Source organism: Odontesthes bonariensis, chromosome 5 (assembly GCF_027942865.1).
Source record: "Odontesthes bonariensis isolate fOdoBon6 chromosome 5, fOdoBon6.hap1, whole genome shotgun sequence".
Classification (NCBI taxonomy): Eukaryota; Metazoa; Chordata; class Actinopteri; order Atheriniformes; family Atherinopsidae; genus Odontesthes; species Odontesthes bonariensis.
This window is the reverse complement of record NC_134510.1, coordinates 23,334,992-23,460,179: the sequence shown is the minus strand read 5'-3', so window position 1 is coordinate 23,460,179 and position 125,188 is coordinate 23,334,992. Positions and strand designations below refer to the sequence as shown.

The 125,188-nt window shown below is 42.3% G+C and overlaps 4 protein-coding genes across 6 annotated transcripts; 3 read left to right on the top strand and 1 right to left on the bottom strand.

Annotated features, from left to right (window-relative positions):
• Positions 1 to 5,540: 5,540 nt before the first annotated feature.
• Positions 5,541 to 11,725, top strand: frrs1l (ferric-chelate reductase 1-like). Its single transcript, XM_075466667.1, has 5 exons — positions 5,541 to 6,108; positions 6,445 to 6,529; positions 6,825 to 6,963; positions 10,214 to 10,460; positions 10,541 to 11,725. Exons 1-5 carry the CDS (start codon positions 5,904 to 5,906, stop codon positions 10,711 to 10,713), a joined length of 849 nt encoding a protein of 282 aa, XP_075322782.1. The 5' UTR covers positions 5,541 to 5,903; the 3' UTR covers positions 10,714 to 11,725.
• Positions 11,726 to 12,366: 641 nt separating this feature from the next.
• tmem245 (transmembrane protein 245) lies at positions 12,367 to 26,802 on the top strand. 2 transcript variants are annotated; one of them, XM_075465425.1, is made up of 18 exons: positions 12,367 to 12,996; positions 14,611 to 14,728; positions 15,325 to 15,420; positions 16,030 to 16,137; positions 16,429 to 16,635; positions 16,742 to 16,911; positions 18,551 to 18,574; positions 22,138 to 22,242; positions 22,372 to 22,454; positions 22,582 to 22,672; positions 22,760 to 22,858; positions 22,951 to 23,079; positions 23,270 to 23,392; positions 23,818 to 23,963; positions 24,049 to 24,149; positions 24,256 to 24,430; positions 24,754 to 24,948; positions 25,438 to 26,802. In XM_075465425.1, exons 1-18 carry the CDS (start codon positions 12,397 to 12,399, stop codon positions 25,478 to 25,480), a joined length of 2,613 nt encoding a protein of 870 aa, XP_075321540.1. In that variant the 5' UTR covers positions 12,367 to 12,396; the 3' UTR covers positions 25,481 to 26,802. The 2 variants fall into 2 exon arrangements, with proteins under 2 accessions (XP_075321540.1, XP_075321541.1); XM_075465426.1 differs by lacking the exon at positions 18,551 to 18,574.
• A 3,614-nt stretch (positions 26,803 to 30,416) lies between these two features.
• galnt1 (UDP-N-acetyl-alpha-D-galactosamine:polypeptide N-acetylgalactosaminyltransferase 1) lies at positions 30,417 to 74,922 on the bottom strand. 2 transcript variants are annotated; one of them, XM_075465424.1, is made up of 15 exons: positions 74,476 to 74,922; positions 57,417 to 57,514; positions 56,343 to 56,455; positions 47,627 to 47,766; positions 47,371 to 47,539; positions 40,724 to 40,890; positions 40,062 to 40,189; positions 39,873 to 39,952; positions 39,400 to 39,570; positions 36,463 to 36,580; positions 35,995 to 36,175; positions 34,328 to 34,467; positions 34,135 to 34,233; positions 32,623 to 32,757; positions 30,417 to 32,486 (listed from the first exon to the last, which is right to left on the bottom strand). In XM_075465424.1, exons 4-15 carry the CDS (start codon positions 47,763 to 47,765, stop codon positions 32,340 to 32,342), a joined length of 1,674 nt encoding a protein of 557 aa, XP_075321539.1. In that variant the 5' UTR covers position 47,766; positions 56,343 to 56,455; positions 57,417 to 57,514; positions 74,476 to 74,922; the 3' UTR covers positions 30,417 to 32,339. The 2 variants fall into 2 exon arrangements, with proteins under 2 accessions (XP_075321539.1, XP_075321538.1); XM_075465423.1 differs by lacking the exon at positions 57,417 to 57,514.
• Positions 74,923 to 81,553: 6,631 nt separating this feature from the next.
• ino80c (INO80 complex subunit C) lies at positions 81,554 to 84,475 on the top strand. The gene is made up of 5 exons (XM_075466666.1): positions 81,554 to 81,844; positions 82,879 to 82,992; positions 83,088 to 83,199; positions 83,533 to 83,600; positions 83,693 to 84,475. Exons 1-5 carry the CDS (start codon positions 81,665 to 81,667, stop codon positions 83,822 to 83,824), a joined length of 606 nt encoding a protein of 201 aa, XP_075322781.1. The 5' UTR covers positions 81,554 to 81,664; the 3' UTR covers positions 83,825 to 84,475.
• The last annotated feature ends 40,713 nt before the right edge of the window (positions 84,476 to 125,188 follow it).

The window sequence follows — 125,188 nt, the reverse complement described above, 5'->3', positions numbered from 1 at the left end:
GCTCCATGGACAGGGTAGTTAAACATTTAGATGTCAAATCACAGCAGTTATCAGAACAAGGTCACTTCTGCCTCTTGATGCTGCTCTCGGAAGCTGAAACTCAAAACTCAGTGGTGATCGCTAACATTGTATCAGTGGTGAGTGTGGGTGTGTGAGAACAGGTGTGTGTGTCATTCTGTGTGTGTCTCATTACCATGCATCATGTGTCAGTGTCGTCCAGGAGGCTGAGCTTCCTCGCTTTGCTCCAGGAGAGAGTTATAGATTACTGGCTGGAGCAGGCAGGGGCCAGGAGAGACGCTGGAGCTCAGACCCAAGAACTAGGCTGGGCATGGCTCTCAGCTCATCAGCCTTTCTCTTGAGGCTGCGGAGCTTAACCTGGAGCAAGGCTCTGATTAACCAGACTAATGACAGGACGGCCCCCAGCTCCCACAGCCCAACACCATAATCACTGCTTAAGGCCCCAGCCAGTCGGCATGTCTATATGGACAGAGAGCCGTGTTACAGCTTAATGGATAAGTCTACTGACAACAAGCATTTTAAGTCAGCTGTCAATACGAGCTTTGAAAGTCACTCACACGGGAGGGCACTAATGCACGAGGGGCTGCAATGAGCTCAAATAAATTCAAAGCAGAAATACATTTTTTTGTGTTTGTCAGCTGTGCCAGTGTGTGAATATGAATGTGTGTCATCGCAGTTGGGGTTGTTTAATGAACGCTGATCGATGCCTCATCTGTGCCTCCTTATTGCCAAAGCAAACATTTCATCAGCACAACGGATCCCTTCAGCCACTGGTACACACAAGGCAAGGCAAGTTTATTTGTAGAGCACAATTTGTACACAAGGCAATTCAAAGGGCTTTACAGCTATATAAAATCACAAGAAGGCAAATAAAATCATTCCAAAAAACATAATCATTCATTAATTAATTAATTAAATTAAAAGCCAAGAGTGCAGATAAAATACTTTCAGTTGTCATATGCACAGCTAAATAGAACCGTTTTCAGCCTGGATTTAAACATAGTCAGAGTTGAGGCCTGTCTCACATCTTCTGGAAGACTGTTCCAGATTTTAGGAGCATAAAACTGAAACGCAGCCTCACCTTGTTTAGTCCTGACTCTGGGCACCAGCAGGAGACCCCTCCCTGAGGCACTCAGAGCCTGAGTCGGTTCATATGGCTCTAACATGTCAGAGATGCACTTTGGAGCTAGACCACAAAGAGACTTGTACACAAGCAGACCTGTTTTAAAATCTATTCACAGAGACCCCAACAGACAAACAGCAGAAACCAAACCATGTATGCAAATAAGACAAAGACGGCCATGCTTTCAGCTCATATCCCCACAGGTGAGAATGACCCTGTGAGAGCAGAGAGCAGTAACTGGTGGAGAAGTGTTTGAATGTGGTGAGATGCGGAGGGGTGCATTTGCTCTGCAGAGAGAAGTCCATGCCAATAGTGCTTACTGTGAGTAAAGTGATTTCTGACAACTCCTAAATGAATCCCTGTGGTTGGGGAGGCCTGCTGCTAGATCACAGACTTGCTTTATGACTGTCTGCGTGTATGTGTGTGTGTGAGAGAGAGAGAGAGAGTTAGAGACAGAGGTAATAGCTTGCAGTTATAAGCAGGTTGAGTCGATAAGTGATCTCGTTTCTGTCCCTACAGAGAATAAGAGAATGATGTTGAACTTGGATAGCGAAATAAGAAAAATCTGCAGTTTTTCCTCTGCTACGATATCAGGGAAAATGAAGATACTTTTGTATTTCTACTACACAAACAGATTAAGCCACCAAAAAATTTAAGAAACCAGGGGAACAAGGATCAGACAGATGTTTTTAACTGAAGAGAAGTAAACTATTCCCAGTGAAAGACCAGGGTAGAAAATTTTGTGTTATCTTTTAATACAGTGACTTTATCAAGGATGAAATTTGCCGAAACTGATGTTGTAAAATTCGAATAAATTCAATTCAACTCAATTAAATTCAGTTCAATTCAACCCATACTCTGTCAGCAGCCTACCTGTAAAGTGTTTCTTTCAACCCTTTTTACGTGGAAGTCCATGTGTCAGCCAATCATATCACAAGACTGATCAAGTCTCTTTGGTCACTGATGGTGAACACATTAAAACTTGCATAATTTGTGAACTGTCTAAGCTCTGTATCCAGAAAGTGACAATGTCCGCAAATAAAATTTAAACCTAAATGTTGAAAAGAGTTTAAACACAAGATATCAAATGTTGCCATGGAGATAAACATATATGCTATTTGATAACGGTTACACTTCTTAGAAACGTTTGGACAGAGGCGTGTTTACCACTGCGTTACATGACCACTTCCTGTTACACTCTATAACCTGTAACTCTTGTTTCTTGCATGATATGACAGATATGGTTTATTTATCGTTGTCGGTGCAGGGGATCACAGCTCTTGACTGGTAGTACGCCCGGACTCCTGTACTACAGAGCTATGTTGTTTTAAGATATGCAGAATGTGGTTTAGCATATACTTGCAGAAAATATGGATGACTTTCCCTTAAAAAAGAAAACCAACATTATCTGCAAAGCAGCATAAAAAAAGCTGTAAATCTGATCCAGTTGTAATGGTGCCCTCACAGAGGTGCATTTTAACCATATGATGTGCCCTATGGTCCCTCACCTGTTTGGCCAAAAGAAGCTAAAGAGAAAAAACCTGATTTTTACTTTATGTTGCTAATCACTGAAATGTCTAATGATTTTCTGTACCCCAAATCCTCTACAAGTTCTTCGCAATTTTATATCTGGAAACGTCATTGTTGAACTATTTGCCCACATAATCTTTCACAGAGGAGTGAATCCAAAGCCTCTCTGGAACGTTTATTTCATATCTGACCCGTCGCATGTGCAGTTTATATATTTAATTTTATAAATTATTTATCTCAAATCCAGGCTGGGAAAGTCAAATAAGCTCGCCTGTTTTTTGTTTTTTTTACAGCACAACTGAAATCTTTAGGTAGTAGTTGTTTTAAAACCACCCTGGATTTATTCTGGAAAATATTTTGATTAAAACAGATGCTTAGTTCTATAGACAGTAAAACGTAAGTGGGAAATGCTTCGAGGAGACTGTGAAGAAATGTGCGACTCTGACACATAACAATTTTTTTTGTCTGTGGAATGAGCTTTACATTATTTTAGGTGACAGAAACATTTGTCAGCTCAGCTTTTTTCTTGTTTTGATTCATTGATTTGTGCCATAAGAGAATAAGGCATGGCAGACCACAGTCAAATGCTCAGTAGCCCACTCTTTGGCCAGTTTTCAGCCTACAGGGGCTCTTACTGACTGACAGCCCCGACTAAGCCATCCACATTGCAGATGAACCCCCATAATATCCGAGGCTTACTTTGTGTGTCCGCAGAGTATGACAGCGTGAGGCACCAACCATGCATTTTTTCATGGGTGTGCGTGTGCATATGTGTTAAGCTGTGACTTTACATGTGCTGGCTGATGGCTAAACGGCAGACAGATCCAAGCATGCACTCGCAGCAGCTGTGTTTCTCAATGGTTCCAGCTGCCATTGTTCTGCTGTCACTAACCCGTCTCTCAGGCCCAGGAGACACACCGCTGACATTTACCAGAGCACCCCCTCCCCTCCCCAACACACACACACACTAACACACATCGGCTTCCTCGCTCTCCTGTCTCATTCTTTATTTCTTTCTTACTTTCTTTCTTTCTGTCACTCCATCTTTCCCTCTCCATGGCATGATGTACGGGGACAGACGTGTGTGAATATATGTGTGTGTGTGTGTGAGACAGAATGAGTGTTTGTGCTAATGAGTGGCCCTTTAAGGCTATTAAGCTAAGATTGGTATGCCCAGAGTCCCTCATTACCCAGCAAGCATTGCCCCCTACACAGAATGGTAATTGGTATGGAGGGAGGGAGGGCCGGTGGAAATAATAGGAGGATAAACACGGATAATTGGGCGGATCGAGACCAAGAGAGGTGATTGATCAGGTTGATTTGTGTCTGCACGGAGATGCTGTGTGAAGAGCAGGAAGGTTAAAGGTGACACACTCTTGTATGTGCACACACGTGTGTTGACTCGCATACTTTACATGCATGAGCATCGCTCTTTAGACCTGCACCCGAAATTAACTTGAAAGTAGGAATGCGTGCATGAATCCATGCACAAAGACATAATGGAACACCCAATGTGATTAATAGGTTCCTAACCGTATCAGTGTTTAAATTACGTATCAAACTGACCACAGTTTGTGTAGCTATTCCACAGACTTTACATTTTTGCTGTTACACCTCCTGACTGTGTGTTTGTATGCGTGCGTTTATGAATGTCAGTCAGACTTTGATCCCTCTGACAGGTCTGTTTTTACTTCTCACAGTGGAACATCAGCATCACCTGCTGGATGCATACAAGAACAGCATAGTTTCACTGCCTTATTTGTGTGAACCTCACCTGTTGTTCCTACTAAAAGATGCTTCATTTTTGTCCAAATACAGAACTACAATAAGTTGTTAACTAACCTGTATATTTTATCAGTCTGTAGTCCTAATTTGCTTTAATTTGTCAATAAAATAGTGTGATTTATTTTAAAACCATTTTAGTAATATGGACTACATTTCTTTCTAATTCCAAAACATAAAGGAAATAGTTTATTTTCTTTTTAAAATTAAGAGAGTGTAGAACAATCACACTCCATCATGATGTACCACAAAAATCAAAAAGTATCTGGAGAGGAATGATCACCAGACACTGACACAGAACCAACATCCTTTTTGAACATTTGCACTTCTTTTATATTCAGCTTAACAAAAGCGCTCCAATAATTCACTAGATACCTATGGATGCTACAGATTCTCAAGATTTTTTCAACCTTTGGATATGAATAAATATATATAAGTGCTTTACGAGAATTTATTTTGTGGCTGTCTGATAATTTAATCGTGGATTAATGTCGCCATCCAGTGGTCGAATAATATATTACAACCAAGGAGAAAAAAGGGCATCTCCTTAAGGAGATGCATTCAAAAATCCGATTTTAAGATAATTTGTGACATCACAAATAAGTCGCAGTCCAATTTTTGTCAACTTTTCAGTACTTTAAATGTGATTCAGAAAGAAGTTTGAATATCAAATGAAGAACCACAGAGGATGGACTTTACTGTGAAGTTTGAGAGACTTTGTGTAGAGCAAATAAATGTGTAATGTCAAAAGTATTCTTACGTCCCTTTTCTTGAAATTAAGGTAAAAGTATTTTACCCGTGCATTGTATTCTACTCTTTTTATTGGAAAACCCATACAGGACACACACTATAGTGTCTGTTGTCATAAATGCGTATTACAAGGGATGCACAAATATGTAATGCGCTATTACTAAGCAGGTGTATGCAGGTCTCCCCTTGCATCTATAAGCAGGCTACTTTTTATGTCACAGCAGTCTGAGTTACATCTCTGAAAGGACTGCTGCGAAAACAAGTCACCAATTGATCGGTTCTGATAACAGCACGTTGCGACTGCTCATTGGATGCTACAGTGACTGACTGAGGACGGAGAGGAGAGAGTGGCTGGACGAAACCATTCATCCAGCTGATGAATATGTAAAGATTAACGACCGCCAGAAGAAATCCGGCTTCGGGTTTCACGGAGGATTATGGACGTATGTTTGTATTAGATGGTGCGACAACAAATCGGGGTAATTTAGGGTTAGATTAGCCTCTGTATCACGAGGTGAGCGGCGCAGCATCCCCTCATATTCCCGCTAATAAACAGGCAAACGGGATGCGGAGATGATTTCACGATGGATACCTGCGAAGACACAGAAATGAAAACAGTGACGAGGATCCAGTTCAGTTATCTCTCTGTTTAGTCGTTTTTTTAAATGTTAATCTATCGCTGCTTGCTTCGTTATTTGCCATGATTCTCGTGCGAATGCTCGTACAGCTGTCCGTGCTGCTCATCCAAAGCAGATGGTGGGGGGTCGAGCCGAGCCCCACCGACGAGGGAGCTCTCCGGACCGGCCACGGAGAGCACGGGGAGCCGGGCCATCAGGAGCCTCACAAGGACTCCTACAGCACCTTCGCCTCCGAGTTTCTGGAGTCCAAATATCTGTCTGACGACGGTAAGGATCTGGTTCACTTAACAGAAGATTCTGAGCAAATGGACTTTGTTTACATGAAGAAAATGACACTACATGTGAGCACATAAGGCCCAGCAGAGAGGAAATCCAACCGAGTGTTGGCTGAAACTGCACATACTGTTGATGTTGTTGTATCCAACCTGACTCGTCCGTAGAAGGCCTTTCAGCACCCAGGCCAGCTCCCTGCTGGTAGCTGCCCACCCCCACTTCCTCACTGCACACACAGATGGCTTCTCCTGAGTTGGCCCTTTTGACTGAAAACAGGCTTCAGCTGTTCTATGTGGAAGCAAAATAAATACTGATTTTTGCATCTTGCAGGTTATCCATTCCCCACCGCCCCACCAGTCGATCCTTTTGCCAAGATCAAAGTCATCGACTGCGGCGTGACCAAAGGCTGCATCAGGTTAGAAGCAGTATCTGCAGTGACACATCTGTCTTTCTGAAAAAACACAGCTCAGGTTAACATTCCCAGGAGCTTCTTCATCCTCCAGGCTGTGGCCTAACTTCAGAGAGCTGCACAGCTAAACTTGGGAACTCTCCAGTCCAGTATTTGTTCCCTGGAACGGGAATAAATTAATTTAGACAGTGCCCTAGTTTGGGCCCTATTATTTAATTAATCACATACTGGCATCTTCTAATGAGATCTATGTGTCTGCAAAGCCTTTGAGGTGAATGATACTATATGTGTGTGTGTCCAGGTATGGGAAGCCGGGGTGTGATGCAGAGACGTGCGAGTACTTTCTGAGTTATCGTCGCATCGGGACAGATGTGGAGTACGAAATGAGTGCAGACACAGACGGCTGGGTGGCTGTAGGTTTTTCCTCTGACAAGAAAATGGTGAGTATCTGAACAACTTCTCCGATTGTTGACACCGCGAGAACAGGCCTGCGGCTTGTACAGGACGACACATATTTGTGCGTTTCTGTTTCCAAATAATCCTACTTTTTCTTTGCGGTGTCGATACCAATGATTTGAAAATTCAACCCATCATCGAACACACAGAGGATTCAAAAGATTTCACTCAATGTTGAAACCTAATAACCGACGAGGCTTTCAAAATCCATTTTTACTAGATTATTGACAATTTTAAAACAAATTTTAATGAAGCAAAGAAAAATGTATAGACAGTTGAATGACTTTCTCATGTGCCTGTGAATCCTACAAATAAAACTGCGTGAGATGGATGAATTACTCTTTGGTTGTCCTGCTCACCGTTCATATCCACACTGAAGACATATCTTGTTTTGACAAATCAGAGGTGAAGAAGAGCTACATTTTAGGGGGCCAAAAACATCAGGTTGTGAGTTTGGAATGATTTCAGACAGAGATGAAAAGCTGTTCTGCTGTGTCTCATATCAATGTATCATTATGTTCAATATCCCCAGCCACATAATGATGACTGAGAACCATTATTCACATATTGCCGTTAGCTGCATCATACTAAGAGATTTTGATACACTTCTTTAACTTTAAAGTGTCACTACAAACCTCTGCGGTAATTACTTAATGTGTACGTGTGTCAACCAAAACATGGAGTACCCTCACAAAGCGATCATGTGCCTTATGAGTGCACCTGAGTGATGTTTGACAGTTTAATTGTGTGGGGCTTCGATCACAAAAGCCACATTTTGGTCAAAAGTACCTGCTTCTTCTTTTTTTAAAGAAATTTAAAATGACCCATCAGACTATAGCCCGTCCGTATTTTCTCTTTGGTCTGATGTGCCTCAAAGTTTAAAAAAACCTGTGAAATGCTGATGTTTCTCTCTTGATGAGTCCTCAGTGAAACGAGGAAGTACACTTCGGCTCTGTGCTCTTTGCACAGGAACACGGGTATTTTGATAACTGCAGGTTTTTGTCTTCACGCATTTACACCAGTCGTGCAAACAGAATTTTGGGCACTGAAAGCAAACTTGTTGGAAAACACCTTCCGGGTGAAGATTTTCACCTACTCTGACTGTAGCGTTTATGCTTGGACTGAGCTTTTGGCCTGCAACCTCAGATTGTGCGCCATATTCTGACAAACGTCAGAATGTGCACCAAATTCTTCTTTGGAGACGCCAGCAAGATACTACCTGCACTAATTTCTTTCACGCTTTGTACTTCTGTGTACATAAATGTGCGAAGAAGGCAGCATAGAGGTCACTGCCGCATAGTCCTACACGGAACCAGCCACCAAGTCCCCGGTTTTTGACGAGACTCAGAAAACGATTGGGAATAAAGCGTTTGTAGTGAGCTGCTTGGGTTGCACATTGAGGGGAAGACAAGTATGAGGAGGGTGACCTGTCAGTGCTGTTAGAAACTAATTAGCAGGTGTGGGGAGATAACGTATGGCAGCAAACGCCTTCAGATAGTCATTAAAAGTGGTTGGACAATAATAATGTAAGTATTTCCACTTGTAAACGGTGTATTAGGAGTTAGTTGTCACCGTGGAACCCTTGTTGTTCTGGCTGTGTTTTGCGTTTCAATATGGAAATAGTGTGGTCTTAATTTTTTCCACGTTTTAAAAATACCAGTGTTAGTGTGGTTGCCCACAGAGCTGTGCTTAGGTGTGGGTGTTTTTATTTCTACCATTGAATGTGGCCACTGTAGTGAATCAAACGAGGCTTTAACTTTCTGATTCTCACAACTCCAATGTTGCCTTTACAAATGATAACAGTGAGTCATACGGTGCATCGTAAACACATTTTCGAAAGTAAATACGAGAAGGCAGAGAAAAGATGCTAGACATACTGGCCCAATCAGAAATGTTAAGTACTGCAAGCCCTACTCTGAAAGTACATCACACACTCTAAAGCCCTATTCGGACGGGACTAGTTCAATGGGGGGACCTGGGGTAAAGTAATAATAACCGGGAAATCTAGTCCCGTCCGAACGCGCCATGTCAGTAAAGATAGCGGAGTATGTCGGTAAACTTTGCCGAGAATTCTACCTCCTGTGAAACGGTCCGGAGTATCTACCATAGGTAATACTAATCCCGTGCGAATGCGACCTTCGGTAATAAGTACGGAATATATCGTCACATCCTTTTAAAGAGAGAAACAATTAGGTGTAAAATAGAAAATGACACTTAAGTTTCGTTGTGCAATCCTTTTTTTAAACTATACTTTACATTCAGGTAAAATAAGTATCCTGAGCAAAACTTTTGGTGAACAGTACTTTACATTAAGGTCAAAAATGAAAAAATCTTCTGTTCTGTTATACTGTACAATACGTTTTAGTAATACTTATCATTCAGGTAAACAAACAAAAAAGTCTTCTGCGTTTGTATACAATAATTTTGGAGCAGAATGCTTTATATTCAAGAAAACTCCTCCCATGTTAGATGAATATTACAGGGATTTCTTGTCCCGTCCGAATTGGTCATTTCTTCTCCCTGGCGTCGTCTGGTTAACCAACATTACCACACGTCCCCCCATTGAACTAGTCCCGTCCGAATAGGGCTTAAGTCAGGGCCATGTTAGGTGGAAATGTCTCCTTTCTACTTTCTAGTTCCTGACTACAAAACTCAGCTAAAGACTGCTCAACTGGACTGAGTTTAAATCCAACTTAAGGGTCATCTGCTTCCCTATGAACGAGACATGAGTACAGTATGGAAGAGGCGGGCGCACACTTGATGACCATAGCGCTCATTCTTCAGTGCCTTATCAAAGGAAAAATGTTGTTAGATTGAATAGATCATTAACAGTGCATTACAAACCTTCCTGCTGAAATGTTCCACTTCCTCATTGTGAGCACTGTGTCTTTTGAAGGAGTTGCTTAGATAAACAGATGATAGCGGCGCATAGAAAGAAGGGGTGAGAGGACCTAAAGAACAGCACTGCTGGTCAGAAATATTAGAAATACTCTGAATAGAAAATAAGATTTATGTAGGGATTTAAGAGTTGTTGGTTTTTCCTTTACATTTTCCTTTTCTCCCATCAAAATGTCTCATCATTGTTAGACAGCTCTAAGGCAGAAATTGTTTGTGTTTTGCCTGAATAATCATAGTGATTATTACTGTATTTATATTTGTATCAACAGTATCAGAATGTACGAATTATTTTAAAAGAATAAACTCTTCATTCATTGATAATTCCCGCTGTTTCAGGGAGGAGATGATGTCATGGGGTGCGTGCACGATGACAATGGACGTGTGCGGATTCATCACTTCTACAACGTCGGCCAGTGGGCCAAGGAGATCAAGAGGAACCCGGCTCGAGATGAAGAGGGCATTTTTGAGAACAACCGGGTGACCTGCCGTTTCAAGCGGCCGTTATACGTCCCAAGGGAGGAAACGCTGGTGGACTTACACCTGTCGTGGTATTACCTGTTTGCATGGGGGCCAGCCATTCAAGGTGAGTGAGCAAGCTTCAGCATCAGGTCAGCCGTCTTTGCTTTTTGTCCTACGTGACGTCTTCCTACTGTTTGCCAACAGGTTCCATCACGAGGCACGACATCGACAGTCCTCCAGTTAGCGACCACATGATCAGCATCTATAAGTACGAGGACGTTTTCATGCCTTGCACAGCCTATCAGACCTTCAATTCTCCCCTCTGCTTGCTGTTCATAGTAGCTCTCACCTTCTATCTTCTCATGGGAACGCCATAATGAAGCACAGCTGTCCACAGAAGGGAGACAAGACAGCGAAGACAGGATGACTCAGCAATAAAAAAAATGTTGTCGTTTCCATTTGATGCCACATCCAACTGTGCACTTTGCACAGAGAAACCGAATTAGATATAATAAACATCATGTGATGAAAATGTAATTACTCACACAGACGATCTTGATTATTCAACGAATAACATATAGGAATTATGTACTGGAGAGGTCCTAGAAAAGAGTAGTGTTAGATTTTAAATGAGCCAGGTATTTTCTGTTTAGATGACAGCTTCCACTTATTTAAAATACAGTGTTTGCACATGCCAATAAATTAATCTCGCAAGCCTTTGAATCTCTGCATGCACCAGAAAATCTGGGAATGATTTCAGATATCTGCTGTTCACTGGTGTCTCATGTTGAACTTGGCTGAAACACAAAGGTTTTCTGAAGACAACAAAAGAGCTCACAAGCACACTTCCTGTCCCTGTACCCTGCTATGTTTATGTGGATATCTGCCATTCTATCTTGCTCAACTGCACTGACTGCCTATTTATCAGTAGCCTACTGTGGGACTGTGACAGAGAAAGACTGATAACACAAGTTACTGTTGCCAACACAAGCAAAAAAAAAAAAAAAAAAAAAAAAAAACACCAAACAGGAGCAAACTGTGGACTGAAAATGACTTTGCTGGGACATGAACTAATTTTTTCCCGGATTGTTATTGTAGCATTTTAATCTGTATTAAAAATGGCTAAATATGTTCAAGTGTCTTGAAACAGTCTGTCACGAACAACACATGTATATGCAGTATGCAACTTCCTGTAGATGGGCAAACTTCCCTGCCACTCAACCAGCACACAGCCACAGAATGTGAGCTTAGAAGAGTTAGAAAGACTTTGCCCTTATCTATGACTGCCGTTACCACTGACGACAGAGAAATTAGGTCCTCGATATGATCAGTGTTGCATGTTTTCACAGGCCTCTGTGCAGTTTAAATAAAAGTCAAATGACCTATAAACATGTTGAGTATTTCCTCATATGAAAGAGCAGTGACATTCATCCTAAGAAAATATTATGGCCAGTATGCTTATTTGCACAGAAGGAAATGGAAATGTTAATTTTACCACCAGCAGAAGTCAGCTTTGGTGTAATTGACTTCTATGAACTCTTTGATGTCCTATAAAACTGCTTTCTTGCTTCCATACACACCGTCTTTAAAAATCTTGACTAAAATAGTGGCTTTGATCACATCCAACGGTTCATTATTCTGATCAACCCAAATAAAGGGAAATGCATATAAAAGGCTCTTTATCATAAAGATAACCTCAACAAAGCTGTTTTTTTCTTACGGGCAAATTAATGATAACGACAGCAACGTAACAATAAATCAAAATGATTCAATAGCCGGATAAAACTGAATTCAATTTTCAATTTAAATTTTCAAAGAGAGACACACTGACAGAACAAAACAAAAAAACTCAAGAAGAGGTTGTACCACAGATTCTATAATAGTATAATATATATATATATATATATATTATAATATATAATATATTAGTTATAATGGCTGTGGTTGTACTTTTATCTGCACTGCATTACCCATGGTGCCTTTGGGCAGGTCGCTTCTGCTACGTCATGTGTTTTCCTCCCTCACGCGGTGGAGCAGTTGGAAGGAGCCCAAGCTGGAACATGGCAGACGAGGAGGACTCAGCACCGGAGCCAGCCGCTGTCTCTCCGCCGCAGAGCCCTCGTATGGAGCGGCCTCACTTTGTTTCTTTCTCCGACAGTGTCCAGCCGGCCGTCGGGATGATGAGCCAACTACTTACCCACCCGTCCTCCCTAAAGTTTGACAAAAACATCAAACAGGCCTTCTACAACACCGGGGCGATGATCTTCGTGGCTATCTGCTGCGGGGCCACCGTCCTGGTGTACTTCATCCTGGAGGCCTTCCTCCGCCCGCTGCTCTGGGCAGTGCTCTGCGGCACATTCCTCCACCCGTTCAAATACTCCCTGGCTCGTCTCGGCCGCTCGTGGCTCAGCGGCCTGCAGGACACCGGGACGCCCATCGTGGTGGGTACCCTGCTGGTTCCGGTGTGGTGCGTCAACCACGGGGTAGAGACGATGGGCCGGCTGGTGCTGCAGAGGCTCACGGTGCTTCTGGTGATCGGGGCCGGGGCGCCGCTGGTGTATTTTCTCTACCTTTTCTGGAGTGTCATCGGCATGCAGGTGATCATCGGGTACGTCTGTTGGGTCATCGGGGTCGCGCTGGACTGCTTCCACGTTGCGTGGGTGAGTGAATAGACATGTGTCAGCAGGGCACACCTCCCTGTCACGATAACAACAAAAGACCCTCTGTGTCAGTCAGGCCCGCTCTGTCAGTTGGCTCAAATCGGTCCAGAAACATGTCCCCCCCCCCCACAAACACAACCAACACTGGCTATGTTGCTGTGTGGGAATTCAATACAAAACCCTGGGGACGAATTCCCAAAGGTTAGCTGTCATGTAAAGGCAAAAGCATGAATACTTGTTCAGTTTGTTTGATGGGGACTTCATGTCCTCTTTGACTTTTGCTGAACATCGTTCAGCTGAGAAGACGGGCTTTTTTTTTTTGGAAGTGTCATCAGCATTTTTCACTCGTTTCTAATATTCTACAGACCAGACGGTTAATGACCAAATAAAGTAATCAGTTGTTAAAAAAAAAGAAAGATACTACTTAAAAAAAACGTTGAATAAACACAGTTCAGAGTCATGATTGTGGACAATAATTCCAGCAGTGTGTTTGGATAATACAATCATGATTTAAGTTTATAGCCTGTAAACAATAGTTGATTAAAGATGTCAGATTAAAAGCACCGCAGATTGACTTGGAGCTGCAAACTGCATTATTTTACCATGTACGTCTCTAATAAAGCTTTATTCAATTACCCTCAACACTTAAAGCATGTTCCTTGAACTATGCGGCTGAACTTGCGTGTCAGTTGATTTCATTTCCGGCTTTTCCAGTGTCTGATCGATTAATATCTTATTATTCCCACACAGCTCCAGGGCTCTGAACCCCTTCTTTTTCTATGGCCAAATCTAAATTGCATTATATGTCCCTCATCAAAAACCGCATGTGCTTTCTCTAAAGGCAGCATTAGTCTCTCAAGTAGCCCGAATGTATAAATAGGAGAACAGCATATTAAATTACATCCAAAGATGTCTTTGTGTGAAGTGAAACCTGGCTGAGATCTTTGTGACCAGTCGCTCACTGACTGCAACGTCACATCTCAGATTTTTCTTATTTTTAAAAAATGACGAGCTTGTAACTCCATTCGAGGATGTTTGAGATGAAAAGCAGGTTTAGTAATCATCAGGGATACGTGGAGCTACAATACTGACGTTTTGACACGCCAGCAGACGCTCCTGAGAAGGAAGACGTAGCGATATGTGTTGCTAAACTGTTAACTCATGCCAGTAATAACTTGTCTACGTTGGGAAATGTGCTCAAGATCACATCAACTAAGGTGCTGCACGTTCTGTATTGTGTACGTACACGTTGCAGATCTCCATTTCTGTTTAAACACCGTTTGTGTCTTGAATAAATGCCAGAAAATGCTCGAAATCAGCCTTGTGTGATCATTTTTAATGGAACCAATTTGAAAAGCGATACAAAACTCCCCGAAGTCTTCAGCTTGCAGCGAGACATAAGAATCCCATACAAACATAGATCATTAAAATGTTAAAAATAAGATCAGAGAGGTTTTGATCTCTCCCTAAACTCTTACAGATTATGAATTGGTAATTAAGAGGCTGTCTCTACTTCTTTCTAAGGGTTGGGAGGTGCTGAGTTTCCCCTGATAACGTCCCCTCTGTTTTCTATCTATCTGACCCTCTAGCTGACATTTTCTTGTGCTTCCTCAGGTGTGCACCGTTGTGTTCGGCTACCTGCTGGCAGTTTGTCTCAAGTGGAGCCCTCAAACTGAGCGGTACCTGAGGGTTCTGGCTCTTCCTGTCTGGGGTGTCCTGCTATTCTACATAGGTGAGAGTGGAGGACTGAAAACAAAAAAACCCTGTTCAGGCACGTTTTCTTACACGTTGTCATGCAAGCGGCCTCTTTGCCCCCCCCCACCCCCCACCACCACCACCACCACTACCACCCCCCCGGGGGGTAGACTTCATCTCACTTTTGAAAAGTTAGTGCGGCCGGTTTCAGAAAAATGAGCCTCCGGCAGCGGAAAAGTGAAACGCGCTTTGAGGCAGCGAAGAGACGTTTCTGTTTCGACAAGTCGACTGGACGGAGCACGTGGATGAGTAAGATGAGGAAGTCGCCGGTATTTTTAGCTCGCCGCGGGGCAGCTGAAAAGAGGTGTTGACCTTCAGGCGTGAAATGCAGAGAGCGACTGGAGGCTTTTCAAGAAGTTCTTCTCAAACGAGGAACTGCTCTCTGTTCTCAAAGCGACGCAGACCCACATTTTGCGGTGAAAACGATTGTCGGAAACCTGTCTAAACTGGTCCAGCGAAGCAAAGGGCCGCCCCCCCCCGAGGCTAGCACGTCTGCCGCGAAGGCGGCCGGAGCCGACGGGTTTGCGTGCATCTCACGACCATAACATGTCCATTTTCTCAATCTGCTTTCAGTGTCTCTGACTGGCTCGTGGAGAGTGCCCATATTTGTGATGGTGGTGACGCTCCTCATCGTGGGCTCCCAAGAGAAACCGCCCATCCCCGGCAAAGGTGAAGCTTAATGGGCGCATGCATGTCAACATTTATTGACACCAGAGAAACTGTGAACTGCCCTTTCCCAACTGTGTGTTGCTACACACAATAAAAACAGCTCGACTCTTGCACTGCACACGAGAGATTACAAAGACAGAAAATGCGTCTCTAAGTGTTAGTTTGTCCGTTTGAGTTCTTCCTCCATATCCTGTCTTCTCAGCTCCACTGGAACGGGATGTAATTTCACTGTTTAAATAAACTAAATGATTCAAAGGACTGTTGAACTACCTTCTGATCCTAGTCCAGAGGATCAGATCAGCGTTGAAATGATTTCGAGGAATGTCCGTAGGAAAGAATCTTGTGACAGTGGAAAAGGGCCCGTCCTTAAATAGCCTTTATCACAATTTGTCTTCCTCCTTTCTCAAGCTCAGCCAGCACTTAGATTGAGTTACATGCAGGCTCGGTGGTCTTAGGCCAGCTTTACCGAAAATATCGGTGACCTCAGATGGGCGCTTTGACTCTGGTTTATGGTGAAAAACGAGCACACGAATGCGCCGAAAACACGTTTGGCATTTTGTTTTCTCCGTCCTCTGTGTGTTACCCTGACTTTGTGTCTGGCCTCACCAGGAGAGCTGTCGGGGCAGATGCTGTCATTCGCTGCAAATACCATCTTCATGGCTATTTCCTGTAGCAACGTTAAGCCGAAAGCTGAGCCCAGTGAGAACGCCACCACAGGTAAGGTAGCTGTCTCTATTCGGTTAATGTGATGTCTCACAGGTGTGGACGTGGCTGTAATTTCTCTTGTATCGGAGCGTGACAATTGTCAGATTTCAGGTGGGCTTCTTGTATTTTAACCCCAAATTATTGTAGAGGAAGCGCCTTCACTCAGTCAACATTATCTTGACAAGCAGCCATCTTCAACTCCGGACACTTCTGCTTTGGCTGCACCATTTAGCCACAGAGGTTTGAACTCTTCTTACTTCCTCTTCCTCCTTCATGCCTCTTCTGTCTGCTGTCTTTTCCAAGATGGCGTGCGCTCAGTAGGTCCTCTTCCCGCCACCCCCGGGTTCCCTCGAGGTTCTCGCTCCCTACCACCGGCCGCCCTCTTCCAGAGAGAGAAGAGCTCCCGCAGAGCCAGCGACATTTACTTTATTCTGCTGGTCTGGGCCATCGTGCTGGTTCAGGTGTGGCTCAACTTTTGGATCCTACAGCTGCTGCCTATCCCTGTGGCCGGTAACGCACAGACGCACGCACACACGCACGCACGCGAACGCACACACACACGCACGGTTTCATTCAGGTCCACTGGACTTTTAGCTATGTTGCCTTGATGATTTAGTGTGGGTGCTGAAGAAGCTGGTGGTCCACTTTGGTCTGAAGAGCTTTGCAGAGCGGACTTTAAGCTCGTGGTGGACGGTGTTGGAGAAGTTCGGACGTGAGCGGGAGGAGGCCTTCCTGCCTGGACCAATCAAAGGCCTGGCTCTGTTCCTGCTGCGTATCGACACTAAGGTAACACCTGCGACCAGTCCACGGGGGCTGCAGGTGCACACTGCAGCCACGCATCCACACCTTGACAATCGCTTTGATTATTCACACGTATAATCAGAACCGTCCGCACTAAAGGCGCTCGGTGGCCGTCAGGGCTGTCTGCTCAGCGAATGGTGTTTGCACTGCGGGCACATGCCGTATTAATCTATTAAACCCTGTTTCCCGAAGAAATGTTAAAAGACAACATATTATTTGTTGAAATGGTTTCAGAGGGATAGGCTCATTTTGAATTTGATGCTGGTGACCTTTATTACTGCTGTACCAGCTTCTCTTTTAGCATCTCTGAGGATTTTGGAGGTGAGGAGACCAGCTGCCACGGCACAACTTTCAGTCCATTTCTGATGAGATTGGACGCAGAGAAGGGGGCGGCAGCTCCGGTCCTTGTTTGTGTGTCATTTTTCTTTGTGTTGGAGAGTTTTAACCCGAATTGTGGATGCACAGCGATGAACTGTGTTCGTTGACTGTGGTTTTCAGAGGTGCGCTTGCACCCAGGCGGGGATTTCTTGTCTTGTGCGTTTAGATTTGTCCGGGTTCTCTAAATCTAATAATCACTGTTGGTGATGAACTCTTTGGAATTTCAGGCGTAACAAAGTTTAACCCTAAAGATTGTTGAACTATTTGTCAAAGCAGTGGAGGACATGCTGTCCAGGACTATATAGATACTATTTCCATCACTGCACAATGTTTCATTTTCTGTTTTATCCCAGCTCTTGTAGATCTGGTTTTAATTCTGTGCCCGGATCGGACAGATTTGGGTCCGATTTTGTCAGATCAACATACAACTGAAACGTTGACCACTCTTATTCTGCTAAAATGTTGTCAGGTTCATATCAAGGCCGCGCTGGTCATTGTACTCGTCTTGAAAATGGATCAAACCACCACTTTACCGCCTTACACTCAAAGCATTATCACTTTACTCTGGAGTCTCCTGGAGCTCTGTGGAGTATCGCAGCTGTTGTTCAGTTTTTTTCCGTCCACTTTCAAACTCTAATCGAGGTCATTTTCAGCAGCAGTTGGCAGGTGTTTCTCTCTTTTTCTTTTGATCACGATAGACCATCTGAGGACTAAACACCCGGTGCCAAACAGTAGAAAGATCTTTTTATGCTAGTTAGCGTGGAGAAACTTGAGCTAAAAAGTGTCTGAAAGGAGAGTGAGCATTCGACTAATGCGGATCAGGTGACCCACAGGAAGGTTGATGTCTCCTCATGTCTGCTGGACGTTTAAACGGGTGCATCTTTTGTTAGATTAATACTTCATGTCTGTGTTTTTTTGCCAAACTGGAGATCAGTCTTATGAGTGAGGATCACTGCAGCCTAGATTACATTTAGCGGGCTTTATGGTCTTAATTGTTGACACTTTTTACACTTTCCTCTGAGGAGGGATGTGTTTACACCGCCTTTGTTATCCCCCTTAGAGGCCCGTCCACACCCCATGTTTGACCTATAATACGATCCTGCCTGCCACCGTCTGACCCCTCACTGCTTGTGCCCAGGTCGCCTTCTTGTCGCACGGGTACATGTGATGACTGCTGCACAGATCTTTCCAACAATAATCTTCCTAATGTCTCTTTGTCTCCCCCCCCGCCCCCGCCCCTCCAAAGCTCTGGCATTGGCTTAACAAGCAGGTAATGACTGTTTGTGTATGAGAGAAAGCGATACCACGAGGATTAAGAGATAACCTCCATTTACGTGTGGGAGTGTGTGAAGGCGTGAGCAGACCTTGTAGTTGCTTGGACTGGCGTTTTTCCTACCCATCCACTGTCATCTCCCTCTTATATTGTCGTAACATCTGTACCGTGTCCCCCCGCCCCCCCCCCGCTCACGCCCTCGCCGCTTTCCTGCTTCTTGCTTTTTGCTTTTAAAGGAAGCTACAGTCGGGAGGGGAGGGATCCGTCGATCCCTCATCCTCGTCTGTACCTTCCCTGCTTCGAGCTTAGCTGCCAGGTTTGTTTTGGGAGTGTGCGCTGCATGGAGAGATGGCTGATGTAAAAGAAAAAAAAAAAAAACAGAAAGAAGAGAGCGGAGCGAAGCGGGCATGAAAGGAGTGTTTTGGGAAGATTTGTTTTTCCGGTTCACAAAACCCAAAATAAAGAATGTTGAGGTCACATGTTGATGTGTGTGTCAAGGACTCGGTGTGGACAAAACAATGGAAACACAGTTTTTAGGCACAGAGCACGGTGATGACACGGGCCGCCTCCTAAATTTGACTTCATTATCTTATCGTTTCAATAAGGTGAACCTGAACATTTCCTCAAAAAGCTGTTTTAGTGGCAGGTGTTCAAAACTAATAAGAAGCCTCATCAGTATATCCATAAATGTTTGGAGTCATTCACATCAGCCTGTGTGAACGGGCCTGGAACTGATGACTGATCCGTCTTGCTTATTTACAGTGCCTTGCGAAAGTATTCGGCCCCCCTGAACTTTTCAACCTTTTGCCACATTTCAGGCTTCAAACATAAAGATATAAAATTTTAATTTTTTGTTAAGAATCAACAACAAGTGGGACACAATTGTGAAGTAGAATGAAATTTATTCGATGTGTCAAACTTTTTTAACAAATAAAAAAACTGAAAAGTGGGGCGTGCAATATTATTCGGCCCCTTTACTTTCAGTGCAGCAAACTCACTCCAGAAGTTCAGTGAGGATCTCCGAATGATCCAGTGTTGTCCCAAATGACTGATGATGATAAATAGAACCCACCTGTGTGTAATCAAGTCTCCGTATAAATGCACCTGCTCTGTGATAGTCTCAGGGTTCTGTTCAAAGTGCAGAGAGCATCATGAAGACCAAGGAACACACCAGGCAGGTCCGAGATACTGTTGTGGAGAAGTTTAAAGCCGGATTTGGATACAAAAAGATTTCCCAAGCTTTAAACATCCCAAGGAGCACTGTGCAAGCAATCATATTGAAATGGAAGGAGTATCAGACCACTGCATATCTACCAAGGCCCGGCCGTCCCTCTAAACTTTCATCTGGAACAAGGAGAAGACTGATCAGAGATGCAGCCAAGAGGCCCATGATCACTCTGGGTGAACTGCAGAGATCTACAGCTGAGGTGGGAGAGTCTGTCCATAGGACAACAATCAGTCGTACACTGCACAAATCTGGCCTTTATGGAAGAGTGGCAAGAAGAAAGCCATTTCTCAAAGATATCCATAAAAAGTCTCGTTTAAAGTTTGCCACAAACCACCTGGGAGACGCACCAAACATGTGGAAGAAGGTGCTCTGGTCAGATGAAACCAAAATCGAACTGTTTGGCCACAATGCAAAACGATATGTTTGGCGTAAAAGCATCACAGCTCATCACCCTGAACACACCATCCCCACTGTCAAACATGGTGGTGGCAGCATCATGGTTTGGGCCTGCTTTTCGTCAGCATGGACGGGGAAGATGGTCAGAATTGATGGGACGATGGATGGGGCCAAATACAGGACCATTCGGGAAGAAAACCTGTTGGAGCCTGCAAGAGACCTGAGACTGGGACAGAGATTTATCTTCCAACAAGACAATGATCCAAAACATAAAGCCAAATCTACAATGGAATGGTTCAGAAATAAACGTATCCAGGTGTTGGAATGGCCAAATCAAAGTCCAGACCTGAATCCAATCGAGAATCTGTGGAAAGAGCTGAAGACTGCTGTTCACAAACGCTCTCCATCCAACCTCACTGAGCTCGAGCTCTTTTGCAAGGAAGAATGGGCAAGAATTTCAGTCTCTCGATGTGCAAAACTGATAGACATACCCCAAGCGACTTGCAGCAGTAATTGCAGCAAAAGGCGGCGCTACAAAGTATTAACTCAATGGGGCCGAATAATATTGCACGCCCCACTTTTCAGTTTTTTTATTTGTTAAAAGTTTGACACATCAAATATATGTCATTCCACTTCACAATTGTGTCCCACTTGTTGTTGATTCTTCACAAAAAATTAAAATTTTATATCTTTATGTTTGAAGCCTGAAATGTGGCAAAAGGTTGAAAAGTTCAAGGGGGGTGAATACTTTCACAAAGCACTGTATGTGCAGTCGGTTTGTCATTTTTCCCTTTTGTGTATTCAGTAATAGTTCATATTCGATCACACTGATGCTATTGAGGAACGGCCTGTTTTGGCGGGGAGCATCTCAGGTGTTTGGAGACTTCGGAGATGATTTCTGACGGCGTGGTTAAAGTTTATTGCCTTCAAAATGCAGTGTTCCAAACCTCAGTGACAGGATCAGTCAGACTAAAGTGGACTCTATGCTCATAATGTCCTGTTTTCCAGTAATTTGATTCACAATCAGAACTGAAATGTGGGGTGTTTCCATTTTTTTGTCGACCAACTTTTTCGCTGCACCGGGTTTAAATCCACATCAGTCGGGCCCGCTCATCAAAGGTAAGGGGACGTTATTGAAGTGGGAAGAAAAACGAATGAGTTTAGCTTTATGATGCACTCATTAAGGACCGCATGGCAGTGTGTAGCTGTGCCTCCGCTGGGCCCCGCACTGCCAATCATATCACACCGCCGCTCATGTAATAACGCATTGCGGCGTGGCCTTATGACCAAGTGACATCACCTAACACGGCTTCTTCCGATCACTTGTCATGGGTAACAGAACTTTAACGCTTTTATGACGTTAACACATGAGCACACGTGGAGAGCGAATCCGTCTACAGACTGTTGGATAAACCTTTGGAGCATTGAGAAACCTGAGTTAAGAACCACAGCGTCTTCTAAAAGAACGGACACGGGATTATTCGGCTCCGATTGTTGAGTGAATTCGTCAAGACTTGGGATGTTCTCAGAGATTAAAAGGGGTCAATTAGAGGAAATGCACAAATTTATGATGAAAAAGATTTTAAAAAGATGTGAATGTTGTAGAAAAAAAAGTCCTCTGAGGCCAAAGTTACAAATTCCAGTAATGAGGTGCGGCTGAGCAGGTGTGCTGTTGGAAGCACACATTCCGAGTTTTGCACTGTCATGCCTTAATGCTTCAAGTGCGTGTGTGTACAGACATGCCAACCGGTGCCTCATTCACCTCCTTGTCCTCGAGGGCGTAAGACAGCGTCTTTTAAATCCGAAAAGCACATCTTCACATGGGAAGGACACAGGTTTCTCCATGTGTCTGATCGCTGTGTGTTTTTAAGTCCTTCAGTGTGGTATTGATACGTCTTCTCTGCTTTTTGTCCCCCTCCTCTCCCACTGTTCACAGATGGTCGTGTGGTTGGAGCGGTCGCTGGACAAAATCATCAGCATCTTCATCATCTTCCTCCTGGTCACGGGGACCCTGCTTATGGGTCTGCTGCTCACTGTGATGGCAAGTTTTTTTTGTTTTTGTCTTGTAAAACACAAAACACTTTTTTTTGTTTTTGTCCTGTCGGTGGTACAACAGTTACATCAGCCTGGATTAAAAGGTAAAAAAAACAAAAACCTTCTATCTCGGTAGGTCCATCACGAAAGCGTTCACATCATCGAGGTAACCAGTAACCTCATCAATGAGACCGTATCCAACCACCCTGAATGGGCCAAGTAAGGACACTTTGTTCCTATTTCTCTTTTATTTCTTTTTCTTTTGTTTATTTATTGTTAAACACTCAAGTGTTTCTTCCTCTTCCTGGTTAAATGTGGCCGTTCCTCTTGCGTTGTCCTCTGCTAGTTGGCTTCCAGAAGCTCGCGTCGTACAGAAAGCTCTGAATTCAGCTGCGACCAATGTTTATCAGCACGGGAGAGAATGGATAACGCTGAAGGTCAGAGTGCCAATTTGAAGCAATGACGTTCACGTCGGATAAGAGGAAGAGTTCGTGCGACAAATCTCTTGTTTGTTCTGCTTACAGCTTCATAAGATGTTGGGAGATAAGGTGAACAACACTGCGGTGATCGAGAAGCAGGTTTTGGAGCTTTGGGACCGACTGTACCATTCCTGGTTTGTGAAGGTAACGTGAAGGGGGGGGGTGTTACCCGTCTCCTACATTTAGGTTCACAGTCATATGCACTTGTACATTAAACATCATGTCCGCATTTCCAGAATGTGACTTATTCTGGGCGTCACCGTGGGCACAAGATGGTTCAGAAACAAAACAGCTGGCTCGGAGACATTCTGGACTGGAATGACATCGCCTCCTTCCTACAGGAAAATATCGAGACTCTGCTCTCTGTAAGTATCGGGCTGCTGCATCATGGGGATGATCTGTCGGCACGTCATCACACACGGGATTGCGGGCGCAAATTGGGTTTTTGATTAAAAACTTGGAGGTCATAAATCGCAGAGATTTTTAAAACCTTGGGCCACAGAGGGGGATGGCAGGGTTTGTGTGAGTGGCATGTTTACTGTTGTTGTTTTGCAGATCCTGGAGTCTCTGTGGGTGGTGATGAGCAGGAATGTTGGCCTCCTCATCTCCACGACCACCACCCTCCTCACCGTCTTGTTCCACAGCGGCACGGCGCTGCTCAACTTTGCACTGAGTCTGGTACGAAAAACACTGAATAAACAAGCTCAAATCGTACCGGAGGGGAGGGGAGGGAAGGAGGGGGGGTGTTTCCTTTGATTTATTGCCAGCATTATGTAGAACAAACACGTCACGTTGGATCATTGTTCTTTTGTTGTGCACAGACGGTTCACAGCTCGTGGCTTTCCTGAATGTGCAGGCTTTTGTTGGCCATATTTGTGATAAATACAGACTTTTATCTGGAATGAACTCAAACCTCGACGCTTGATACAATCATTCCTGGAAGTTTTCAGACACTCATTCGGGGTTTTATTACTCTTTGCACCTGCTTTAGTGGCGATGCTGATTTATTTATAAAAAAATAAATAAAAAAAGGGGCTTTTGTTGCTTGTTACATTGTTTGAAGTATGCATTGTTCCCCCTGTTCTGTGCCGCTTCCCGCGCAGGTGATTTTCCTCACCACTCTCTTCTACCTGCTGAGCTCCAGCGGTGAATACTACAAACCTGTGAAGTGGGTGATCAGCCTGACGCCTCTGTCCCAGCCCGGGCCCTCCTCCAACATCATAGGCCAGTCTGTGGAAGAGGCCATCAGGTGATCACGTGCACCCAAGCTGCAGAGTCTAAAAATATACCCACATGTGGAGGGGATTATGTTTGACCCTGTGTTTGTTTTCAAGAGGAGTGTTTGACGCCTCTCTGAAAATGGCCGGCTTCTATGGCCTCTACACTTGGCTCACTCACACCATCTTTGGCATCAACATCGTCTTCATTCCTTCCGGTGAGTCCACGTGTTCGCAGCGGATCGTGCTGTCATTAAATGTGCACCTGCCAAGACAGAGTCATGGGTTGCGTTCCTATTTTAATGCCTCCTTCTTGGCCCGAAGCTCTGGCTGCCATCCTGGGTGCCGTGCCGTTCTTAGGGACCTACTGGGCAGCGGTGCCGGCTATGTGTGACCTGTGGCTGGCGCAGGGCGAAGGTGTCAAGGCCCTCCTGCTGCTCGTCTGCCATCTGCTTCCGACGTATTTCGTGGATACGGCCATCTACTCGGACATATCGGGGTGAGAACAGCACTGGCACAGTGGAGAAACAAACTCCAGCAAGCGCCTGCGACCGTTTACGTAACGCATCCGAGGCCCGGTTGCCGTTTAATAACCTTTGCTGCTCGAGACAGTCGTAAAAACAGTCCCAGCGTCCACAGAGCTGGTGCCACAGTTAAATCTAACCTATAACATGAGTAATGATTTGATGTTGCCAGTGTTTCAGCGTTCTTCTGTTATCTTGTTTTGTAGCTTATGATTAAAACACTTGTGCTGTAGTGATGCTCTACATTGATGAGTGTGAATACTGAGCTATTCTTCTACCGTCTCATCGTCTGTCTCAGGGGAGGACACCCGTACCTGACGGGTCTGGCTGTAGCAGGCGGAGCGTACTATCTGGGTCTGGAGGGGGCGATCATTGGGCCCATCCTTCTCTGCATCCTGGTGGTGGCGGCCAACATCTACAGTGCCATGCTGATGAGCCCCAGCTCGGCTTTACCCACACCAGTGCAGCCCAACTGGTCTGCCCACCCAATGAGGTAAACCCTACACCTGAAATCTGGGGAATTATGGGGAATTATGGGGAAGGGGAAAGCTGGACTGTTATCTGTGTGTTTGAATGTGTGATAAGCGTAAGAGAGAGTATGTGCTGTTGATCCCTATTGTGCACTTCATGATTTTGGCGCCCCTATTTCCTGTTTTCCTTTCTCTTTTTTGTCAGTGTATATTGTCTATTTTAAAATATTATGGTCTGCATATTATTTTTATCTGTCATATTTTACAATCTTAATCTGTTGTTACCTTATGTGCCCAGGGACTACAGGTGGAAATTAGCAAATGTTGCTACAACCTGGCACAAGGCATCGTTTCCCTCACGATTAATGCTTTTGTGCATTGTCCCCATTTAAAATAAAATAAATAAATAAAAATACCCGAAACACAGGAAGACGTCTGATTAATTCTGTAAAACAATGCAAGCGAAGGCGTGTTACAGCTTTTTAAATGGATTGTCCTCTTTCTGTATTCAGCGGGACCTTCGCAGAGTCTGTCCTGAAGAAGACCAGTGAGTGACAGTGAGAGAGTGTGTCCCTGTGGAACGTCATCTGGCCTCCAATTGGCTGATCCTTCAGGGAAAGGGCTCCCCCTCCCTGAGGCTCCTCCAAATGCTGCCGGGCTCCGCAGGGTCGACCTGGACCAAGAAGTGAAGACGACGCGGCAACTCGCGATGCCGTCCGCTACCCGGAGCGAGCGGTCCGTCTGAGCGTGCACCGTGCCGGGTCCTTTCATTCAACGAGGACACGTCCCGATCCCAAACCTGGACCAATGACAGCGCGTTGGGTTTCCCATTATGTACGGCAGAGACATGGATGCTCATCACATCATCTCTCTGGAATCAGTGCCTAAATTCATTTTGTAATACTGAGAAAAGCCTAAAATTCCTGTGTGGTTACTGTGAGGCGCTCCTGCTGTTAATGCCTCTGCTCCCCGGCTGTGGTTCACTAGTATTTGCACTCCCTACCTCTCTCCTCACGGAGGCTCCAGTAGAGCTTTTGGTAACGACTCGTTTCTGTGAAGATGAACTGAAGTTTTTTTTTTTTTTTTGCTAAAGAGGTCAAATCTGTCTCGAGGGGAGTTATTCCTAATTTAACACGTTACAGCTGCTGAGACTGAAACACTAGATCTTTGCCGGTTTGAATGCGTACGCTCCCGTTATCCAGGCTTCGTCACCACCGCGTCATCTTTTCACTCCCTAACGGTTGAATCCAGGTTCAGACTGACGATGGCTACTTCATTGGATCAGATCAGACGTCCTGCCTTCAGGGAGTTTAATCTGAGCCAGAGCATTTATTTATTTATTTATTTATTTTTAAATGCATTTGAAGCCTAAAGTGATTATTATTTTTATTTTTTAAACGCACACTTTCACAAGCCAAGCTTTTACGTTCTCGACACGCTGATCTGTCTGAAGCACGTTTACAAGTTTTTGGGGTTTTATGTCGATGCATTTAGCAGACGCTTTTATCCTTAAGCGACTTACAAATGAGGATAGGAAACGGTTTGACAAACGTGTGACGGTCAACCGTTTCACACACACGATTCCGCTAACAAGCTAGAGATGTCATCTCGTTTCACTCTTGCTTTTCAAATGTTCCGCTTTAACAAGGGACAGAGCACTTTTCTGAAAGGAGTTTACATCACTTTAATGAACAAGCAGAACAGATGTGCATGTGCACAAATGCTGCACGTTGATCCTACAGCTACCATGTTGGCTCTCTGAGGGTGGTGACGTGTTGGACTGGGTGCAGTTTAACTCGCATATTGTAGTTTTTCTTTAGAACAGATGTTGTTTTCTAATACTGGACATGCTCTAAATAAACAGAATTTAAATTGTATTGGCTTCCTTTGTAATATGTTCTCTTACGCTTTAACCCCTTTGTTTCGAGGAGTAGAAATGAGAACTTCACTGCATTTTTTTTGAGAGCTGAGTCAGACTCTGTCATCTGTTCTGCAAAGGCTTAACAGACTGTCAGCAAAGCTCTGGCCAGATGGAAGAGAATAAATGTCAAACCTATTAAGTGCAGCAGCGTGGCTGCTGGTGAAGTCGGGGGGGGGTGTCTTGGACTAATTTTGTTTCTGGAAAGTTCTTGTTGAACTGAAAACGACCCCGTTTCATCACAGCTCTAAAGTGACAAGATAGGATCTTCTGACCTGAGAGCGATCCTGAGTAAAACCACAGAACCAGGTCAGGCCACAGAGAGGAACTTAAATCATTCACAGAAGGAGGAAGTGGGGCAGAAAATATTATCATCTCTTTAGAGAGTTTAAAGGGATAGTTGGCCTCTTTTGACATGAAGCTGTATGACATCCCATATTAGCAATATCATTTATGAACATTGACTTACCCCCTGCTGCTTCCTGTGAGTGGAGTTCCAGCTGAGTTTTGGCGTTGACGAAGCTAGTCCGGCTAGTTGGCTGGGGCCACAAAAATAAAGCGTTTTGCTTCTCAAAACAATATGCGTTCAAAAGAGTAATACATTTGTATCACAAAATCGTTCATCCAGAAAAAGTCAGACCTCACAATTGCTTGGCGCTATTTTTAGCATATCAATGCGTTCAGCCACCTACCGATAACTGCTCGGTCTGCACTTCGGTCTGCACAGTTTACACAGCCCGTAGTGATACGAAGGGAGAGAAAATAGTGCCAAGCGATTGTGAGGTCTGACTTTTTCTGGATGAACGATTTTGTGATGCAAATGTATTACTCTTTTGAACACATATTGTTTTGAGAAGCAAAACGCTTTATTTTTTAAGCCCCAGCCAACTAGCCGGACTACCTTCGTCAACGCCAAAACTCAGCTGGAACTCCTCTCACAGGACGCAGCAGGGGGTAAGTCAATGTTCATAAATGATATTGCTAATATGGGATGTCAAAAGAGGCCAACTATCCCTTTAAGCTCTCTGTGGATTCTGTTTGACACTCATAAAAACAGGTGATTGTGAAGCTAACAGCTAAAAATGCTCTGATTACAAGGGGTGCACGGCCCCATTTCCTTCATTTTTGGTGATCGGCGATCGGCCGATACTTGCATGTGAAACCGATCTTATCTACCTCTGAAAATCAGCCACTGTCCCTTTTTCTCTGCCATGAGATACTGACTGACCACCAGGTCACGTCTGCACGTGCACGGTCAACCAGCCATGTCGTCAGTTTGGAAGTATTATGCGCAATTTTTAATTCATGTCAGGCCAAAATAAGTCTGGTGGAGCCGCAAACAAAACCTTCAATACAACACACTTCAATTTTTTTTCAATAAAATAATTTGGGGACATTGAAGGTGTATGCTGTCAGACTGACCTTATAACACCTGACAGAGTCAATTATAAAAAATAAAACTAAAAAATTCGGTATCGGCCAAAATCGGGAATTGGCAGGTCAAGCTCCCCTACTGATTACACTCCAAAAGTGATTAACTCTTAAATTATTCTCGTCATCTCACGTTCACAAAGGATATCACTCCGTTCCTCTACGTCAGCAACTAAAATACCTTCCTTTCAAATTCACAAAAATCTAAATTCAGATGCAAAACATGTTTTAACAAAATTCCAGTGGAAAACGAGCAACTGTTGATGCTGAGAAAGAATCACAGAACCGATGAAACTTGGCTCAAAGAGCCAAACTTAACCTCACAATTGAAGGATTTGAGGCGACTTTCATTTAGACTTTTTTTTTTTTTTTTTTTTAAGTGCTTCTGATCAGAACACATTCAAAATAGACGGGTGGGTGGGTGGGTGGGTCCAAACTTCTGACTGGTGCCGTCTATAAATACTTTAGAAGTTGACACTTTGTGTCATTCATCCCAATCAGAAAAAAAAGCTACTGGATCAAACATTATGAATCATGACACTTTGAATTCAGCATAAGAGAATACTCAACAGGTATTCCCCGACATGCAACACAGCACCGAGATTAAAGTGTTAAACTGTCTCACAGACGAGGAAGGAATGAAAGAATGTGTCAAATGAATTAGACTGACACACTTCTAACTTAATGAATTCACTCTGTTGCTCGCAGCACACTCAGATATTCTGTTTTTTCTTCGAGTTCCCCTCTGGGCCGCTGTCCGCTGCAGCTTTGATCCATTTCCTCAAACCCTTCCTACATTTCTTCTGAAGTCTCCTTGAGGACTTTTTTTTCCAGGTCTAACACAGAAGATTTACACCTTCCCACCTGAGTCCTCAGGTTTACCCCAGCAGTCCTCTAACTGGGAGAGCCTGATGATGCCTTTGGCCCCAGTGAAGAGAGAATTTCATTAAAATGACTGTGGTGAGAAGCCTTGTTAGTATAAACACATGCTAATGCTGCATCTACTGAACAGATGCTTTCAGGAAATAAACACAGAGGCATCAACATGTTTTGCATGTAAATGCAAAAACAGCTGTCTGATATGTCACCCTGATGGCTCCTGTTGGACCTAATCCTCATAAATGAATAATTCAGCGGATCAAGAGGAGTTTGAATAATCCACTCCGCACTAAACACTTCCTCAGTCTGCAGCCCGACTCCATTACCTCCACACTGGACTGTCATGTTTATTAATAGGACAGAGAAGAGTCCCAGGAGCCTTACCTCGTGTCAGTGCTGGCTCATCTCTCCTGAAGCAGTGCATTTCTCACTGCGGGGATATGAGAGAGGTTTGTACGCAGCAGTGGCCACAGTTTACACCCGGTGAGCGTGTGGTTTCCAGGCTGTTGCAGGACCGCTCTCTCAGTCAAGACGCTCAGCTTCCTCGAGGTCTCAGGAAGCTGTTCTTCACGCTTTGCGTCTGCTCCGAAGCTTCTGTCTTCACCCCCACATAAAAGTCCTCGGTTGTAGTTGAACTTTCAGGACATCTTGCAAACGACCTTCAGAACAGCGCTGGAGGTAAAATAACACCCAGTCGATGTCCATTCACCGGAATGTGAAGCTGTGACGCTTTTAGATTCTTTTGGACGAGGATGCACATTGATCTTTACAAGCATGCAGAGGTCTCAGACTGAAGTTCAAGTTGGTCAACAACACACTACTTTAGATATCTTAATCGTGTGTTCCTTTCTTTATTACGTTTAATACGTTTAGTGACAGAACCAGAAAACTGCGAGTTAACTCGTGAACTACAATTGAGGTTATGGAGGTTTCGTATCGTATCTTGCTAAGGCCTGAAATCGCTGCTAAAATGACGAGTTAGAAAGCTGCTCACATTCACATTAAAATCCCTGAGGAGAGGACATGCCTCATCCATATCTGATACAGACAGGTAATCTTCCGGTGCGGAGCGTTTTTGTTTGTATCTCAGAATGAAGGATTTAGCGAAAGATGACCTTGAAGAAGTGAAATGTACTTGCAAAGCCGCTAAAGCCTCCAGAGTCTGACCCATTCCCACAGCACTCTGGTCCCCGTTGATGGGGATATGGAAGGTGTGGGGTGTGTCTCAGATTCAAAGAGGAAGAAATCAACACACTCCTCCAGTTGTTTTGTAAACCTTTTCACCTTTATTTTCTACATTTGGATCAGCTCAGTGTGGAAGCCTGGACATGTCAGTTCCTTTCGAACCCTCGGCCCTCGATAGAAGAACAGTCGACACACGCCTCTGTCTCTCAGTCAAAAAGATCACCGCTAGTCATTCGCTCAGACATGAAAAACTCAGCCTCCTCTCACCGCCTCGTTCCCTACAAAGATGAGCCCTCGTCGTGGCCCGTGTGTAAACCCTTCCTCCACTGGAGGAAGACGAAATGTTTCAAACCTTTGTGAAACCGCCTCTCGTGCCCTGCATGGCAGCGGAAGGAGTGACGCGAAACACAAATAATAAAGGAAGCATGATGATTGAAATGAGAACGAGAGAACTGTTTTGTTGTCTGTCTATCTCTCATTGATACATGAATGTTGAACTCCTGCAGGTAGGCTTGCCAAAGTGAGATATGTAGCCGTGGATTAAGATATGTTACCTGCTACCCCCCCCGCCCTCTGGCTCTCTAAAGTTTTATCTCCTAAAACACCTCAGCAATGTTGCTTTGATTCCCGTAACAACCGCCCTCCTGCGGCAGATATGTCCACAGGAGAGAGCGGACTCGTTTTTTGCTCTCGTTGCTCGGAGGAGGAAGCAGGAACGCGCTAATCCTCCACCTTCAGGCTCTTTGTTGTCTGAAAGCGAAGAATCAGAGCGCCGTTTGTTCCAGGAAGCAGAGAGCTGATGAACTGGGATAAGCTCAAACCTGCAGATGCACACATCCGCACACTCCGCTGGAGGAAAGAAGCCCTTGGAGTGTTTTTTTTCCTCTCTTCTTAAAGAGAGCATTGAGAGGGCGACATGAGAAAATGAACTGCCTTAAGCCTATGTGTATACAAAATGAGTGTGAATATGTAGTATGCAGGATGGGTCGAACACTACAGGAGGCAGTGAACATCAGTTACATATGCATGTAGCCTCTGCGTATGCGCGAGTGTGTGTGTGTGGGCTCTATGTTAAACATCTTTAAAGACCACAGAGACAGACGGACGGACAAACTAAGGTTACTGAAACAGTAGAAACAGACAAGCCATGTAAAAACTGGACATAGAAATCTCAAGATATCACAAACAACGTATTTCTCTATCTCTAGTTCTCTGCTGATGGCAGACGTCGGGTCCGTTTATTTATTTATTTTTCTCCTTTTCTTTTTAATCCAATGCGCCGTCACTGGGAAATCCGACAGCGTGGAGGCCTCAGTTTGTACGATGAGATGCCGAGGACTAACACCAGAGGGAGACATACTCTGTTGCAAGACTAGAGGAGGGGCTCTGACTCACACACACGCACATACATGACATGACGCTTCCTTGCACACGCGCTCACTTTAACATGCATCCTTCTTCATAGGAGTTTATTTTCAAAATCCATTACAAAATTAAATTAAAAAAAAGAAAGATTAACTCAACAAGGAATTGAGCCCCCCTTCTCAAAGCATACGTTCACCACACACACACATAAGTGCACACACACTCTGATCAGAGGCAGTCAGTAAACGTTTAAGTGATGAGCTGAGGGGCAGACTGCTTCGTCCAGGGAAGCTGAGTGCAGAACTTCGACTCGTATCCACGCACAGGAGTCAGTCACTCTCCGTGGTTAATATCGCTTAAAAAAAAATAAAATAAAAATAAGTAAAACAACAGCCATTGTCTGTTAGAGGGAGTCTTTCCGCTCTGTTCGCTCCGAGGAGGCTTGAACAAACTCCTCCCTCTGATCTCTGGCAGAGGTAGTACCATCCCAACCATCCTCCTCTCCTCCCGAATCCCATCATGGGAAGTCTCTCTTTTCCTGGTGCCCAAATTCAATAAACATGTCCGCTCCTCTGACCGTTTACGCCGGGCTGCTGTGTGTGTGAGTGTGTGCATTTGTGAGTGTGCGGAGTGCGGTCAGAAGACCTCTGGTAGTGTGACGTTGCGGAGCAGCCACTGTTGGGAGCGTGTGTGCGCGCAGTCTCTGACGCTGGGCACCTGGCTGTCCTCCTCGCTGGCCTTGTCCAGGCACTGGTTACTGTTGACGTGGACCAGAGTCAGCTTCTGCACGGCGGGGGGGGTACGGAGGGGAAACGTGTGTGAGGGATACAGACCAGGCGTTAGAAGGATTGTTTCTTATAGCTGAGCATGCTGGTGTTTTTGGTCGTTTAAATGTGTCGACAAAATTCCTCCAACCTACCACAGGATCGTAGTCCCAGAGCTGGTTGCCTTTAAGGTGGTGGCACTTGAGCATCATGACGGGTCCGTTTAGCTTGGACACGTCGAGACACAAGTCGTCCGTCCTGATCTCTTTGTTGGCCGTGTAGGAGAAAACCTGCACATCGCACAAACACATCAGTTTTTAAAGAGCCCTTATGATGCTCATTTGCGAGACTAGAACAGGTTTACATACTTAAATGTTCAAAAAGCCACATTATTTACTGCAGCATCTCACCAGCTTATGTTTGAAATGCTCCGTTTTAGCTACCGTCCCTTTAAGACCTCATCTCCACAGAGCAGGCTTTTGGTGGGTACTGAGCAAATATGTTTAATGGGTCTGTCTTTAAGTTACAGAAGAAAAGCCTGAACTACAGTTCAGGAGCACTGTCTTAAAGCTGCCGTCGGCAGGTTTTCAAAATTCTGAGTCTAAAGTCGGAAAATTCGAACTGATACAACTTTCAGGTCCCTCCCCCAACCTCTAACAAGCTCCGAATCGCCCCCCAAACCCCTCCCCCTCTGTGGACGAGGTTGTGCACGTGAGTTCACACTAGTGTGCGCGCACACAAGCAGGGGGCAGACTCACGCTCAGCATGGAAGACGTGGTTGGTGACTGTTCTGCTCAGATAATAGATAAATAATAAACCTAACGTGATTGGTTAAAAACAGCCGGGAGCGCTCGGTTTTTGCGAGCACGATTACAGGCTTCAGAGGGAGCTACAGAATTTGGGATTTTTCCTAAACAGCCTATTTAATATTCTCCTTCCAGAATCCCATGACAGTTCTAGCTAATATGACTAAAAAAAAAGTTGCCGACGGCAGCTTTAATAGAACTCGCTTCGCTGTACCTTTTTTACACCACACATAGAAAAATGACGTTTTGAAATACCCAAAAAGAGTAATATGAGCTCTTTGAAACAAATATTTACCATCAATATTGAATGACTGAAGAATAACAGCATTCCTAGCATCAGGGCTCGGAGGAATATGAGTTTGATTAAAACGGAAACCATTTGCTCATCTATTCCTTTAAAGGAATACTATGTAACATTTCTACCTTAAAAAAACAGTTTGAAAAAAATTGTGCAGCTAGAATGAGTTTTAATATTACGATTGGCCTGTCTCCTATGCCATTTGGGGGTCTGAGTTGGAATAACTGCATTATGTAACTTTGCTGGACCGGCCCGGGAGCTGAGCGGAAGTACTTCGACTTGCTTTCTGGCACACCTACTGCAAAAACAAATAGACCCCTCTCACGCTCCCAGGTATAAGGCTAAGCTAGCGCAACATTGTCAGTACGATCATCATGGCAGAGGCACCGAAGAAACAGAAGAAGACGTTGACTGATGAAGCAAGGAAGAGAAAGAGATTTACGACAGTGTCTTAACCGTACATTACCTCCAAGCCTGTAGGGGGAGCTCCATAATGGGCTTTTTGAGAAGTTACATAGTATTGCTTTAACCTTTTTCTTTCTTTCATGTTTGTGTCCAGTTACCTGGTTGCCTCCCATGCCGTGGCAGTTGAAAATGCCAACCTTCTCATTTTCCTTTCGGGCCATGTTGTCCAGGCACTGGTTGGTCTCCACGTTACGAATCTGAGCCAAGTCGACACAAATCGCAGTGAGCAACAGTCACTCAATGAAAGTGGACGGTGTGTGTGTGTGTGTGTGTCGGGGTGAGTGAACTCACCTCTCCCAGAGAGAAATAGTGCCTCGGGATTTGGGAGTCGGGGTAGACGTTCTCCAAGTACCAGCTGAAGGGTTTACATTGCAGCTTGTGTCTCAGAGCGGAGCGAGACGTGATGTCACCATAGTCCACCTTGGTCACACCTGAGCAAAGGCACGGACATTAAAACGATTCACACAGCTGCGCTTGTTGAGAAGATTCCCTTTCCATACAAGCTTTATTTACAAGGCGTGACGGTTGAGGAACACATGGATCCGAGTCTAAAACCCACACATTTCAAACTTCCTTTGTCTGACAGTGAAGTCCAGACAAATCGTGCCAAATAATTGTTGTTCGTTGCTAGTAATGTGGTGGTCAGATAAAAGACATTTTTCACCACAAAGCAGTGCATTAAATGCATTTACATATTTTTAGACATGCTGCGGGTACCTTTAATGCTTTCACTTGTCAGACTTTAATGTTCGCCGACGACAAACAACAGTGACGGAGAGTCATGGTGCGTGTGGGGAAATTGGACAGTTCATCATGTGGGGTGAGTTTCCTTTCCACGACGCGACATGCTGCTGGGACAGTATATATGAGCCTGACAAGCATGCTGTGCCAAACTTACAGGTGGTTTAAAGTATCGCCTTCAAACGTGTGAAAAATGACTTTGATTGGGTTCTTCTTGTGTTCACACGAACGAACACAGAGGGGAAGCTGCAGTTTTATATCCCCATTCCTTTAAAAACACACACACACGGAAGAGCCGCATCGCGGGATGTGTGCTCTTAAGGGGGGCAAATTAATGAAATCTCTTGTTGTATCTCGTGGTTTCCCACAACTCATCTCCACGAAATGTTTGCCAGACAAAAACAATGTTTACTCTTGTTTTCTGGGCTCTTGGATTCTCCGGGAGTGTTACAGAGCGTGGAGTTAGTTGCTGGTGAGGTGTTCACTTTGCAGCGTCTGCATGCAGCCACTGGAAAGTCGGGCTGATCACTAAGTGCCGGGGTCCTGGCACATGTCTTTAATGTTATTATGCACTCAGTATGCCCTGCTGAGAGATTAGCTCGGTAAGAGCCTCACTCTCTGAGGGGGGGAGCAGTAATTAAGGTCCTTCAGGAAGAGGCACAGAGGGCCTTCATCTCAGCTTTTTGTGCAATAAAAGCACAAACTTTATCTTATGTGCATGAATAGAAGGCAGCGGTATGGCTTCCCTTGGCTCTTTAAGACATTTTGAATGTTCAAAAACCCTAAGAAGCCACTGGAGATGTTTTTCTTCCCATCCGAAAGGCTTAAGCAGTTCCTCCTGATTTTATGCTTCTCAGTGGTGAAATACTGGAAGTGTTCCAGCGGTCAGAACAATCGGCAGCTGCTAAACCGAAGCACGACGATCAGTTAGTGACGGTGCGATGACAGGGTTTTAGTTTTTTTCTTTTCATTACCAACTTGTGTGTGTTTGTGCACACGCAGCTATGCGTGTAAGTGCTCACGTGTGGGGGTTAATCTCTGTGGCAGATGTGATCTATCCATTAACCTGGTGACAGCGTATTATTGCATTGGTGGCCCAACAGTGCAGGACGAAGGGGCCGCGAGTAATTTCACGCTACAGAGCATCTATTAACCTGCACGAGCACACGCAGAAATGCACCCCTCTCTTTAACGCACACATACACGGCCCAACTCACCGGGAGAGATGATGTAGAAAAAGTTTTTAAATTCATCCATCCAGACTTCTGCCAGGCGTCGGTTGTTTTTGTTGATGATCTGTCCCGTTCCTCCGGGAAATGTGTAGGGCGTGGCCTTTCTGAACACGTGACCCACGTGGGAACACGTGACGATCTCCAGAGTCCCTCCGCACTGCCAGATCTGTGAAGAACAAGACCGAGACGCAGTATTGTACGACGTGTTGTGAGTAGAGTGCGCATGGGCTGAACTCTGCTGCGTGAGTGCTGAGTTGCAAAAGTCTGAGTAAGTTTGGTTGTAATCCAGTCGGCGCTGGTTACGACCCGACCGAGTACTCGTCAAGACAACAATTTACTCGACCTCAGAACGTAACATCCGTGCCTGTGTGTATGTGAACCCTAGCAGACACTCCTGAACGCCTGCCAGTACACGGAAGAATACAGTCATGCCAATTGGCTGCGTTCACTCACTCTGAAAGAGATTTCCAGGTTCTCTCCGCCCCAGATGTCCATGCCTGCGTCATACGTGCCGATCTCCTGGAAATAATCTCGGTCTATGGAGAACAGGCCTCCTGCCATGGTGGGAGTCCTGGAGAGACGAGTAAATTAAGAGCCGGTTAGTGTCACTTTATTCACAAGCGACTTGTTTTCTGCAGGTCACTCCGTATCTCGCCAGTTTTTTTTTTTTTTTTACATGTCACCCCCCGTTCTTTTCCGTCTTCCTGTTTTCTCCCCAATTCAATCTTAATTTTCCTGCTCACTTCTCTGTTGTTGTCATGTCGGTGTTTAATGGCCTCAATTCTCTTCCCCTTTTCACCCCCCTCACAGAAGGGTTTCCTCCTTTGTAGAGTGGCCTATTTTTCCAACTGCCTGTTTTTGCTTTCATTTGACATCCAAGTTTCACTTATAAAAACACACAACCGTGCATACAAACACAGATGAAACATATCCTGAAAACACAAAGGGCCGATGGCGTGTTGCGCCGCATTTGGCCGGCAAATAATAAACAACACAGAAACGGGATGAAAACAAAACCTGGCTTGTTGAGCAACACACACAAAAAAAAGTGGCTGTTGTTAAAGACGATAACTGTGCATCGAAAACAAAGAGATTGATACATGTGAAAGATGCAGGGTTTTTTTTGTTTGTTTTACCGTCAACATATCAAAGGTCTCCAAACGCCGACGCGTACAATTAAATCACTGTTTTGATGCGATTCAAACATGTCGCAGTGAAACAAACAACACCCACTAATTAAAAAGTGAAGCTTTGATCCTGATTAAAGCCCCTCATCCAAACAGAGATGGTCACAGCCATCGAAGCGGTGTTTCATAAGTTCAGTGTTTACAGCGACACTGTGCACACAAACAGAAAGCGTAAATAAGAACAGAGATTAAATGAAAAACTTCAGCGCTTCTCTGAAACCTTCGAGCTGAAGGATTTAAAGCATCTAATTGCCACTTATCGATTTCAAAGCCCTTTCCCGAGTGTAAACGTAAACGAGCTCATAATGGTCACGTTGGCTGATGAGGTTTCCTCCTGCGCCAAAGTGCCAGGCTCCTCCCCTTGCGACAGCGAAAGCTCCCGCTTCTCTGCACATTAGCCAAAGAAGGGCAATGCCAAGAACTTGGCATACACCGAGTTCACAACAAGGATTTTTCCCAAGGAAACAAGACACATTTATACCCCTGAGATGTCCTGAAATTGTTGCAAAATCCAAAAAGCTTTACCTGAATCGACACCCTTTTTGACAAAAACTGAAGCTGTAGAAGCCTCGTGAAAGTAGTATTTATGGCTGGGCTGTTGTATCGGCTCAGTTGAGCTGGTTCTAATCTCATCTAAAAATGAGGTGATAAGTGAGGGTAGGTATAAGTCAGCATAGGACAAATGCAGGCCTATGCAATATGAATACATCAGAGCCAGTGGAAATTGGAAAAATGATCAAATAAAGAAGTTTTATTGCATCTTTGTACCTTTAAAAAAAAAAATCTGCAATGAATAGCGCTCACAAATAAAAGCATTTCCACAAATTCGATACACTCCTTCTTCGTGGGGCTAGAACATCAAATAAATGAGCTTCTTAAGCTACAGCTGGAGGGATCAAAGGCAGCTAAATAACTTCTACATACAGTACGATGGACAAAAACTATGGTTATTCATCTAGTAACTATAGAACACTTGGAAACAACCTCTAATCCAATGATAAACGTGATAACTAACACTTTGACACGGTCACAAAAATGATAAAAGTTTCCCTTAAATGTGTACAGGTGTGCTGGGGTATTTTCTGTAGGTTGCACACAAGTTTTTAAATCGGTCCATTCACTCGTTCAGCAACAAATCACCATTTTCCTTTTAAGGCCACTTGCAAGACATCCTTCGGAAAATGTCGTGCTGAAGCGTGAAAAACAACCAGAAACACGGGTGCAGGGTGTTACATAAGATATATTATACGTGTGACCTCGAATAGTGCCGCTGAGTGGCTTTAGACACAAGAACAGGAAGAATGGATGATGGACAGGCAGAAATAAACTCTTGATTTTTGTTCCCAAGGTCTGAGCCATGACGAACAATACAATGAGCAAAAAAACAAAAAAAACCAACTCAGAATCTTACAAAAATATCTTGACTTCGACTCAGAGGAAGGTTCACTGCATTCTGTCATGTGTTGCTGCCCTGGGAACATTTTACGATTAAGTGTGGCTGTTATTGTGAAATTGAGTTCATTTTGCTGTCCGTGTGCCTTTAAGGGCCTCTGCACCAGTAACAGAAAGCAGTCACAGCAGGTTCAGAGTCTGTGTCAACATGTGAACATGTATGACAGGCACTAAGCCAGTAAATGGTAACTAATACACGTCCTTTTGAGCGGGACGCCAGCAAGTCGCCAACACGAGGGAAAATAAGCAATTTCAATGTCTGGTCAGCATTTTTTCTGTCAAGAAGTCAGGAAGAACCCTTAACCATATATGAAAGCCATGTGATTAATTTCCAACCCTGTATAATCACTGGACCGATGTTTGTATAGCGTTGGATACGGATAAATGCATGTCACACATATGTAGCCCAAGAACAAGAATAAACCATTCAACGGTCCAACTGTGTCTCCTCGTATCCTGTGAAGCGAGCGGAACTCTAATGAATCGTCCTTTCAGTGTAAATTTAACTGTATGATTACCCCGAAGACACATACCGTGAATGCTCATCAACAACAGTAAAGCTCCCGGGACGTTATTCTCAACAGTCTGATCATGTGTTCGGTCACACTACTAACATTAGTCAGTATCATACTTTCGGCGCATTTCCTTTTCCACACCAGCCAACATGGAAGTTGGCGTCAAGACTGAAAAATCTCGCTGATAAATACGAGTTAAAGTCGGGCTGAAGGTTCCTGTGGTGGGTGTCACAGACCTGACGGGTAGCGTGCGGTCTCCTTTGCGGCGGTCCATCTCTCTCTGAGGTACAGGGTACCAGCGGAAGTTGAGCTTCCAGTTGAAGCCTCCGTACGTCATGTCAGATCCCGCCATGTACTCAAACGTATCGTCGCTGATGACGTCGATAATGGGGCACACCACTGTTCTCCTGAGGCAGACACAGACACAAAAGCCGTCAATATGGATCGATGCGATCAACACTCACAAATCAAACTGCTGCCCAAAGGACTTGGTGGTCATCAAAGACGAGTGTTAAAGTGTTAAACTGCAACCAAACCCTTAAAAACAACAATAGATCATGGCGCGACCTCTACTCACACCTTCATGAACTTCAGTGTTTGTGTGCTTATGTAAAGCAGTACACAGAGAACGAGTAATTGAGCATCAGGTAAACACAAGGGCAAGCCCCCCCCGCCGCAGGCTCAACAGTGTTGTGTACGTGTGCCTTACTTGTCTTGTTTGATGCGGGCGAGCAGAGGCTCCAGCCACCCTGTGGTGCATTCACAATGAGCATCCAGAAAGGTTATAACCTGGGAGCATGGAGAGAAACATCAGACAAGTCCAGCAGTGCTCAGCAGCAGATGGAGCGCAGGTCACAGGGTGGTGTATGTCACATATGCGCACGTGCAAAACACGCACCTGGCCGGTGGAGAGGGACGCTCCCTTGAGGCGAGCGCGAATGAGTCCGGACCGCTGGTCCATCCTCACCACCCTGACAGGCACTTCTAACCTTCGGACGTACTGCTCCAATGGCCTTTTAAGAAAATCTAAAGCATACACAACACGCATGTGAAAGAAATACAGAGGTGGAACACATGCCCTCCTCATTTTGCAGCAACAGCGATTAAAGTTAGGGTAGCGTTTATGTTTTTGCTTGCTTTTGTGTGTCTTGGCATGCCTGCCGACACACCTACTATCTGCAGACAGCTCCCCTCCCTGCACAAACACACACACACACACCCTGACGTACAACATCCAACCTGAGGTTCAATAAGGTTACTTGGTGCTGTGTGATGGTGACTAGGGGGGCGGGGGGGGATTGAGGGTAATAACACAGTGTAATCCCTGCGGCTGGCAAATTAAAGACCTAATCTCAACCAAACAGGGATTAACAGCAAAGGGTGGAGTGGCACACACAGCCCTTATGCATGAATATGCTGACAGGCTATTGGGCACCAATGCAGACTCAAACGCTACACACACAGAGAATCCAGGAAAATCATACAATAGCTCTCAAAAATAGGCTAAGCCTCAAACAAGAGGCAATAAAGGAATTATCTGCAGTGTGTGTGTGACTTTACCTCTCTCACTGGCATCATCCACCAGGACAATCTCCTCCAGCAGAGTGTGTGGAGAGCGGTCAATAACGGAGTGGACGGTTCTCAGCAGCGTGCTCCAGGCCTCGTTGTGAAATACAATCACCACGCTGGTGCGAGGAAGATTATCAGGATATAACTTGTTCTTGCACCTACAAAAGAGTAAATCAAACCGTAAGAACAACAACAACAACAAAATAAGGATTGCAATAAACCTGCTTTTGATCTGTGGATTCACACGTAGACACTTAAGACGTCTGATTTGCATATGGATGCAAAGGAAGAAAAATCAGAAAAGCGGGCCAGGAGAGACCTCACAATCCAGCCTCTGTACGGCTGCAAGAGAGCGCTACACAGAGAGCTGCAGCTAAAGTGGGTCCACACAACACAGTTGACCAAGAAAGGAACTGCTTAGACTTTAAAAATCGGCAAAGCCGCATTAAGACATTATGCAGTCATAAACCACCGTCGGCTCGTGCGATAAATCACGTTCCTGTCGGACAAAGAAAGCCGAGGATGAAAACTGAGTGAACAACCAAGGACGCACTCCTGATTTTAGAGAGGAAAACAACACAGAGATAGTGGGTCCGCATGCTGTCATTTGATTAGTGACACTAATTAGAGTGCAAGTCATTACCATAGCAGAGAAGAACACACACGTCTAACTCCCTTCCTGAGAGATAGTGAGGGATGAAAATGCCTAGAAGATGACAACAGTCAGATGACGATAAGAGTCAGCCACAGTCCTGCTGAAACGGCCCCTGAGAAACATTTTGGAGACATTTGATGTTTAGGCCATGAAAGGGGTGCTTCTCTTTGATTCCCGAAGAGAGGCCCAACCTCCTCCATCAGCTCTGCTGCTGGTTTTTGTTTGCATTTATGGCCACAGAGGGAGGGACATAAAAACTTCAGGAAGGCTTCCATTGGAAGTAAAATTAATGTCATGTAAACCCCCTACGTGGATAAGGAGCCACCATCTTTTATTTCCCAGTCGTTTTCCTGAGATTTATGAACACTGTAATGCCTTTAACGTGTTTTTTCTGTTGTCACCGCGTGGGCTCAGATGCTGACGCGGAAGTGCAGCGAAACACGTGAAAATTTGGAATGAGGATTTGAATCTAGCGTGACGTCGCTGGACCAACACAGCCGACCATCAAATAAGAAATCTATTTTGTTTGCTTTCAGAAAGGCATCCACATATCCCATGTGTGAACAGGCTTTGAAGCCCATTTCCAGACAATCCGCACACACCACAAACAGCGGCCTGTACCCGTATCGCTCATTACAAGCCTTTAAATGGCAAACACCTCATTTATTTCCCTCTTACTAAATCATTCCAAGGGCTTCTAGAGGGTCAGTGTTTCCATTTGTGGATCCTGTTAAAAGCACTGAAAACACATAATAACCATGAAATATGCTGGATTGTATTACTTTTTTTTTTTATCAATGTTGGACATTTGGTTCATGTAGTTTTGCTTTATGATTCAGGATAATACCCAATGCTGCTATTTATTATACTACTATTACTATACTGGTACTATACTATAACTAAATCATAATCATAATATCAGCAATAATAATGAATGATAAAAAACCCTGCAATATATCTTGCATTGTGCAGTTATACTGTATACTTCAGTGACACGACTTCTAAAACATCATAGTTATACTGCAGTAATTCGCACCGGGCTCTCTCTTTTTTGACATAAGGCCAACGCCACTCAAATAAGAATGAGAAGTCGTCAGAATGCAGCGCAAGAATAAATAATTACCTCCAGATCATGTCGAAACGATCTCGTGCCATCACTCGGGCTACATTTGTCTGATACAGCCACTTGCTCTGCCTCCAGTAATCCCGGCGAGTTGGTAGTTTGATTATTCCAAAAGTTAGGCAGAGACCGATGAAAGATTTCATCTCCTGCTTTGACACGGGGCTCCACTTCGAGTTGGATGGTGTGTGGCCGCGCGCCTGATCCGCATATAAGTTTGTCTGTGTCCCCAACATATCCCAAACTTCATCAGTGAAAATATGCGAGAACACTAAAGGACTTGCATCTTCAGATATTGGCACCTTCAGCCCCGGTGTACGAGTAAACTTTTGTTGACGTCGGGTGCGAAATCCAGCGGACTGCCTCTCTTCCTCTAATAAATTCTGTTGATCATTCCCTTCCAACTCCACATCACTTCCATCGCTGTCACAGTATGTCTCGTTAACCGCAGCCATTGTAGCCGAGCTGTCAAATTAGCTACAAACGCACTATTGCAGAACAGGCTAATCGAAAACACCCACCTCATGTGTATTTGAACCAATTATTGTGCATTACATGCTGCATGCGTCTTGAAAATAATGATAAATGAACAATGTTGCGCTACGCAACAACCGGCGTTAGGGGCAATGTTGCGCTACGCAACATCCGGCGTCAATGGGTTAATCGATAGAGACACACTGCAGGGGTGGGGTCTTAATTTGGCTCGGCTTTTCAGAGGAATTGCATAGATCGCATTAAAGAATAAAAAAAAAAACCTCTCCCTGCAGATAGCATCACCGAAGCAACTCTTTCACAGCCGAACGACTGGAGAAAACAAAAGTAACTCTGAAGCGTTGTGCTTGAACTGCAGCTGCAGGCTTTGCACTCTATCGCACGGATGAAGCTGGAACGATGACGCATCGGAGCAGTGGTCACCGTAAATCCAGGGGGAGAGTAACACGTTTTCGAGGTTTGACACAACTCATTCCTGTAAGTGCCCTCATCTATGGAAATGTTATCTCACCACCTGTTTAACAAGGCTAAAGAGAAGCAATATTTCCAACTCATCCTATCCACCTGATCCTATGCATCCGTTAGGCCGACGCTGGAACAAGACGTGTGAAATGAAAAATACGGACTCTCTGATGACTTTGGGATTAGACTTGATGTTGCTGTTTGATGTCGTTTGTTTACCGCAGCTCTCAAAAACCAAAAGGAACATGAAAGTAAACCTGACCCGCATCTGAATGCCTTTGCTTAATCTTTTATTGACTCAATTTAAAAAAAAAAATTGGAAAAAAATAAAAATAAAAATCACAGAAATGATAAATTATCTTTTATTAAAAGAAAAAAAAATCTAAAATAATGAAGCAACCATCAAGTTTTAGTAAAACAACAGCAACACACCAAACTGTCTGTCAGTCGGTTTTATCAAACAAGCCTCGGTAAGCAACTCATCTATCATCAGAAGACAGAACCGATACCACCCTGTGACTTCCTTCCTCTGACAAATCCAACTCTACCAACAGCCAAATGGAATATGATCCCCCTTCCTCCATCTTTGCAACTCCCCCTCCTCCCCGTGATCCTCCTGGAGCGCTTCCTCTGCCTCTGCAGCTGATTATGACAGAAGGAATGTAACAGCACAAGAGGAGAGCAGGTCAAGAGTATACTTATTCCGCAGCTGCCTCTAGAGCATGTTAAGTAACACATAAATTCTCAGCTTCTTCTCTGCGTGTCCTCAGAAAGGAGGGAGGCAGATGAATACACGAGATGATTCACTGTAAAAGCAGAGAAAGCCTCAAGAGTCTTTCAGCCTTCATGCAAAGCCGGCCATTACTTTTCATACGTCTGTTGAAAAAAGAACACCGAGTGCAGTTTCAAGACATGGAAATCTGGCTCGTTTCGGATGACAAACACAGGCATACACACGTTTCTGAGTGACATGATGCAGATTTTAAAAATTGAGCACTTGCTGGGAGTCCTGTGCACCCGAACAGGCGGGGCTGCGGAGCCACATTTGGCAGCGGCCAAACGCTGTAATGAGTTACAGTTTTTTTTATTTTTCCCCCAGCTATTGGATTGTGGGAATATTTAAGATGGGTGTGTAAACTGGTTCCAATTAAATGGCCTCGCTTTCGTAACGTCACACACACACACCACAAAAACGCGCTCGCACGGCCGTAAACGTCTTCTAAAAAAAAATAAACTAAAAAAAACACTGCAGTCAGCATCCCAAAAAAAAAAAAAAGAAACAAAAAAAAGGAGATTTATGTCAAGTTTTCTGAAAGGTGCGGTCATGGAAAACATTTTCAAATATTACGTATCCACCCAGTCACACATTCAACCACCACCCCCTCCACACACACACACACAGACACACTTGACTCTCTTTTCCATAATGGTGACTGCACATAGGCGAGTTTCCGGCTCAAAGTTCCTACTAATGGCGGCCCCCGTTCACTGTGATGAATTCATTCACATAGACTCACTAAACTGGGCTGATCAACAAACGTGCGCGCACTAGACACACACACACATACATACAAAAATGAACACAAATGTATGCATCCTTATACACACACACACAGGCACACGTTCCACTGCTCGATATTGACTCCGTCTTATCTGCTAATTGGAAAAGCAGATAGACGGAGGGAAAGGCTGAGTAAAAAAACATACCTGGTAATCAACTCTCGCTCAAAGACTAAAACTCATTTCACGGATCAATGTCCTCCGTCTCTCCAGCCGGTCCTGCGTGCACATGCTCCCGCCTGTCACTCTTGTGTCTCTCAGCGAGTCCCTTTCTCTCCATCTCACTGAGAACCCTCATTACCGGCCCACGTACGATCCTCTCGTGGATCAAAAACAGGGCAAAGGGGAACGAAGAGCCCAGCCGGTTTCCGATTGTCTGAACTAACGGCGACATATCTTTCACGCTGCTGAGCGGACGCACTTCTGACCACCTGACTGCGTCTGTCAGAAGACGGAAACACGTACAGCCACTGGCTCGAACGCACACTTAAACAACATTAAGCTCTTTTAGATCTGTTTGAAATAGACTGAAAATAACCTTGCGTTACTGCATTCATAGCGTTTCGATATCTTCTGATTTAAAGGCCATGATGCCTTTGTTGTGCTGAGGAGGCACGGCTGCACGAAAAGAGATGCTGGACCTTGAAACTTTGTGAAAAACGTGAGAAACGTGTGAGAAACGTGTGAGAAACAGCGAACATGCCCAACCTTTCTTCTCGTGTGGTTCGATTCATTTTTCAACTTCTCACAGTTTCAGTTTCAGTGACTAACGCTCACTCACTCATGTGCAACAAATGAGAGCTGACACGATGGCAATGAAAGTATGAAACTCTGGTCCCGTCAACTTTTATCAACAGGTTGTCCTAAAATAATATTAGAGCCATTAACAAAGACCTCCAAGCGTAAAAGCTATGCAGTCTGATTAACGTCAAACGGTAAAAAACAAGGCTGAGAACTTACACAACAAAGTCATAATGGGATTACTGTCGAGATCATTTTGTCAGGCGTTCCTGAATGGACTTAATGAAGACATGTAAAACACAGCGCAGGGATACTTGCTGTTATGAATTAAAGACGATTGCCTTAACAGTAACAATCATGAGATGGATTTAACAGTGTGCTAAAACCACGTCAGCCCGCAACCCGCAGCAGGGTCCAGTCTCCATGACACCCCGACTCTCAGGTGCCGTCTGACCATTTGCTGAATCTGCAGCGAAGCTCTAAAATGGGCCCAAACAGTCCACTCCAGACTTGGTTTTGAAAAGCGATTTCACTTCAGATATTGCTACTCTAAAGTACATCACTAAGAGGGAGAAGACTGAACGGGTTCTGGATAATAGAGCTTTGGGAACATCCAGAGAGTAAAAACAGATACTAAATCTTTGGAGACGTTCTGATGCCTCGTCTGAAGTTTTATTTGCAGTGGTATTTCAAAACTGCAGCTCGACCATCATGCATCAGTGTATGATTTCTTGTTAGTAACACAGAGATCAGTGTTTCCCGCAGGAAATTGCTTAGTCATGGTGGTGAGTCGTTGGCTGTGGGGGGGGGGGGGGGTACTTGGAACGGGGGGGGGCTGTTAGAGCAATAACGAAGCTGTTTAAGAGCTGTAACACTTTTTTATTTACATTATTAACTATTTACATTAACAACCAGTAGGTGTCGCAATTCAATGTTATCAATGCTGTCTTTTAATGTCTGAGCCTGGCAAAGCATTATTACTTCGGTTAAAAAAAAAAAAAAAAAAACACTGCAGAGATTAATAGATCGGTTTTCACTCTAATTACAGAACAATAAACAAAGATGGCATTTGGGTGCATACTGGGTGCAGTAAGCATATTGAGCCGGGACATCCCGACGCTTTTTCAGGAAGTTTAAACTCTCATGGGACTTTTCAGGCCACCACACCCCGACTATTTCACCGTCTGAGTATCACAGTCTAATAACGTTTCTAGGAATGAGTGGGTGTGCTTTTCTCTTGCATGTTTTCCTTTTTACTTGCATCTAAGTGCTTCCTACTTCTAATGTGTACCGGAGAGCGAATGCATTTTGAATTAAAAGCATTACAAATCAATTCATTTCTAAACTTTAATTAGTATTTTAGCTTGTGAGTTAAACTTCTCTACCCTGGCTTACTGCCACGTATCCACACACCCATCCCCCAATAATGGTTCCAGATGTGATTGACGGTGCAGGTTTTGGACCAGACACCCGGCTTGTGGTTTTTAATAAACCCCCAAGTGGACTGTCCTAAGTATGGATTCGACCTGACATTCATTTCCAGAAGAAAGTAATGAGTTCACTCAGCGAAAGTGACGAGACAAAATATTAATCAGGGAGGCTGCTCACCCTTCCAGACGGACATCGGGCAGCGAGCGATTGAGCGCGATCATCTCAGAGGCCATGAGGTTGAACTGGTTGATCTTAAACATCTCCTTCATCTTCTCCTGGTTCTCTTTAGGGATCACCACCGGCTTCCCACCTTCACCCGGCCCGTCTCTAGGTCTGGACAGGGTGTCTAATATAGACACACACACACACACAGTATTTCAGAAATCCTGTCAGAGAAGAATCAAATGTGAGCATGTTGGAAATAAACACCCACTGTCTCTCCCGGGCAGTCCTCTTTCCTTCTTGTCATCGCACTTGTTGCACTCGCTGAAGTAGAGCAGGATAAACATGTCCAGCATCACCCACACCAGAGAGGTGGCTAAAACCACCTTACAGTAGGCGAACCTTCGCATCCTGAAAACAGAATTAAAGAAAGATGGGAGAAGAGGAAAGAAAAGCTGAGGTATTGTTGAAGTGAGGGGGTGACGGCGAGCCGTTACCAGCACACAATCACAGTGTCTTCGAAAGCAATCACTCTCCAATTCTTCCTGCATCTCCCTCCACACAACATTCATCCTTCCAACAGCACTTCCTATGAGTTTTCTCTCAACAACTCCATCTCTCCATCTATCAGTCTTTAGCCATGGTTCTTATGTCAGTACTTATCAGAGCTTCTCAAAATGATCACCTCCACGCTCAGAGAGCCTTAAAATGTTCACCGTGCGATGTTGGATTTTCATCTAACGTCAGTCGAAAGAAGAAAAGGCAAAACCATGGGGGTACTTACAAGTTTATTACCACTTTAAGCAATAATGTCACGGAGGATGCTTCATGGTATCGAAGACATTGTTTGACTGCGTTCAGAAAGTTACTTAATGGAAATTATTGTACCCCTTTTTGTACATTTAACAAACAGAAATCTCTGTGTGCTCAGTGCAGTCCGACAGACTCGAAGGTAAGCGCGCACACACAGAGCAGAGAGAGGAGCCGTGGTGGTAATTGCTTTTCTTTGGCGGGCAGTGAAAGACAAGACAGCCACATTAAAATTCCACTGCTCCCCTTTCCTTCTCTCCTCCAGCACCAATCGCGCCTCTCTTCGGCCGACTCTCTGCCTCGATGATCCCTCAGGTTGCAGCAGCACAAGCAGAAGAAAGAAAATTAATTTGGCCAGTTACCTCTCCCATGCCTCTGGGAGGGGAAAAAAAAAGAAGAAAAAAAGAAGGGTTTTTTTTTGCAAAACTAGCTTAGCTTAGTTAAGATTTACTCAGGCAGCTTGGGAGGATGAGGAACTGCAGAGCAGCGTTTCTAAAATCCACTTGATGGGATTCTGCTAAACACAAAGTGTCCTGCACAGCAGAAAACTCAAGCGAAGACTCGTCTGCTATGTCCAAGTTTGTCTTTTCTCAGACTTCTGAGCCTGCGAGCTGAATAGCATCAAAGCCCTAACAATATAGTAATTTGACCCTTTTTAGCAAGTTACAGCTCTGTACTTTACTGTATGTGTATATATATAAACATATATATAAATGTTTCAATGTGCACTTTAGCATATATTATATGTATAAAACCATCTTTACTGGTCAAAATGAAACTGATTTCTCAGAGTTAAAGACAAAATTTAAAACGGCATTAGATTAATAAATATGACACATTTCTTTAACATCTTACTGCAGTATATTTTTTATATATATACCAGTATATAGTTTTCATGTTTTACAGTTAAGTAATCTTTGGCAAGTCACATAGCTTGTTCAAGGTTTTTGCAGCAGGAAAGTCATTCAGCTCTTGTTTGGGTGATTTGTTCGCTCATTTTATCAGTAAGAGGCCTCTCACTGCGGAAGCTTCTTGGTCCATGTTTCATTTCCTACTCTATTGGTCGATTGCAAAACCCTCCGCTTGCAAGTCTAAATGTTGTCCTCTGTGGTTATTGAGGTGTGTCGTGTAGCATCATCCCGTTGTAGAAGCCATTAGGTTTTCTTCTTCAGCTTTTTAAACACAGTGTGAGGTTTGCTTTGACCATTTTCTGGTATTTAATTCTCTTCTCTCTTTTTATTTTTTATTTCCTACCAGAGAAACACAATCTCCAAAGCATCATCAGTGCTCTTTCATGCTGAACAGCGGGAGAGTTGTGCTTTTTTTTACGAGATGGTAAACGTACGTTTCCTGCCCAAATGTTTGCTTGTAACTCCAAAAAGTCGACGGTGCTTCTTTCCAAAACTCATCAGGCATGTCTACGTGTTCATCTGTAAACCTAGAACTCTGCTTTTTCCAATGTGAACATCAGCCAGTTGACAGATAAACAATCATTCACAAGCAAATCTTTATTATTCTGTGTAAAAAAAACAAAAACACAGATGCAGAATCTCAAGTTTGTGTGGGAAAAAAATGTCTCTTCTCAGATGAAAAGATGGCCTTGTTTGGTGACTTAATACGAAAAGCTCTTGTCAGCTTGTCAAGTGATTCGGAACAATTTTGCTAGGTCTTAATCGCACAGGTTGAAACAAAATGGAAACTGGTAGAGAGTAATCACTAATAATTATGCAGCACACTTTGATCTCTGGTCCCTCGAGGAAAAAAAAAAAAAAAAAAAATCCAATCAAATCAAATGAATCACCACACCACATGTTTTGGTCAAAGTTAATGAAAGTCAAATATGTTATGTCAGATCGAAAAATCCCCACAACGGCAGTCGGTTTCAGGTTGTGTAAGAATTTTCTAGAAAACCGCCAACCCTCAGTCAACAAGCACATTAGTTCCTTTCTGATCGCTCGACAACGGCTTCCAATTGTATTTGCCTTTTCCTGGGCTCCATCTTAAAAGAACCTCAGACGAGCTGAAATGTGACATTACACGTGCTGAAAAGAGAAAACGGGTCAAGTTCTTCGTGGTTACTAAAATAAACAAAACAGAAAAAGTGTTGTTTTTGGCATGTGGCATCCTGTAAGCATGTGCATGTTTTCATTTCCACTGCAGAGCAGCGCCATGTGTTCACATACATATTCTGTGTCCTTCTGTAAGCTGGAGTGAAGCACCCGGGCTTCCAACCCCATCCCCGACGCACAGAACAGCTGACAGCTTTCATGCTCCTTTACAGACAGCTACGACTGCTGTGAGGACAACAGTAATATTCTGTTAAAGGTAACAGTTTTGAGACATTTCACTGCTCTTCACAGTGAAATGTGAAAATCAGATTGCTTAGCTGTTTTGATCCTATCAAAATACTTGAAATTCCAGGAGCAGTGGGGAACTTGAATTTCAGCCCTCGCTCTCAAATCTCTTTCCTATCCGTTTTTTTTTGACCACTGCTGGATTGTACGAGCCTCACTTGACCTGTTTGCGATAACAACCCCCACCCCCCACCCCCACCCCCACCATGCTGACAGTGCAGCAGAAACTAGGAGATATATATATATATATATATATATATATATATATCTTTTCCGCTTCACAGGCAGAGCTGGGCTCATATGCCGAACACATAACATTGGTCTTAGATGCCAAAATGGAAGCCTTCCATCTCAGAGACGACATATATAAAAATCCTGTCTGACGGATGTCAAGTGGTATCTCTGGATGCTATTTGATTCCAGGGAATGTAAAACTCGTAAACAGCAGCGCTCCAAGAAGCAGCAGAGATAATTTATACGCATATACATAAATATATATACAAAAGAATGCACACATCCCACTGCGGTCTCTGAGCGATGCCTCTCAACTCATTGTGTTTCTAATCGGGCATGGCAGAGGACACCTCCGGTCTCTTCTGTGCTCACGCCAGCCTCAGGCCCTGCATCTGTGTGTGTGTGTGTGTGTGTGTGTGTGTGTGTGTGTGTGTGTGTGTGTGTGTCACTAAAGTTTACATATCTTTGAAGTCTCTTTTTTTAACAGCCTGGCCCTGGTGACATTAAACAGACTCACAGAACCCCTTCTCTCCGTCGCCACACTCTACCGTTTCTATTAAATCTCCATTCTAGGAATCCTGCATGTTCTTTCCCAGCCACCCTGCCCCCACTTAGTAGGGAGAACCGTCTCTCGGTGATGTTGTCTTTCAGGAGTGGTTGCCATCACGACTTCCCTACAAGAACACAATTTCCCTCTTCACATCCTTCTCTGTGTCCTTCATCTTTGCCTCCCTCTCCTCTAAAGGCCTAATCCCCCTTTAGAGATTGCACAACCACCATTTCTCGCAACCGCTTGGAAAAACTCAGCAAGAGGACCCAGAGTTTCCCTTGCTTTACAGTTTACGACTGAGACTGAGCTGGAGAGCCTCTCTTCTGGGGATTATATGTTTATATCCATCAAAGAAAATGAAGAGGAAGGGAGGGAGATAGCATTTGTATGAGTGCACATGAAAGTGGTGGAATTTGTGTTTCAAATTAATTCAATAAAAAGCTGGCAAAGCATTTAAATCAAATTTATTTCGTAGTTACATAATCCACCCTAATGAATTAACGGGATATACACGTTGTTTGAAGCATATTTAACAAACCAAAAAAAAAAAAAAAAAGGAGGGGGTTTCAGAGGTGCTATTAAAATCTATAAGATGTCCTTGGGTCGTATCAACTTGCTAAGCTCAACAGTTTCCAAGACAACACTGATGGGAGCGCTGATTTTCTGAGCAGTCGTAGTGCCTCTGAATTGGAGCAGAACGTGACACGGGCTAATAGAAAGGGAGCGAAACAGAACAAGGTGGCCTGAAGCCCCAGTCTCTGTGACTCTCTCTACGGACTAGCTGAAAAAACACAGCCAATTCTGGCAAAACGGCGGAGGTCGCTTCGCATCAGATCATAACCTTGACTGCAGAACACGGAATCCTTCCATAGAGGAAGTAAAACTAAGCAAAGCCTGTGGCTTGATGAGGGACAGTGAGACACGATCCTCGTGTTCAACTGGTGGGAAAAGGTTGAGTTGATGAGCACAGGACTGACTCTGGAAATAAGTCTAATAGATCTACAGCATGACTAAGTTTCTATCTATATATTTACAGACAATCGCTTGTATGCATTCCACTTTGGAGCTGTGCAACCACCTCTGCTAGCTTATACAAGTTAATTTATTCAAATAAAAAAAACAGAGCTTCTGAAGGAGAGCAGGGGCTGCATTAACGGCAACACCCTAAGAAAGCATTTAATGAATTTGGCAATTTTCCAGCCTGCCATCTATGACGTAACCAAGATGGAGATGGATTTAAATTTGTAGCTCAAAAAAAACAACAACTGGTGACAATTCACATTTTTTTCTTCCCATTTTGCCAAATGAGTGAAGGCTGAATCATGAGCTGCATCACAGGATAACAGCATGGCAGCTTAGAAACATTCCACGTGCCTTCTTGAAATAACTTCACCAGAAAACCAAAGCAGAAAAAGGAATGGAAATAGAAAAAAAGTGACAGGAATAAAAATGTAGAGCAGGCCAAACTCTGATGACTCTAAAATGTGGGAACAACGTAGCAAAGAACCCGTAAAATGCATAAAAATAAAAAAAGAATAGTCTAGATATTCACTACAATAGCTTTTCGAGCCAATTTGGCATTAAAGTCCAAGACGCAGCTCAGCAGTTATGCATCACGGACTGAGAGCAGTCAAGATGGAAAGAGTCTGACAAAAGGAAAAATGGATCACACAGGAGGTTGGACGCTGAGGAGATTGAGTATGTTTAGTTGTGTTGCACAGATTTATTTATGTAAGGGCGCAAAAATGGGGAGTTCAATGCCTTCCCAGTGATGCTTTAACATGTACACTTTGGAAGTTGCAACCCTTTGATTGTAGGTATTTTGAAATCTCATCTAAATGCATGTACACGCATTAAATTCAACCCCATGACACATTAAGAAACCACCAAACCTTTTATTCTGAACCAGGCAGCTGCTCTCAGAAACTTTTAACAAATGAATATTTAAAAAAATCTTCTCCGAGACTTAACAAAAACCGCTAAAAACAAGAAAGTGCAAAGACTGCTGTCAAGGCAAACACTGCTTTAGATTTATTTATATGTATTTTTAAACACCAACAGCCAAAAAACAATCAATGCAGCACTATCCTTTTGCTGCATTGGTCAATACCAGTTTGGAGAGCTTGGTGCAAAAAGGGGTAAAGAGTAAAACAGACAGAACTGCCAACGGCAGCGCAAAAGTCCCAGCTGAAATTGATTATCAATGCAAAACTTGGCTCAGGAGCAAAGTGGAATTACACACTTCAATCTACAATCACTGGGGCATTTTTGGCCAGAATCAATACGCATTACCAACACGGCTGGTGTTACGTTGATGGTCGAAGAGAATGCAGCTGCTGGTCCACACCAGAAAACCAGACATACAGTACATGCATTAAAGTTGATGAATAGCAACAGAAACCAGGCCACATGAACCACGACGTGATAAATCTCATATACTTTCTCCGTTCATTTTTTTAAACTTCCTGCTCTCTGGCAGACTCGCTTCTAGCGTAGAAATGTTGAGGTTCAGTGGAGGCTTTGGTGACACGGCCTGACACGAACGCTATTATTCACCATCACACTCTGTGAGTTGATTAGTCCTGACTAGTCCTGACACATGCTCACAAAAACGTGACGTTTTGACACCAACAATCGCGTATGATTTATAAACTGACCCAATAGTTTCCAGTGACCCAATGCGTACCGGTTAAAGTAGTTAAAGAACCGATTTGCAGGTACAGGCTTACTTAACACGTGAGTTTATCGGGGTGCCACCAACAAAGCTGATTTCTATCAGTATTGAGCCATTTTCTTCTTCGTTTAACGAGACTGAAGTTCATATCGTATCTCACCAGTAGCGCCATACGATTCCTTTACCCATTCTTTTTAAAACACATTCACAAATGGCACAAACGCACAGAATGGTCTGTTACATTAACATAATGCATGTAAATGAGGACATTAGCATAAATATAATACATTATTACTTTGAAATTTGTTCATTGTGAGGCAGGAGGTTCTGAAAGTCATTGGCACCGGAGTTAAGAGGGAGTTAAGTCCCTATATGCATAGAGGTAGTTCAAATATCTAAAATACATGAACAAAATCAGGTGTAAGAAAGCTTCATAAACTACAGAGCAGAGAGTTTCTGAATGCTGACAACAGGAGGATATTGGGACCACAACCATAAGATGGTGTTTAATTATTGCACCTGAGAACTCAGCCCCCAAAATTGCCCAGAGTATTGGGTTTGTTTCATCAGCTGCTCAGTCAAAGCTAAAAAACCTTGGGGTTACCTTCGACCGAAGCATGCGCTTTGAGGAGCACAAAATCATTAGCACGAAATTGTTCCTTCCAGCTCAGAAATATAGCAAAACTCAGGTCCATTGTGTCCCGGCCTGAGCTGGAGATGATTATTCATGCATTTGTGTCTTCCCGGTTAGATTATTGTAATTCACTTTTCACATGTCTCAACATATCATCTCTGAACCGTCTACAAATTATTCAAAACACTGCAGCCAGGTTACTGACTAGATCCAACAGGATCTATAAGGTTCAGCATCCAGTTTAAAATTCTTCTCATCACATACAAAGCCCTTAATCATCAGGCACCCGGTTACATCTGTGACCTGATCCACCCCTATAACACAACCAGGTCTCTTAGGTCCTCAGACCAGAGCTTATTGACTGTCCCCCGCTCTTGTCTAAAGACAAAGGGTGATCGTGCCTTTGAGGTAGTGGCTCCAACTCTTTGGAACTCTCTTCCTCTCTGTCTACGGTCTGCAACTTCTTTAGACATTTTCAAAAAGAATCTGAAAACCCACCTATTTAAAATAGCTTTTATCCATTCTTAAAGTGCCCATCTGCTCTGTAGCCTCGTGCTTTTCTGCAATTACTGTGTTTTCTTATGTGTGCATATGATGTGTATATGAAATGTTGACTTGCATCGTATTGTAAAGCACTTTGTGAATTTTATTTTCTGTGAAAGGTGCTATACAAATAAATGTATTATTATTATTATTCACTGACCTCTTGATAGGACCAACAAACAACAGTACAAACACATCACATGATTCCTTTGAGTTGCCATAAATGTAGTTTTTTCCATAGCAGTATTAAGGTATTATACTGGTACTACCAGTTTATGAAAGTCTGCAACCGTCCATACATGTGTTCAGTCACGCACTTTATTTCAGCCTTTTGTGTAAAGTATACGCTTTGAATTCTGAGCTGTGCGTATCCTTACACAAAACGAGTGGCTCACACATAATCCTTGAGATAAACAGGCTCACAGTGTGTAAAGACACGAAACACACCCAGAGAGCTACAGACAAAAAGCACGAGAGAGGCTGTAGCCAATCAGAAGAGTTCCCAGTTTATATTTAACAGCGGTGCTCATATTGCTTGTTGGTTAATTGACTTTCACCACCAAATAAAACTGCAGAAACTCGGGGATTTGAACACTGCATGCAGTTGAGTGGGGCTAATAAAGGGAACCATTCCACACACCTACAAACAAAAAACGCTCCCTGTTCATCCAGCCGCAACGTTGTCTGCTCTGCTGCCCTGCACCCTTTGCTACGTGTGCTGCTAACAATGCCGAGCGTGCAGTAAACAGTGGAGTTGGAGCCACTCTGTTAAGACTAAACATCTTCACATGAGCTTATTTGAGACTAAAACAATGACACCGATATCTAAAAAGACCAAAACTGGCTGTTCGTGGCTTCTTGAGAAACTTGGCTGTAAACTGGGTACCAGCACTCCTTTTCTTTGTCTGTTAAACACAGCGTGGATCGTTTTCCATACTGGTTTTTAATTACCTTACTTACTGCTACTACTATCTGAGCCTGTACGTTTGCAAAGTCACCAGCTAACAAACACATGATTACTTAAACATTCATAACCCAATGTATAATGCAGGCCATCTTTAGCTATTTTTCTCTTACTGCATGTAAACACAAGTTTGCTGGTGAAAAACATCTCTGAGGAAAGACTGTAATTCAAACATGGCCTCAGTGGTGTGTCTGAACAGGGCCACATAATTGGAAAGCGCGTACCTTTCCAAGTGACTTGATGGGTCTCTGGTCAGATGTGCAGGGTGCTCCACCAGCAGAGGGGGCGGAGCGTCGGGGATCCCACTTCTTCTTTTGCTCGTCACTCAAACATGCTCCTTGAAGAGGCAAGAGAGACAGACGGAGAGTAAACATCTGCTTTGCAAAGGATGTTAAAAAGGAAGGAATTGCAGCTCTTGTGCAATCTTGAAATTGAGAGACAGGAAATACATTTCCTTAAAATATCTTTGCTGGTTATGGTGAAAGTTGGTTTGTTGAGAGGCCAGAAGGGTTCAGATCACAGCTACAGGTTAACAAAAAAGAAAGAAAGAAAAAAAGAAAATCACTGCAAAGCCTCAAACACACTTCCTGGTTGTGCACTCGCAATAACAGCCCGTCGTATCACCCGTCTCAGCGTCATCAAGCGTGTTCTCAGGGGCACTTCTTGCATTATCATGTGGTCAGACACGTCTGAACGATGGACTTTGGAAAGCGATCAGTCATTTCTGAGTTTACAGTGGAGCTCTCCGTCCTTTGTTATTACGCTATAAATCCATCATCCTCACTCTTTTCACACCCATCCAAAGGTCAAACCAGACCAAAGACATTCTGCCAGCTTTGAAGCAGGACAGAAAGAATGCAAAGCAGATGACAGACAGAGGCAGAGGCAGGGGTAAGGCAGAAATGGGGATGGACAACTGACAAATTCCCTCAACTGCTCACTTCACTGGATTAATCTGCTATTTTTAAAAAATCCACAGAGATGAGATGAAAGTGAAAATGACTCAGTGTGGGCTTATGTGTATGTGGGTCCTGCAATCTGGCCCTTGGCCTACTTAAAAGCCAAGTCATCATCCCGGACGACTGGGACTTTATATTGCTGGTCTGCATATAGTATATGAGTATATTAAGTTTGTATTACAAGGGCCACACCATAAATCTTCCTTCCAGCCCACACACTCCTGCATTAGTGACTGTGAGGAGGGTGTACTGCAGTGCAGGTATGCATCAGTTTATGAAGGATCCTGGCCTCCAAAGGTGTCTGTTTCCTCCTGAGTGAGTCATCCTTTTCATCCTTACTTTTCTCCTTGATCCTCTCGGTGTCTTAAACGTGTGTTATTTGCGCCCCTCTTTTCTCAACAGAAACCTTCACAAAGTTTGAGCGGAATGTGATCCATCTGCAAATTGAAAGCAGGACAAGCAAGAGCTTCTATAAATACTCATCAGATTCCTGTGACAGTCACAATATAAGCCTACAGAGCCACACACACACACACACACACACACACACACACAAACACTGCAGTGCAAATAGAAAAATCACATCGAGTCTGTCTGCAGTGCAAACCTCTTCCTCCTTCTACTTTCATCCTACGTTCTGCTGTAGGAGTGCGATGTGTTAACATGACCACAAACTGCACAAGAAGCAGACAAGAGAGAGAGAGACATCGTGGTTTGGAGATTCTGTTCTTAACCATAAAAACATGCACCCAATTTTTCATCTTATATTTTACATTTAAAAGAGACAGGACCTGCCTGTGCTCAGCTAGGCTCCAGTCCAGCAGTGCAGCAAAGTTAGGAGGTCTTCCAACTTGTGCAGCTGCCTCACTTTCAACTCAACCTGTTCTTTCTTTTTTTTTTTTTTTTTTTTTTTTTTTAAATTCTTTTTTTTGGGGGGTATCATGCCTTTAATGGATAGGAAAGTTCAGAGAGACTGGAAGTAGGGGGCAGAGAGAGGGGGAACGACATGCAGCACAGGGCCGTCCGATTCGGGACTCGAACCGGGGCCAGCTGCAGCGAGGACTGTAGCCTCTTGTAAATGGGGCGCCTGTTTAACCCTCTACGCCACAGACCACCCCTCAACCTGTTCCTTCTAAAAAAAAAAGAAAAAAAAGAAAAATACCTTTTAGTACCTTTAAAACCTCAAAAATTTATGTGACAGTTGATGGCGTGAACCAAAAAGGAGAACAGACTTTACGAATGTGACGGCTTTCAGCACATGCCTATAGGATGCTGCAGTGGTTGGGCTTAAAAACTGAATTTTCATCAGACAGACACTGCGCCCTGCAGCGGAGCCATGATAAGTTATCGACACCTGTGCAAACACTTTAGAGCGTATGCTTCTTCAACGTGCGTCTGTGTAGGTGTGCAGAAAGGCCCCCGGTTTGCAGCGGGGGTTTCTGCCTCCGCTTCAAACAATGGCAACTGAAAACAAGGGGGAACGGGTGCAACTCTGCTTCTCTGAGAAACGAGGGTTAAACATCAGTCGGTTTCACTGAAACCTCTGCCACACAAAAAGAGATAAGATGTCGAATGGGACAACACGTGCAAACGTTGACCTGATTCTTTGCTAGGGCAGTCAGAGCTTTTTCGAAATGAATCAAATGGTTGGTTTCTGCATTGGTATTTTGATCAAACCCGATTAAATTACAGCCCGTTACTTCTTGAATTTGGAGTTTTCAAGCAAATCGGGATCTCATGTCAACACATTTCAATCAAAGTGGGAAGGTCTACCAACGTCACATGTAAATTCCTGGGGAGAAACACATCGGGCTACTCTGAAGCTACATCTTATACTACAGCGTCGGGTGCTCGTGTTCGGTCGCAGGCTCTGCACTGATCCGACACTGAAGCCTAAATTCGGTCTCACAGATGAACACCTGGTTGTTTAATGAGCAGTCCAAACAGGAAGATTTGTCAGCAGAACAGGAGATAATGCAGGCAAACTCTCCACTGGCATAACCATCCAAAGAGTCAAATTATGCGAAAACTCACGTTACACATCCAAATGAGGTTCATACTATAGGGGCCAATCAGCATGCAGCTCAAACTGAATAAAAGCACTTAAAAAAGAATTCATGCCAGAGAGCCACTGTCGAATTTTTATAATGTTCACATGAAACAATGAGTATCTCATAGTTCGGTTTCTGCTCAGAGAAAAAACAAAATGGATGACCCCCACTGCCAAAGCAATGAAAAATTAGAGATTTTGTGAAGACTTAGCAGAAAAAAGCAGATCATGGACAGGCCAGATGTGGCTGATCCAGGTTTGTGAGCTTACTGTAATGCTTTAAATCCTCAGATCAGGATATGATAAAAAAAAAAAAAAAAAAAAAAAAAAAAAAGATAAAGAAAAAAAGGTTAAATTTCCGTTAGCCAGTTTGTCGGGGGTGGCGGTGGCACGGTCTTTTGCAATGTACATTTTGCCTATACCTATATTTTCACTTATTAACACCCTTTATGCCCTTTATTAATCCATAAAGTCTAACAGTCTCTTCCCCCGTGCAGGCCTCTTTCCATTCAGCCTGGGTCGACGTAGTTCCTGTCGTAAATCCAAAACCCCAGTGGCTGTGGCAGACTAACAAATGCTGAGAAAGGAGGGGCTTGTTGGCAGGCAAATGAAGAAATCTCTGTTAGCAAGCCCAAGTTATCTTTCTGCGTTAAGAAATCTTGTGGAAAGGCTCACGCATGTCTCAACACATTTTTCACCCTGCACGCGAAAGCAAAAGTACGCAAAAGTGGAGGGGCACTGATTGAGGCCTCAAAGGAGGACTGGAGCAGAAGAAAGCCGAGAGGCTTTGAAATAACCTTTGTTCGGGACAATCTAACAGGTGGTGAGGATAGTGCTGAATCTGACAAACGGTCAAATCAGTGAAGCTCAGTGTGAACACCCAGCCAGCCGTGTCCAAGCACTGAACCCAACCGTCCCGCTCTCTTTTCAGAGACTGGCAGAAAGAGGCACAGGGAAGAGGACAGACACTGCAAGACAGGCAGAAAGGTCTCTTTCCTTTGTGTGACAGCTTTCTATGAGCATGAAGTATTTATGTGTACGTGTGTGTGTGCGTCTGTGTGTGTGTTTGGTTTCCAGCCAGGGTTTCTGTTTGTGTTATGCGACTCCGTTTGTAGCGTATGTTGCAACAGAGGGAGTCCAAAGATGACATCTTTGGTCTTAGCATCAACAAACAGTGTTTTGCCAATCCCGGGCCAACTGCGCAACTGCCCTCCTCCTCCCAGCCATCTCGTCGACCCCCTGCTCTGTCAAACACCTCGTGCGTCCAATGGTGTGGGAAAGGAAGGCCCCCGCGGGGCCCTGTGGCCCTCTTTGCATGCGCAAACACCAAATTCATGCAAAGCAGGGACTAGAGGAAAAGCAACAAAAGATGACAACAACCCTTATCACAGGCAACTGCAGCCACAGCTCAATATTCCTGACAACTTTCCAAGGGAAGCCCAAAGAGGAAAAACAGGAATAACAGGAATAGAGCATGTAGCATGTAGAAAATAGGTATGAAGCAGCTGGTTCCGACTCCCTGGACACTCCACAATGTCACACTTATCTTACGTGAAACAGACAACAGCCTGTTGTGCTTTCCTTAATGACATGTGCTGAGAGCTGGGTGCCTGTCCCCTTCTTGATATCTTGTATGTACAAGCAGAGGTAGAAGAGGAAGAAGAGGAGGAACAAGGGAACAAAGAACAGACAGAAAAGGACAGATAAAAGAAGAGCGTAGCAGACGGTAAGACAGAGATCTGCGTCCTGTTTATAGAGAACACAGGAAACAGCAGCAGGCCACTAGACCACTGCAACCAAGAACACCTATAAAGACACACTCGCTGCCTTCCCTCTTCTGCGTCCTGAGTGATTACATAGGTAACATTTAGCCGAAAGCTCTCCTTTCTCCCTCTGTGTTGTGTTCTTGGTCACTTTCCTGGCCAGCAGCCGTGTTACTGGGATCAGGCTTTTAGTGCATGCATGACTCCAGCTGTGCGCTGACACACAGCAGGCAACGCTCCCAATCCAGGACATACTTAAAACTAATTCTATGCAGCACACAATCTCTTCTTCGTGCTTCGAGTAGTGGCGAAAAAAAAAAAAAAAAGTGTGTGGATTTACTACATTCTCTGTAGAACAAGCTTTAGCACCACACACACCGCAGTAACTTGAGTTTTTCTGCTTAGTTCTCAACAAAAATCAAAGTAAAGCCTGTAAGAGATGACTGCTAAACAACAGCCGCAGAACCATTTTCTATGAAATTAAACAACCTCATGGAGAAGTGAAATCAGAACAATTACATAATGGATGGCAGTTCCCCAATTTACCAATTTGTGTCTCACTTACCCCCCCCTCAACACACACACACACACACACACACACACACACACACACAAAGCTCATTGCCGACAGATTCAAGTCCACAGAGAATCCTTTTAATTACAAAAAAGGTGGAGTGTTGATGCTGAAGCCTGAGCTTAGGTATAAAACAGTTCCTCTGGATTAGCTTTGTTTTGGAACTAAATTGCCAGCAGTCTTCGAGTTGTGTGAAACACTTGTGAGTTTTTGACCCCAGCTAATTACTGACATTAGCATCTAAAAGTGAACACAATAGCTACGGAGGGAGAGTTTGGTGCATGGATGTTAGAGCTACACAACCTTAACATGTACTCTGCTGGGTTTCACAGGTTGAGTGGATTCACTGAAGACATACAATGGAAAGTTTGCACTATCTACTACAAGAGAATCCCAGAATATCCACTGTTTTGCCAACAAGACACTTAAGCAGGAAACATCTGTGTGGTCTTCGGCTACATCATCAGCCTCCAAAACACAAATTTATTGCTCTTTTACTAGAGAAAAATCAGAGAGAACGTTGTTTTTCCATCTCAGTACTAAAACAGAGTCATTAAGAGCCACTTATCAACAAAGATATCGTCCATTAGCTGTTATCCATCATTGGCAGTTAGTGGCATCAAACTGCCCGGCCTGTCTGCAAGCTCTGCTCTCATTAATCCTGAGCAGATTTACCACTACTCGCCCAGCACGACTGGTCTGATCAATGAGACCATGTTTCAAAAAAGCGACACTCGATATCCATTTAGCTGCAGCAACATACACATAACACTCCGAAGATGAACACGTGAACACCAGTTACAGACATTTTTTTACCAAGCTCGAGCTATCAATATTTCATTGAAGCAGCTCAGTCATGAGATGGATAGCCCAGGTCCTTACACACCCTTTGTCACACTACATAAACCTCAATGAGCTTTCGCTGTGCGTTCTGAACCTTCAGCAATAACTCGACCTTAGTGACTGCAGGTAAAATCCACCATGAGCTCCAGGCGTGACTAATCCAGACATCCTCTTTCAAATCTGGTTTTATTAAGAAGTCACACAGGCTTTTTTTTTTTTTTTCTATCCCATTAGGTCTTCATATCTTCAGGATACCTAAAGAGTGCACAGATGAGAAAAGTCTAAACTCAAGCGCAGGTTAGTCCCTGCTTCAGTTTGCATAGTTTCCAAACATGTTTTGGCAATTTTGTTCCTCTCAAGAACTATAGAGGCAGTGTCCCTGGCCTGTGGAGCTGTTGCCACAATGAGCCATATCCCCGCCTCTGGCAGATTACATTGCACCACATATAACACACACACTTACTCTTTCTCAAGATACATTAGCACAGACCATATGACATAAGTGGCCTGTAGAAATAAAATTTCTGATGGGTTAGCATACACACCCACACTTACTCAGACAAACAATGGACGAGTTGTTCTGCAGTCCATCAGCCCGGACTAACCGTTGATATGGCTGTCAGTGTGACCGGGCCAGAACAACTCTACTCAAAGAGTCCTAAGACACACAAACACTCAGACACTCAGAGTAGCAGCCTGGGAGCAGATAAGAGTTAGAGATGGATGGCTGTGCATATGCATGCTGCAACTCTGTCTGGGTAAGCTCCAGGCAGGCTGTCGAGCTGTCTGCCTGGAGCAGGCCGTCTTTGACAAAGCACAGAGATGGGCAGCTGGATTTGTTCTTTCTTTCCTCGCCCTCATATGATTCCCCCCCCATCTTTCACAGATACTCAAAAGTTACAAACACTTCTCTATTTGAGGTACAAATTTGCCATATCACAAGATTTTATGTCATAACTTTGTTAAGGGTCATACCAACTAATCGAAAGAAGCGACCCTAGACAAGTCAACAAGCTAGCATTAACTCACTCAATGCTCCTCCATTTTACGGTCATTTTGAAAGGGACAAATTCAAACTTATTGTAGCAACAAACACAATTGTTACGGGTTTGCCATCAACTATCAGCTCATCCGTAATTGGAATGAATTAGATGTTAATAGCGAAATATTTTCAATTGAGTTTTTCCCCAAAGAACGTTTGTGATTCACGGGTTGCCACTACTCTCACCCTTTGGCCAGGACAACAAATACAGCTAAACTCGGACTTGATCTAGCTGCCTCTGAACAGGAAGGCTGGAGCAAATACCAAAGACAAATATAACCCTCTGAGATCAATAATGTTGAACTCAAACAGACCGACAAAATACTTCAAGTATACATGAATTTAACTGATAGGTGCTACAGGAATTTAATGTTTGCCATTTACAAAATTTGCCTTTTTTTTTTTTTTTTTTTTTTTTTTTTTAAACAGCCACAACTAAAGGACAAATTTTCTCCCCGTTTCTCCTCATTTCTGCAGTTAAAGTCCCCAAGATAGACTGTGTATTTGTTTCAACTTGTCATAAAATTGTTCTTTATGGTGACAACACCCTTAACACAGGCGTTCAGAAACTCGTGCAGGTTAAACTGGGCTAACGAAACACTGTGGGCTGAAATACTTACTGTCACCATTCGTGTATTATAGGAAGTGGATACCAAACTCAGATACTGCAACCACTTGAATAAGAACTGCAAACCTTGTGCATAAGCACAGCGAAACAAAAAACAACAACAACAAAAAAAAGCACTTGAGCTTCTGGTTATGCTCTAGTGCTGCTTTAAAGCATTTTGTATTTGTATACCACAAGTGTCCAAAGGAGAAAATTGACAGAAAGGCTGAGGCTTTATAGTGGCACTCAATGCACGTTCATGCTTTCGACTTAATCGGTGCTTAAAACAGACTAAAAAGAATAAACTTCTGCAGAAAAACCCATAATTCAATAATCTGATGAAGAACGTGTAACACGGTGTTGCACAGCTTCCCTGTGAGAATGTAATTATCAGATGAGCTCTTCTTTTTAAAATTTAATTCAATGAGGGTTTGTCATCTTAAAAGTGGGTGAACAGATGATTCTATGAAAAAAAACAAAAAAACAAAAACAAATGAAAACTTCTACAAGGTTCAAGTCTTACAAAGGAAGTAATGTGAGTTGGATATAGAGGTCAGTACACATGTACTGTGTCCAACTGGGCCAGTCAAAGTGTTTTATTAATGGCATTATTGCAAATATCTGAAATAAGTATGATCATGTCTACATGATCTACATCTAGCAAGGCTCTTTCATGAAACTAACAGAAATATCATTTTTCCACATCAATCCCCACCTTCTGATTGATTTATTGAGATACAGAGTGTCCGCCCTTTTAATGGAGGCATTTGGCCTTTTCACACACGACTTTCAAGCCAGGGCTGATGCAGCTTCGTTCCGCATTGGCGTAATGAGGAGAAGGGGCACTATGCAGGGTTGGAAGTGACAGAGGCAGAATAAGCAAGTCAAAGCCGGCATCACTCTATGACACTGGCTCGACGTGCGCAAACACACACCAATGTGGCGCTGAGACCCCTCGATCTGGCATTTCCACTTATAAGCTGCAAGCGAAACGTGAAAAGGGCTATTTGTTTGGCAGCGCCGTCTTCTGCAGAGGACAAATTTTATATATATTGTTCTTTTTTTAATGGTTATGTGAAGTATTGCATTATTAGTAGGATTATAGTAAATGGTGGGGCAAAGATGAATAGAGAGAAATATTTAAGCCCTTACTCACAATTATCTGTATGACAATTCCCTGTCAATTAAAAATGTCATAACCTTGACAGCCCAATGCTGAACAACATTTAAAAAAAAAGCCACACAAACTAATATTCTGGGCCAGAATGAGGAGAAATGTGTACCATCCAACTGTTTCTTCATGAGTCAGCAGAAATTGGACATATCCCATCTTCTCCTATGGGGGTCATAGGCGGATGGGAGAGGAGCATGGCAGTAACCATGGAAACCAAGTAGTATCTCGCTGAAACAGATGCTGTGTGCAAAATACTGACACAAATGATCTGCACATGTTTACAAAGAGGTGCACTGTTGGAGCTTAGATGAACACAACATATAAGGTTACTCAACACACGGCTAAAGGGCCGTGTATACTCTCGCAGCAGTGTGTCGCAGTGAGCTTGTCGCAGACACGACGCAGTTATTTTTGATTTATGCCTTGAAGCGCTGTCTGCGCTATGTTAATCCCACGCCACAACGCAAGAGGGACAATCACGAACAAGCTAGGATTGTGGGTGTTACGTTTACGGAGGTCATTCAACAACAATGGCGACAGGACGAATGCGCACTTTAATTGAGATGCAGCTGATCGATCTAGAAATGGAAGAAATATTGCTACTACTGGAACTGGCAGAGAGGCGAAAGAATCGTCACGGTTAGCACGGTTAGTGTCACCATTAGCCGGTTAGCAAACCGGAAATACGCATAGTGTAGAGCGGATGTAGAGTTGACCAATCAGAGGCCTCCTTTCTCTCCTCCCTGCGGCGATGTCTGCGGCACTGTCTGCGGTGAGTTACAATTTTGGGGAGGTGCACCAGAGTGTCTGCGTAAGGGGCGGGGGCATGTCTGCGTTAACTACGACACACACGCAGACGACCTGGTTTCCGACCATAAATCAGCCTAGCTGCTGCAGTCTTTATTACTTCAATCTATTCAGATATTTGAGGTGACTCTCCAAGCTTTGTGCCAGCCATACAAAGGATCTCACAAACTACCCAGATGACTTGCTGCAGCAGCAAACTGGGCTGGATTTTGCTCGAGTTAACAAAGTTGCATTCGCATGTCCAGGTGCTAAAAAAATAAGCCATCAAATATGCACTCAAAACAACAAAAAGCACACCGTAAGCCTCTTTATCTTTTCAAAACATCCCTAGAAAATGAGTTTTCTCTTCCACGTTCCCACTGTAAGCCACAGTATTTTACTTATCACCGTATTAGTCGATACTGGCTTTTTAGCAAGCAGTTTCATATTGATATTTTCAGTAATGATCAAATTAGTATTATCATGCGATTTGTATTCTCAACTTGGTGAATTGCTCTTTAATTTTCTCTTGACTAGCTTTTCTTTTCTTTTCTTTTTTTTTTTTTGCTGTGTGCAGCTTTGTGCTGATCAGGTGGTGCAGTGTTGTCTTTCAGATCTTTTGCTCTGAGAACAGCTGCCTGCTGCATTCGGATATATAGCCAACATGAGCAAAGAGGGTAAATCCCAAGGTGAGTCCTCAAATGACTCATCTTGAACAATTGCTGCTGTCAGTTCATTTGCTGTTGAGCAGCTAATCAATTCGTGGTGAGACTTCTACAGTTTAAAGAAATACAATTACGTCGAGACCCGTAAAAATGAAATAATGAGCTGAGAGAAGCGATAAGGAACAGAAATTCACATTTACGTTTAACGCTTATCATGTAGTCATTTGGACAAACATGAATATGGATTACAGGATTTGTATTTCTGAATATTTGTAACATTTCACCTTGGTTTCAATGACAGTTAAGGCATAACAGGTTACAGGATCACTTAGGGAAAACGGAAATAGAAAAACTCTTCGACACCATCCTATAAAAAGCGCCACTTGATTTGAAGCAGCAACTTCCTGTACTTTCTTGAAATTCGTGGAAGTTGGGAGGCGATTTCTGCTAAATGGTGACATAATCCGGCCTTTAAAGAAACGGTTATATCTTTTTCTTCTAAAGAACTCACGATGCCATCTTTATTCAGCAACACGGGGACACAGGAAACAAAGCCCGGGAACAGAAATAGACCATTAATTCCTTTTCAGAGACGAACCAACGCAGTAAACAAGAGACTGCCGCTCAGAGTTGAAATAAACCTCTGCTGAATACTGCTCTAAATCCCATTTCCTTATCATTAAGCCAGCAGAAACACTGCGTCCATCCAGCTGAGACACACCGAGTGCGACAGCCTCTGAATCATCTGTAGAAGCTCAATATGCAGGAAAAAAATATATATACCGTGTGAGGTTTACTGTGGTTCACCACTGTCTTTTGCACTCACAATTGCAATGTTTTCACCAAGAGTAATAAAAACTAGGCAGGGGTTACGTTAGGTCACTGAATGAGGAAAAAGCAAAGATCACACGCTTTCCACTCTGTTTGAATATGAGATCCTCGCACCATCAATTAAAACTCACAAGGAAAAATTCACACATATTCGGAACACACCAAAAGGTCTGTGTGCTTGCGTTGGCTTTTAGTTGATTCCAGTCTGTGAAGTAGGGAGCAGAGAGCTGGCAAGACTCCCTGGTGGCACACACTGACCCACTTCTGCGCAACTCTATCCCTAATGTGACCCACTGGAGAGCAAGAGGACCCGCGCACAGGCGCACATACATGCACACGGTGCAATAGCCCGTCTATAAAATCCTAGAAAAATGAGAGCCAGGAGAAAAAAAAAAAAACACTGCTAAATGCTGTCAAATGGTTTGCTTCCCTCTCTTTCTCACACTATTTTCTGTTCTCTCTCACTTTGTCTGAAGATCAACCATTTAAGCCTTTGCTATCTGATCTCGCCAAATTACCCATCAACATCCGGAGGAACTGTCAGGGCTGGCTGGCCGTTTCAAGCAGAGTAGCTGAAATGACGCTACAGGCCTGATAAACGTCCTACGACACAAACAACACACCAAAGCTAATTCTTTCAATTAAAGAGACAGTTTGATTAAAAAAACTAAAAGCTACAATGTCCCTGGTTTAATAACAAATGAAGACCAGATGCAACTTACGCAAGTGTCTTGACATTCACACCTGGAAAAACACGTGCATACTGAGCACTGCAACAGACTGGTCGTCCTTACAATTGAAAAAGAAGATTAAAATAAGACGCTCGTCATATTTCTCTAAAGACGTATTTGTTATGAAAGCCCCATTCAAACTGGACAAAAAAAACACACCGGCATGATTCTGCAGTTGTTGGGAACATTTATCAGCTCAAGGCGTTTTGGCAATTATGCCAACTTTACACCGAAGTAATCACTGTCGGTTCCCTTACGTATGCTGTGGGCAAAGATCCCTTTTTTTTTTTTTTTTTCTTTCTTCCTTTAATCAACAAACCAACAAAAGTTTCCAACATGGAGGCCCAATAACCCAGGGACGACAATAGGCACCAATGATCCGTATTCTGCATGATGGTTTTGTGGTGCAGGGCTGACTCCGGTTAAAAAAAGTCAAAAATCCGTTTTCTCAGAAAATCTTGCTTGTGGAAATTGCGTTACTTCACACCTACAAGATGCAGGGTCATACCATTAACCCACAGTTGAACTCAATAAGCATATTTGTATGACGCAGGGAAAAAACATTTCGTGACCAAAACTGGACTTTTGAAATTCCTATAAAGACGCTAATTTAACTCATTTTTACTGATTCTTTTGTCAGATGGTTAAAATGTCCCAAACCGACTCGTTGACGCTTTAAAGCCTTTCTATACGGTCGCTTTGTTCTAATAAAATCCAGATTTTATTACCACAAGATCACCTGACAAAAATCACCATTCAACCGACTTAAAGACAAGGTTTGTGGGGTGAATTCAGCTGTGCTTGCATGTACGATGACCTCCCACAGAAAAGGTTGGAAGCAACAGTTCACAACAAACCAAAGTTGTGAACTGCGGCATCTCAGGCCCCGGGCTCTCCAGGGCGGTTTCAGACTGCCCAGAATGTGCTCACTTCAAAAGGAGTCAGAAGCAGATCGTTTTAAAACCCACACACCTCTCCCGATTGGCTTTAAGAGCACACTCCGTGTTGGTGTAAGCAGATTTTCCTCTAAATACAGGTCCAGTAGTTAAGTCTTAACTTTTATAATATGTGTATGTAGCCATGTACACAGTTCCTTAGGATAATTAGGCATTTAGAGCTATCATTTGAAACAATTATGAATAGTTGCAAAGCAAGCTGCTTGTCTGGAGAAAAAAAAAAAGAAGGTGTAATACTGAAATATTTCCCAGAGAAAGAAGGAACTGGAATTATGTGGTGTCGCACCGTGAGAGCAGCTTGACACTGAGGAAGGAGGCTCCAAGCAAAACAATAAAGTTTCCTCTGGGGTTAATGACATCTGCCAAACAGATCTTTTTCACTGCAGACATTTGGACTTGTGTCACAACATGATAAGGGTGTATAGTTTAATGAATGAAAGCAGCAACGGTTAAGGCCCTAACTTGTATAACTCAATGATGCAAATGTTTCAAAACATTGTTTAATCCACACAACTACACAGCTACTGTTCAGTGGTCATGTCTCACATAATGACATGGCCTTTACACATTCTGCATCGGTGTCCTGTTTGAATGTACAGAGGTGGGCCGGGGGGGTAGTGAGGTAGCAACTCAGATGAAAAGGGGGTGTACATAAGGGGAAGGCAGTTCTAACCAACAATGCTGCTGTTACTCAGCTGCTCCCTCACACATGAATGAAAGGCTGAGGAGCAGCGGGTTAACAAGGACTTCTTTTTTCACACCTCCAATGGATTTGTTAAAAGGGCACAATGTCCTCATGCTACAGTACATCACCGACAGACTTCAAATGATGGCGCAGTGAATGAAATAAAAAAAATAAAAAGTTTGGGACCTCTTCGATTGGTCAATTAGTCCGTTGTAAAACCAAATTGTGATTCAGGCGGTGATTCAGCAGAAAGCACACAGTCCAAAGGCTGAACCAACACAAGACATTAGCATTTTAATGTAAAGCTGTTTTCACACTGAGATCCGCTACCATCGCGGCTCCAAATTGCCACTTCATCCCGCGCCGAGCAATGTGAAAGCTTGGCGTATTAGTTGATCCGTGCCGCCTGAAGCCGAGTTTGCGTCACACGAAACACATAAAATGCTGGGCGTGTACAATGACGTAGGCACCTTCCCGCAGAGGTCCATAATTCGGCTCGGCAAAAAGACTAGGGTCCGACGCGGATCGAATGGCGAATCGAGTTGACACCCCAGCCCAGATCATCAGTGTGAAAGGAACAGCGGACACACTAAATTTGCGAATTAAACGCGGGTTCTTCCTCAGTGTGAAAGGGGCTTAAATCAGTTTGATAGCCGGTGGAGTAAATAACGCAAATTAATTCTGGCTTGGCCGGGGTGGTTTTGCATTATTTTTTAAGTTATGTTGTTTTTTCAAACGAGATATAAAAGAGACAATATCGTTTATAGAGACATTATCTGACACTATCTGCTTCCTCTGTTAAGTCACGCCACTATGTGCATTTCATCTCATTCAAGGCACAACCCCCAGCAAGCCTTTCCCTCTGTATTTGTCAGCAACAAGCTGGGCTGCACTTGCTTACAGCATCTCCTAATTGTTAACAAATACTTATTTTCTGATAAAACAGCCAGCATTCAATGCGTTTGACAAACTAGGGCTGAATTCCGCTGAAGTGTCACCAGCCACATGAGCCCAACCGCCCTTTTCGACCCTCGTCACTCTCCTCAGCCCGAAGCTCTTCGAGCGAACCAAAATCATCAGTTATCTTGCATGGAAGTACAACCAGCAACAACAGACTTTGTCAAATGGGATTTTAGTCGTGTAAAATCTCTCACTGGTGGTTAATTGTTGTACTGTCTGATAAGAGAAAGAAAAGTTGTCAAAATGACCCTTTATTGTGAATAAGTATATCAGAGCAGAGCCGGCTGGAGAGAAGCAAACATTAAATCAGGTTCAAACCTAGCAAAGAAAACCAATAGACATACCGGTATATCAAACCTTTTACCACTTTATCTAACTACAATTAAGCATTAACCCTAATTCTAATAAAAAAAAAAAGAAAAGAAGGTCCAAATAGCTAGATGGGTTAAGCAACTTTACAGAGCAGACAGCTATTTAACACATCATTACATCTGCGAGTTACCAAAGCTACTTCTCAAACTACAGTTACACACATGCCATCAGCTAAACACACGCTTAAGTTCACTGCATTTTCACAACAAAGCGTATTTTGAATTTCCCCCACTGGGGGATGAATAAAGTATTTTTCTATTCTATTCTGTTCTCTTTCCTGTAGATAGAGCGATGAAGCAATTCTTCTTTTCTCCAACAGGGCATCACATAACTCATCCCCTGGGCTGGGTTTGCATTCATGCTCCGTGTCTTGCACCTCGCATAATTTTTTAGAACTTCTGTTTGGCTGCAGCTCTGTGAACCACCGACTCTGGATAATATTTTCATAGACAATGCACATGCAATAAAAGTAATAGCGTGCAGCCAGTCCTTCTCTTCTCTTTTCCTTTTCAAATGAAGGTTTAAGTGTGCGGCAGAGTCTGCCCGCTGTCGTGTCATGATCCCTATCGGTTATCGGCCAGCTCTTGGCCCGGCCTTTGTGTCTGCGCACGCCTGGCAGGGGCTGCGCAGCCATCAGCCACCATCATAGCCGAGGAGCACCAAGCCTCACACTTTCTAACCCTGCTCAGCGGCACAGGTTGGCCTACAAAACCGATGAAATTAATGACCTCGGATTACCCACCGAAAAGAAACCCGTACCAGAATGAGCTATTCTGATGGTGAAACGAGAGCCAGCTCGGTCGATCAAGCTAAATGATTTACTGAAAACCTTCTTTCACATTAGCAAACTTCCTCGCAAGCCTTTATAAGATCTTCGGCAAATTACTAAGACAAAAAGAGAATACAACTTCCAACAGTTATTTGGTTTGATTTGCATCTACGGAGTAAAAACCTCATACGAAGTCATGTTACTGCAAGCATCAAGTCCCAGAGTGAGCACTGACCTGATGTTTCACTGTCTCTTTGTGTGAGCAGTGGCAACGCAACAAAGCAGGGTGACCTAACTTTTGGGGGATGCACAGATTCGTATGAGTTCCTCTTGGATGTGTCTGTTTATGTGCATGCGTGTGTTTGCATGTGGGTCTGATCCGGCCATAGTCTGCAAAGAGGAACAATGGCATTCCTGTGCTCTGAGCTCCAGGTGGCTGTGGAAACCCAATCCCAAACCAAGGCTCGCTGGCACACAGAGTGCCGGGAACGCCGAATGCTGCTGCCTCCCTCCGGAGACTCGGGTCAGAAAAGAACTATTGTTCCAGAACTACTCGGAGCAATAAATGCACCACAGCCACGCTCGATGACAAACGCCAATACAAACACAAACAGACTGGATGTCAAATATTTTGACCTTTTTCTCCTTTACTGTCAATATTATTCACTAAATTAGAAAATCAAAGAAGAGTAGAAACACATAGACTTCAGAAGTTAGAAATTTCTGTGAAAATAAAAGTAACTAGAGTCAAAAGCATGTTCATTAGAGCAATTATAACCACCTGCACTACTGTTACATAGTGGAAACACACCCAACCTCTTACTCACACATACTCTTTATGAGTTGTCACGTGCTTAACTAAACGAGCACTTTTAATTCTAAACACGCGAGACCCTCATTGGTGCCATTTCTGCCATCTGAAGAGGCATAACTTGATTTTTCTTGCAAATCTAAATTAATTTCCGTGAGTTGAACATAAACGCTCCCACATCACAAAATCTCCAAATTATTAATTTCAAATGTGGACACAAATACGCACCCGCACATCTGCTGTGGCCAGAAAACGGAGTCAACACACACACACACAGGGCAGGAAACACATCTACCGACTCAACAGCCTTGAAATGAGGAACATGATTCATTTCCTTTCAGTGCTGGACAGTCATGCTTTAAAACAGGGCTGCGTTCAGACATACAGCTCTGACGCAAGACAAACAGCGAACATGAGACGCCCATGTCAGGGCAAATGCACACGTCCAAAACCAGAAACTCATGCAGTATGTGCCGCATAGATTCCTCAGTAACGACAATTACTTTTCACATAACTCATCCCCTCCTTGAAGTCAGCTCCTCTTTAAGGTAATTTAGCTGTGCTACAAAGACACTTCTGTTCAAAAATGACCAAAGCCCCCAGTCCATGTCCAGCAATGCTACAGGTAGAATAGAAGATACCACGAGCTCCAACTGAGGCACAACTACTGCATTCATACAGGAAACGCCACACACACAGAAGATAAAGAATACTTTTTTCCATCCTCCTATCCTCCCCAGGAACGGCACAGATTAATTCCATTGGTTTCATGTCAATCATACATCCTCATCCTCTGCAAATGTGACTTTAGCTGGATTGATAGTGAATCTATTTCCTTATCTCTGAAGATAATTACAGTATTGTTAATGCACGCTCTTTAAAGCGGATCATTCTCTCCTCTTTCACTCACTCAAGGAGTCTCTGTCTCTCTCACTCACACACACATCAGGCCCAAAATGTTTCAGCCAAACGTTATAAGATGTCCCCATCAGATTCAATTACTAAAAATGTAATTAAAATCTGTTTGTGGTTTAAAACCAGCAGCCCAGCAAGGAGAAACGGGGTCATTCTGGTCATTAGTTTTTTTTTTTTGCCTCCATTTGTGTCAAGCTGAGCTGAATCATCTGACCTCTAACAGACACGGGAGAGAGAGCAGGCACCAACACTCCGGTTAACGGTTCATCTTTCCAGGTTGTGATGCGACACCGAAGCTCCCAAATGATCAGAGGAAAAAGGAGCAAACGAAGCCAGAAAGAGTACATGACCACGCCACTGCAAGCATTATGGTCAACTTTAAACATGGACCGCTTTTCTTTTTTCTTCCTCCCTACATGTCAGATAACAGCCACTTATTTGAATAAACTGTTAGAGACAGTCCCCGCACTCAAAGGTAGCCAGTGTGAGATTACATTATCAGCAGCTCCCCATTCGCAGCAAATCAGCAGTCAAGGTTGAGCGCTGACGTTACATGACTAAAAAAAAGTATCTAGGAGCATATTTGTCGATAAAGGGTCCCTTTTCATTCACGTACTGTTGTGGAGAAGCGCACGTCGGCACATTAGCTGAGTGGTAAAGTGACAATCATTGTGTTAAACGCTGGGTCGCATCACATCCCAGTTGCTTGGCTGCTTCTGTCAACAAGAACCCCTTCTGCCATAGCGCCGATATACTGCTGCTAGGTACCGTTAGTGGCTCACTGTCCAGAGGCAAACCAGTGGTTGACTTTGGTACTGGGAGAACAATAACAGGAGGAGATTTTCACATATATAGCTCGCTTACCTGGAGTGAGGGGTCACCTCAATCTGCCACTGTGGCGCAGAGGACCGCAGGCTAGCTACGAGGCAGAAAACTGACGCTGATACGGCACAAAGTATCACAGCTAAGTTAGCGGGCTAGCTAGCTTAGCGAGCTAACGATGGGGGGGAAGAGTGGCTCCCTCTGTGCCGTCGAGATACACCAGTTACCTAAAAAAAATACAAAAGTCGGGGTGATTCTCGCGTTCAACGCGGCCACCAGAGCCCAGTCCAATGTCAGCAAGCGTAAACGGGAGATACATCCATATGAGATGAGCATTAATGTGACAGACGGTTCAGTCGGCAGTAACGCTTTGCGGTGAGAGGTGTCGCTCCGGGCGGACGTGCTGCCTCCGCCGCTGTCTGTCTGACTGAGAAAAGGGAGCCTGGCTGCTGATGTGCAGCGAAAACACAGGCAGCATCTCTGCTCATCCCTCCCTCGACTACCTCAACCCGGAAGAAATTCTCGAACTGATCCCATCCTCCGTTATATAGTGGAAAAATAACTGATCCCAAGCGTCGAGTTGGCGTTACACACAACACATATGCGTTTGTGCACGAGTTGATTCATTCAGATATACTTTACAAAGCCTCCACAAATCAGGGGTGGCTCAGATGGATCTTTAATTCAAGAGTAAAAAGCTGTATAAGTAACATAAATGTGGTAGCTATATGTATGTATATTTATATATATTCTAATGGCCTAATCAGACTTGATATGATAAAAACAAAAAAGGTTCTGAAGATCATGTTGCCAACATGCTCCCTTTAAGTGATGTATTATTTGCAAATTACCAAAATCAGATTGGCGTTCACAAATAAGCAGCATGTTATCGTTGTAGGTACTTAAGATTAAGTTTGTTTGCATGAAGTGTTACTTACACACACTTGATAAACTTGAGTGGTATTGTGATGAGTGAAGAGGAAGGAAGACCAAACAGACAATCCGAGGCACTAATCAGTTTTCAGCTGTTGCACATTTTGTCTAATCTTAGATGGTCTGGTGAGATATTTGAACATTTGAATATTTTTTTTAGAAGTTTAGAGGGAAAAAAAACCCATTTTTTTTAGAGCTGTTAACTCATCGACAAAATTAGTCATGACAAATTAAAAGAAGCACTGTAATCAAGCACTCACTTAATAAAAATGAACTCTAAACACATATCTATCAAATATGTACAATTCTAATCTTTAAAGGCATGGTTGGTAATCCTGTTCAGAAACACATTTTGTAATACTGGGTGAAATGGTCCGTCTGTCCTGAGAGAAATCTATACAAGATGTATTTAGAAAAAGGGACGAAAATAATCAGACCTCTGTGGCAGCTGCAGGACTGAGAAAAAGCTGACCAATCCGAGATCAGCGGGAGCGCCTACAAAAACCAATCAGATGCCTCTGCTTTCTGCCTACGCCCCCCTCTGTCGGCTCCCTGCTCCGTGTGCGCATGCGGTTCTACCGGTTTTGGATGAAGCACTGACGGAATGGGGAGGGGGGGGTGGAGCTTAGAGGAGGGGACACTTTCGAATCTTGCTAGCTCTCTTGCTAGCTCTCTAGGATTACCTACCATAGCTTTAATGTCACAAGAAACCAAAGCTTGTAGAGACGGTGAAGTATAATGTTTTTCTCTCAAATGCATAAAACTGGACATTTCAAGTAAACACGCTAAAATGAGCATAAATACCTCAAAACTTTAGATAAACTTCCCTAAATACACTTTCCATTTCTTCATATGATTGAGCCAGTTGGACCAAGGTCCAAGTAAAAATAAACATCCACTTCAGCCACCTTTTCACAAGAGTAAAAGAAGTAGAAACCAGCAATAAGTGAGAAGTTAATAAGTGTCGTAGTTGTGGAAGAGTTGGTTAGGTTTAGGCACGATTAATTCTGATCGGTTATTGTGAGAATCTTTTATGATATCAATAGCAAAGACAAACCAAATCACTGTTTATCCTTTGATGAATTGGCAAATCTTATACCCATGTCTTTGGCACTGCTACGCCATGCGCAGTAAACATTTATCAATAAGCAATACACAAGATTTTATCGTATGACTCATATCAACACTTGGTTTCTTAAGTAAGATGAAGAATATATACGCCAAAATGATATAATATGAAAATACAAGCTAAGATCTTCCACAATTTTTCTTTTGTTAGGTGGAAAAATCTTTTAAAAAGACTTGGAATTGGCTAAACTTGCCTTATTACTTTCTTGTTGCTTTTATAAAAGAATAGCATACAAAACCCGTGTGAAATACAAGTTTTATTTTTCTTTCAATAACCAATGCAAACCCAATGTATGCAAACAGCTTTCCCATCAATCAAACCCAACGGCGGCTGCTCTACGTTCCTAAAATCTGAATGAAGTAACTTATAGACTAAAACACTGATTTAATTTCTCAGTATATGTTTTTGTGTCGGAAGCCACACAGCACAGCTGAAGCTAGTGGAAAGCCCTACAAGGACCATAACTTTTATGAGCCACTACTTGCAAACAAACCATAACTCCAATCAGAACTCAGACTCAGCTAAAGGCTTGACATTTATGGCGGCACTCTGAGGATAAAAACTGGACTGAAAAAGAAGTAATAGCAGAGAGAAGTGAATTGGCTCATCTTTTCAACCACAAAGAAAAGTAGAGTTGTTTATGGCGAATGGTAAAAGCTCGGTTACAAGAAAAGCTATAAATAAGATGTCAGCAGTATTGCTTATTACTACCTGCTCCATCATGGGAGTGCTTACACGTCGTGACTGCAGGCGTGACCTCTTATTATTGCGATTTATTGCCAGGATAAGAGACCCACCTGGGAATGCTCAGTGCCAGGCAGGAGCTAGCTACCTCACTCAGTGAGCTGGTTTGTTTTTTTGCTGGGACCAGTTTACTGACTCGTTCACCTGGATGGTAAATTCCGCTCCTGATTGGCGATGCAGTCCCAGGTGCAATCAGTGGTGGCCAACAATTCGTGTGCAAGAGATGGTGCCAGTCGACTTTGTTGAACAGGCATTATGGAGTGTGTTAGCATCACTTTGTTGGACTTAATGAAGTCACTGAGAGGCTACATCTCATTTTTATGACTCAAAGCTGCAGAAAACTCGAAAAGCATGCGAATAACAATGTAATGTAGTTGCACTTCTAGGTCTAAGTCAAGCAGAGTGCATTAAGAAACTGTGGTATGCGCAGCTTATTTCCATCGCAGTACTTTTGTTAGACAAATACATTGAGCACTTGCTTGCAAATACAGAGCAGCCCTTCTGAAAAGTTTCTGCTCACATGTAAATATCCACGTAGTCACAACACGTACTCATGCATAGTCAAATTAACGCTAAGATAAAAAGCAAATCTACTCGACCACGCGAGATTCAGGCAGGATAGACGCACATGCCTGTTCATAAAAAGATCTATCTATTCCCATTACAACCATCGACACAGATTCGGCACCAGTCAATGACCTGCTGACCAGGCTCAATAACATCTGCTCCAGGCTGAGCCCACTCCTGCCACCCATAGAAAACTCCACCAACTGGCTTACATAATGTGCTCTGAAAAGCCCCTGGCAGAATGTATGCATATATGTGGTTTTCAAATGAACTGCACGGAAACAACATGGCTTTTCTGATGCAACGGGGAGAGATTAAAGCTGATCACAGTGGGTGGAAGACAAAGCAAAACAACAATCTTTCACCTTGATGTTGCCAGCTTCAGCATCCTCTCCGTTTAATATGGCAAGTAAAGTAGTTTGTAACAAGCAGGCTGAGAAAGTTCAGTGCCCACTCTGTGACAGCTTATAGTCATAACTGTACCTATGAAAGATTCATGTATGTCTCAAATTGAGCTTGAGTAGAGTCTCTGAATATGCTTTATTCATATGATTAGCAGCAGCAGCGTGCCGATGCTGAAAAATGGATGAGACATTGAGAAAGACCTTCCTCTGTTACAGCCTTTCTCCTGTGAGAGCCGTCCTGTAGGTGGTGCGAGGACAGGGACAGCAGAGCAGCAATAATGTGTCTCTGTGTTAGTCTCAGATACTCCTTCACATATATAGTGGCATCCAAGAATTCACGATGTTCTCCTCACCGTCTCAGAATACACCGTGTTGAATTTGCATTGGGTCGATCGATGCGGCGTGGGGGCGCTCAACGCTGACAAGTTCTTCCCAAGTGGGCCAGCGCAGACAGATGGATTAGCTAGAGGCACTCTCCCTCAGAGATGTCTGTGTGGAACACTGTGACTGAATGAGAATAGAGGAACAGTGTATCTCCCAAGGCATAGCATCTTACTCTAATATACCCTAAGATAATCAGAGGGCACGCCTGCAGACTTTTGACGACAGGTAACCCGGCTTTAACGTCGTCTGAACATCCAGAAAATGGATTATGTTTTTGTTATTTTCATGCTTTTACAGGTCAAGTCAAACCAGGTGTTTAAGGGCTCACACATGAGTGACTGGTCAAGCTCAGATGTAGTAAGATATAATGAGATACTGCGACAAGATAAGGGTTTTGGCAACTCCTGCATTCTTTTTTTTTCGTTAAATACTGTGACAGGGGTAAGAGGCAGATACTGCTGAATAAACAAAGATAGCAGTTCCCACCCCACATTTATATAGATATATATATATATAGACTTTTCAGAAGCTTGAAATATTGCTTCAGTGTCAGGGTGGTACTCTGATATTAAAAGAGGTAATATGAAGAAAGATGACATGTAAATCAGTATCTCCTAGCTTTGAAAAGACAGCATTGGTTTACAACTTAGTTTAACAGGTCAACAGAAACATAATGTGACAGAAATAGTTCTAAACTTAACTTTTTCCTAAATTATTGAGCAAATTTAGGGATTCAACAGGGCCACTTAAAAATGTTGAGTACTTCTCATTTGACATTTTCTTTGGTATGGTGATGATATGGTCCTCAGGCCCCGGTCATCATGAATATACAGAAATATAGAAAACCAAGAATAAGTCAAAAACTGGGAAAAGTTACAGATGACTCAGCTGACAGATGGCAATTTTCTGCTGGTATCTGTGAATTTCCATTGCCACGGATGGTTTAATTTGACCTCTAAAGCAGGCTCCATAACGCTTTAAGAAGGTAGAGGAAAAAAGGTCGACATGTTGGACGAATATGCTGGCATAGATTGTCAAACAATCAAAGAAGAAAGAAGAAAAAGATGTACAAATGTTCTGTTTTAAAAAGTGAATTATTCAAAAGGTCTTACTGTCATGTTATATTCTGGAGCTGTCAGGTTTAAAAGTGAGTTAGTCCTTGATTTTGTTTTAGTTTTTTTAAAACAAAGCAAGTTTTAGCAATGGATGAATAAACTTTAGAAATAATTTTCACAAATCTAAACTGAACAAGATGACATGGCTATGAAAAATGAATAAAAAAGTCTTATAGTATAATATAGTATTTGTGCATTTGGTTTAGATATCGCAACTTCAGCTTATTTGTTTTGTGTGACCACAACAGACAGGGTGAGATACAGTCCAGATTGTAGCCTTTCACCCTTTTGAAATAGAGCTAACTAAATATCCTCACAGAAATCTTTACAGGGAACAAACATTACACCTGCAGAACAGCATCCTCTTTAATCCTACATTAACGCCTTTTTTTTTTTTTTTACACATTAGTGATTTAAGATGAAAGAAAATATTGGTGTGTAAAATCCCAAAACTTTAACTGAAGAAGGGGTGCAAACAGAGAAAGAACAAGGCAACAAAAACAAGCTCCTCAAACATTTCTTTCAAGATGATGCATCTGTAGATGAATTAAACCAAAGTACCTTCCAAAGTATCTTCAGGGTGACTTTTTATCCAGCAACTCTGCAGTTTGATGCCAGTTTTCAGTGTGTAAAACCTGCCGTAAACACAAGGTGGCAGCATGATTCCACAAGCACAAGTTTTTCCATAATTTCTGAGCTTATTGCCATTGGTTTCAACAGCACCATCTTTAATTATGAAACAATCAGACTGCATTTTGTTTGTTGGTACCTTACAGTTATTTTATTTTCACTTAACCCCCTATTATCGAGCCCCCCCCCCCCCCCCGATGACAACTGAATGAACAGATCTAGTGTCTGAGCAAAGAAGTCCTGGAATTGCATCTGTTTGCTTCTACATTTTTGCCAACTGTTTCCAATCCTCCATTGGAATCAACTTGAGTTTATAAGACTGGCCATGCTCCACTTTATATGGGTGCACATCAACATTCCTCCCGTTAATCATGTAACAACTCCAACAGATGATGTGAGATTTAGCAACAAACAGCTCAAACATCAAATGGAGAGTAAAAAAAACAACAACTCACAAATCAAGTTAGTTTTTTCTCCCCCGTATTATTCTGTGAGCGCTCTTATTCATGATATGATGGCATTGAATAAAAATGTGCCATTTTTTTCAGTATTTCATTTAAGGGAAGTAAATCCAGCAGTTTACACAACAAACCATTGGACTCATGAATGAAATGTTTTTAATACCCTCTCAGGATAATATCAGTGGTGATAAAAAACAAAGAATTACCTTTGAAAAAATGAGTTGTCACACTTTTGAAAGCACAGGTGTTGCAAATAAATTCCTGCTTGTGTGTCTTTTTTGCAGAATTAAGCAGGTCTCTTTGTTTTAAAGTGGAAGCACACATTATTGGAAAGAATGAGGGTGACTGAGAAACAATATGAAATTTCTGAAATTATTTGGCACCTCAGTTAGGGCTGCACTAAAAACGGACTTCTGTTGTGGAAATGGGGTCAGGGATGCCTCTGAAAACTGCGTTAGTGAGAACAGTTTGTCACAAATTCAAGCCAAAAATATTGCCTCCTATGAGTGGCAACTCATAGGAGTTAACTGACGATAGACTGAGGTGAAGTGTAAAGTTGTTATAAAAAAAAAAAACCACTGAAAAACAACTCCTCAACCTTTTACCTAGACACAAGCTAAAAATTAGAAACAGAATACTTTTTTAGTTTTACTATATGCTCATAAACTGGAATATATATTTTTAAAACTATAAATCATTTATTATTTTATTACGTAGATTTTCACCGGAAGTTAATCTATTCCACATCCGGATTGGAAGCTAATTATATTCAGGTTGATGTCGAGCTAAGTGCTAAGTGTCGAGGAGGAAAGCTGAAGATACACAGTTTACTACAGCTATTTTTTTTCAGCGGTATCTATTCAGATGGCATCTCAGATCCCCATAACTGTGAAGACGCAGCAGCCAGCCGCCATTGCTGCCGCTTTTCGGGGGAAGAAACGTCCCGGTAGTCCGGCGGTCTCAGGAGGCGCTCAGCAGACCACCGGAAGCAGCAGCAAGAAGAAGAAAGGACCGCTGGCAGCGACACCAACAACACAAGCACTGGTAAATTCAGACTTGAAGTTGTTTTAACTACGGTATTTCCTTGTGTACACAAATATAGTATACACAAGGGGCAGATATTTGTATTTGTGTGAGTCAAAATATCAACGTCACCTGCCGCTTATGACAAAGAAAGCTCCCTGACTTCGTTGTTTTGACCGATGCAGGCACAAACCCTTTAAGTCCCCAAGAGTGTTTGGTTTTTATTAGGAACGAACACTTTAACAACCGATATTAAATCCTGCAAGGTGCGAGGCTTGGCCTCCATGGACAGGATTTCTATTCGCCAAAACTTCACACAAACGCTTAATCAGATAGAGCTCCGGGAAATCAGGAGGACACGTCTGCACGTCTCAAAGTAATTCCTGAACCATCAAAAATACTCTGCCGTCAGCAAATAGCGTTGTTATTGTAACGTGAGGGTTCGATATGTGGTGGTTGGATCACTCTTGAGGAGAGGAAACAGCAGGATGGAGACAGATAACTTTCTCAAGCAGCCCTTTAATCTGGGTCCACACTTCACAACAACAACACTTCCTGCTTCACAGTTTTCATGTGACTGAACTAACCAATCAGAAACTAGGACCTAACCTGAGGTAAAAAGGAAAGAATCAGAAAAGCAGATTCCACAGACTATCTTAACTGATTTAAAGACGCAATTGTAAATATTTAAACATGTAAATATATTAATAATAACTGTGTAACATGAATATGTAAATAGTTAACTATAAAACGTATAACCTTATAACTGCATTTTAGTACATTAATTCAAATATAAATTATATTAACTTCTGAACCTTACCGTATGAAGGGGTGTGTGATCTACAGCAATGTTGAATTGGGTGGTACATGTCTAAGTCACATTCACGTGAACGTAAGGACCCTTGATTTCCCTGAAGAACATTGCCCAGGGCACCACAGTGCCTACACACTTTACACTAGAACCTGATTCAGAACGGGCCACTACCTTCTATTGTTCTGTCTCGTAGCTCTAATGCCCATGTACATAACTGAAAACCAAATGTGTGTTTCTTCAGATAACAGCAGTCGAGACGGTGGCTGAGTGTAAGGCAGCGGGACCTGTAGACAGCGGTCCGACCTGCACAGAGTCCACTGCAAAGCCTCCACCTTTCAAAGACCACACGTTTATGGTGAGCGCCTGCTCCCACCTGGATTTACATTCATCTGCTGTTGTTGCTCCTCGATCATTTCCCTTCCTGTTTTGTTTCTCACCTCACCTTGGCAGCACTCTGGGATTGGTGGAGCAGCAGCCGGCAAAAAGAACAGGACCTGGAAGAATCTCAAACAGATTCTGGCTTTGGAGCGGACTTTGCCCTGGAAGCTCGACGATCCCAACTGTGAGCTTTCGGAGCTTCTTTTGACACGCCACGCATACTTTTGATAGCTCTAAATATTAAAGCAACGTTATGGTTCCAAAATCCTACAACATTTGGGTAAAAATAATGTTGACAGTTTAAAGTCCATTTTAAATCAAAAGTAGGCTCACGTAGTGTAATTTATTTAAGCAAAAAGGCATTAAAAGTACCGTAAATATTTCTTTTTGCTGTTCTGTGCAGTGTACTGCATGTCAAAACTGTGTGATATTATCACTAAAGATATAAGACGATGTCAAATAAATGCCCATAATGTCACCGTTCCAATTTGAATTTATGACCTTTCTCTGTTTGTAGACTACGGCATTGACGCTCCTCCCTCCCTGAGGCCCGCCAAGAAATACTCGGACATCTCTGGACTCCCTGTGAGTGATCGGTTGAACAGAGACGGCGCTACTTTAGGCACGTGTTGTGCACAGAATGCGCTGATGAATGCTGTCTTTTTGTGTCTCCCCAGGCAAACTACACAGACCCTCAGACGAAGCTCCGCTTCACATCGTCTGACGAGTTCTCCTACATCCGTCTCCTCCCCACTGATGTCGTCACGGGCTACCTGACCCTCCGAAAGGCAACATGCATCGTACCGTGACATTTGAGCAAAGCATGAAACCCGAAACCTGGGTTCAAACCAGATTTAAACACGCATCAGTGGAGGATGCGGCTGGCCCGGCCATGAGAGAGTGCAGACCGCTCACGGAGAGTCAGCCCAGCTTTGAGCACCGCTAAAAGAGCAACAGCTGGAGCTCAAAGGCTTACAGATGAACATTTGCACTGCTTTTATAAAGAAGGTGATAATTGATACTGAGTGACAAATAAGATCGGAATAGTTGGTTTGTCTGTATGTTAGAGATGTTTCTATCAAACAGTTTTGTCACTATCTAGATGGTAAAATGCCATCTCAGCTATTTCTCAGGATTTCATACGGTTGACTTTAACTTATCTGAAAAAACAGAATTCCTTGAATGCTAGATAACATTTTCCAGACAAGTATTCATTCTTCCGCTGACAAGTTATGGTACTTGGCATGGATTTACCCCTGCTCAGTCAAGTCCTTGGGAGGTATTTATTTTTACTGGACAGCACGCTGTATACCATCTTTTGTAAAGTGTCTCTATTTCCAGGTTGTGGAGGAGAATTCAATTATTTTTTCCCAAGCTGTTGGAATGAATTCTTCATTAAATCTTGTTTTTTGTCTGTTAACACGAGCTTGACTTTGTTATTAAAGTTTGATTTCAGAGTGTCTCTTTTCGTTTCTTTTTTTTCTTGGTGAAGGTACACATTTGATGAAAATGGAGACAGACAAAAATAAATCTTTTCTGACTCAGTTTTACTTATCACCGCGATCACATTTGTTGGACATCCTGCAGTTATCCTGCAGCCAAACCCAAAATCTCCACACCTGCATTTTTCTGAGATCTCTTCAGCTGGTTGAATTTGTAATTTTATATTTTTCTGTCTCTAGCCAGAGCTAATTTGACGTGTTCATTAAATGCTACAATCGTGCTGCATGTTTTAATTCCACAGCTTCGTTTAGTTTGTGAACTGCCCTCTGACCTGTAGAGTTGAAGGTGTCTCATTAATCACACTTTGCAGGGAGAGACATACATTTTCATTGCATTTTTCGTGCTTAGTTAATAAATGAGGTCCAATGCAATGTATTTATCATGAAAATAATTCCTGCTATCCAAATGCAAATATCAAGATTGTAAACACTAAAGTAACAAAGAACATAAGAAAAAGGCCGGAGTAAAAATGTTACATTTTCAGTTCACTGGGTTGAGAAGCCAGGAGATATAAACTCTTACCTGTTGATTAAAAAAATCAGATTTAATCAAAGTAACTATGTCCTTCAACTCTTGTTCATTTATTTTATTCATCTATTTATTTATTTTTTTTTACACAGGCTCTGTGAATACACAGTTCCCTACGGCCTTACATAAGATCTCTATAATCTTTTAACTGCAGCACAAACCACAAGATGGCTATTACCAATATAGGCTAATATGGTGTTAGAGTTTGAGGATTAGCACGGTGATAGTCCTAAACTGATTATTTTATTACCTGTTAAAATTGGCTTTGTTCTTAGACATTATGAATTAAATAGGGCTCAGTACTTTTCCATATGACCTAAAGTGATCCAGGAGTAGAAAGACAAAACAATTAGGAAAGCCTGGGAAAGCAAGGGCAGATTCACACACACACATTGTTTTGGGCTGATCCAGAGAATATGACGAAGCATGTTGAACCTACTCATGTCCAATCATACTCGGTCGAATGTGAGTCCAACCTATGCAACTACCAATAAACACTTCATTTTCACTTGAATTACTGCGGTCCGTTCTTAAGCCTCCTACTAAAAGAACCGAATCTAATAAATGGTGCCGTGACACGAGGTTGGAAGGCTAAAGGACCACCGTACCGTGCGACCGACCCCGTGCGAGGGAGGATGCCTCAAGGTGATAGGAGGGACAGCTTTTTTCAGACAATCAGGCGCCAAGAAAAAGGTGAGCAGAACACCACTTAATGAATAAATGTGAAATTTCTGCATATTGAATAACCTAAATGAAGTTGTCTGAATTGAGTTGTCCTCTGGTCATGGTAAATCCAAGTGTTAATGTACTGTCTGTTTGCATTGAATGGTAACACGTGAAGTATAACTCCACATAGTTACATGCAGGGAAAGTAAATAAGTGTCCTGACAAGTGAATTCGAACAAAGTGACAAGATAAATTCATTTTATAAATGAATGTCCCATGCGGGGAGCTTGTCTTCAAAATTTTTTACCGAGCACTAATAGCTAAGTGTGACCGAAGTGGTTTATAAAATCCCCAAATTGAAGGGGGTCAACCAAATAAATAAATAAAATTAGTAGAAATCCGACACGGAAGATTCTCCTCTGACGGAAGTTAGAACGAGGGATTGAGACTTCCGGGGTGCGAAGCGGTCTATAATTCCGAGACATAGTCGGTCTGACAAGAATAAATTTATACTGTAGGACACAGGGTCAGATTTTTTAATTTTCATGCAACTGTGGGGTGGGGTTTGCCGCTCGAAGATATTTGACTGCGCCAGCAGATCTCGAGTGGTTTCTGTTCAATATTGGGGTTGGTATAGATAAAAAGGGGGAAAAACGAGTGGCTGCGCGTGCTATACGGGTCGCTTTGTTTGGGGAAATCAGTATTTTTATGGTGTGACCCAAAGTTTTGGAATAAACAAATGCTTTGATAAGTGGAGCGCACAGAACACAGCGTTCTGCGTAGAAGTTTCTTCACTACTTTCAGCATTTGGGCAACTAAGGCCTTCCATATACTTTGAATAACACGTGTATAACTTTTGAATATGTCACAAAAATTGATTGACGACTGGAAAAAATGCAAATCCGGCTCGCTGGGGTCGGTGCTGGTTGACACGTTAGAAAGATGGAAGAAATGGTCCCGGGGTGAGAAGTAAAACGAGGGACAGATAAATTGGACTGGAGAAATGCAGAAAAAAGAGTGTGCGAGTTTGCTCCACTGAGGCTGAGTGTGTGTGTTCAAAATGTTTTCAAAACAAACGAGAGAGTAAGAATCAAGCACATGCATAATACAGAAGGAAAAAGTTGATATATGATATATTTGATCCCAAAGTTTATTGACAAAAGTTAATAATTGTTTTTCAGCATCAACGCACTAATAAGAGACCTGTAAGAAAGAATTAACAGATTTGGAGGCTTGACCTGAGGCCTGAAGTTTCTAACTAAAGATCAGCTGTGCAGCAGCATTACAGGAATAATGAATAATGAATAATGAAAAGCCTCAAACACTTTTTGAGCCATAATATTCCCAATTTAATTTTATAGTTGTTCTCTTTGTCATAAATGCGCACACCCTAAGATTGTCTTTTCTCAACCCTGCTTTTTCTCTCATTCAGACCTGAGTGACAACAATCCAAACAGACTCTGGGTGATCATTGGCCTATGTTTATAATGATATACTGATTATAATAGGGGTTTAATTTTGTACTAGAGCAAATAGTAATGATTCATCCATCTATTTTAAAGTGCATATGATTAGGAAAGACACCAAAATATGTATATAAACTGAAAACAGCTTTACAATGAAAAAATCGCAGAGATGAGATAAGAAACAATAAATCCAGGAAGAACAGTGTTTGAGACATTCATACAAATTGTTGCTGAAATAGGATTTAACATCTCTCTTAAAGAGCTAAAGTCAAATACACAAGCAGAGTATTTGGGAGATTTGCTCCTTTAATTAAAATACAACCTGAAAAAATGTTCTACAAAGTGAAACTTTCAGACCATATGACATAAGTTAAAAAACCAGGATTCAGGATTGAATATCACGGCCATACGGTCAGATGTCTAACAATTTGATAACATATTAAAGTTATTGAGGCTTAGCCTTTATTCTTATTATGAGATATTAACTTGACTTTAAAATTTTAGCTGCTCGGAATTTCCTCAGCCTCAGGTCACCAATTCAATAGTTATCACCAATATTTAGATTCAAACTAAACCATTTGACTATTTAACTAAATCATTTAACTAGTTAACTGCAGCAGATCTATGAAATAATTAATATGCTAACTTAATAAAGCAGCAAAGTGCTTCATAGAAGTTTGGATAGATTAGGGCATTGGGAGAATAGCAACAGGACAGCTGCAGCAAAGACTGAGCCATAACAAGACAAGTCAAGGTTTGTTTTTATGGCGCATTTAAAAACAATGAGCAGAGTGCAACTAGGTTAGCCGAAATAAAGATTTATGCAGACACAGACTTAATTTGGCTGAAGCTATCCCTATTATGCATTATATTGGTGCCCAACGCGTAGTTTAATTTTATGCATTATTTAACCTACTATTTTATATGATATATAATATATGACCTATATATGAATGTTTTCAGGTTGTCCCACATGAGGCCTGGACGGGGAGAAAATACCCTGTCCATAGCTTTTTTGGGACACTATGAGGACTTGTGTTAATGTGGGGAAAAAGGTTCGGTTACCAAGCGACAGCCATGGTGAGTGGGGGCTGGGGAGATCCCAAAGGGGGAGTTCCCAAAGGGGGCACTAACGGCTTGGGGGACAAGGGCTACCTGAGGGAGAAGGAGAAGGACGTCAATAGGTGGCGTGATGGAAATTCAAACTGTGCTGAGTCAGTGCCTGTGGTTGAAAGAAAAAGGATATGAATGGAATGAATGAAATGTTCTGTAATTAGGTGTTTTGGGTCATCGGAAGACATTCCATTAGAGATGACCAGAAAGGTTTTAATCTACTACACTAAATCAATCAATCAATCAGACGTTATTTATATAGCACTTCTCATCCAAGACAATATTTCAGATCGAACGAAGCAGTGAAACCCAAGGCCACATACAGACACATGCACACTCACATATAAAGCCACGCACACACACACACACACACACACGCCACACATACTGGAAGCAGGGACCACAACGTGATCCTCAAAGAAAAATTAAGGATGAATTAGGATAAATAAAGAAATAAAATTGACCTAGACTTTTAAAATCTCTATGGAAACATGTTAAGGTTAGGAACAGCTCTGATGTCACACCGTTGGTACCACATGAGGTGTTTCTGATTCAATTAGAACCGGAAAAAACTTAATGCTGATCCTGAACTGTCTGTGTACGGCTCAGCATCACGAAACAGCCACTGGTAAAAATTAAAACAACATTATTACTAGCTAACAAGTAAGAATAAAGCAGGTTATGCTGAAATTTTATTTTTTAACGCTCTGACCTGAATTCAGAGAGGACAGACAATATTTATCCTAAACAAGTTAATCAGTTCGTCATTGGAAAAATGTCTGCTTTCTTGATGCTGTGCTGCTCCCAAAATGAGATCTAACCACAAATATTTCTGTCCTGCAGCAAACAACAACACAGGAGGAGAAACTGCAGTGGAGCACTTCGGCAATAAATTAACAATTAATCATGGTTTACTAAAACTTCTCAAGTTTTCCCAAAAATTCTGTGTGTGTTTGTGTCTTCTTTTGCATTAAGACTTCCCGGACCTGGAAGAGGAAGACATGGATCAAACTCATAATATGAAGACCACTGTTTGTTTACTTAGGCCTAAATGAAGACATGAGGGTTGCTTGGGCAAACCCAGAAATGCGATATATGTTTGTCATCTGTTGTCATCTGTTGTCCTAACCTGTGGTGTCTGGTGTTGAATGTTGTTTGTGTGTTGTCATGATCCCAAAACTGTCTAAATGATTTTCCACAGCAGAATAAATGGATAATACAGAAGATCTCATGAATGCTGGACAGCAACTTGGTGAGAATTCTGGTGTTGTCCTATAAAAGAAGGATTATACCAACTGTGCTGATGTTGATGTTGATCGTGAGGATGTGTTCCCTAGATGATTTGAATTTTTTAAACAGCAAAATAAGGAGATGGTACTGGATTTCTCATTAAGGCTGCACAGCAGCTTGATGACTATTCTGGTTCCTAAAAGCAAGGGTTATACCTACTGGCCAGTTGTTTTGTTTTGGGTTCTGTTTATTTTGTTATTTCTTTGATTTTCTTTTGTTTTGTTTATTTTGACTTTGGTTTTGTTTGGGGTCCATATGAAAAATAAATAAATAAAGAATGAATTGGGCATTGAAATTGAACGAGAGAGAGAGATACCCTAGTATAGAAATACAGTGCAAATAACATTTTGCACTACTGCGCTGCGAGATTTGCTAATATTATTCCTCAGATTCAGAACCACTACAGGACGTACGGCCGGAGGACTCATAAGCTTGAGTTCTGGGAGGCCTTTCCCATCATGCCAAGATGATGGTGGAGAACTACACAACGAAATTATCCCAAAAGAAAATTAGTTAGGGAGGGGATGCTGAATATCCCTCAAGGAAGCGATGTACTGGTGACCTCTCCTTCCAAGATTAGTTCCGGATCAGAATGCTGAACAGACGTTCAGCCAAGAGGAAAACAGAGCACCGACAGGATTGGACCACAAGAGACCACACGACTCGTCATGTGGTCATCTAAGAAAGATAGATCATTTAAAAGAAAAGTTAATCATAATTGTTCAAGAGGCTAATATACTCATATAGTCGAGCCTTGGTTAAATTTATATTTGTTGTGTTTCACTTTTTAAAGTGTTTAGCTAATTCCTCTTAAAGGCTGATAATGAATCATTTTTAGAATGTCAATTGCCAGTGGGGTGACTCGGCTGTTTGGAGCGGGACCTTAGACTTTGAACGGTTATAAGTTGGTCGGTCGCCAAGTGCAACTAGGGGCCATAGGTGAATTTTTCCCGGTTAAGCCATCGGGTTTTCGCTCCTATTCGCTGCAAACGGTGGACGAACCTGCTGGTAATGTTAATTGCCTTATGCAATGTTTGAGTGTCAGTAGAATAGAAATGATGTGAAATTTTTTGATTAATCAGTGTTGTGTTGTTATGGTACTTATGGGGGAGCAAGGCCTTGCTAGCCACATAAGGTTTTAGGCCATTATGAACAAAGAGTCCACACAGACGATGGGTTCAGGGCCACATACACACAATACATATACCAAAATATGATTTTCTACATATAATCTAGCAAGGGCAGATTCACACACACACATTGTTTTGGGCTGATCCAGAGAATATGACGAAGCATGTTGAACCTACTCATGTCCAATCATACTCGGTCGAATGTGAGTCCAACCTATGCAATAAGTACAGATGATACCCGGAAATCAGGGCCAGTCTGACAGACTTCCTGCGGGAGCTCTGTTCCACTGAGCCCAGCGCTGATATGCTTTGATGTGTGACTACCAATAAACACTTCATTTTCACTTGAATTACTGCGGTCCGTTCTTAAGCCTCCTACTAAAAGAACCGAATCTAATAACCAATAACAGCAATGTACTGATCATCGTAAGAAGGGTTGCCTGTTAGCCAAACCTTTATTTGCTGTACGAAAGCAAAAAAAAAAACACAAACGCAAATGAGTCCCACTGTTGTGCAAGCTGTTCCTACTTCTGCGAATGACTGGTCGTCCTCGTCAAGAGTTACTTCCTTCAGCTTTGAACTCTGCTGATGCTGATCAGGGCAGTATAGTATATCTATTAAAGTCAGACCAGCATTTCTATTCCTGCTGTGGCATCAAAACCTCAACAGCGTGATTAATGAACAGCGTCAGGGCTTTCTACTACCCAAGCACACAGTCAAGTAGAGTGTGTGTATGTGTGTGTGTGTGTGTGGGAGCAGGTGTGTGCAATTTTTGGGCTTCCTTGCTGTGTACGGGTTGTCCTCAGGTTAGGGTATGAGTCTATAGTCCCCAACAGATCAATTTGAAGTTATTTATACTTACTTGCATATGCATATTTCTGGCCTATTTCTGTACCTCTGAGTGTATCTGAGCAGAGCCTGAGCTTTTTGTTCCCTCAATGCTCTTCTGCAGATGAAGAATCCTGCAGGTATGTCTGTCTGTCTTTGTAGCTGCTCCTTCTCACCACCTGGTTGTGCCAGAGCCCTGCTCATCCTGCCCCTCGAAGACTTCTGAGTGCGTTTGGCGTCTTCTTGAGTTCCACAGTGAGCCACAGTAAAATCACAGCCGATGATTTATCAACTTAAACTGCTGCAGAGAAATTTGCAGTCGTCCAGTCGCACTTCTGACTGCCCTTAAACACTCAGCGGTGGTTGAAAAATACAAGGAGCTAATGGGAAGCCGTCATAAATCAAGGCCAAATAATATCAGAATCGATAATAAAAAATGCTGTTCTATTTTAACACACAAACATCCATAAAATGCAGAGGTCTATATGTACAGCAGTGCTGATTCAAGCAGGCTGATGGCAATCATTACTAATTTTAGTATGGACTCGGAAATGGATGTGAGCAATTTAGGAGAACAGCTCAATCATATAATAACCATCATTATGAAGTTGATTGTGATGTGCATAAAAGGCTCATCTTGGTTTGATGGAGGATTTAGCACCTGCTGCATTACACAAGAGCCATCACAGAGTGCACACACCTGCTAACCTGAAATCAATGAGGCCCTTCTGTTGATTATGTTTTCTCGTGCTTACTTTGCTGAACTTCTGCTAGTTTCTGCTACACCTCGGAGAGACACTGTGCAAACTAATGTCAAAGGAGCTCATTAACACCCAGTTTGGCTGGGTGTCAATGCTTTCACCTCCCGGACTCGTATGTGCGGATTTCCTCAGACTGCTTTTGCTTGGTTTACTGAACCTATTGTATTTTCAGCACATACAACCTGTTGATAGAAGGCAGGCTGCACTACTCCTCAGACACGTCTTGCTTCTTAAAGTATAACCGAAAAAATTCATGAGAGGCACCCTCAAATGTCAAGTGTGTGAAATGGACTACCAGCTCTGGTAAGCTGATCTATAGACCAACTCCAGCGCATGCTGTGCCTGCAGGGGAACTCTCTTATTTATGTTTTTGACCTACAGGAACAGACGAAGTAGTGTAGTGAACTTTTTTCAGCCAAGACAAAACAGTTTGAATCAGTTTGATTCTGCTTCACCGTGTGGAAGTAAGTTCCGCTGTAGCTGCAAAATGATGTTGAAACCAAGCCAAAGACGGAGATCTTATTATAAATTTGTGAAAAATGATTAGATCAATTCATTTTATTTTTATTTCACTCATTCAATAATTCATTTACGCAGGAGGAAGAAGTGCCTCATCATAGAGAGGCATCCAGCACCCAGCCGATGCTCTCCAGGAAAAGGCTTCTGAAGTGCACCGAAGAATCAACTGTCAGACTCGTCACATTAACTCTGTGCAGCGTTTGGAGATCACAGAAAAGCTCAGAAACCTTATTGTTAGTGCAGAGTTCTTGAATCTATGAAAGTTCAGATAAACAGCAGACGGCTCTGCTCAGAGAGGGTAAAATGTTTTGAATGGACCGTACCTTCAAATGGAATTCCACGTTCTGTTATGAGTTTTACAGTTCTGTGTTTCATGTAGTGTTGCATGCTCATGGATCAGCTGACTGGTGTTTCATGACTTAGATTGTTGTGACTGCAGATTCACAGTGTTTTTTAAATTTTATTTTAATCTTCAGCACTACAGTTAACATTCTCATATCTGTAGTGTAGACCGTGCAGACCGAAGTGCAGACCGAGCACTCCCCTGCTTCCAAGCAGTAAACACAGTAACAGGCGTGGCTGTCGGCAGGCGGCAGCACGCAGTGATACGGAGGGAGAGAAAATAGCGCCAAGCGATTGTGAGGTCTGACTTTTTCTGGGTGAACGAATTTGTGATGCAAATGTATTACTCTTTTGAACACATATTATTTTGAGAAGCAAAACACTTTATTTTTTAAGCCCCAGCCAACTAGCCGTACTACCTCCGTCAACGCCAAAACGAGGCCGGAACTCGGCTCACAGGACGCAGCAGGGGGTAAATCAAATTTAATAAATGATATTGCTAATATGGGATGTCATACAGCTTCATGTCAAAAGAGGCGAACTATCCCTTTAACAGGTTGTGAAGGAGGAATGGAAAAGTATAAATGCAACAAAGACTCTCCCGCCAAACCTACACAATAAGATAATCAGCATACCATAAAACTGGGGCATTTTTGCGGCCCTGCTTCGGATAAAGCCAAACTAACTGCGCTGGAGCCAACTGCTGCGGCCCATTTAAAAATTGTGAACTACTTTCCTCAGAAATCCGTGAAGTCAGAAATTGCTGTCCATCGCAGCCTGAAGGATCGTCAAATGTCGTTCCTTTCTGTTTAACTGGTCTGCAGGATTGTGCATCACAGCAGATGTGCCAGCACACTGAAGATAACTACTTCTGGAAGTGGAGAGTAAGTCAACTGCCTTATTTGACTAAGTGTACCTGCGTTTTAGTGTGAAAATCAATTCAATGAACTGACTTTTAGTGAGGAAATGTATTTCCCAAAGCTATTTTCCTTCAAAGTCATCCTCTGTATTTTTTTTTTTTTTAACTTGGATTATGGGGTCAAGCATCCCAATTTTTTCATGTGTGCTGCTATCTTTATTGGCCGCTCTTCTTCTTTGACTTCTTCGGATGCCTTTGCCCTTCACCATCTTCATGGCTGTACTTTGTGGCTGCTTTTGTGATTTGTCACTGTCGTAACAGGGTCAAACCATATGAAAACCGACTTTTAACCAGAACTGATCATGCCGTGGCGGCCCACACAGTGTCACAGTTTCACGGTTCATTTAGCAAAGAAAAAACACTGATCGCTGCCTCGAGGAGGCCTACAGTGCTCCTTTTTCTCCCATTGTTTGAGTGTAGCCGGAGTGAATGTGGTGAGTTACCCGCCGTTGTTGCGCTGTAGAGGTCAAACAGCAAAGTGTCATCAGATAGCTAATCAACTCATTCAGATATCATTACACTGGGCTAAATCCCTGTTAATCCCACTGAAGATTCAATCAGTTTTCCCTCGCAGGTCAACATGTTCCTCTGTGTGTGTATGTGGGCACTCACATGAAGGCAGAAGGGACAGAGAGAAAGGTAATTCTTCATGTTGATAGACAATGATTGTCCTTCAGTGGGCATATTCACCATCTCCTCTCTGTCCTTCTCTTCGTTTTCCTGTCCTTTCTGCTCCTATCTCTCCTCTGCTCCTTGCTGTCTTCTCTCTCCTGTCTTCTTCGATCTCTGCTGGCTCGACTCTACTCTACTCTTCTGTGGTCTCTGATGGATAAGTATTCTGTCACTCTGTCTATCCGACAGAAGATCCATCTATTCTCTATCAGTCCGCAGTAAGACCAGAAACACTGACACAAATACACTGATTTGTTCTTCTGGTTGTTTAAATCAGACTTTTAGGTAGCAGTTATATAATAGATGTGAAGTTTTAGTCCAGAACTCTCGTCTTCTGGACCTCAAATGTAAGCATAATTTATTGAACTGACATTTGCTAAATAGTCCACTCATTCACATTTATCTATCTATCTATCTATCTATCTATCTATCTATCTATCTATCTATCTATCTATCTATCTATCTATCTATCTATCTATCTATCTATCTATCTATCTATCTATCTATCTATCTATCTATCAGGGGTGGGCGAAAAAAATGTACATATCGCATCATTTTTTATGGGATGATTTTAAAAATCGATTAATGTTACGTCATATCCATGTCCAGAAAAACTTCATCAATTCATTACATTAAGTTATGTTAAAACTAGCCCACATTTGTGCCGTGTGGACATTTCAATTAATTTTGTAACTGTAAACTTTAAAAAATGCTGTACATGTTAAGTACCTCTTTTTGAGGTTGAAATAAGTTGAAATAAATGTCAGCTGCTGGACTGACTGACATAGTGTGATGTGCATTGTTTATGGGAACGACATTCATTCTAGAAGTTTATGATTCAACTTGTTTGTTTTTTAAGAAGGAAAAGAAAACTGCAATTACTGATTATATCGAATCGCAATACTTGTAGAATCGCAATTATCAAGAATCGTGATAGAAATCAAATCGGTACCTTAGAATCTTGATACAATCGAATCGTGACCAAAGCATATCGTCCCACCCCTACTATCTATCTATCTATCTATCTATCTATCTATCTATCTATCTATCTATCTATCTATCTATCTATCTATCTATCTATCTATCTATCTATCTATCTATCTATCTATCTATCTATCTATCTATCTATCTATGTATCTATCTATCTATCTATCTATCTATCTGGCTCAGATTAGCTCCATCCATCACACAGACCAGCCTTCAGGTGAATAAAGTGTCATTGGATGGAAACAGAGGTAATAGGAGGGATGCAACCCTGCAACCTTCTCCACAACAGATGGAACCAATCTCACCAACCTGAGACAGACCATCTATTCATACTTACCTACCACAGTGTTTGTGTGTGTGTGTGAGAGAGAGAGATGATAATGCCCATCCATTCACACGGCTGCTGGTGATGCAACTCAATGCCTTGCCGTGCTTAAAAGCTATTACATGTCAAGACTGAATTGTGTGCTTTCAGCTGTGTGAGTGTGTGTGTGAGTGTGTAACTTCCAACCTGTGTCTCAGAAACAGATATTTTATCACCGGCTCGGCTCCGAAAGCCAATTTACCGAGTGATGGCTGTTGTGTGAATTTCAGTTGCCATCTGGAAAAAAAATGATCTTGTGTAACTTTGGGTGATCTTGTAAATATTTTGTTTCTCTCTGAAGTGTTCGATTCCCACTTAAAGACTATAACACACAAAGAATTTAAAAAAACCAAACACATATTACTGTATCGTGTCGTAACACCACTGTTGTTTTGCTGGTAACAAATTTAGTGTGTGAATACCAAAATAAAAGCAGTTTTGTCACTAAGAATAAAAAGCAATTGCTGACTGTAAAAAGCCCCCCCCCCCCCCCATTGAAACAGTAGAGAGGAGTTTATATCAATACTACAGAGGCTTTATGAGATACAGTAGCTCTAATAACTACCTCTCTTCTCACATAGACATACACATTTACAGCATGACTCCCAGCCATTTTCATATATTGGATATACAGCCGAGAAAGGAAAGAGATAATTGTATTGACTTCAGAGGTAAAACAAGAGTTAGAGGCTTAGTAAGTGTGTGCATGTGTGCGTGCAAACCTCCATTTCGCTGTGTATGAGAATTCTCCTCCATTCAGCCCTTGACGAACAACAACTGATTTAGCAAGATAGAAACTTTTGACCGATTCACCACTAATTACCCTTTAATCCTGAATGTGTCTGCACTATGTTTGTGTTTGCATATGTGTGTACATGCGTAGGGGAAAGAGGAAGACAAAGAGTATGTAAATGGCGAGAAAGATCAACCACAAGTGCGCTCACGCACACACACATTCAGATGCAGAGTTAGTGTTTTGGGAGAGTGTGATGGTAAATGAAGCGTGAAATGAAGAGTCAGAGATGTTAGAACATTCCTTCCCCAGGGAACCTCTACGGCAAACTGACACAGACAAGATAGATCAGGACGGACGAAACGCTGCATCACACCGCCCCCTGCTGGGTAAAATTCCTGTAACGTTTTCCTATAGAGTGCGTTTGGAAGGATACTTCCAGAGTAGCATACTTAATGTCTTCTTTCATTTCGGGGCTGGATCTGACGTCTCAAGAAACTGGAAAGACAAAAGGTGTGAAACTTCACTTCTCAGCCTGATATTCTCATGTTTCTGTTGGACAGTCTGGGATCAGGGGGTCATGTACGAGCAGCGATGTTATCAGTAGGAAACAGTTTACGCTCATGGAACACATCCTTCAGTAAACACAGAAAATGTAGCGACCAGTTTTTCATGGCAAATCCAATCAAAATGCACTGATGTGGAAAATATAATTTTTCGGTTGCCTTTATACTGGTCGTGACAAAGACCAAGAGACATAAACCTAAAGACCCGGAGAGCACATTCTTTTATTCAACTAAGCAGACAACCAATGCACAACATGTGTTTCATTTGTTGGAAGAAGAAACAAAATCTAGTTTGTGATAAACAAGTCAAACAGGCCATACTTTTTCACTCATCTATAATGTATAGCTGTGAGAGGCGCTGGACATGTTAGTTGGTTAACATGAATAAAAGGGGTGCCATTCATCTCTACGTTCTCCTCTGTCTGGGTCATGACAGCAGCCTGGTTTAAGACGTTTAAGTCTGCTTACATTGGTTACCGGGAACAGGATGGGAGACATTCCCCACTCTTTCTGAGAACTACAGTATCTGCTTTCTCAGTTCTGAGTGGATATTTAGTGTTTCCGTTGTTTTCTCGATCATCTCCATGTTTTTCTAGTTAGCTGCTCATGTAATGAGCCATCTCCCAAAGCCTTGCTAGTTATATCTGTTTTGATGCCTGTAAGCCACACAACCTCAAATGACTCAAATGACTGTTTCATGTTTCTGCAAATTACACATATACAACAGTTGTCCTTTCTTTGTCGGTTGGAGGGGTGGCAGTGGAATACAGTACTGTGCGAATGCCTCTATCCCTCATCTCTTTATCTGGAAAACAGGAAATAGGTGTAGAGATTTACTGAAACGTGTGCAATTATGAATGGAAATACAATATATAAGGTAAAAACAGAGATTATACAATTCTAAAATGCTTGACTCGCAATCTTTTAAATTGATCACCTTATTCTTTAAGACACCCTGATCCCTCTTGGACAAGTAGTCTTCAGGAATAGTTCTCCAGGCCTCTGAAAGGACATGAACAATGTTGGATGTTGACTGCTTTTTCTCTGTTCTCTGTCATGATGATCCCACACTGCTTCCATACAGTTGAGTTTCGGGCTCTGGGTAGGATTCATCGTTCCATTGCATCTGATTTTCAGTCCAGTTTTTGTGTCATTTGACATACGTCTTTTTTGAGAATTACTTTTTGTCGGCCATTTCCATGGAGACCATTTCTGATGAGCTTTCGGTCAAAAGTAAATGGATCAACTGAGGTTCCAGATCCATTTCTCAGGTTGCTGGATTTTATCCTATTTCTTAAGGACATCAATTTCAGACTCTGTCAATCGCTGTAGATATCATTTTTTTAAAATTTGTTCTGCACTTGTCCAATCTCCTCAAAGATTACAAGAAAGTCTGGCTCCTGGGAAGCAAAATATGAAGAAATGAGGGCTAGCTGAAGGCTTTTTATTTATTTTTTTTTTTTTTACAGAACTGTAAGTTATGAGAATGTTGCTCTAAAAACCTGAGCCCCAGTCCTGTTTGAGATTAATCTGTTTTACCTTGTACAAGTCTCTTCAATCTCTTACGAGTGCTGTATTAGACATTTTCTTTTGCTTTTATTTTCATCCTCACTTCAGTTTTGGTTAGGTTAAGCAATCAAAACTACTCAGTTAGTGTTTGGAAAAGATGTTAGTTTTGCCTAAAATACAGCATTTCTTAAGTGTACACGTCTCTGTCAAGAAAATGTTCCCAGTTAAGAAAAGTCGAGATTACGTATAATTGCAGTTTGCAATGGTGCAGCAGTCCTACTTCTTATTCTGGTGAAAGGGCCGATCTATGAGGTGTAACACACACCGATACAACCCAAAGCCATACGAAGTCCCAACATTAAACAACAGGGTGTTATTCTTTTATGGCCATGGCTAACATTTATATTCCAGACTTGACCACAGGTCACTTAATTCTATTGTAGGCAACTTCAGCCTTTCTCTCCTCCAGAAGATTCCATTACAATCGGGTCTTATCTCCTCTAATATGCTGGGCTGTTAATGAACAATCAGTCCTCTTAATGTCCTGCTAATTAATGGCCTATCAGCCTCTTCAGAGTGGTAATTAAGTGCCAGTTGAGGCGTCTAATTGGCATGATTTCTGATTGGATCGGGTTGTGCTCGACCCTTTGGGACACAGGAAGTGAATTATAGCGTCGTCGCTGTTGTGGAGAGGACTTTTACAAAGACTGCTGACTTGCTTGTTTAAGAAATGGAATCATCTTGTTAACCTGAGTAGAAGTGGATTAATTGACAGTTTCACTTGACCGATGCTGTGAGAGGACAAACTGTCAAGTCCGAAACAGTGAATTATCAGCGATAATGAGCACTTTTCTTTTAATCTTCTTTAAGTATGGAAAAAGATATGTTAAAATGGAGTTCATGAAGACATAAGACTATCTTTAGAGTATGGGTGCATCAATGAAAAGAAAAGAAAATAACTTGGCTTGAATTACAGCACTTGGTTCACTTAATTTACCTGCTGGATGGAAGGTTTTTTTGTAACATTTGGTGCTGTGCAGGAAGAGAACTGCTGAGAAGTTGTGAATAACTTTCACATTGCACATTTTACAGACAGGTAAAAAAAAAAAAAAACATGAAGCAATGCATAATTCAAAAGTTTTTCCCTTCATCAAGGACGAGAGAGATGTAGCTTTTGGTCCACACAGTGTCAGTAAATAAGGCTACCAAATAAGCTTCACACTTGGTCGATGGTAAGCTCCTTCACTAATTGGTGAAACTGAGGGGGGGAACTTAAAAGAAAAGAATTTACAGCAAACAGAGATCCACAACCAGCCAGAAATTGTGAGATAGACTCATACGGCTTGGATACTGACTGAGAGTTGTTACGATAATTAGTTTGACTGTTAAAAAGAACAGAAAGAGCCAAAGGTTTGGGGCAAAGTTTAAGGCAATGAGCAGGCTCAGTATAATACAAGCTAACAGTGTGAGGTAGCAGTTTTCACTCACATATGGCTGACTGGTTGCTTCAAGCTGTTGGATAATGAGCAGGAGAAAGGTAAAGAGAAAGGGGGGAGGATAGGATAGAGAAGAGAAGGAGGTGGAGAGATGAAGGGAGGAGGGGAAGAAGAAGAAAGAGATGGGATGGAGAAAAAGGGGGAGATGGGCTGAGGTGGTTTTTATAATGAGGGGACAGAAGAGACAAACACCTGAGTAAAGAATGAGGGAGAGAAGGTTGGAGGCAAATAAAGACTCCAGTTGGCAGCTATTGTACACACACACACACATACACTCACACTCCGATGCACAGAGTATACTGGTTGCTTGGAGCAGCTTGGGATAATAAGAAACACAATAAGGTGGTTTTTATAATGAGAAACAACAGCTGAACCACCGATGGCAGGGAGGAGAGTGAAGAAGGTTGCAGGCAATGGACAGCTCCACTTACTGTACTAAACAAGGTTCTGCACGGAAATAGAAAGTTGTTACATGATACCTATACTTAATGTAAAAAAAGCATGGTAAGTGGGGAAATTCAGTGCATCCCTGACTCAAAGTCTGGTCCTGCATATGACAGGTACTGTGATAAAGAAATTGCAGATATATTGTTTAAACAAACTATGGCATCAGCTGGCAAAGTAAGCAAAGTGCAAAAGTGTTGGAAATGGTTACAGCTCATCATTTAAGCGAAGGAAGGAGAACCCGTCATGGCTAGAAGCACAGAAACCGAAACCACTGAGCAAAGTGGGGGGAATATTTTCATGAGCTTGAGATCACATTCAAAACTAATAGAAAAACAATCAAGAGCTGTGTTTTTACAACTTCCTTTTCTCATATCAAGTAGCTCGTTTGTCCGCCTAGTGCTTATTTGAAATTTGGAGAAACCTTAAATTACATCCTTTTTTTAATGGAACACAGTGTATGTTAAAAAGAATTTGTGTATATATATCACGATGAAAATTCTCCAGTCAATTACTAACAATGAGATGAACTTTTTTAGCACAAGTTTTGTAGAATTTGATGCTTAAATAATCCATTAATGGGAGATATTATCTGTTTAAGTGGGCAGTAATTTTGCATAGGAAACCGAACCTCCCAAACTTTTGCCCTCTGAGCCGTGAAAAAAACCTTGCTACGGTCCTCGGATTTAGTTGTCCAATAACAAAAAGCGATCATTTCAACGCTTGAAACTGTTATAGGCCATAGTCTGAGAATGCAATTTAAGAACAGTAAAGCGAAAACGCAAATCCTCCTCCTGACCAACAGTTACACTATCACACAAGCTGCATGCCAAATCCTGACGAGGGACCGGGTTGAGAATCGAACACGCAAAACCAACTCAATCACATAGGAGCTGCCACAGTGTGATAGCACACACCCAAGCACCACTGACCAGTTACCAGAAGAGGTCACACAGGCGTGATGTAATTGTTTTGCAATAGCTTCATATAAGACTGGAATAGTATGGTATGTTTTGTTAAAAAAACAGTCTGTGTAGATTTAAATTAAATATGCATTATGTAGCAGTCACAGTGCCGTGTGGATTAAGAGTTTTTCAAACTTTGACAAAACCAACATTCCTGTGGGGGATGTTTACGTATGTGGATATAAACCAGATCTTCATTTTCTTTCCACAAAGGAAAAAGAGACAGAAACTGCCTAATTTACAACACCCTTAAGAGCTTTTGGGGAGTCGAACTCACTCTTGGAAAAGTGGGAGACTTACTATCTTATCTAGACCATAACTCGAAAGTTGACACTTTAACACCCCTTTTCACCAGCAAACCGACCAGATGGCTACACATGAACTGAGAAGACTCACTTTTAGTCAAATCTTAAAACTATATTAAATGTGTTTGATAACCGCGTGGCCGCTGCCGTGGTCCGAACCGGCTAAGCACAGTAAGACCGACCCGTTTTCACCTTAAAGTGGGTTTGATGGATGTCTCGAGGCTTTCACAGAATGATACATTAATCCGAAATGTCAGTATTTAGCGTCAAATAGTCAGCCAACCCAAACTATTTGAATAAATCCAGTAACTCCCCATTCCCATATTTTATTTTATATTCACTAAGTGTTTTTATATACTAATCACCCATATTCCATGCATCTCCTGTTTGTTTAAAGGTTCATGTCTAAGATCATATCATTGTAATAAACAGCTCATATATCTATATATATGTTATAATCACAGATTGTGTCGTATGCTTTCTTTACGTAATGTCTGTCCAACCAAACGAGAACTTCACGAAAGTAGCGAGATATGAGACTGAATATTAATTGAATATTAATTATTAATTAATTTAACACCAGGATCGTAAGATTTCAAACAGTTTTCCTACCTGACTGTGACTTAAATTAAGTTAAAACCTAGGTGGGTGGTGCCCTGAATTCGAGGTAAGGTTTATTTGAGACTGTAAGAACATCTCATAAATCCTTAAATTTAATAGGTATATAAATACCCGGTAACGCTACAATTATGACCATGAACTTTGTAAATAAAGGACTGCTTGATTAATTACTTTTTCCCCATTGAAAATGACAGTAGACAGTGGACCAAAGTAAGAGCAGTTGGCACAGCTGGCTTGTCTTTCAGCCGTTAACATCTGTTCTGAAAAGCCTTCAGCTTGCTTGTGATTGGTGGGCCTAGAGCAGGTGGAACTTGTCATCCATTTTGTGATTACACAGCCTACCCGTTTAGGGAAAAGACATAATTGGTCAATTTCACTGTCATTTCTAGTAGATCTTTCATAGAATAACTACAGCACCTCCCATTGTAGGGCCCATCAATCACAGAGCTGAACGCATTCCATTGTCTGCCTCGGATGACAAATTGGTTACTTTCAGTTAATCCTTTTACATTCCAGCACAAACCGAATTGATCAATTCAAGGGTTTTATTTCTTCAGAAACATTCAGCTTAGTTAAAAGTAGTAACTTGCAAGATCTTACAAATGAAGATGTTTAACAAATCATTTTTAGAACACACAACTGAGGGCTAAGAGAGCCCTGACGCTTCCCCTCTGGTAATCAGCATGTGTTTCTAGAATCGGATGCCATAATAAAGACATGATACAAAAGCAAAATAACCCATAATGAAAAAACTGAAAAATCACTCATTTCAACTATCTGTGCATGAAAAAAACCTATTCAAAATAAATAACCAAATAGATTAAAGAAATTCATCTTTATTTATTTAAGATGATGAAAGATTAATACCTATAAAATGTATGTTATATGAATATTATAACATTCTGATTGTATCCCTGCTCAGGCGTCCACATCAAGCTCACTGTTGGTGCACATAACATTTTTTTCTGGCAACTTTAGTGTAGGTATTCATTTACTTCTTTTTTTGATATCGTGTTTTTTGTTCAAACATTTTCAATACAATCGTAAAGAAATGGTAGACTGGAATCAATGGGAGGAAAAACACATTAGTTTTATAAGTTTACAACGAAAATTGAGAAGACACAAGTAGTTGCTGAACTGGAAGCAGTTGAATGGAAACCAGTCATAGCAAATTTGATTGTTTTTAATCTGTGACTACCAGCAGTTACATGTCAAAACAATCTCTCACCGACAGGAATTGTTCTGTTGACATTGCAGCAGAAACACACAACACATATAAATCCTGTTGAGATGAAGACGCGTGTTATCGTTAACGTATGAGTGGAGGAGACAGAATATTACAGATCCTGTGAGAAAAAGGGAAGTGATGTTCAAATAAGGTCCTGGCTACACTTAAGAGGCTTTTCTTTCTGTGCATGTGAGCCCATATAGTGACTTCTGAGCTGTCTGTGTGTGTGTGTGTGTGTGTGTGTGAGAGAGTGTGATCTGGGAGTTCTATAGCCTTCCCCCTTTTTTTCTCCTGGATAAGCACTTTGTTGTCCTTGGGAGACCGCTGGTGCTTGGCTTTTAGTGCACAGTCGCCAGGCGTTGTTCCACTGAGCTGTGCACGTGAGATGACCTTCCTTTGCCTCTAGCTCAGTCAAGTGTGTATGCACCACGCATACACATACCGACACGCGCACACATGCATACCTTTGGGGGCCTCAGGATAACACACGCTGTCCCCTGCGATGTTTCAAACTGACATCCTGTGTTGTTCACCTTAATGGACCAATAGAAACACAAACTACCACATTTACACACATGGACCACCGTTACTTTGCCCGCATGGCACACAAATAAAGACACACCAAGTAACATATAGCATCCATTTCCATCTCCAGGGGCTTTCGCTGGATTTGGTCTCACAGGTGTCCAAACAAAGACAACCGCCTCTCTCCAACAACTCCACTGACTGGGAAGGATTTCTGTAAACTGAACTGTAAACACACACTCACACATCTTAACACAAGAGTGTGACTTCTTTTTATATCATAGACATGTCTGTCAAACACTGCGTAAACTTGCGATGATAGAATCAATCACTCACTACACAACATATTTCTTAGATCTACTTCTAGTACTCACACAGTTTTCATCTGCATAGTGTACTAAGTTGTAAAGGTATTATGAACACCTTCAGGCTATTTTACGCAATTATAGTGTTCAGATTAATTACAGAAAAGATGGAAACTTTTCTGAGCTGAATGCCCTGATCTCAAAAGAGGAGGTTCTCTTTGCAATCAGGAACCTTCAGGCAGGTAAAATGCCAGGCTTCATAATTTACTTTTGGATCTCTTCCTGGATATGCTGGAGCGCTCATTCAGGTGTGATAGTTTCCCTCCATAAGTATGGAAAGTCAACGTGATTCCAAATTCCGTAAAAAGGTAAATGCCTTCAGGGGGACATAGACCCATTGCTCACTTAAATTAAGTATTGAAACAGTCTTAAAGATATAAGCATTGCACCTGGGAAAGGTTTACATTCCGGTGTCAAGGATGACCAGTCAGACCTCTGTAGACATTCACAATGTCAGAAGGCTCCTAAAGATTATTCGTCTTTCCAAACACGACAATATAATAGTATGGTCATCTCATTAGAAACAGAAAAGGCCTTTGATCCCATCAAATAGCATTACCTATTTCACATTTTCCGCTGTCCATTGTTCATGGAAAGGTGAGAATGTTCTTGACTATGTACTATGTATGTGTTGCAGATATATTATTTTTAGCGAGATAAGTAGACAATGCAATAATGCAACAGGAAAGCCAGACGGTATTGTGTTACTACAGTGATCATTTTACATTGAAATGATTTGGGCGTGGAAAATAGAAATGTTCCTAATTCAGAATGCCCCCAACAAAGCGAGTGTGCAAGGTGTGACTGACATCATCCAAAATGGAGAGAGTGATATCGAGACTGGATCAGATAAAAACGATGCAAGTGATGATGAAGCAGGCTGAGATGCCAGTGAAATGGGGAAGAAATTTGACCTCCCACTGACGACGCAGTGTTTATGTGGACAAAGAACCAAGCCAACAGATCATATCCCCTTTCACGGTCTCTGCTGGCTAAAAAAAAAGACTGTCGCAGTCCTGCTTTTGTCACGGATTCCCTCTGCACACGAAAACTTGCAAAACCGGAATGTTCTGCATTGTTGGTAACACCACCGAAGTATCCTGGACATGTATTGATTGGGTTGGCAACTAAATTACTGTCCAAGAAATTAAATGAAATCCTTATACAGTTCAGTTACACCAGGAAAGTGTGGCATGTCATATCAAAGATGACGTAGTTTCACAATCCAAGCTTAGAAATTGTGAGATAACATTTCAGTGAGCAGTTGTTCTGTGTGGATCATCACCACCAGTCTATGACAGGAGAGCTTTGTGGTCTATGACAATAACAATAACAATAACAATGAATTTTGTATGTAACCACGTACGTTAATTCTAACCCTTACTTTTTGCGAGTGGGAGTAAAGTTAAAAAGCAGCGTGACAGCGAAGAAGAACAGTGAATGGACTGTGGAAAACATTAGTGCAAGAAGGGATAAAAACATACAATTTCTCGCTTGAGAATCTGGGGTTTAGTGCCACCAGTTCCCTCCCCCTTATGAAGCGTTTTTCTCCCAAACTGGCGTCATCGTTATGTCGCAAAAATCAACATGATCAGGTCACAAAAAGAGAGGAAACATTAGTGAGACGGGAGCTGTATCGTAGTTTAGAGCTGAGAAAGGAAAACACAGCAATAGTAGCTTTATGGAGAAACTGGCTTGTTTTGTGCTGTCATCCGAGATATTTCATGATTTTTCATGAAATTGCATTGCCCTATGAAGTGCCAAACGAATTTCTTCTGGCTTAAGATCAATACAAACGTTGCCCGTGAAAAACTTGTATATTACTATATCAATATCTAATCTAATCCGAGGACGCCGTCTCTGCATCAAACTAAACTCTGTAAGTCGTTCTGGAGTTACCTTCTGATCAAGCTAACTAACACTTTATCAAACAAAACAACAGTGAACATGAGCAGTTGAAAATATTGATATACAGTCAGACAGGGAGCATTCATCTATTGGGCTCTGAGCAGAAAATTGGTGCTGCAGCCAATCATTGCAGGTAAAATCATGGAGGAGGAAAGTTAAAAGCACTGTTATTTATTCATTTAAAAATGCGACCTGTCAGATTCCTCTGAGCAGCTGATTATATGTCAAATTAACTCACTCGTGCTCAGTTGCAACTGGATTAATGGAAAGCAGTGCATGTGTGAAAGGGGCTTATGTATTATCTAAAGTATGACTGACATTTTGTGAATCTGAATGAGCGTTATTGATTGTCGAGTATACTGTCAAGAGTCAAAAAGGCTTGAAATCTTTGGCAGAACGCACTGAATGTAGCATGTAATCAAAAGATCCCAACAAGTATGCATTACTGCCGCAAAAAAAAGCATCGCCAGTGATCAAATCCCGGCCTTCAAACCCTATTTGGTAAAAACATTTTATTTGTTGTGTAGAAACATGATGGAGCAGCGGCACAGACAGAATCAGTGCACCCCTGTCGGATCATTTTAATGATGAGGGTGTTGCAGGGTGCGAGGGTTGTTCTCTCAGCCCAGATGTTGACCTCGTTGCGGAGCTGGCAGAAAAATCACCTCGGGTGTCACCGTGGTTATCAGGTCTGATACTGACAGATGCTCATTAAAACAAACAAGCAGACATGGACGTGCACACAATTAGTATCTCTCACACATACAGGGTGATGACTTCATAGTTTCTTGACACTTGGAAAGGCATTTCTGTGTTACATGTCTGGAAACTGGTCATAGGAGAATTCAAATTACTCACCGAGGACTCGTACTTCCTGCTGAGCATGGATAAAATATTATGGTGTCATTAAGGAATGTGGGATACGGACTTGGTGTTGAAGAGTTTGCTTTAACTGTGTTTGGTTTGAACGCCGCACTTATTAACGTAAATTTATAACCAATAATCAGAAAATGAGCAGGAAGCACCTCTTTTGACTTCTGCGGCTCGAAATGATTTTCTCCCTGAAGAGTGATTATGGTCTGACAAGCGTTGTTTGTTTGCTACTTTGTTAGTTCAGTCTTTCATACTCTTGATTCACATATTTCATAGAGAAATAAATATACCCCTGGGATAAATATGTGCTTATTATCGTCTTTTCTTCTCCTCTCTTCTTTCCACTCTGACAGCAGCAGCAGTGGGCAGACAGGAAGACATTATTCTCCACAGAGTCAGACATATGTATTCATGGATTCAGTTCATTAATGTTTAATGTGATTGTGACTTTATTCACAGTTTTCCTGATTGAATTTAATCGGAAAATTATCTCCAGACTTTTAGTCAAGTCTGCGTATCTTCACTGTTCACTTGAATTTTGATTATTCTGCTGTTAAAAGCAACTAGCATGTCATTAATGTACAACACATTAACATACAGTAGTGATTATGAGCAGAGGGACAGGTGATGATAATCCTCGGAGGACTTAGAAATGTATTCATGCATTTCACCTCAGTCTATTTGTGTTTCTATATCCACGTGCACTGTGATAGTCCTGATGTAGTGTTACTGTGCAGCAGCAGCAGCACACAGACAGAAAGTGTCACATTAAATCTTCATAATCTCCAAGCAATGGAGGCTTCTACCATCATTGTGTACCTGTGTTTATGTGTAGAACAACATGAAATAGTCTAGTTTTGAAAAGTGAGATACTGATAGATCAAATTCTTGTTCATCTACTGAAAAGATATATACTGCATATATTATATTCTGTTTTACATGCACCCGTCTTCCTTTCACTGCACGTTATGTACTGCAAGCTAAAAAGCTCTTTGTCATGAGTTCTTTAAAGCATATTATAAACTATGAACTTACAGCAAAAAGTGTTTTTTTCCAGGTAGAAATAAACGCTGAGAGCAAATAAAAACACTCAATGTTTATCTGATCAATCAGATTCACTAGAAGTGTATTCCTATTTAATGAAGAGGCCTCAGGAAAAGTTTTTCAGAATGAGCAATTTCTTCTTTTAGAATTTCACACAATTTGATTAGAGGTGCACAGTTATTTATTCTACAGCAAGAAAATGAAAAGATCCTCAGTGGAATGATGAAAAAATACAAATCAACCTTGTGCATTAGTCAAAACATATATATAAAAAAATGCCTTTAAATGTAAAAAGTACAGAGAAGATAGATTCCATCAAATGAAAATTAAAGGATAAACAACAAGCTGAGTGAGCAACAGAGCGGGTCGCATACCTTCCTTGTACAGTAAACACAGTAAGCAGACAGCTGGGTGTAAATAATCCTCCGGTGGCCTCAGATTTTTATTCATAGATTCCCATTTTTTTGAAGGTTCATTGTTGTGTCTGTTGCAGGCTCCTCCCTGGCGGCAGCGTGGCTCATCAATATTAATGGTCTGAATGTGCATAATTAGATGCAGTGTTATTATAATAATAAAGGCAGACTGTATATTGTATCTCTTACAAGGATTCTAGACCTCAGATCAGATCTTTGAGTTTTGACCTGGAAAAGAACAAAGATGGCTGTGTTAGCGGGATTACTCTTTGGGTTTGCAGCCATGGAGAACAAAAAGCATTAAACTTTATTGTTTCAGCATGCAGGACGCAAAGTTGGACAGCGCCTCAGCAGAGCTCCTCTGTATAAACATAAATGCGAGACATAAAAAAAGATATAATTTACAGAGGAACTTTTGCAGAAAGTGTTTTTTTTTTAAATAAATACTAAAATTTAATAAAATCTAAACATTTTATTGTGTTGTGGAGGCTTTCTTTCTTTCTTTCTTTCTTTCTTTCTTTCTTTCTTTCTTTCTTTCTTTCTTTCTTTCTTTCTTTCTTTCTTTCTTCTTCTTTTCTTTGCTGTCCACATCACAGGCATATCATCTCTATTTTCACTCACCTCTCTTTGTCTCACTCCATCTCATATGTCTCAAAAACACCCACACGCAAACGAGTGCGCACACACACACACACAAACACAGAGTGATGATAATTATCTAACCCACAGGGGGGCTACCAGCTTTGAATCTGGATTTAATGTGGTTTCAGAGTGTCATATTTACTGCAACACTTGAGTGTACTGACTCACATCAGAGCAGATGCCACACATGCGAACACACACACACACACACACACACACACACGCACACGCACACGCACACGCACACGCACACGCACACGCACACGCACACGCACACACACACACACACACACGCACACACACACACACACACACACACACACACACACACGCACGCACACACACACACACACACACACACGCACACACATACAATTGAATATGCATAAAAACGCAGAAACATTAGCACATTCCCATAAGCTTGTATGTTAAACTTATGTGCACATCCATGTGCAAAGGTACAAACACACACACGAGAGCAAATGCAGAAATAAACACAACATGCACATGTGAAAATAATCTGCTGTACCCCCCACTCATGTGTCTTACACACACTCTCCCTCTCACACACATGCTGCCTGGCTGTGTCCTGTGGTCTGTGTGTGCTGATAAGGGTTTAATCCTGATTGGAGCCTGAGTAAAAGGCTTTGTTATGAACACTAAATAGACTGGCCCTCGGCGAGCACACTGGGACACTGCTGATAACATGTACACATAAGCACGGACACACACAAAAGGGATGTATAGAAACACACGTGTGCCCTTCATATCCATAACCACAACACATGGAAAGTCAGGCTCAAGGCATTTCATACTGTACCTGTAGAAATTTCCCAACACATTTGTGGACTCTTCCATAAGATGCTTGCCTGCAGCCACACACACTCATGCAAAACAGACATACACTCCATAAAATCTTTCCATAAAATCGGGTGCATGCATGTGCCTGTGCATAAATGTGTGTGCGGAGTTTATCGGTGGCTTGATAAAGCTCTGGAGAGCAGTAAGTGTTGGCAGACTCCACACTGAATATGCTGTAAATAGACTACTAATAGAGGGGGAGAGATTAGAAAGAGTGGAGGAGAGGACAGTAGAGGAGAGATATAAAAGAGAAGAGAAAGGAGGAGATGAGAGAGGAATAATAATGTTAGCAGAGCCGCACTTCACCTCTGAAACTGACCAAACATGGGAGAAAGGCCCTCCGTCACTCACCTGTAGAAGCACTGCTACCGGAGCTCTTACAGGTGAGTTTATACACAATTTTTGTTGCTGCACTCATAGTCTCTCTGTACTCTTATAGCTGACAAATAGCAAAAACGACAATCGTGGAATAATTCTTACCATTGCTTCCCTTCATCCTCTTTTAATTCCTGGCTGAAACAGGAATTAGCTGATTTCCAAGCTCTGTAAACGGCTCTAATGTTAATAATGATAACAGACAACCTCTTCATCCCTTTACTATTTGTCTGGCCTCGATTGACTGTCCAGTCTAGTTAATCAGTAGATCCAGTCGCTTCCTGGGGTCACCGTAGCTGCTCTTGACCTTTCATCGTTGCCCTCTGTCCTGCCCGGGGGTCATTAGATGCATCCCAGTATCATTACAACTGTCCCAAGAGGTCAAGAGGCTACACTTAGCGGTCAGAGGTGAAAGGTCACTTCCCTGTCGTCCTGTAACGACCAGGCTGCGAGGTCTATTGTTGTCTACAAGTCTCTTAAGAGGGGTGAGATCAGGAGCATAGCCCTCCTTATGTTGGTTTGTATATGACAGTTTTTTTTTCAAAGCTGAATACATTATGTGCTGCAGCTGCACTCTCTGATGCCCTTTTGGTGCTGAACACACTCACTTAAGATGAATGTTCACTTTGTGGAGTTCAGTCAGATGTGGTAGCTTTTTCAGGCCACGCACAGAAGCATCAGTGGTTCAGTCCACACGTTTCTTGTTTTGTGCTGCAGCTCACACAAACACACACATACATACATACATACTTACCTTGGTAAATACACACTCTCTGCCTCATGTCCACAAGGAATAATCCCATTTCCCTGGCATCCCACCAATTGAATACCAGTGTTTAAGAAATGTTGATGCAATAGGGTCATTTGAGTTCCGGTGTGTGTTCATCATTTGATACAGAATCCAGCCACCCTTTTAGAAAGGCAGCTCACAGTTTGATATTCTTGTTGTGTAAACAGGAACCGGGGCTTCAAAAGCTGCAGCTATCTGCTCCCATTAAGGTGGTGTTTGTTTCCTGGCTCGAGAGGCCTGCTCATGCTCCAGAGAAGAAGGGCTCTTCTTGCTCTTTGAGAGTGGAGCTGTGTCATGTCAGACACTAAACTTTCAAAGAACAATTATCTAAAAAAACTGCCACTGAAAAATTTGGAGGGTCACTTTCAAATAATGGAGATGGCCTCTATCACCTCCCCGCTGGTCACAATCTCCGGTTTGTTTGCTCCTCTTCTCTTTTGAAACTTTTTCTTTGGTTTCATTCTCACCTTCATTTCTTTCTTTTTCCTCCTCTCCAGCTTGTGAATCCGACCAACCCCCCAACAACCCCCGGCTCACCCCTCCCTTTGTGTAACCTTGCAGGGTAAAGCTCCATTGACATCTGCTTCATAAGTATTCAAGACTCAGCGCCTTTGACATTAATCAGCCAACAGTACATTATCTCCCCACTCCTCTCCTGCCTCCACATCCCCTCTTTTTTACCTCCCGCTCCTCCTCTCATCCCTATCGCCCCTCTTTCACCTCTCTTTTCTCCCCTTTCTTTACCCCCCTTCCCTCCGCTTTGTTGTCCTCTGCTCCTTCTCTTCATCTCCTCCTATCATGCGTCTCAGCTTTCCAGCGGTCGTTTTCTTATCACAGATTGATAACAACAAGTAAAAAAATAAGGGCATCACTAAGTATGTATGTTCCTAACCATAATTTATAGCTACTGAGATACATTATCTGTTTGCAAGTAAGAGTAATACAGCAATTTTAATCTGTAGTAACAAGTCAAGAAAGCAAGTGTCCAGACGTGCAATTTTCTTATAATTTTGCCTGGACTGAGACTTCTCTGGCTTTTCTCACTATGTCTGCATGGTTGGAATAGACAATGAATCTGTTTAGATGATGCCCTGCATCTTGGCAGACTATGTTTTTAATTTCAGAAAAAAGATTAATCAATGGATGACACTACATCTTTGCTGCCCCGGTGCAGAACACACATGACAGAATGTAAAAGTTTCTTTCCACTGGAGCGAGAAGGCTTCAGTTGTTCGATTTGATTGTAAATGTTCAAAAACAAACACGTCTTATGTGATTGCATTGGAAAATAATATAAACTATTCTCAAATGGATGATGTAATGATGTGATCTTTTTTGATAATATTATGATATTGTGATGTATATCTGAATTTGGAGCCTAAGTCATTCTGTCCCCTTTCTCAATAATTGCAAATTAAATACAGTTCTAAGGTTTGATTAATTTGATAGAATCGTCTGGTTTCATTTTTTTCCTCTACATTTTCTTGCAACAAAGATAGGTATAGGAAGTAATTCCTGCCCATAGGAGTAGCTCTACACATTGACTTTTTCATGATAACCAGCGACTAATAACTGTTATGGATTATTTTGCTCCAAAATAATACACCTTTTGTGGATTAAAAAAGCAGTATTAAATTGGATTAGATTTCCTAAAGAATTCTGTAACGCACAAAATCCTTTTGTAAACTTCGGTTTCATCCCCCGCTGTCCATCAGATAATGCAGGTTTAAGATACTTCTGCCTTGTTTTTAGTTTTCAAGCAAGTGTACTTCCATCATTTTATACACCATCTATGATGGTAGCGAGATGTAGTGGTAGATGATCTGGACAGAAGGTCATACGGTCAGACTTTTGGGGAAGAAGTTCTGACTGGAATAGGGCCAGTGTCAATCCTTGTGAAGTCCTCAAGAGCTTGGGTGGGAAGGGCATGTGGTTTTCTGGTTATATCTTGTGATTCACATCTCGAGAATATTAAGTTTAATAGAGTAAATAGGCAATTCAGCAAAACAACAACTATAAAAGCAGAAGTTGTTTTTACCAATAACAAGGAGTAAAATGAATGGTTGAGGGTGGCCAAGTAAAAGTCAGGGCCACACTATGATACTGAATTCATAGGTTCACCTAGTTTCACCAATAACGTTTATGTAATAGAAGGTCATTTTCCCTCAACATATAAGTCCTTCTTCCGTCAAGACTTGTGTGAAAATCTGATGATGAAGTCTGAAGGGCTCTCAAGCGTTTGAGGACCACCGTATTTAGAGATGAATCATGCAAAAACGTGCCAGGAAAGAAGTGTGGTGAATGCTGGCACAGCTCGTGCAGCAGCTCAACAGAAATCAATATAACATAATGTTGAAAGCCTGAAACAAGGATTAAAGTACGGGCATAACATTTTATCCAGAGAGAAACACAGGATTCCTTTGAACTTTCCTTTTTTTCAAAGGCATCTAAACACTGAAGAAACTGAATCAACAGAACATCAAATGGAAACGGCACCTGTGATGGCTCTTCAGTTTTAATGTTTGTGCTGCACTTCTCCAGTCCTGTCAACAGGTGTGATGTGTAAAAATCATCACCAAAGTACCTGACAGAGTGTCCGTTACAGAGGGAGTAGATTATGAAAGTAGATGAGGACAAGACGAGGTGTATAGCTATCACATGGCCCTCAGATTACCTTGGTGGGGTGATGTATGCCTCCGCTTCTAGCTAACAAGGGATTATAAAGCTCTGCATAATCCCGGATGGGCGGGCTGGCTCAGGACTCTCACTGTTACTGCATTAGCATTAAGCATTAATAGCACCCTAGCATTAGTGTTCACAGCTAATAGTGTCCCCGAATACATTAGCAGCTAATATTGTGATGCTGTAAGATTAGCATTAGGTTGTTATAATGCCATAGCATGCATTATGAGCGTGTGACAAGGCAGTGGACAGGAGTGTAGCCCTGCTTATATGTGTGTGTGTGTTCTGCTGGTGTGTTAGTACCTGCATGTAGATGTATAATAAGTGCTGGTGTGCGTAGGAGTGTGCATTAGCAGATGAAACAGAGATGAAAATGTACTGGGTGACAACAGAAGGTTACTGAAGACACTATAAAAGGGTAAATGGAGGCTGGGCCAAGAGAGGGGTTTAACAGAGTGTGTAGAGGCATGAATTAGTTGGAGCGAGCACCGATGCAGCAATCATGCACACACATATGGTTCACGCTTAAAAACACAAGGTCATTTACCAAAGGATTGTGTCAATTTCTCATATGGTGCAGAATGGTCAAATGAAACTTCACTGAATGCTTTGGCGTTACACCGTTTTAAGGTCCTCCAAACAACAACAAAGTCACATAATATCAAATGGGACAAAATCTGTCGTTAAATTTTAAACACAATCTCAACCATTCTACCTGTGCTCCCGACAGGTTGACTTGTTGTCATTGTTATCATCAAGGCCCTGGGAGGTCTTTGCTGCTGGTCAATTGAAAAGTCAAACAACCAGCAAATTACGCCGTCTTTATTTCTTCTTAGCTTCCATGTTAAGTGCATCACTGTATAAAAGCAGACAGATCCTAAAAAGATGGAAGTTTCATGCGGGTAATAAGCTCAAGAAAGGTCAGTGAGGAAGAATGCGGGTTGGGTTGCATACAGTAAAAATGGGGAAGAAGCAACAGACGAAGAGAGAGGATGACAAGAATAAAAGGTGAACGAGAGAACAAACAAAGAGAGGAGATGCAGACAAAATGCAGAAGAGATAAACACTTGCCAGAAAGAGGTATAATCATGCAGCCATTCAGCAGAGTCATTATCGGGCTGCAGGCTGTTCGGTTCCTTACAGAATAGCAGCAGGGGTTCAGAGGAACCTCTAAACCACCCACAGATAGACACCGAGAAAGGTCCTGCCAGCCACATTGCTATCTTTAGCATCAATTTCTTAGCGGCAAGCCACTCTCAGATTTTCTTCCAATGATGCGGGGAAGTAGAATCAGGATTAATGAACTTGCAGATTAAACTGTTTACTCCTGTGGAGGTGTTGAGCTGCTAAAAGAGGTGGGTTTGGTGCTGAAGTCTAATATTCTTGTATGATTAAAGAAGAAACAGGCAGACAGACAAATTGAGAGCAGATCGGATAATTTTTGGTATCAGATGTTCAAGGATAACATATGTTAATTACTGCTGTTAATGATGCCATAGATTATCGTGTTAGATGACACAGGACGGCTTACAGCTGAGACAAAGGGCGGCTGTGCATGTGTCTCACGGTCACTTCCCAAGGTGATGGGAATCACAGTGCTATTAAAAGTGCATGTAAGTATGTGTGTGCTTTGTGAGTGTGTGTGTGTGTGAGAGAGAGAAATGAAAAATCCAGTGTAATTGCCCTGTCTATCCATATCCGCCCACAGTGCCATGTGGGACTCCAGCTAAAGCGGCTGCAACTGCTTTAGAAATAGCTGCCTAAATGGCTGGAGGGAGTTGTAAAATACCCCATTGTCTCAGTGGTCACATATTTGGGTCTTAAGGGACCCATTTACTCACTCACTCCAACAAATAGAGGGCACAGAAAATCTTTCTTTGTGAACATTTGTTAGATTTATTTATTTTTTTTTTAGAAGTGGATTGAGTAGAGTTCTAGTTGAAGTTTTTGCAATGACATGATTTGGGTTCCTTCTATGCGCTGTGGAAGTTTGATATAATCTCCAGGGATCTCAAATGTCTGAGCTGTCAGACTGGCAGAGCTCAAGTTGATTGTGTCCACCTTGTTAAAAGAGATACCATGGCAATTTCAATCCATTAGTCAGAGTGCAGTCTGCAGAAAAAGTTGTTACATGTGAGGCTCATTGCCTCCTGATAGTTTGTAGTATTTACTTATTCCCAAAAGAACAAAACTATTCATTCATCTACTGGTTGGGACACAGTGTCCTTCTTCTGTGGACAGCTTGAGAAAACTTGAGTTTTCATGAGTGTGACATTGTGAGACAAGTGAAGGATTAGTTAGAGTCAAATGTAAATATACAAATAATTAGTCCTTTAAATTGAAATAAAAAAAATTGTTGACATAAAGTACTTAGAATGATTTAATTTCTTTCCATGTATAGATGCGAGGGTTGGTACCCTTTTATGAGCAGCAATTAGTCCAGACTGGCATAAAATCACAAAATCTTGTATTGTGGGCATTTTCACTGCAGTACACATCTTGGAGGTTTATCTTATTTTCGAAACAGAGGACTGTGTTACAGACAAAGAATCGCAGCATGTCAACCAACATCCAAAAACAAGCGTCTCTATGTTTATAACAATGCATCTTAAAATTTCTAGCCTAACAATCTCAAAAGACTCATCATAGATAGTATATAAAGATGGAAGAAGCCTACCAGTTTGAAAAGTAAAGCCAATGCAGAAGTGCCTGTAAAACCTGCATCGTATCTAATGGACAGCAGGGGGCGACACCTTTGTTTGCGAAGAAAATTCATATTGTAAAGAAGTCTGTGAGAAAATGACACAACATCTCACTTGATCTGTTAAATCTGTGAACACTTTCATTGGTTTCTCTCAGTTTTCTGATCAGGACCTCATTGGAGCAGAGCGGCAGACTTGAAAGACTTTAAGTGACTGTGAGTTGACACAAAGTCTTAATGGGATGATTTTCAGTTGAAACTTATGGAAATGAAAAGCAGCTTTACTGGAAATCCAGCTGAATAAATTAACTTACTCTTTACTGTTTAAAAAAAAAACAGAAAAAAGATTTGAAGCATTTACAGTACCTTGGTCTATTTGAGTCTAGTTAAACGTAATCATGCAGAGTAATTCAAACCCCAACTGTATTGTCTGGTTGTGTTGGTGGGGTTTTCAGAAGCTCAATTTCATTGGATTGTGGTTGTAAAAAAATCCAATTTTGGTTTGACTAATCTACTAAGTCATTATTTTCCAGTGTCATGTAAATATGCTTCCATCCATCCATCTCCCTCCACCTGCCAAGAGGTTAGGACTCCCTCTATAATCACAGATCGTCCCCATTACATGTCTGTGAACAGATGGATCAAACAAAGGCTTAAGATTTCTGAACTTTGAAAAAAGTCTGGTAAATTGTTTTCCCCCTGATTCAAAAGTTTAATGCTAAATGCTTGCATTATTGATCGCTGGCTCTAACTCCGAAACGCTGACCCATTAGCTTAAAAAAATCTTTCTTTTTCATTAAGACATCCAGTGAAGATCAGACACTTCTCTTCTGTTCTTGTCTTTCTCTACAGTCTTTCTAATTTCCTCCAATATCTTGTATTTACATTTTCTTATTATTCATTCCTGCTCTTTCTTTCTCAACTCATTGCTGTGAAATTCAATTAGATGGTTCCAAAAAGCACTCTCACACATACACAGAAATAACCTCTCTGCGTGTTCCTGTAAAGGGTTTGTCTGCTTAATATTTGCTTATGAGTAGAAGTGTGGAGGTCTTCTCTTATAACGTGGAAAATTATGCATTTTGCTGAACATCAACACACACTCAGCCACTACCAGGCGTAATTAATCAAATCCTGTCACCAATCTGTAATCATTTACATCTTTGCTACCTACTCCATGTCTGTCTGGCAGGTTGAATTTGTGTGAAAGAGTGTGTGGGTTTGTGTAAGAGTGTGTGTGAGTCACCTACACCATCTGGAGTATAGAAGTGTGCACAAGACCATGTTGCAACTCAGAGGGGGTCCTTTGAAAAAACAGACATGTTCAAACATCCCCCTCAAGCTGCATTGCATATCACACACTGCTTTATGTTTTCATTACTAAACATAAACACATCCTTCCTTTCGGACCTGTGTTCTTGTCTGTGTTAAAGGCTCAACAGAAGCAATTTGTGCTACTTAATTGATAAATTCTAAAGAATTTCTATTTTGGTTTTACAAATTAAGAGCTCGATTACCCTCCCCAGGGGGTGACTGGCCAACAAAGATAGCTCCATGAGATCATCCGGACGAGCCAAAGGGTTTTGTTAAAAACCTTTTCGTTGATAGACAAGATGAAAACACTTATTTTCGGCTCAGGTAAGAAGTGTTTTGTTTTGAGAATGAAAAGAACAATATCCCACCAGTGAAACACGGTGGTAGTAGTAGCGTGGTTTGGGGCTGTTTTGCTACATCTTGTCCAGGATGGCTTTGCATCATTGTTGAGTCAACAAATTCACAGTGATACCAGCAAACTAAGGCTACGGCTACACAAAAAACGTTTTTCACTGTACTTTTGATTATCGTTTGGCTGTCGCGGACACACGGAGCCGGCGTTCCCACTACCCCAAAACGATAGTTTTGGAGAACGGGTTCCAGAGTGGGAAGATCTGAGAACGGCGTCGTTTCATTTCCATTGTTACAGCCAAAACGGATTCGTTTACATCTGCACAGCCACATGGCCAACGCCAGTGACGTATACACATACGTCAGTGACCAGGACAAAAAGCGGCTTCCATTCAAAATCCGGAAGAAGAAGACAACACAACAAGGACAGACAGCGATCATCATGGACCCCACAACATTGATAGCAGCACTGCTGCAGACACTGCTAACTACAGCGGCATTGTTGAAGGAACAACGTGAGCTTCGCGCTGGTAGAAGTAGGGGCGTACACGCATGCGCATTGCTTCTTCTATTGTTCTGGTGTAACCGGTGGGGGTGGCTTACAGCCAGTGTTCGAATTATCCACCGGGCTTCGGGGGGGTCGGACTTTTTGCGGATCAATTGATGACGTCACCCCCCCCCCCCCCCCCCCCAAAAAAAAAATATCATGATAATATCATGATATGCAAACACAACAATACGTTATCATTTGCTAACTCCCTGCTAGAGCCTCATATGAATCAAGTGACCACGTTCGCGGGAAGATCACATCAAAGCACTCGTCTCCGTAAACTCCGTGTTGCCAGATTGGGCTGTTTTGGATGACCGTCTGCGGGTAAAAATGGGTATTGGGCGAGTTTTTCTGTATCTGTATATGGCTCTATGGCCATAGAAATAAATAGAATTCAGTTTAGACTGGTTTAGTTTAGATTTAGTGCCTCCAGGCGGGGTTTGACCATGTTTGGAAATCATCTGGCAACCCTGCAAAATCCGCGCTGCGCAGGTGAATTCAGCTCAAATCTGCACGCAGCACTGTCAAGTTCAACCACCTAGCCAAAGTTTGTCTCACACACGTTGCCGCAGCAGGACGTTGCTAACTTTCCAGTTAGAAACGAGCACAGCAGCAGAACCAACACATGCAGAATAATACATAAATATTAAACCTAGCAACGACCCAACTTCAAACAGCTGTATGGCTTACCAAAAGCCCACTAGCAAACTAGCAACTAGCCTACATTATGTAGTGCCCATGAGACGCAATCAAGAAATGTCAATCAGCAAAGTGAACCCAATGACGCATACAGAATCAAGCTGTAAATTATCAGACTACAACTGCCAAATTCAACATAGCTTGTAATGTCCGCTGTAAACAGTGTGTGCTTTTCTTGAGATTGAAAAGTGCTATCAGACAGCCCCGTGGTGCTAGTAGTCATGGTATACTGCTAGCTGCTACATGAAATGGCTTCAAACACAGTCAAAATTATGATTAATCCTATATTTGTCACGGCGGACATATGGTAAGGAATCCCATTTTTCCTACCTGTGGGCATGCTATCCTTTTTGCCTTCTTGCTCGACACAGCTATCCTTGCTTCTTGCTTGGTGGAGTCACACTATCCATTTGCCTTCTTCTTACTTAGTTAAATGATATTATTCCAATTGTGCTTTAAACACATGATAAGCCTTGTACTTTATTTTCTGACATCAAGTATGTTGGTTGGTGTATTCTGGATTAGAGCAGTCCGCCTCTGTCTTTGAACTGAGACTACTTGTGCATGTTGACTCGATGGAATTCCTCTGATGTAGTCCTAGGCTAACTTTTTTCTTATGGGAGAAAGGGAAGGGCGGTCACCTGTCTTGAGTGTTTGTAAGTTCAGTGCTTTAAAGTTGAAATAATATTAGTCTGATTTGTTAGTTTCATTTAACAAATCACGGGAAACCTCCACCTTGACAGCTTAATTCCACGCGCTCGCATCTCAAACATCATTTTAACTGGCATCAAAACACTCAGTGCTGCTGATGTTTTGGACTATGCGCGAGCTGCCTGCGAACATGCGAAACGTCCGCTGGTGGTTGACACCTGATTTTAATAATAGATACATTTTTTCAGTACCCCCCAAAAGTGTAATTTAGTCCCATTTGGGAGGTATCAAGTCTCAATCGGGGGGTCAGACCCCCCCGGTACCCCCCGTAATTCGAACACTGCTTACAGCGCACCTAGAGGTGTTTCGTGTGTACTGCATCGTTTTCAGCAAGCGTTGTGTTTCCATGTGGACACAGAAGCTTTCCTGTGTGGTCGCAATAATTTTCGTACCCGTTTTCAAAAAAACCCTCGTTTCGTTTTCGTGTAGCCGTAGCCTAAGGCAAACAAAGGGATATCTGTTCATAAAACTGAATCTGAAAAAAGTGGGCCAGGCAGCAACACAACGAAGCCAATTGCACAAACCATTCAACCACATACGGGTTAAAGGGTGATAAATACATTATTTATATACAAGTCCTGACCTACAGCAATTTTGTAGAGGGACGTGAAATTTCATGTGTCAAAACCCACCAACATCCCAGAGCTGAACTTTTCGGTACATTCATCGGAAAAAAAAGTGAGGCACTGATCCAGAGTCCATAGAAATATTTGGTTAAATTTACTGCTGTACCAGAGGATCATATAAAACTGTACTGTTTGAAAGCACCAATAGGTTTGTCACTCAATATTGGACGATTAACCTCAATATGATTTTGTTTTGAAATTGGCCTCTCTATATAAACTTTTATTTATCTACTGTCTATTTGCGTTTTTACTTTTTTTTATTATGTTTTTGCTCATATTTATATAAGAAAATAGAAGACTGAAGAATCCACAAACCTGAACGCATCACTGCACGTTCTGGAACCTAAATCCTAAAACATAAAACCTAAATAAGTCGAAGTAAAAGAAACCACAGGAGGCTGCATGCTATCTTTTAAGAGATTAAATACTGAAAAATTACATTGGAGAAAATCAAGTGTGCATCAAAAGACTTCAAAATTTGTACAAGATGCAACACCCTGTATCCTTAGAGCCTTGGTCACACACTTTAATGTTCTGATCTGACATTTGGGCAGCCCTCAACAGCATCTTCAAAGACAAACAAAAAGTTATGGGCTGCCTTTTGTGTGTGCGAAAAAAGCATTCACAGGAACCATACAGACACTGAAAGTTTGCTCACTGGTGCTCAAAGAGATCTGAGGTCTTGAAGGAGATGCCAGCATGCTTTTAATTTAGAGAGGACCCACGGCAAGAGAAGTCTTAGCAAAGAGAACGATCCAGTCTGAGGCGGCGTACACACTCGAGGACAATAGCCCTTGATCACGGAAACTCTTCAGAATTCATCACTGCTTGGAAGTATGATTTATGCTTGAAGGAATATCTTTCATGGTGAACAGAGAAACGCCGGAGGATGCAGTAGCCTCAGCCTGGAGGTAGGGGCTCCCTTTTAGATTTTTCTTTGAGAACACACGTCATTACTATAATCCAGGGACGTCTTCAGGAGCAGTTTCAAAAGAGTGAGCGGCAGCATGTGTGTGAAGATGCTTCAAAATGACAGAGGCTGTTGAGATGAGAATCTGACTCGTTCAGAGGCCCAGTCTTTTATAGATCCATATTCAGCTTGTGAACACTGAGTTATGCGTTGATGGAATTACCCACACACCCAAGCACCTACTTATTGACTGTAGACATAATTTATTTGATAGCAGTAACCTAAGTGATAACTAAACACAAAATTTGATCTCAGTTGACACGCACACATACACACACATTTATAAATTGCATCCTCCCTTTTGGTCTAACATTGCTGGACAGCAAATTTGTGTGTGTATGAGTGTGTATAAAGGGGGGTTCCTTCATGATCTATGTGAAAAAGACACAAACAGATTGGTTACAATGTATGTCTGTAAGGGTTTTGTGTGTGTGTGTGTGTGTGTGTGTGTGTGTGTGTATGCTAATGTATGAATGTGCCTCTGTGTGGGTGTGTGTGCGTGCCTTCCACACTATTGTTTACTTCTTAATCCGACCAATTCACCAAACCTCCTCATAGCTCTGTAGGGGTTTAGTGTGTGCATGTGTCGTCAGGAGCAGACGGTGTATGTATGTCTTGCCATTGTGTTTGACCCCCTGTGGTGCGTCAATTATTTCACTGACTGCTAAAGTAATCCACTTATTTAAATACAATGAAAATTACATTCGAGAAACACTAAACCAGTTAGTCATTTATTTCATTATTGTGATATCACCACACAGCATGAAACAACATCTCAAATGTTGTATAACTGCATCCTCTGTGCTGTGTCACGCGATGCTCGGTGTAGATTTTCTTTTTTTGTGAACTTTGTGTTTCATCGTTGAGTTTGTCTTCTGTGCTGTCCCTCGTCTTTGTTTTTGATTTTTGTGTTTATAAAAGGTGCCCCACGAGGACTGACATTGCAAATCAGCACGGGCTATAAATAATGTAGCACATGGCATTGGTTCCTGCAACATATCTGTAACGAAAACAAACATCGAAATAAATTAATAAATAGCTTTCTTCATAAATAAAGTTTTCTTGCTAAGACTCACACTTACAACAGTTTTGTCATGGTCAAAAGTAGTGGTAAAGGTAAGCTGTTCCATAATGTCTGAATTGTAGTTTTCTTTGTGTAGCTACATATTTCTTTTTATCTCATGGCAATATTTCTTCTTACTGTTATCTTGAATATCAAGATCGATTCAAATTTCAATTTCAAATGTCAAGTATGGCACGTTCAGTTAAATGGGCCACATGGTGCCACCATCTTTACAATTAATGCACAGTATATTTGTTATTCCTTGTTTCCATTGCATCAACTGACTACTTACATAGAATAACTGTAATATGAAAAAGGGGGCATAAATGGAGCATCGCGTTAGTTCTGGCAGACCACGTAGTCAACGCGCCCTTTGCCTATTGGCTGACGCCGACCCAACCCTTATGGCCAGCTGCGCTCAATGGGTAATCAACTGATGCTCGCAATTGGATGCTAGCATTTGGGGCACTTCATTTAAACTTGGTTTGCTGTCACTGCTTTTTTTTGCTCTCTGCTTGCACCCACCACCTCCCCTGCTCCACCGACTCTCATTGCCAAACAAAGTCATACTGTTGTTCATTGTTGCTTGCTCTGTTCTAGGGGGTTTGTTGCCTTTACAGCAAATGGAAGGCACTCCACCTGAGGATGCTGCTGTTCCCTGTCTTGGCTTCCATGGAGCTCATGGGAAAGTCGGGAACTTCCTCCGAACAGAGCCATACCGCCAAACATAAATTGTATGCATTCAGAATAAGCTTCTGAAATTCATCTCTGTTCTCGTCTCGTTTTGACGAGAGTGGTTCTGACAGAACTACAGAACTTGGTGATTGGATGTTTTTTAAACAATGAGGATGGCTCCACTGAATCATTTGCTCTCAGATAAATAAAAGGGAAAGCACCTTTATCTCAAATCCATCTAGACATGGTAAAACATCAATATGGCTGCTGTGTCTGGTTGTGGGATTATAACAAGTAAATATAATCCTAATCAAAGGCCAATGGTCTCAACAGATATTCTTGCAACCCACCAAGTAATCAGTGTATCATAGATATTGATTTCTGGCCAGAGACCCAGAAATCTCACTTCTGCACCAGTAGAATTTACAAAACATAGCCTGAGGTCAAATAAAAGACTGGTCATACTTCAAAGTGGGTCTTCTGAAGAAAATGAAGGTGACAGGGATCTCAGTAGATATTCTGGTTGTATACAGACACGCTCTGTTTATTATTCTACTCAAATTTCTGGAATGAAAACTTTAAGCTGGTCGAATATTTTTGGAGCAAGCTTTAAAACATCCTTTGCGAACAAACTTCATTTGAAGAATACTTTATTTCTAAATGTTACTCTACCGTTATCATGATTAGTTAACAACTAATCCTCAACCGCAATGCAAGCCTGAAGGAGTGTTGTAACACATGGTTTTTACTTTCAAATGTTAAATTAAAACATTGCAGTTATACAGGCAATAATTGGGATGCGCTGAATAAAATGTCTAAACTAAAGTTTGTCGAAATATTGTATTTTTGTGCCAGTCAAACAATCCAGGCTCATTGAATCAGGTTTCTTTTTGCCAATATCCACATGACCTGAGTACTGGGGCATATTTAATGTCTGCATGTGCATTCCCTCCATAACTAAAAGGCACATAGGGATGGCACATCAATAAAGGGTTGGAATTTTGGCTACAAAGGGGGGATGGCAACCCCCTCATCCCCAAATAAAATTATTAAACATAATGAGAAATAATCAATACAAAC

Bases quoted from the DNA above. Each gene is read 5' to 3' on its own strand.
- tmem245 (XM_075465425.1), top strand. From the start codon at position 12,397: ATGGCAGACGAGGAGGACTCAGCACCGGAGCCAGCCGCTGTCTCTCCG. The intron at 16,912-18,550 runs GTAACACCTGCG...GCCCCTCCAAAG, and splicing joins TGCTGCGTATCGACACTAAG to CTCTGGCATTGGCTTAACAA. The intron at 23,080-23,269 runs GTAAGTATCGGG...GTTGTTTTGCAG, and splicing joins ATATCGAGACTCTGCTCTCT to ATCCTGGAGTCTCTGTGGGT.
- ino80c (XM_075466666.1), top strand. From the start codon at position 81,665: ATGGCATCTCAGATCCCCATAACTGTGAAGACGCAGCAGCCAGCCGCC. The intron at 82,993-83,087 runs GTGAGCGCCTGC...TCACCTTGGCAG, and splicing joins TCAAAGACCACACGTTTATG to CACTCTGGGATTGGTGGAGC. The intron at 83,601-83,692 runs GTGAGTGATCGG...GTGTCTCCCCAG, and splicing joins CGGACATCTCTGGACTCCCT to GCAAACTACACAGACCCTCA.
- galnt1 (XM_075465424.1), bottom strand. From the start codon at position 47,765: ATGCGAAGGTTCGCCTACTGTAAGGTGGTTTTAGCCACCTCTCTGGTG. The intron at 36,581-39,399 runs GTCTGTGACACC...TCGTCTCTCCAG, and splicing joins GACCGCACGCTACCCGTCAG to GACTCCCACCATGGCAGGAG. The intron at 34,234-34,327 runs GTGAGTTCACTC...GACTTGGCTCAG, and splicing joins ACTATTTCTCTCTGGGAGAG to ATTCGTAACGTGGAGACCAA.
- frrs1l (XM_075466667.1), top strand. From the start codon at position 5,904: ATGATTCTCGTGCGAATGCTCGTACAGCTGTCCGTGCTGCTCATCCAA. The intron at 6,109-6,444 runs GTAAGGATCTGG...TGCATCTTGCAG, and splicing joins CAAATATCTGTCTGACGACG to GTTATCCATTCCCCACCGCC. The intron at 6,964-10,213 runs GTGAGTATCTGA...CCGCTGTTTCAG, and splicing joins TTTCCTCTGACAAGAAAATG to GGAGGAGATGATGTCATGGG.